Consider the following 144,179-nt stretch of genomic DNA (forward strand, 5'->3'; position numbering starts at 1 on the left):
GGGCTTGCGAGTGGCGAATCACATTTACTTTTGGGATAGAATTTCTGCGAGGATCTATAACAGAGAGTTGTAGAAGCACGGAATAAAAACACCTACATCGGCAAAATGATTGTATCGATAGGAACGAGGGGACAAGCATAATAAGAATAGCTCAAACCATGTCTGATGTAGAGATCATTAATGATTTCTTTTTACATTTGTTTACGTGTGTGTGAACGAAGACGTCGAAGTATTTACGTTACATTTCTAGCCTGCACGCCCTAGACATTGCTTGTTATTCCTGCACCCTAATTATTGTTGGTTTTCGACTTTTCAGCTACAGTTTCATATAATGGAAAAAAGTACACGAATCAGTTTCGAATGTACCAATGTTCCCTTTAGTATAGATTTACTTCACATGTTTTTCTTTTAATTCAGACAGATATAATTAAGAAAATAGCCATATTTAGTTACGACGTTGTCCACATTCGTAATATTTACTCTCGCAATTTGAAATGAGCAATCATTAAATTTATTCACCACCAGTGCTCAGCCGCCATTTTTTTAAATGATTTCTGTTGCTGCCAACTGTCGGTGACCACACGCACTACGAGATGATCCGCAGCGCTGTTATGCGGTGAAGTTTTGCAGTAGCTGCGACAGCAAAAGTTAACCTACACACGAGTGGCTTTTGACATTAGTGTCGTCACTGGGTAGAGTGTTGATGCGATCAATAACATTTTAAGAGTGTGTCCTCCCACGCTTGTTATGTGTACTACTTCATACCGTCGTGCAGTAGCAACAATAACAACAACAATAAAAGTTATAACGAAATCGTTTAGTGCTGCAGCTCATTGCTAGCAGCAAAGATGTCTGGAGAGGAATGCGAATCAGGAATGGATTATTCAGAGGACGAGTGTGGCTACGCGGATTATTACAACGACGAGGATGATTGCGAAATGGAGCAACCGGACCCGACGAAGCGAGATCCAGAATATTTCAGCTACGAGTGCCTGAGTGTGGAAGAAGTGGAACGGCATCTAAACGTCTCAGTTGAAGCATTAAGTAACAGCTTGCAGATAACCCCATCATTAGCTAAAGTGCTGTTGCATACTAACCGGTGGTCAGTGCAGGACATAGTGAAGAAATTCGGTGACGAATCTGTGAACCTCCTGGACCGCAAGTCGTCTGCGTCTTCTACAGCGGGGGCGGTGGATCAGGGACAGATCCGCACAACCCTACAAGCCATCCAGTGTCCAGTGTGCCTACTAACGCAGCCGCATGATAAATTTAGCGCCCTTTCGTGCGGTCACAAGTTCTGTAAGGACTGTTGGTCGGTGCACTTTGAGGTGCAAATACTGCAGGGAGTTTCGACAGGCATTGGCTGCATGGCGAAAGACTGTGACGTTCTCGCTCCAGAAGACTTCGTTCTGTCACAGGTCTCACGGCCTGCCACCAGAGAGAGGTACCTTATTTCTCATATTTTTCAGCTTCTAATTAATCGACTTATTTTCACTCCCCCCCTACACACACACACACACACCCATATATATATAAAGTTAAGCTGGATAACTTCTGTTAAATTACATTTGTATCATGTTTCCCATGTTATTCAAAAACAACACAAGAAGTTCTAGAGACCACTGTCAATGTAATTATTCAGCCAGAAACTTGCTTTAAATGCTCAGAAATTTAAAATTGTGCACTTCGCAAAACGAAAAATGTAGTATGACTGTGATATCAGTGATTCACTATTGGAGTCAGTTAACTCATACAAATATCTGCGTGTACTACTTTGTAGGGATATGAAATGGAATGATCACATAGTCTCAGCTACAAAGGAGGTTGCTCACAAATCACATGTGTAAGTGGTTCTAGAATATGTGTGTGGCACCTGTACCGGAGAGGATTAACAGGAAATACTGAATAGAAGGACAGCATGAACGGTCCCTGGTTTTTTTGATCCATGGCAGAGTGTCACAGAGATACAGAAGGCAGTGAACTGGTAGACTCTTTTAAGGTAGATATAAACTGTCTCAAAAAAGTCTATTATCAAGGTTTCAAGAACTGGCTTTAATTGATGACTCTAGGAATATATCACAACCCTCTGTGTATTGCTCACATAGGGATTCTGAGGATAAGATAAGAATAATTACTGCATGCCAAGAGCCATTCAACAACATTCTTCCTGTACTCCTTATGTGAATGAAATGGGAAGAGACCCTAATAACTGGTACAGTGGGGCGTACCCTTTGCCATGCACCTCTTGGTGGTTTGCAGAGTATAGATGTGGATTTACATGTAGACTGTTGTGCAGTTTTCTGTGGAGTGTCACCCACCATGATATGCACACTTATGGCAGATCAGGGTGGTGTGTGGTTCAGTTGAGTTCAATTTGAACATATTTATTGGCAGTAGAATTGTCTGTAATTCACTGTGGTGTAGTACTCAACCCCTCCAAAAAATCATTGCATATTTGGAGTGTTCTATAAATGTGGGATCAAGGCTCCAGTTTTGGCTACTACCCCAAATATGACCACTCTGGTGTAATTAGTAAAATTTTAAGCTTCTTTTGAATACCAACTACTCTCACAATAGCGTATTACAGTCAAAATGAAATGTTCTGTTGAGTTAGGTGTAGATGCCTTTTCTTGTTCGGAGTTGTAATTTTGTGAAAAGGTCTATTTTGAAGAAGTTGAACCTTAATAGCATTTTTCTTTAAGTAACGCAGTATCAGTTTTTCATATTCTGCATGATTAAATAAAACATCAGTAGAAACGTAATCTGTTGGTAGGTTAGGTTTCATTTCTTACATGTTAAATGTTGTACAACCCAAAAGTACACTTAAACTGAGGTGGCCAGTAACAGATCTATATTTATTCTTGGTTCTGTGTTATGGCCATGCTTGTGTCCATAAGTGGAGACATATGCATGTCCTGTTTTTGCCACTTAAAAATTTATACGAAACATCTATAATACAAATTTTGTCTGTATTTTAACTAAGCTAGTTTCATTTAAGTGGGCCTATTTAAAATATTTCTGGTATTTTTTAATATCAAGATAGACCCAATTAATAGGATTGCTGGAGCATCCCATATTAATTTCTCTATCCTTGTAACGTACTAAAGTATGCAATACAAATTATGAAATGTAACATTTTTTAACTCAAGGATTTTGAGTCAACCAAAGAACAAGAGGTTTCAGTAATCTCCCAATGAAGTTAAATAGGCCCTGGAGGCTATTGTTGAGGAAAGGAAGGCTGCTACTGGCTCTACAATGCTCCAACAACATTAAGAAATACAATTTCTGGTCTACCTCCACAAGAATCTACTGTCACCATGTTTTTTTCTCTAGTGGGGTTTCTAGGTACTAAGAAAAATCTCCATGTGTCTGTGCGAAACCTTACTGAAAAGGCAGGTTCGTAAATTTCTAAGTCTCCTTTGCAAACATTCTGCCTGAGGAAAAGTGATATGACTTTCTGGAGAGATACAAAAGTTTAGTCACAAAGATGCTGAATGTTAGTGGGGTCAGAGGTTTTTGATTGGGGAGTAAAAAAAAAAAAAAAAGAAAAGAGAGAGAGAGGGGGGGGGGGGGGGTTCCAGGATGAATCTGAAAATGTAAATTATAAGGATATGTCGGATGATCCTAACAGTTTTTATTATGGATAAAACCTTTTTTCTGGCTCCTGAAGGGGGATTAATCATAGATAGTATTACAACAATTTTCATTAGGCTAATTGTTTTTCTCTTCCATTCAGTTGTAACTTTATGTACTTTGTGCTATTTTGTTTCCTTATGTGCTTGTGTAAACAACAAATTACTTTATAACAAATGGATTTTACAATAACTTAAAGCCCTAGTTTTATTATAGGTCCCTGATATGCAACCAAAAGCGGGGAAATGACTGGGCAGCCATAGCTAGACTTAATGTGGCCAAAACTTGGGAAATGTATGAATTTATTCAATTTTTTTCATTTGTTATGAAACTTAAAAACATATATTCCTACATATTTATAATGTACAGGCTTTGAAACAATAGGTATTATTTTTTGAAGTAATTTGCAAACTTTATTTCTGTAGTGAACATATAGCCTATTTTGAATTGTCTGTAAGATGGCCATAAGTGGTGCCTTTGCCCTAATTACATCTAATCGTGATGTGAGTGCCTCCCTCCTATGGAGGCACAAAGATTTGCGTTGTGTGAAACACTATGGAAACCTCAGTTCTAAAACTTTGTTTTTGTTTATGCCCTGAGTGTGTTTTTTCCCCTCCGTTTTGCAACATAAAGTATGATAAAAATTTGTTTTTCTTTCTTGCTACAAATGTATCTTTAATCTACCACAAAAAGATCAGAATGAAGGTGGGCAAGTCCATTAAAGTCAGTTTCCAGAGTAATGTCTGGAAAGGGAAACCAACGTTAATTAATTAAGCATGCAATTTCAATTGTTTCACAGTTCAGGTACTATATCTTTGATAAGTATTTACACAGGCTAGTATGCTACTTTATATTCACTTACTTGAATACAGTTATTATGCTTTTACCCATTGTAGATGTGGAACACTGTAAAAGATGGATGGAGGTTATTGGAGTGGCTGCAGGCAGTCGTTTTTCATAATGGTGGAGATTGTTTTATTTTACCATCACCAGTTTTGAGGTGCATAGTGACTCATCATCAGATGGTATACATGTCTTATTTGTTTATTAGCTTTTTTGCGGATCAATGTGTGTACTGCTATGTTTGCCAGCATCACATGTGTTCCAAGAATAAACACAGATTGTAAATAACTCCATATGTCAATTCCCACAAGGCTACTAACAAATAAGAAATGTATGCTGTGTGACGATGAGTTGCTGTGTGTCTTGAAAGCAGTGGGGCTATGGTAAACAAAAAAATTCCATCGTCACAGAGGTGACCGGTTGCATTCGTTTTGATGATCTTCGTACTGTTATTGCTTGGAAGGATAAAATTTATTGGATGTAGTTCACTTTCTCTCTGAAACTTCAAGGAAAATGTGTGGCATGAAATTTATTATCAGTATTAGTTTTGTATTAAGGAATATACATATATGATTCTCATTATATCAGTTAAAACACCTTTTATATTCTCAATTTTCAAAGAATTGGTGCTTAGATACCCTGTAATTTTATTACACATAACACAACTGCATACTGAAGTTCTTAACGTTCGAATAATAAGCACTAACATTGTCATTGTCATTCTGCAAAGTTCTATTGCTAGAGCATGTGTTCAAATCTACTGCAATGTTTTTAAAGTATATGTGATTCATATTGCAGGCATGACTTCAAATTGCTCTTCTCTTGTACCCTCACTGCTCTTCTGGATATATCAATTGAATATTGATGCATAGTTGCTTGACTTCGCAGAGGTTTTCTTTGTCCTTTGTTTCCCAGATTACCCTTTTGAAAGGACACACAGAATTTGTTTGTTCGAATACTAATTTAGGGAAAGTCTTATTAAAATTTCGGCTAGCATATAATCATACAATTGATAGCCAGTCTACTTTCAAATAGTATTAAGCTTCCAAAGTTCTGGTGCTTGCGACTTATTTCTGGGAACTACTGTGAATTTAGACTTAAATTCCTCTTTGTTGATTTTAGAGTTATGATCCAATGCTCTGACACGTAAATATATTGTTGTTTTGTAACAATATTATGAAAAGGATACTTGCTACTCACCACATAGTGGAAATCCTTAGTCGCAGATAGGCACAACAAAGACTGTCGGAAAGTGAGCTTTCAGCCAACAAGGCCTTAATTGAAAATACCCCCCCCCCCCCCCCCCACACACACACACACATGATCACAGTCTGTTGCTGGTTGAAGCTGAGATTGTGGTCATGTATGTGTGATTTGCATTTGTGTGAGTGTGTGTGTATGATGTCTGTTTCTGATGAAGGCCTTGTTGGCTGAAAGCTCACTTTCTGCAACTCAGCATCTCCGCTATGTGGTGAGTAGCAACTATCCTTTTCATAAAATTGTTACATTCCATCCTGGATTTTCCGTTGTTTCATTGTTCTTTTTACTCTTTTTTTCCAATTATATCAAGTCTGAAATCCTAGATAGCAGGAATTTTGGATGCATAATATCTGTTTTTAGATCAGAAACTTGATCTAGTTTTAATGGAGATGTCACCATTCAGACGTTTCAATTTTGTCCAGCACGTGAGTCTAGAAGCAGAATGCTTGAAGTTTCAGACATTCTGTCTTAAATATTCACCGATACTTGATTCTGTCAATATTTTTTTAAAAACTGTCTGCCACTTCATGGAACCATTTAAACTCAAATACAAGTATTGCTGATTATTTACAAAACATTAAAACTGAAAAGACAGGTACTCCAGGTGTCTGTAAATGTTATAAAACAAGACTGTTGTGAAGTTGGTTCACTAAAACCGAAAGCAGCTGACTGCCTTATTTAGGGAAACAGGTCTGATGTAACATGGTGAAAAATTGATGCTACACTGTCAAGTAGCATTCCTATTTCAGTTTTACAGAGTACTCTGCAACACTGACCACTTGCCTAGCTCGAATTTATTGCTAATCTCTTGCCCGGTGCAAAGTCCCCGAGTGTCTGGAAAAAATCATAAGTGACTCCTGTATATCAGAAGGGTAAAAGAACTGACCCGCAAAATTACGGACCGATATCTTTAACGTATATTTGCTGCAGAATCCTTGAAGATATTCTCAGTTCGAATATAAATCATTTCCGGGAGAGGGGAAAGTGTCTGTCCACAATCCAGCAAGGATTTTAAAAAGTGTTGCTTGTGGAAAACACAGCTTGCCCTTTGCTCACATGATATGCTGCTGCAAACTGTGGGCAAAGAGCGAGAGACAGATTCCATATTTCTATGTTTCTGAAAAGCCTTTGACACAGTGCTGTTTTTTTTTTTTGCCCGCATCTCGTGGTCGTGCGGTAGCGTTCTCGCTTCCCACGCCCGGGTTCCCGGGTTCGATTCCCGGCGGGGTCAGGGATTTTCTCTGCCTCGTGATGGCTGGGTGTTGTGTGCTGTCCTTAGGTTAGTTAGGTTTAAGTAGTTCTAAGTTCTAGGGGACTGATGACCATAGATGTTAAGTCCCATAGTGCTCAGAGCCATTCACAGTGCTGTTTATGAAAGTAGAAGCATGTGGAATAGGTTTCCACATACGTGAGTGGCTCTAAACCTTCCCAAGTAAGACAAACCTGTACATTGTACTCGACCGCTAGTGTTCGTCAGAGACGAGGGTATTGTCAGCAGTTCCCCAGGTAAATTTGATAGGAGTGCTATTATCCTATATATACCAGGTGGAGTTTGAAAATAAGTTTCCCCTGTCGACTGTGGGCAGAGTTGTGTGATACGGGTGAAAGACGACACGGCAGGTGAACACACAAGTGCGAGACACCGATACACTATTGGGTAGAGGTTGACCTTGACCGAGCAGATGGGGTTGTCGCAGTGCCTGCACAAAGCGGAGGCCAACCACTCAGTCTTGTCCCAGAGCTATGGAGAGAAGGTGTGTTTTGGAATCGTGGTCACAGGCAGAAGTGAGACTTGTTATCTGCTATGAATGGGCATGTGGTGTATCAGGCACAGAAATTTATAACCACCTTGTTGAGGTGTACGGGTCAGGTGTGATGTCGAAGCAAATGGTGGGGAGATGGTGACAGCAATTCAGTGATGGATGTCAGCAAGTGCAAGACATACAGAGACCTGGATCGACGCGCACGGCCACTACAGATGCAAATGTCGGGAAGGTGGACGACGCGATTAAGGGGAACTGACGTGTCTCCATCGGTGGAGTAGTGGCAGAACTTGGAATTGGACACGAGCGAGCTCACAAGATCATCCACGACATTCTTCGATATAGGAGGGTGTCGGCACAATGGGTGCCCCGCCAACTGACCCTGACACACACGGAACAACGCACGGCGTTCAGGCTGGAACGGCTCGTGCGTTACCACAAATCTCGCACTGACCTTCTGTTTTGGATTGTGACGTGGGTCCACCATTACACGCCCGAATCGAAGGCCGCATCTGTGGAGCGGAAACATTCGTCATCACCTGTCCGAAAGAAGTTTGAAAGAACTCCATCTGCAGGTAAAGTGCTACTCATTGTTTTCTGGGACGCCAAAGGAGTTTTGCTGCTGGACTTTCTGGAGGATGCAACCGTCAATGCTACACGGTACTGTGCCACTCTGTCGAAACTGAAAGAGGTGATTCGGAAAAACGTGCTGGCCTTCTCAGATCTAGCATTCTGCCGTCGGATGACAATGAGAGACAACACACGGCGACCGCAATGCAAAACCGTATTGCAACTCTTGGTAGGGAATGCCTACACCATCCAGCCTACAGTCCGGATCTCGCACCAAGTGACTTCCGTCTGTTTCCTGCTTTGAAGAAGACTCTCGGCAGAAAGCACTTTGGCAGCGATGCTGACGTGAAACGAACCGTTCAACGCTTCTTCCGTATGCAACACCCTGATTTTTTCCTGGAAGGCTTTTTGAAGCTTATAAAGCAGTATGACAAATGTCTCAATGTACTTTGAAATTATGTAGAAAAATAAAGATATGTCTTATCTTTAATGTCTCAGTCTCTCTCTTTTTTTTTTTTTTTTTCACACGCAACACTGATCACAGTTGACAGGGGAAACTTATTTTCCAACTCCCCCTCCTACATAAATGATCTGGCAGAGGGGTGGGCAGCAATCTGGCGTTGTTTGCTGGCGATTCTGTGGTGTACAGAAAGGTGTCATTGTTGAGTGACTGTGACGGGATACAGGGTGACTTAGATAAAATTTGTAGTTGTTGTGATGAATGGCAGCTAGCTCTAAATGTAGAAAAATGTAAGTTAACGTGGATGACGCTGAAAAACAGTAAGAAATGGAATGAGCACGTAAAGATTGTACTAGGGAAGGTGAATGGTTAACTTTGGTTTATTGGCAGAATTTTATCAAAGTGTGTTTTATTGTGTAAGAATGTGTAAAATGTGATTTATTAGTCTCATTACATACATTGTACAGATCATATGATCTGTCATACAGAGACACATCAAGTTTAGCAAAAATATAATTATAATGATTTACAGAAATTCTTTTTACACTATTTTAAGAATAATGCCAATAAATACAACACTACAATATTTACTATAAAGTAACAGTTTACCAATTTCCTATGTTGTACACAGACAACACTACAATATTAGCTATCGATTTTTATTGTTCAAAGTGTCAGACTGTTTTCCACGAATTCTTTAATGTTGTAGTAACATTTCTGTATTAAAATACTTTGGAGTAAACTTTTCAGCAAACCAAGAGCCATTGGTTATATGTTTATTCATTTTAATTTTTTATATATGATATATATATATTATATATATTATAGAACACTAGTGCAAGTGTTTGGGATCCCCACCAGATTAGATTAAAGGAAGAAATTGAAGCACTTCAGAGGCGGGCTTCTAGATGATGCTGGTAGGTTCGAACAACATGCAAACATTATGGAAATATAAATGTAGGCTTCTGCAGCCATTGTCACAGTCAATAAAAATTTTCTGGGTTTGTGACCGCATTCTCAATATACAGGGTGAGCACAAAGTCTTTCCTTGATTATAACAATTTATTAAAGAATAACTGTTAAACATAATAATTTACATTGATGCCGTTACATAGGTTAGTGTTAGTGTTAGTAGTTTTTTTTAAGACCACTTATGTTAGTAAACCTCAATGTGTGCTCCCTTGGTAGCTCGGAAATTGTAGAGGCGGTATTGCAGTTCCCACCAGATGTTTCTTAACATGTGTTCTGTCACAGTACCCACAGCAGCTTCTATCCTAGCCTTCAGTTCGTTGACATCAGCAACTGGTGTGAGAAAGACTCTGTCCTTGATACAGCACCAGAAAAAGAGTCGAGGGGTGTAATGTCTGGAGAGCGGGGTGGCCATGCTGTTGGACCGTTCCTTCCAATCCACCGATCCGGAATATTTTCAATTTTCATCCAGGAAGTCACGCACCGTCAGAGCCATGGGGGGGGGGGGGGGGGGGCGAGTGCTCCATCTTGCTGGAAAAGTATCCATGGTTGATATTCTTCTAACTGTTGCAAAACGTCTAAGTAAATGTTAGTGGCAATGGATTTTTCCACAAAAAAATGTCCAAAAACCTTGTTATGCATGAGGCCGCACCAAACATTAACTTTTTCCCTCTCTCGCTGTAATTGTACAGTAGCATGTGGAGACTCTGAACTCCACATACGGACATTATGTCTATTTACCATTCCAATGACATATGAAAGGTGGATTCATCGGTAAAGCATATGTGATTCAAGTAATTGTTAGTGCCATCAATCCTGTTGAGAGTCTCAGTTGCAAATTCAGCGCGTGTCACTAAATCATTGGGTTGCGAGGCCTGCACGATTTGCTCTTTGTAAGCATGCAACCTAAGCCTTTCATGAAGAATCTTCACCACACTTCCTTGCAGTATTTGAAGTTGACGTGATGCTTGACGAGTTGATTTAGACGACCTCCGTTGAAACGATTGCAGAACACAATTGACAGTTGCATCACCTACACAAGGCCTGCCACTTTGAGGATGATCCTCAAATCTGCCCGTTTTGTTAAAATCTGCATACCATGTCGCTTTATTGATTAAATGTCAGCAGGGGTGCATCTGTAAGAATCCCAAAATTTACACTGAACACTGATGGGCGATTTCGTATTGTGAAACCAAAGCACACATTGCGCTTTCTCCTGCTTCTGTGCCATTTTCCCAGCAACTGATGTGACCTAACGGACCGCGTCGGTGTTGTGGAGCACTAGTGCCATCTGTTGGTCACAACAACTAGTAACACTAACCTATCTAATGGCATCAAAAGTAACTTATTATGTCAAACTGTTATTCTGTTATAAATTTTTATAATCAGGGCAAGACTTTGTGCTCACCCTATATATAAAATTACCGACATTTCGGTCCCTGTTCACACACTGAGGAAAGTCGCTTGCAACAGAGACCAAAACGTCGGTAGTTTTATATATGTTGACAATGCTCACAAACCCAGAAAAAAAATTTATTGAATGTTACGGAGATACTTTGGGAAGTTGGGTGAGAATCCATGGAGGAAGGCGACGTTCTTTTTGAGGAGAACTATCTACATCTACATGGCTACTCTGCAATTCGCATTTAAGTGCTTGGCAGAGGGTTCATCGAACCACAATCATACTATCTCTCTACCATTCCGCGTGAAAAACGAACACCTAAACCTTTCTGTTCGAGCTCTGATTTCTCTTATTTTATTTTGATGATCATTCCTACCTATGTAGGTTGGGCTCAACAAAATATTTTCACATTCGGAAGAGAAAGTTGGTGACTGAAATTTCGTAAATAGATCTCGCTGCGACGAAAAACGTCTTTGCTTTAATGACATCCATCCCGACTCACGTATCATATCTGCTACACTCTCCCCCCTATTATGTGATAATACAAAAGGAGCTGCCCTTTTCTGCACCCTTTTGATGTCCTCCGTCAATCCCACCTGGTAAGGATCCCACACCGCGCAGCAATATTCTAACAGAGGACTGACGAGTGTAGTGTAAGCTGTCTCTTTAGTGCACTTGTTGCATCTTCTAAGTGTCCTGCCAATGAAACACAATCTTTGGCTCATCTTCCCCACAATGTTATCTATGTGGTCTTTCCAACTGAAGTTGTTCGTAATTTTAACACCCAGGTACTTAGTTGAATTGACAGCCTCGAAAATTGTACTATTTATCGAGTAATCGAATTCCGAGGATTTCTTTTGGAACTCATGTGGATCACCTCACACTTTTCGTTATTTAGCGTCAACTGCCACCTGCCACACCGTACAGCAATCTTTTCTAAATCGCTTTGCAACTGACACTGGTCTATGGATGACCTTACTAGACGGTAAATTACAGCATCATCTACGAACAACCTAAGAGAACTGCTCAGATTGTCACCCAGGTCATTCACATATAGATCAGGAACAGCAGAGGTCGCAGGACGCTTCCCTGGGGAACACCTGATATCACTTCAGTTTTACTCGACGATTTGCCGTCTATTACTATGAACTGTGACCTTCCTGAGAAGAAACTATTGAGAACATTTAGAGAACTGACATTTGAGGCTGACTGTAGAACCATTCTACTACCTCCAACGTACAATCTGCATAAGGACCGTGAAGATAAGATTAGAGAGATTAGGACTTGTACAGAGGCATATAGATTGACATTTTTCCATTAGTCTATTTGCAAGTGCAACAGGAAAGGTAATTGACTGGTATTGGTACTGTGTATCCTCTGCTACACACCGTACGGTGGCTTTCAAAATATATATGTAGATGTGGAATTGTTATGATATAGCACATAATAGAAGTGTTTCAAAAAGTAATAGCAAAATATTTTTTGTGAAGCATGTATTTACTTACAGATAAAAACAAGATGTCACTTTTCAAGATAATTATCCTCCTTTTTGATACACTTCTCATACTGTTACACCAACTTTTCTGTTCCATTTGAATAAAAGAATTTCGATTGTGTCTGCAACCCAGAGTGCACAGCTTCCTTAGCCTCATCTTCGCTTTCAAATCGTCTTCCTCTGAGAGCGTCCTGCAGGGGTCCAGACACACGGTAATCCATAGGAACGAGATCGGGGGTGTATAGGGGATGAAGTATGACCTGAAATCTCAGTCTCCGAATGATGGCAAAAGTTGCGGTTGAGGTGTGGGGGCACACATTGTCATGAGGGAGAACAACACCTCTCGTATTGCTGGCTTTACCTTGTTCTCCAGTTCTGGACCGAGCACTGTTAACTGTTTCACCCCTTTTCGGACAGTGCTCCAAAATCGGCCCATTCGTATCCTGGAAGAAGTCAAAAAGAACCTTTGCAGCAGAAAGTTGAGACTTGAATTATTTCTTAACTAGAGAAGACGTATGTCAACTGTCCGCAGCTCGTGGTCGCGTTCTCCCTTCCCGAGCACGGGGTCCCGGGTTTGATTCCCGGCGTGGTCAGGGATTTTCGTCGGCCTCAAGATGACTGGGTGTTTGTGTTGTCCTCATCATTCATGAAAGTGGCGAGATTGGCCTGAGCAAGGTTGGGAATTTGTACGGGCACTGATAGCCGTGCAGTTGAGTGGCCCGCACACCTATCATCATCATCATCATCATCATCATGTGTGTCGCCATTCCGAAGACTGTCATTTGCTTTCTGGTTCATAGTGATGCAATCAGGTTTCGTCTCCTGTTGCGACACGCGTCAGAAAGTCGTGTCCTTCAACGTTATATTGCACCGGAAATGATGTGGCTGCCTGAACACGGGTCATCACGTGTTCAACAGTGAGCATCCTAGCCACCTGTCGTGCACACAAAATATGATACTTGAGAACCTCGCTAATAATGGTATGACTGGATTCGACACTGGTACTCAGATCTCTGGCTAATGCTTCTACAGAAATACGTCAGTTCTCGCGAATCGTGGCATTGGCAAGTCCCACAACATTAGTAACGGCCTTGCTGGGACGATTAGAGTGATGCTCTGCGACTGGCGTATGTCTGGTTTTAAAGGCAACTACCCACTCGTACAATCTTTTCTCACTAACTCAGCCATCTTCATACATTTCCAATATCCTTCTACAGATTTGTCGTGGTTTTATGCCCTCCGACCACAAAAATTGTATTACTGCTCATTGTTCTTTCTACGGTGCACACAGATAGGAATGTGGGTATTTGTTACAACTGCCTTTATTATTCAGCTCATCTTGCCATTTGTCAACATATGCCGGAACTTCTCAAAGCACGCATATTCGCTTCCTGCAAGTTTAAATGCCTGATGTCTTAATTGCATTTAATATTGATAGTTTGTTATTACTTTTTGAATTACCCTTAGTATAACTTAGCATTATGGTGTTTAAGGGGGAAAATCTACATAAAATATCTACATAAGGAAAAAAAAAGATAATTGAAGTATAGGGTAGCCCAAGGTACTACATGACCTCGAAAGATGGGAGTTTGGTTGAGAGTTGACAAAGCCAGCAAATGTGTCACAGTAGAAAGCCATGTTTCTTAAATGAAGTTTGTGGTGAGAACCAAGTTAAATTTATGTTCCTGATCAAAACCCCTATTTCCTCACTGTGATCTGATATTTCCACTTTTAACATGTATGATAGCATTAATTAAGAACATTCCATCACCAAATCCCTCTACATTTAAATGATAATTATTTGAAACCCTCAGCTGCCGACAGGTGTTGATATATCTCAATGGGGACAGTTGAATGTGTGTACCCCGACTGGGACTCGAACCTGGGATCTCCTGCTTACATGGCAGATGCTCTATCCATCAGAGCCACCGAGGACACAGATGAATAGTGTGACTGCAGGGACTTACCCCTTGAACGCTTCCCATGAGACCCACATTCCCAACTGTTCACAATCTACATTTGTAATGTTCCTAATATTTGCCCACCCACTCATTACTTGCGCCAACTAAGGTGACGATTCCCGTAAGAGTTCGGGCAACCTGTGCGCATTCGCACATATGAAGGTCAGTGGCTGGGTAGCCTTTAACTATATATATGAACATAGTAACTGTTTTCGAAAGAACAGTACCATTGATGACTGTGCAGCTCGGTGGCTCAGATGGTTAGAACGTCTGCCATATAAGCAGGAGATCCCGGGTTCGAGTCCCTGTCGGGGCACACATTTTCAGCTGTCCCCATTGAGGTATATCAACAACACCTGTCGGCAGCTGAGGGTTTCAATTAATTATCATTTATTCTAGAGAAACTGCACGGTCATCAACGGTATCTGTTCTTTCAAGAACAGTTACTATCTTCATATATACCTTCTACATTTCCTAATTTCATGTTGTTAATTATGTCAACCATCTGTCATTCCTTGAGGTTCACATCTCTCACACATTAACTGCATCATTGGTCTGTACGCATGCCATTGCTTTGATAAGTTTATCTGTACTGGTGGCAAACAGTGCAGTGTTAAGAGAGGAAAGGAGATGTTTAAGGTGTCTCCCCTCAACAGTACTTACTGCGTCAAGGCTTCTCCATTGCATGCTGTTGTCGACAATAGTTCACGCGATGAATTTTGGGAAGTTGACACGACAAAGCTCGAGTCAGATGAAGGGTTATTCATTATTTCGTATGGTTCGTAGACGATATTATGTTCTGATAAGTTACAATTTAATGAAATCATTGTAATTTCTGGCAAAATCAGAAAGAAGACATACAAATAGGTTACTGCAATGATGAATGTACACTGATCAGCCAGAAGATTATGACCGCTGACGTACTATCGATATAAACCTGTCCAGGCAGCTGTAGCACCACCTGGTGAGGAATGACTGCTAGTCAGACACACACACCGTACACGTAGTATCAGTGAGTGTGCTGTCTGTGTGCAGAATGGGGAAGGCACGTGAAGTAGCAGAGTTGACCGAGGGCACATTGTGATGGCCTGGAGGCTCAGCACAAGCATGGTGGAAACTGCACAACTTTTTGGGTGTTTGGGGAGTGGTGTGGTGAGTGTCTTCAACATGGGACGAAGCTGAGGTGAAACCGTATCCAGACGTCGTGGGAATGGGCCGCCACCTCTCATTCCAGATGTGAGACATTGTAGTCTGGGCAGTCTAGTAAAATACAACAAGCAGTGAACTGTGGCAGAACTACACTACTGGCCATTAAAATTGCTACACCAAGAAGAAATGCAGATGATAAATGGGTATTCATTGGACAAATATATTACACTAGAACTGACGTGTGATTACATTTTCACGCAATTTGGGCGCATATATCCTAAGAAGTCAGTACCCAAAACAACCACCTTTGGCTGTAATAACGGCCTGGATATGCCAGGGCATTGAGTCAAACAGAGCTCGGATGGCGTGTACAGGTACAGCTGCCCGTGCAGCTTTGACATGATACCACAGTTCATCGAGAGTAGTGCCTGGTGTATAGCGACGAGCCAGTTGCTGGGCCACCGTTGACCAGACGTTTTCAATTGGTGAGAGATCTGGAGAATGTGCTCGCCAGGGCAGCAGTTGAACATTTTCTGTATCCAGAAAGGCCCGTACAGGAGCTGTAACATGGGGTCGTGCATTATCCTGCCGAAAAGTAGGGTTTCGCAGGTATCGAATGAAGGGTAGAGCCAACGGGTCGTAACACATCTGACATGTAATGTCCACTGTTCAGAGTGCCATCAAAGCGAACAAGAGGTGACAGAGATGTGTAACCGATGGCACCCCATACCATCACGCCGGGTGATACGCCAGTATTGCGATCACAAATACACGCTTCCAGTGTGTATTCACCGCGATGTAGCGAAACACGGATGCGACCATCACAATGCTGTAAACAGAACCTGGATTCATCCGAAAAAAGGACGTTTTGCCATTCGTGCACCCAGGTTCATAGTTGAGTACACCATCGCAGGCGCTCCTATCTGTGATGCAGCGTCCAGGGTAACTGCAGCCATGGTCTCTGAACTGATAGTCCGTGCTACTGCTAACGTCGTCGAACTGTTCGTGCAGAAGGTGGTTGTCTTGCAAACGTCCCCATCTGCTGACTGAGGGATCGAGACGTGGCTGCACGATCCGTTACAGCCGTGCGGATAAGATGCCTGTCATCTTGACTGCTAGTGATACGAGGCCATTGGGATCCAGCACACCGTTCCGTATTACCCGCCTGAATCGACCAATTCCATATTCTGCTAACAGTCATCGGATCTCGGCCAACGCGAGAAGCAGTGTCGCGATACGATAAACCGCAGTTGCAATAGGCTACAATCCGACCTTTATCAAAGTCGGAAACATGATGGTACACATTTCTCCTCCATACACGAGGCATCACAACAACGTTTCACCAGGTAACGCTGATCAACTGCTGTTTGTGTATGAGAAATCGGTTGGAAGCTTTCCTCATGCCAGCACGTTGTAGGTGTCACCACCGGCACCAACCTTGTGTGAATGCTCTGAAAAGTTAATCATTTGCATATCACAGGACCTTCTTTCTTCCTGTCAGTTAAATTTTGCGTCTGTAGCACGTCATCTTCGTGGTGTAGCAATTTTGTTGCCCAGTAGTGTAACATCAGGAGCACAACACTCCTAAAGACAGGCCTCTGCAGCCGACAACCCGTGCGTGTGCCGATGTTAACTTCACGATATTGGCGACTGTGAGTGAAATGGGCACGTGACCATCGGCACTAGACTTCGGCTCAGTGGCTGAGCGTTGCACGGTCTTACGAATCCCGATACCTCCTTCATCGCGCCGACGGTAAGGCGTCAGTTTGTCACCTTCCAAGAAAGCGGGTCCTTCAACCAGTACTGCGGGACAGAGACGAGCTGATGGCGGCTCCATTGTGCTCTGGGGAACATTTGTGTGGGCATCCGTGGGTCCAGTGCAGCTCGTGCGAGGCACTGTGATGGCCAAGGAGTATTGTACACTCTTTGCTATCTATGTAAACCCTGTCATGACGATCACGTTTCCCGATGGCAGTGGCATTTTTCACAAGATAACATGCTGTATCACAAGGACAGGACTTTGATGGAGTGATTTGATGAAGTGGCGAGTTCCAGTTGAGCTCACCAGATCTGTACCCAATCGAAGACACCTGGGATGTGATTGAACATGGTATCAGAGCTTATCGCCCCCCCCTCCCCAAATTGTGTGTGCAGAAATGGTGCCAACTTTCTCCAGCAACGTACTGAGGCGTCATTGCTTCCGTGCCATGATTAGTCGTCGCTATTATCCGTGCCGAAGGTGGACATTCCAGCTATTAGGTAGGTCGTCATAATGTTGTTTATTTATTTATTTACTTACATGTCTAGTTCCATAGGACCAAATTGAAGAGCAAATCTCCAAGGTCATGGAATGTCAGTACATGAAAAGGAATAACAGATAAGATGTTTATCAACCCAAAAAAAGTTTAATTACACCCAGTCAACAATATGACATAAAAATCAGCTTAATTTTTCAAGGAACTCCTCAACAGAATAGAAGAAGTGACCCATGAGGAAGCTCTTCAGTTTTGATATGAAAGCACTTTGATTACTGCTAAGATTTTTGAATTTTTGTGTTAGTTTATTGACAATGGATGCAGCAGTATACTGCACACCTTTCTGCGCAAGAGTTAAGGAAGTCCGATCCAAATGCAGGTTTGATTTCTGCCAAGTATTAACTGAGTGAAAGCTGCTTATTCTTGGGAATAAGCTAATATCGTGAACAAGAAATGACAGTAAGGAATGTATAATATTGAGAGGCCAATGTCAGAGTACCCTGACTAGTGAACTGGGGTTGACGAGAGGTTACACCAGTTATTGTCTGAACTGCCTGTTTCTGAGCCAAAAACATCCTTTTGGAATGGGAAGAGTTACCCCAAAATATAACGCCATGTGACGTAAGCAAATGAAAATAAGCAAAGTAGACTAATTTTCATGTCGAACGATCACTTACATACAATTTGAATAGTGAAAATGGCAGCATTAAATCCTTGAACAGATTCCTGAACGTAGGCTTTCCGTGACAGTTTACTGTCTATCTTGACACCTAGAAATTTGAACTGTTCAGTTTCACTACTCATATGCCCATTCTGTAAAATTAAAAGTCAGGTTTTGTTGAAATGTGCATTAGAAACTGTAAAAACTGAGTCTTACTGGTATTTAGCATTAGTTTATTTTCTACAACCATGAACTTATCTCATGAACTGCACTATTTGGAATCGAGCCAATTTTGCACACAACATCCTTTACTACCAAGCTAATGTTACCAGCAAAGATAAATATTTTGGAGGTACTCTATACTAGAGAGCACATCATTTATATAAACAAGGAACGGGAGTGGCCCCAACACTGATCCCCCCCTCCCTCCCTCCGCTCTCTCTCTCTCTCTCTCTCTCTCTCTCTCTCTCTCTCTCTCTCTCTCTCTCTCTCACACACACACACACACACACACACACCATTTGACCATATCCCACTCAGACCCCACATCACAGCCATTCTCAACACTGTGAATAATGACATTTTGCTCTCTGTTTTTAAAGTAAGATGGTCCAACTTCTGAAGCAATATTTTGTGATCAACAGAATCAAACATCTTAGTTAAATCAAAAAATATGCGTAGCGTTTGAAACCATGTGTTTAATCCGTCCAGTACCTCACAGAGAAAAGACAATATAGCATTTTCAGTTGTTAAATGACTTCTAAAACCGAACTGTACATCTAATAGCAAATTGTGTGGTATAAAATGCTCAATTATCCTTGCATACACAGCCTTTTCAATAACTGTAGCGAACACTGATGGCACAGAAATAGATCTAAAATTGTCTGCAATTTCTCTTTCTCAAGTGGCTTTACTACTGAGTCTGCTGAAACGTCTGAGTTCAGCTACGTATGCTATTAGGGTTATTGCAAATTTTGGTGATAAAAATCTCAGTAAATTAGCTTACTATGCCTACTTTCATTCACTGCTTTCGTATGGCATCATATTCTGGGGTAATTCATCGTTGAGTAGAAAAGTATTCGTTGCTCAAAAACGTGTAATAAGAATAATTGCTGGAGCCCACCCACGGTCATCCTGCAGACATCTATTTAAGGATCTAGGGATCCTCACAGTAACCTCACAGTATATATATTCACTTATGAAATTTGTTGTTAATAATCCAACCCAGTTCAAAAGTAATAGCAGTGTGCATAGCTATAACACCAGGAGAAAGGATGATCTTCACTATGCAGGGTTAAATCTGACTTTGGCACAGAAAGGGGTAAATTACGCTGCCACAAAAGTCTTTGGTCACCTACCAAACAGCATCAAAAGCCTGACAGATAGCCAACTAACATTTAAAAATAAATTAAAATAATTTCTAGATGACAAATCCTTCTACTCATTGGCTGAATTTTTAGATATAAATTAAGGGGAAAAAAACAACAACTTAAACATTAGTGTCATGCAATATTTTGTGTAATGTAATATCTTGTACAGACATCTTTTATTAACCTGACACGTTCCACATCATTACGAAGTGTCGTTTTCATGATCTATGGAACAAGTATTAATCTAATCTAATCTAATCTGTAATTGTTCAGGAAACTGACCAACCATTCTTAAAGGAAAAATTGCAGATATGGCTAAGCACAGGGCTAACATGTGCAATACAGTACTTTAATACTCTGCTATGCACTCCATCATATCCATGAGAGTCCTTAGTCTTCAGTGATTTAATTATTGACTCAATGTCCCTCTTGTCTGTATCACAGAGGAGTATTTCAGACATCAATCTCGGAAAGGCATTTGCTAAGAAATTTAAATGATTTCCTGTAGAAACTAAATTTTTATTTAATTCATCAGCAATACGCAGAAAATGATTGTTAAATACTGTACATATGTCTGATTTATCAATAACAGAAATATTTTTACTACGATATGACTTTATATCATCGACCTTGTGCTGCTGACCAGACACTACCTTCACAACTGACCATATGGTTTTAATTTTATCCTGTGAATTAACTATTCTGTTTGTGTGCCATATACTCTTTGCCTCAGAATAACATTTTTAAGCACCTTACAATACTGTTTTTACCTTGATTGTGACTACTTGTAACATTTTGATATAATTCCCACTTTGTTCTATATGATATCCTTATCCAACTAGTCAGCCACTCAGGCTGCCTTTAACTGCTAGTACCCCATGTAGAACGTTCTAATGGAAAGCAACTCTTAAAAGAGCATGAGAAGTGTGTGAGTGAAAGCATTATTGTGTAATCTATGTCATCGGCACTGTAAACATCCTGTCACTCTTGTTCCTTAACAAGATTTAAAAAACTCTCTATTGCCATTGGATTAACTTCTCTACATACAGTAGTTTGTAATTATCTGTGACCTTTGTTTGAGTACAAAAACCTTTTTGTGTTAAAATTTGTGCATCATGTTCTGAAAGGCGATTCACCCTTTTACTAACAGAATGCCCATGTAATAATGAAGAACGAATAAATGTATTGTCCGTGGCTGAATTACTGTTCCCCTGCACCCTAGTTGGAAAAAGCACAGTCTGCATCAGATCATATGAATTTAGGAGATCTACCAACATCCTTTTTCTTGCACAATCATATACAAAATTAATATTGAAGTCACCACATATAACTAAATTCTGGCACTTACCATAAAGTAAATCAAGAACACTCTCCAGCTTGAGTAGAAATGCTCTGAAGTCAGAGTTAGGGGACCTATAAACAACAACAATTAGAAGTTTAATTTCACTAAATTCAACTGCCTCTGCACAACATTCAAATATCTGTTCAGTGCAGTGCCATGATACGTCTATGGACTCAAACGGTATACTGTTTTTTACCTACATGGCCACTCCACCACTCCACAGGAAACTCCTTATAGAACAGCCAGTTAATCTGTATCCTGTTAAAGGAAGCCTCTGAATTAACATTATCTCTAATACCTCTTATATGTTGATGAAATATGCTAATTCCTTCTCTACTTGGATACCTGACCTCCTCTGAAGGTGATTTCTTAGTTAGAGGGACTTCCTTTAAGCAGGTATACTTATAAGCTGACTTCAGTCTAAAAAAGATGTATCTGTAACACCAACTACCACAGGAATTCTCCCACGAGTGATCCCACCACCACCCACTATGCTGTCACCTATAAACTTTGCCAGCCTCCCCTTCCCATACCTATCAAGGTGCAGGCCATGCCTAGTGAAACCCGATCTACTGATGACTCAACTGGCACCACTGCGATGTGAGCCATGCCCTCTGCCAGCAATGCCTTCTGCAGCCCCATGTTAACACGCCCAACAGCCACATTAAGACGAGACCGATCATGATGCTGAAACAGTTGCACTAAATGCACATTAGTGGCACCAGTTTGAGTAGCATTCAAAGCTGTTTCACAGAGGAAGACCGCACTGCAGTTCCTTCTCTAAATCCTCGCACAAACGAAAAAATGGCTGACATCGAAATAAGTGTCCAAGGAATAGAAAAGCAACTGGAATCACTCAACAGAGGAAAGTCCACTGGACCTGACGGGATACCAATTCGATTCTACACAGAGTACGCGAAAGAACTTGCCCCCCTTCTAACAGCCGTGTACCGCAAGTCTCTAGAGGAACGGATGGTTCCAAATGATTGGAAAAGAGCACAGGTAGTCCCAGTCTTCAAGAAGGGTCATCGAGCAGATGCGCAAAACTATAGACCTATATCTCTGACGTCGATCTGTTGTAGAATTTTAGAACATGTTTTTTGCTCGAGTATCATGTCGTTTTTGGAAACTCAGAATCTACTATGTAGGAATCAACATGGATTCCGGAAACAGCGATCGTGTGAGACCCAACTCGCTCTATTTGTTCATGAGACCCAGAAAATATTAGATACAGGCTCCCAGGTAGATGCTATTTTTCTTGACTTCCGGAAGGCGTTCGATACAGTTCCGCACTGTCGCCTGATAAACAAAGTAAGAGCCTACGGAATATCAGACCAGCTGTGTGGCTGGATTGAAGAGTTTTTAGCAAACAGAACACAGCATGTTGTTATCAACGGAGAGACGTCTACAGACGTTAAAGTAACCTCTGGCGTGCCACAGGGGAGTGTTATGGGACCATTGCTTTCCACAATGTATATAAATGACCTAGTAGATAGTGTCGGAAGTTCCATGCGGCTTTTCGCGGATGATGCTGTAGTATACAGAGAAGTTGCAGCATTAGAAAATTGTAGCGAAATGCAGGAAGATCTGCAGCGGATAGGCACTTGGTGCAGGGAGTGGCAACTGACCCTTAACATAGACAAATGTAATGTATTGAGAATACATAGAAAGAAGGATCCTTTATTGTATGATTATATGATAGCGGAACAAACACTGGTAGCAGTTACTTCTGTAAAATATCTGGGAGTATGCGTGGAATGATCATATAAAATTAATTGTTGGTAAGGCGGGTACCAGGTTGAGATTCATTGGGAGAGTCCTTAGAAAATGTAGTCCATCAACAAAGGAGGTGGCTTACAAAACACTCGTTCGACCTATACTTGAGTATTGCTCATCAATGTGGGATCCGTTCCAGATCGGGTTGACGGAGGAGATAGAGAAGATCCAAAGAAGAGCGGCGCGTTTGGTCACAGGGTTATTTGGTAACCGTGATTGCGTTACGGAGATGTTTAACAAACTCAAGTGGCAGACTCTGCAAGAGAGGCGCTCTGCATCGCGGTGTAGCTTGCTCGCCAGGTTTCGAGAGGGTGCGTTTCTGGATGAGGTATCGAATATATTGCTTCCCCCTACTTATACCTCCCGAGGAGATCACGAATGTAAAATTAGAGAGATTAGAGTGCGCACAGAGGCTTTCAGACAGTCGTTCTTCCCGCGAACCATACGCGACTGGAACAGGAAAGGGAGGTAATGACAGTGGCATGTAAAGTGCCCTCCGCCACACACCGTTGGGTGGCTTGCGGAGTATAAATGTAGATGTAGATGTAGATCACACCTGTTTACAAGAAGAGTAGTAGAAGTGATTCACAAAACTACCATCCAATATCCTTGACATGAATTTGTTGTAGAATCTTGGAACATATTCTGAACTCAAACATAATGATGTGTCTCAAACAGAATGTCCTCCTCAATGCCAACCATCGTGGGTTCCGAAAACATCGATCGTGTGAAACCCAACTCGCACTTTTCTCACGTTATATACTGAAAGCTATGGACTGAGGCAATCAGGTAGATGCAGTATGTCTTGATTTCCAAAAAGCTTTTGACTCAGTACCACACCTACACTTATTGTCAAAAGTACAATCATATGACGTATCAAGTGAAGTTTGTCACTAGATTGAGGACTTTTTGGTAGGGAGGACACAGCATGTTATCGTAGATGAAGAGATGTCGTCAGATGAAGAAGTAACTTCAGGTGTGTCCCCGACTGTGGGGTGATCTATTTACTGTATATGTTATGTAATTCTGACAGTTCGTAAATGTGTTTACATCAATTTCCTCCTTTAAGGTTGTCTTGTTTCATTAACCTTGTTAAATACTATTGCTTATGGTAAATTGTGTTTCATTTTAGTTTGTTGTAAACTGTACAGGAAAAATGCATGCAATACCAAATACCTAAATAAACATGTTTTTTTGACAAATAACCGTGGCTTTATACTAATTAAAAAACAAGTCAAGCCTATGAGACTGATAGTTTGCTTACAAATCTGATTTTTGTAAATATATATTTGTCTCAAAACTTTGTTTCTGTGCTTTGGGTCCTTATGGTTCTCAGTGCCTCAATTGTTTTAAGAAGACGGTTGCACCATGGAATATAAATGTAAAGATTTTCACCAAATTAATTTTTATTATCAAACTAAACATCAAATATAAGATGAAATTGGCAAAATGTAAACAATCAGCTGTTTTAAGGAGATGGTTTCCCTTTGGAAACTATACAGGAAAAATGCATGCAATACCAAATACCTAAATAAACATGTTTTTTTTTTTTTACAAATAACCGTGGCTTTATACTAATTTTCAGCACTGTATGTGTCCTTAGTGAAATAGCATGCTGTGTTCTTCTTATTAACCCTTTGAGTCCCAGTAATTTGAAAAATATATAATTTTAATTTTTTTAATGTAATTAACCTCTATTATTACAGTAAGCAATGAATACAGGAAGAAATAGGCAAAAAGTAAACAATCAGTTGAGGCACTGAGAACAATACGGGCCTAAAGCACACTGTCATTTATTTTGAGATTGTAGCATTATGTGGGCTGCTGACATCTTTTGATCTTATGGTGAACCATCTTTATAAGTGCTGTGCTCCCTACACTCTGTACATGAACATTTTTGAAAAGCCGTCTCACCAACTTCTCCAGTATTCACTTCTGTAAGGGTCCAAAGCACAAATTTTCACTGTTGTAGGAATGCTCCTTGGCCACACTGATGCCTGTTTCTTCACAGAAACTGGAAGCTCTTGAAGGAATACTCCACCCAGTCTCTTGGTTTCAGCATTCCAGTTCTTAAAATTTACAGTGAGGATTCCAGAACCTTAGAGAGTGTTACTGACCTCACTACCAAACGAAAAGTTGATGTTTGTGGTCACAATGTACATTTCACAAACTTTACAAAGATGAAGTTTTCAGTTGGTTGCCATGAAATGTTGTTTGAAGTAACATATTCTTCATTGGACAATGGAAAATCCAGCATAATATTATTCTTCATTGAAGTCGTGGGAAGCTACCATTTTCTTTAAGCCACATCAAGACAGACCACAGTTTGTCATTTCCTCTCAGTTTGTAGATCCGTTGCAAAATCTAATGCCAAAAAACTTATGTGGGAGTCAAATATCAAAACAGAAAGACTTAACAAAATGACTAGATCAAACTTGAAACACACAGACCTAACAAAATTGGTAGATTTCATGTCTAAAGTGGACAGACAGTTTTATCTGAACCTCAAGGCAGAGAATGTGCTTCACAAAAATGATGGTAATGAGGACCATGAGGTGTTGGAATAAGTTGTAATTGTGTGAGCCGTGAATTTTACAATCTGTTTTTTATGTTCTGATTCTAGTGTTACATTAATTACAAACCACATAACAGTCAAAGAGATACTGTTGCCACTAGCCTATACATGAAAATTTTGCAGATAAATTCAATAGTAATAATAATAATAACTAAAATGTGGTATAAAGTGGGTTCATGATTTTTTATATGGAATGTAGGATGTTGAGGTTTGATTAAAAAACAAGTCAAGCCTATGAGACTTATAGTTTGCTTACAAATCTGATTTTTGTAAATATATATTTGTCTCAAAACTTTGTTTCTGTGCTTTGGGTCCTTATGGTTCTCAGTGCCTCAATTGTTTTAAGAAGACGGTTGCACCATGGAATATAAATGTAAAGATTTTCACCAAATTAATTTTTATTATCAAACTAAACATCAAATATAAGATGAAATTGGCAAAAGGTAAGCAATCAGCTGTTTTAAGGAGATGTTTCCCTTTGGAATCATTGGGCCACACAGTTTCAACCACTCATCATTTCATGTCATGTATTGGAAAGCAGTTTCAAAATTTTCCTAGACAAAATCCCACATCTTAAAATTTCCGTGAACTCATAGCACCTAAAACAAATTATAGTCTTGAATAAGAAACAGAAATGTGAATCAAATTTAATTAATTTTGTATTATAACTATATATTGTTCCAGTAGTTTGATTCCTATAATACTCATAAAAGCAGTAGTGAAAACTCAAATTTACAGTACAGTAACTTTGCTATACTTACCTTCACTGTCAGTGATGTCAGTATGATCACTACTTCAGCAACAACAACAACAGTGCATGTCACAGTCTTGTACAAACATGTAGCAGAATCTCCATGCTGATTCCAGAATGAGATTTTCACTCTGCAGCGGAGTGTGTGCTGATTGTTGCTTCGAATGCTATAAGTGACTGCTGCAATGTACTACATTCATAGAAGTACCTCAGTGTCCCACTAGAAGTGTGTCTCTTGCAATAGCATCAGTGGTTTCATGCGAAAGGCTGCGGTAAGTTAAAGGAATTAAAAAATGGTGGTGGTTTCAGGCAGTAACCACTGGAATGGCTTCTTCCTGTGAAGTGTCTTGTTCAGTTACTTCTCATAGATATTTGAGGATTCCTCACAGTTTTTACATGTTTTGTTTTCATTATCGTGGTGGCTGTCTTAATGTCACGGATATGGTTATCTCGAGGAGATCAGTAAGTCTGCTTTTCGGCAATTCTGTATGCCTAGTAGCTGTTTCCATTGAGTGTGTGAAAATAAATGTTACACAATCAGTTTATAGGTTGTCCCTACTGTAACCTAATCTAACTCCCTCATTGATTCGGGTTTTTCTAATGACATTCTACATTCCCATGTGACATTTCTAGGGCACAGTTAAAGAACAACAGTAAGAGTCCATCTCCCTGTCTGGATCCAGTTTTGAGCTAAAAACATGTAGAAATTTCACCTCTAAATTTAGAATGTGTGTATGTTAATGTTTGCTTAATTAGAGCTGTGGTTTTGTTATGTGTTGAGAATTTCATACATTATTAAATGATGAGATAAATTGAAGATGTGTTTCAATATTGAAGCCTAAGAGAAAGAACATTTTTCAGTTTTGAAGTAACATGAATACAGAACAAGTTGCGTATAAAAGGATCCCTACAAAAGTAGTCACACACAGAATGTAAAGCTTGTGTCTCAGGTAAGCTAAATGTTGGACACCTGTGATGTAAAGAGTATAACAGAACATCGATGAGAATATGTTCTCAGGACAAATATCGCGAAACTGTATATACTTTTGAATTCTTGTAAACTTCTACGGAAATGTCAAGTGCTGTCGACAAAGGATCTTAAATTGATTCAGTATTTCTAAATTTCCTGAAGACTCTTATCAGCATACCTCAAAAGCAACTTGTTTCTTGCTTGTGGAATATCGTCTCAGTTCTGAGACTGGATTTGTGATTTCCTGTCAGAGGTCACAGTTCGTAATAATTGGCAGGAAGTCGTCGAGTAAAACGGAAGTGATTTCTGCCTTTGCCCAACGTACTGTTATAGACCCTTTGCTGTTCCTTTTCCATACAAACAATTTAGGAGACAATCTGAGCAGCCGTCTTAAGTTGTTTACAGATGATGCTGTCATCTATTGTCTAGTAAAGTCATCAGAAGATCAAAACCACTATCAAAACAATTTAGATGAGATATCTGTATGATGCGAAATTTGGCAGTTGACCCTAAATAATGAAGAATGTGAGATCAAGCACTTGAATGCTAAAAGGAAACAGTTAAACTTCGGTTGCATGATAAAGCAATCCACTCTAGAGGTGGTAAATTTAACTCAGTATCTACAAATTACAGTTACGAACAACTTAAATTGGAACATTCGTGTAGATAATGTTGTGGGAAGGCGAACCTAAAAACTGACAGATCTATTGAAGAGAGTGCCCACACTACACTTGTCCGTCCTCTTTCGGAGTTCTGCTGTGCGTTGTGGGATCCTTACCAGATACGATTAACGGAGTACATCGAGAAAGTTCAGAGAAGAACAGCATGTTTTATATAATCAAAAAATAGGGGAGACAGTGTCACAGACATGATACAGGATTTGCGATAGACATAATTAAAACAAAGGCATTTCTCAATGTGGCCGAGTCTTCTCACGAAATTTCAATCACTAACTTTCCGCTCCAAATGTGAAAATATTTTGTTGATGGCGACATAAATAGAGAGAAATGATCATCGTAATAAAATAAGGGAAAAGTGAGCTCGCACAGAAAGATACAGGTGTTTGTTTGTTCCGTGTGCTGTTTGACAGGGGAATGGTGGAGAATTAGTGTGAAGGTGGTCCGATGAACCTTTTGGCAGGCGATTATGTGTGATTGCAGAGTAGCCATGCAGATGTAGATCACATGCTGAGTGGGGCAGCCACAGCTGTAGCACTCCATTTGAATAAATATACGAGGGTAAGTCAAATATTATCCGCGAAGTAGTTATAAGATGTTATTGTAATCAAATAGGAAACTTAAAAGAACATCATTTTTCGACGTAGTCTCCTTGCGTTTCAACACACTTGGTCCATCGTCGTACAAGATTCCAGACGACCTCATAAAAGAAGGTTCCCGATTGAGCTGCGAGCCAGGAATGCACCGCCACTTTCACTGCTTCGTCCGAGGCAAATCGACGGCCCCTTAATGCCTTTTTGAGTGGACCAAACAAGCGATAGTCAGAAGGGGCAAGATCGGGACTATATGGAAGATGATCCAGTACTTCAAAATTGAGTTTCTGGAGCGTTTCAGCAGTGCGGGCAGCAGTATGTGGACGGGCATTGTCGTGCAACAACACACCACCATTTGACAGCAGTCCTCGGCGTTTGCTTCGAATTGCAGGCTTTAGCCTGTCAGTAAGCATCTCACTGTAACGTACACTGTTTATTGTTGTGCCCCTTTCCCCATAATGTTCCAGTACTGGACCTTGTGCCGCCCAAAAAACAGTAGACATCAGTTTTCCTGCAGACGATTGGGTCTTGAACTTTTCTTGCACGCCGAATTTGGGTGTTTCCATTCCGTACTCTGCCGTTTACTCTCCGGCTCATAATGATGGATCCATGTTTCGTCACCAGTAATGATCCTGTCTAAGAAGTTGTCCCCTTCATTACCATAGTGATCCAAATGTTTTTTTGCAGATGTCCAAGTGTGTTTGTTTATGCAACTGTGTCAGTTGTTTTGGGACCTGTCTTGCACAAACTTTATGAAACCAAAGTCTGTTGTGGATGATTTTGTAGACAGAATCGTGACTAATTTGCTGACGATGTGCCACTTCGTCAATAGTTAATTGTCTAAGAGAATCATTTCACTTGAATGCTCAATGGTTTCTTCATTTGTGGCAGTAAACGGTCATCTGGCTCCTTTATTGTGCGTAACACTTGCGCGACCATTTCGGAATTTTTCAATGCATTCGTAGACACTCCATTGTGGCGAAACACCGTTCCCGTACTGTGCCGAAAGCCTTCGATGAATTTCGGCCTCTGATATGCCTTCTGACCACAAAAAACGGATCACTGAACGTTGCTCTTTGGTGCAAGTAGACAGCGGGGCAGGCACGATTAAGAGCAAGGCAGCGATAACGAAACTAACCTAGCAGCTTGAAAATTGCAAAGATATAACAACAAATAAACAAAGCGTGCGTCATCAACGTAAAACAACACTACTACCAAAATAAGCAAAAATATAACTAAACTGTGGATAATAATTGACCCTCGTATAATCTCAACAGCTGTCATGAGAAGAATTACTGATCTCCTGTCGGTTTACAAGTAGTTTAGTGACTGTAAAGTCACTCCCTCAAGTGCCCAGTGATTGACCAAAAAAGATGCAAAACACTTTTTGTTAAACTACATAGGCTAAACATCATCATCATCATCATCATCATTATTTAAGACTGATTATGCCTTTCAGCGTTCAGTCTGGAGCATAGCCCCCTTATAAAATTCCTCCATGCTCCCCTATTCAGTGCTAACATCTGTGCCTCTTCTGATGTTAAACCTATTACTTCAAAGTCATTCTCAACCGAATCCAGGTACCTTCTCCTTGGTCAGCCCCGACTCCTCCTACCCTCTACTGCTGAACCCATGAGTCTCTTGGGTAACCTTGCTTCTCCCATGCGTGTAACATGACCCCACCATCTAAGCCTGTTCGCCCTGACTGCTACATCTTTTTTTTTGGTCATCAGTCTACTGACTGATTTGATGCGGTCCGCCACGAATTCCTTTCCTGTGCTAACCTCTTCATCTCAGAGTAGCACTTGCAACCTACGTCCTCAATTATTTGCTTGACGTATTCCAATCTTTGTCTTCCTCTTCAGTTTTTGCCCCCTACAGCTCCCTCTAGTACCACGGAAGTCATTCCCTCATGTCTTAGCAGATGTCCTATCATCCTGTCCCTTCTCCTTATCAGTGTTTTCCACATATTCCTTTCCTATCCGATTCTGCGTAGAACCTCCTCATTCCTTACCTTATCAGTCCACCTAATTTTCAACATTCGTCTATAACCACATCTCAAATGCTTCGATTCTCTTCTGTTCCGGTTTTCCCACAGTCCATGTTTCACTACCATACAATGCTGTACTCCAGACGTACATCCTCAGAAATTTCTTCCTCAAATTAAGGCCGGTATTTGATATTAGTAGACTTCTCTTGGACAGAAATGCCTTTTTTGCCATAGCGAGTCTGCTTTTGATGTCCTCCTTTCTCCGTCCGTCATTGGTTATTTTACTGCCTAGGTAGCAGAATCCCTTAACTTCATCGACTTCGTGACCATCAATCCTGATGTTAAGTTTCTCGCTGTTCTCATTTCTACTACTTCTCATTACCTTCGATTTACTCTCAAACCATACTGTGTACTCATTAGACTGTTCATTCCGTTCAGCAGATCATTTAATTCTTCTTCGCTTTCACTGAGTATAGCAATGTCATCAGCGAATCGTATCATTGATATCCTTTCACCTTGTATTTTAATTCCACTCCTGAACCTTTCTTTTATTTCCATCATTGCTTCCTCGATGTACAGATTGAAGAGTAGGGGCGAAAGGCTACAGCCTTGTCTTACACCCTTCTTAATACGAGCACTTGGTTCTTGATCGTCCACTCTTATTATTCCCTCTTGGTTTTTGTACATATTGTATATGACCCGTCTCTCCCTATAGCTTACCCCTACTTTTTTCAGAATCTCGAACAGCTTGCACCATTTTATATTGTCGAACGCTTTTTCCAGGTCAAGTCCTATGAAAGTGTCTTGATTTTTCTTTAGCCATGCTTCCATTATTAGCCGTAACGTCAGAATTGCCTCTCTCGTCCCTTTACTTTTCCTAAAGCCAAACTGATCGTCACCTAGCGCATTCTCAATTTTCTTTTCCATTCTTCTGTATATTATTCTTGTAAGCAGCTTCGATGCATTAGCTGTTAAGCTGATTGTGCGATAATTATCGCACTTGTCAGCTCTTGCCGTCTTCGGAATTGTGTGGATGATGCTTTTCCGAAAGTCAGATGGTATGTCGCCAGACTCATATATTCTACACACCAACGTGAATAGTCGTCTTGTTGCCACTTCCCCCAATGATTTTATAAATTGTGATGGAATGTTATCTATCCCTTTTGCCTTATTTGACCGTAAGTCCTCCAAAGCTCTTTCAAATTCCGACTCTAATACTGGATCCCCTATCTCTTCTAAATCGACTCCTGTTTCTTCTTCTATCACATCAGACAAATCTTCACCCTCATAGAGGCTTTCGTTGTACTCTTTCCACCTATCTGCTCTCTCCTCTGCGTTTAACAGTGGAATTCCCGTTGCACTCTTAATGTTACCACCGTTGCTTTTAATGTCACCAAAGGTTGTTTTGACTTTCCTGTATGCTGAGTCTGTCCTTCCGACAATCATATCTTTTTCGATGTCTTCACATTTTTCCTGCAGCCATTTCTTCTTAGCTTCCCTGCACTTCCTATTTATTTCATTCCTCAGCGACTTGTATTTCTGTATTCCTGATTTTCCCAGAACATATTTGTACTTCCTCCTTTCATCAATCAACTGAAGTATTTCTTCTGTTACCCATGGTTTCTTCGCAGCTACCTTCTTTGTACCTATGTTTTCCTTCCCAACTTCTGTGATGGCACTTTTTAGAGATGTCTATTCCTCTTCAACTGTACTGCCTGCTGCGCTATTCCTTATTGCTGTATCTATAGCGTTAGAGAACTTCAAACGTATCTCGTCATTCCTTAGTACTTCCGTATCCCACTTCTTTGCGTATTGATTCTTCCTGACTAATGTCTTGAACTTCAGCCTACTCTTCATCACTACTATATTGTGATCTGAGTCTATATCTGTTCCTGGGTAGGCCTTACAATCCAGTATCTGATTTCGGAATCTCTGTCTGACCATGATGTAATGTAATTGAAATCTTCCCGTATCTCCCGGCCTTTTCCAAGTATACCTCCTCCTCTTGTGATTCTTGAACAGGGTATTCGCTATTACTAGCTGAAACTTGTTACAGAACTCAATTAGTCTTTCTCCTCTTTCATTCCTTGTCCCAAGCCCATATTCTCCTGTAACCTTTTCTTCTACTCCTTCCCCTACAACTGCATTCCAGTCGCCCATGACTATTAGATTTTCGTCCCCCCTTTACATACTGCATTACCCTTTCAATATCCTCATACACTTTCTCTATCTGTTCATCTTCAGCTTGCGACGTCGGCATGTATACCTGAACTATCGCTGTCGGTCTACTGTCGATTCTGATTAGAACAACCCGGTCACTGAACTGTTCACAGTAACACACCTTCTGCCCTACCTTCCTATTCATAACGAATCGTACACCTGTTATACCATTTTCTGCTGCTGTTGATATTACCCGATACTCATCTGACCAGAAATCCTTGTCTTCCTTCCACTTCACTTCACTGACCCCTACTATATCTAGATTGAGCCTTTGCATTTCCCTTTTCAGATTTTCTAGTTTCCCTACCACGTTCCAGCTTCTGACATTCCACGCCCCGACTCGTAGAACATTATCCTTTCGTTGATTATTCAATCTTTTTCTCACGGTAACTTCCCGCTTGGCAGTCCCCTCCCGGAGATCCGAATGGGGGACTATTCAGGAATTTTTTGCCAATGGAGAGATCATCATGACACTTCTTCAAATACAGACCACATGTCCTGTGGATACACGTTACGTGTCTTTAATGCAGTGGTTTCCATTGCCTTCTGCATCCTCATGTCGTTGATCATTGCTGATTCTTCCGCCTTTAGGGGCAATTTCCCATCCCTAGAACAAGAGAGTGCCCTGAACCTCTATCCGCTCCTCCGCCCTCTTTGACAAGGCCGTTGGCAGAATGAGGCTGACTTCTTATGCTGGGAGTCTTCGGCCGCCAATGCTGATTATTTATCAAAATTTAGGCAGTGGCGGGGATCGAACCCGGGACCGAAGACGTTTTGATTATTAATCAAAGACGCTACCCCTAGACCACGGGTCATTACCTGCTACATCTATAGAGTTCATTCCCAGTTTTTCTTTGATTTCGTCATTATGGACACCCTCCTGCCATTGTTCCCATTACTAGTACCTGCAATCATCCTAGCTACTTTCCTATCCGTATCCTCAACCTTGTTGATAAAGTAACCTGAATCCACCCAGCTTTCGCTCCCATACAACAAAGTTGGTCGAAAGATTGAACGGTGCACAGATAACATAGTCTTGGTACTGACTTCCTTCTTGCAGAAGAGAGTAGATCGTAGCCGAGCACTCACTGCATTAGCTTTGCTACACCTCGCTTCCAGTTCTTTCACTATGTTGCCATCCTGTGAGAATATGCATCCTAAGTACTTGAAACTGTCCACCTGTTCTAACTTTGTTCCTCCTATTTGGCACTCAATCCGTTTATATTTCTTTCCCACTGACATTACTTTCGTTTTGGAGATGCTAATCTTCATAAATGTGGTGCTACAGAAGAATGCTGAAGATTAGGTGGATAGATCACATAACTAATGAGGAAGTATTGAATAGGATTGGGGAGAAGAGAAGTTTGTGGCACAACTTGACCAGAAGAAGGGATCGGTTGGTAGGACGTGTTCTGAGGCATCAAGGGATCACCAATTTAGTATTGGAGGGCAGCGTGGAGGGGAAAAATCGTAGGGGGAGACCAAGAGATGAATATACTAAGCATATTGAGAAGGATGTAGGTTGTAGTAGGTAGTGGGAGATGAAGAAGCTTGCACAGGATAGAGTAGCATGGAGAGCTGCATCAAACCAGTCTCAGGACTGAAGACCACAACAACAACAACAACAACAACAATAATCTTCATACCGTAGTCCTTACATTTCTGATCTAGCTCTGAAATATTACTTTGCAAACTTTCAATCGAATCTGCCATCACAACTAAGTCATCTGCATATGCAAGACTGCTTATTTTGTGTTCACATATCTTAATGTCACCCAGCCAGTCTATTGTTTTCAACATATGATCCATAAATAATAAGCCGGCCGCGGTGGCCGTGCGGTTCTAGGCGCTCCAGTCCGGAGCCGCGCTGCTGCTACGGTCGCAGGTTCGAATCCTGCCTCGGGCATGGGTGTGTGTGATGTCCTTAGGTTAGTTAGGTTTAAGTAGTTCTAAGTTCTAGGGGACTGATGACCACAGCAGTTGAGTCCCATAGTGCTCAGAGCCATTTGAACCATAAATAATATGAACAACAGTGGAGACAGGTTGCAGCCTTGTCTTACCCCTGTAACTACTCTGAACCATGAACTCAATTTACCGTCAACTCTAACTGCTGCCTGACTATCCATGTAAAGACCTTTAATTGCTTGCAAAAGTTTGCCTCCTATTCCATAATCTCGTAGAACAGACAATAACTTCCTCCTAGGAACCCGGTCATATGCCTTTTCAAGATCTATAAAGCACAGATACAATTCCCTGTTCCACTCATAACACTTCTCCATTATTTGCCGTAAGCTAAAGGTCTGGTCCTGACAACCTCTAAGAGGCCTAAACCCACACTGATTTTCATCCAATTGGTCCTCAACTAATACTCGCACTTTCCTTTCAACAATACCTGAGATTTTACCCAGAACGCTGATTAAAGAGATACCTCTGTAGTTGTTACAATCTTTTCTGTTTCCATGTTTAAAGATTGGTGTGATTACTGCTTCTCTCCAGTCTGATGGAACCTGTCCCGACTCCCAGGCCATTTCAGTTATCCTGTGTAGCCATTTAAGACTAGAGATGGGGGATCCGCTCTTGAACTAATTCATAGAGTTCAATCTTTCAAAGGAGTGAACAATCAGTGATTCAGAAAAAAAGAACGGTAGCTCCAAACGTTTCCCACGGCAGAGAGAGAGAGAGAGAGAGAGAGAGAGAGAGAGAGAGAGAGACGGAGCATATCAGCAGCGCCTCTGCTGGTCACAGCACAGTGCACGCCACACAACACAGCCAGCGCCGGCCTCTGCCCTGCTTCTACCTTGGCTGCCTGCATTGTGCAGTGCCCCATTGGATTTTGTGTTCCACATATGCCGTGGCGTCTCTGTGCGTCGTCTGCCGCGGCGAGTCTGGCGCAGCGTAACTTCGCATCGCACTCTGTCGGCGATCGTTTCAGTCGCACGTCCTGCCCTCTGGGCAGTTGATGCGAGCAACAGGATAGAGAGCCACCTAGCGGATAACATAGGAACTACTTGCAAAAACCCGCTCGCAAGGGAACGAACTATTTGTCTCGGAGCGGGTGAGTTCACCGCTACCCCCTCCCTCGGAACTTGCCCGCTCAACGCTCGCCCCACCGTCTCGACTCTAGCCAGAGCGTCGAGCAAAGCGACTCAGGTGTCACTGTGGTCTCTGCGGTCTCAGCTCACGCAGTAATACAGCTCGCGGCTCGACCTGCTCGACTCAGCGCCTCTGCATCAGAGTTCGTCCCCACTGGATATTGTTCTTCGTAGTAATGCCGCTATGTATATTACATTATTATGTTATGTATACATCAATTGTTTTTATTTTATTTTTATTTGTTTAAACTGATTAGATTAGGTTCCTGATAACTCCTCTTACTATAGGATTTTTATTATAGACACTCGAATTTGTGCTTTAATTACGAGCGAACCGATAAACGTATCGCAAAATGTGATACACCAATATTTTCCTTGTTTTATTCTGCGTAAGGCTATATGCAGCACTTTCGTTTTACAGTCAAATTTATATATTTTTTTTCTTATTCTGGTACGGATTTTGCGATTTTAGGCGTCTTCGAAAGGAAACGTTCACTTTAAAAATATATGGCTTGCGATGTATTTGTATGAGGTTAATGAAATTTTAATACGTTATAGCCAAATATATTGTTAATGTAAATCTCAAGTTACAACATTTTCCGATCACCCAAAAAACCACGATAGTGCAAAATAAATCAATAATCAAAAACTTTGTCATATCGTGGAAATTTCAATAAACAATACAAAATTCTTACTCATTATCTGTGTTACTTCAAAATAGGATCAAATAAGATCAAAATACAGGTATAGTACTGGAATAAACCAAGTTTAAAGGGCAATGTGCCTTCCATTTATTTTATATTGTAAATGAGTGGTGAGTCATGAAAAAGAGCTAATTCATTTCAGGGAGTGAACAGTTCTGATCCAATCTCTGAAAAGAACAGTTTTGCCCATCTCTATTTAAGACCTGACATTCCACTGTATTTGATGAGTTCCGACTTAATTTCATCCACGCCAGCTAAACTGTATGACAAAATTTTAATCTCTTGGAAATAACCAAAGAAGGACCACAGACAGATTTTAACATGGAAGCAGTCCCTCAATAAAACATAGTGTCCCCTGTCCTAATGGTGATCGTAGCACAGAAATCGTAGCAGTCAGAAAATCAACAGTGGAGTACGTGCAAGATGTTAACCTAAAACGGACAAATTATAAGGGAATGTTTACTTGAGGGGAACTGAGAACACATTGTAAGACTTCTTAATAATAGACAGTGCTTACATAAGCCGTACTGAGAGGATGTGCATGGAGTGGCCCAGCCACAGCATAGCACACACTGACCATTGGGATAATACGTAGAAAACCGACCTGTCGCACATGTGCAGGAAGATGAGCCCAGGTAATCTGAGTCGTAGCCACAATAGCTAATCTACATTTACATCTACACTCTGCAAACCACCGCAAACTGCACGGAAAGGGTACCGTATTAGGGTTTCTTCCCATTCCATTTGGGACAGGAGAATTTTAGGAAAGAGGGATTCACTTGTAAAGGACACTGGTGCAACCTGTTCTCGACTACTGCCTCACTGTTTGGGATCCGTACCAGGTAGAACTGAAAGAAGACGTTGAAGCAGTTCAGAGGCGGGCTGCTAGATCTGTTACCGGGAGGTTCGAATGACACGTAAGTGTTACAGAAATGCTTCAGGAACTCAAATTTAAGTGTCAGGAAGTCATTTCTGAAAGTATTTGTATGGAGTGTAGCCATGTATGGAAGTGAAACATGGACGGTAAATAGTTTGGACAAGAACAGAATAGAAGCTTTCGAAATGTGGTGCTACAGAAGAATGCTGAAGATTAGATGGGTAGATCACGTAACTAATGAGGAAGTATTGAATAGGATTGGGGAGAAGAGAAGTTTGTGGCACAACTTGACCAGAAGAAGGGATCGGTTGGTAGGACATGTTCTGAGGCATCAAGGGATCACCAATTTAGTATTGGAGGGCAGCGTGGAGGGTAAAAATCGTAGGGGGAGACCTAGAGATGAATACAGTAAGCAGATTCAGAAGGATGTAGGTTGCAGTAAGTACTGGGAGATGAAGAAGCTTGCACAGGATAGGGTAGCATGGGCCGGCCGCGGTGGTCTCGCGGTTCTAGGCGCTCAGTCGGGTGCCGCGCAACTGCTACGGTCGCAGGTTCGAATCCTGCCTCGGGCATGGATGTGTGTGATGTCCTTAGGTTGGTTAGGTTTAAGTAGTTCTAAGTTCTAGGGGACTGATGAACACAGATGTTAAGTCCCATAGTGCTCAGAGCCATTTGAACCATTTTTTTTGAGTAGCATGGAGAGCTGCATCAAACCAGTCTCAGGAATGAAGACCACAACAACAACAACAACAACAACAACAACAACAGTAGGAAGGTGGTGTTCATTTCGAAAAATACTATTTAGAAAATTCAGAGAAGTGGCATTTGAAGCTGACTGCCGAATGATTCTTCTGCCACCAACATAAATTGTGAGTAAGGACCACAAAGGTAAGATACGATAAATTATGGCTTGCACAGAGGCGTACAGACACTTGTTTTTTAATCGCTCTATTTGGGACTTGAACAGAAAAGGAAACTTTTGAATACATTACGGGAAAGGCAGTGATCAATGTCTTATAAATATTAACTATTAAAAACAGTCTTGATCAGTCTTTATCAAGGTGACCGGTTTCGACTAGAGATGGGGGATCCGCTCTTGAACTAATTCATAGAGTTCAATCTTTCAAAGGAGTGAACAATCAGTGATTCAGAAAAAAAGAATGGTAGCTCCAAACGTTTCCCACGGCAGAGAGAGAGAGAGAGAGAGAGAGAGAGAGAGAGAGAGAGAGAGAGAGACGGAGCATATCAGCAGCGCCTCTGCTGGTCACAGCACAGTGCACGCCACACAACACAGCCAGCGCCGGCCTCTGCCCTGCTTCTACCTTGGCTGCCTGCATTGTGCAGTGCCCCATTGGATTTTGTGTTCCACATATGCCGTGGCGTCTCTGTGCGTCGTCTGCCGCGGCGAGTCTGGCGCAGCGTAACTTCGCATCGCACTCTGTCGGCGATCGTTTCAGTCGCACGTCCTGCCCTCTGGGCAGTTGATGCGAGCAACAGGACAGAGAGCCACCTAGCGGATAACATAGGAACTACTTGCAAAAACCCGCTCGCAAGGGAACGAACTATTTGTCTCGGAGCGGGTGAGTTCACCGCTACCCCCTCCCTCGGAACTTGCCCGCTCAACGCTCGCCCCACCGTCTCGACTCTAGCCAGAGCGTCGAGCAAAGCGACTCAGGTGTCACTGTGGTCTCTGCGGTCTCAGCTCACGCAGTAATACAGCTCGCGGCTCGACCTGCTCGACTCAGCGCCTCTGCATCAGAGTTCGTCCCCACTGGATATTGTTCTTCGTAGTAATGCCGCTATGTATATTACATTATTATGTTATGTATACATCAATTGTTTTTATTTTATTTTTATTTGTTTAAACTGATTAGATTAGGTTCCTGATAACTCCTCTTACTATAGGATTTTTATTATAGACACTCGAATTTACGCTTTAATTACGAGCGAACCGATAAACGTATCGCAAAATGTGATACACCAATATTTTCCTTGTTTTATTCTGCGTAAGGCTATATGCAGCACTTTCGTTTTACAGTCAAATTTATATTTTTTTTTTCTTATTATGGTACGGATTTTGCGATTTTAGGCGTCTTCGAAAGGAAACGTTCACTTTAAAAATATATGGCTTGCGATGTATTTGTATGAGGTTAATGAAATTTTAATACGTTATAGCCAAATATATTGTTAATGTAAATCTCAAGTTACAACATTTTCCGATCACCCAAAAAACCACGATAGTGCAAAATAAATCACTAATCAAAAACTTTGTCATATCGTGGAAATTTCAATAAACAATACAAAATTCTTACTCATTATCTGTGTTACTTCAAAATATAATCAAATAAGATCAAAATACAGGTATAGTACTGGAATAAACCAAGTTTAAAGGGCAATGTGCCTTCCATTTATTTTATATTGTAAATGAGTGGTGAGTCATGAAAAAGAGCTAATTCATTTCAGGGAGTGAACAGTTCTGATCCAATCTCTGAAAAGAACAGTTTTGCCCATCTCTAGTTTCGACCACTACTGTGGTCATCTTCAGACCATTGAGTAGGTTCCTGATAAATAAATCGTGACCAAGACTTTTTAATAGTAAATAAAAAAAAAAGAAAAGGAAAGGACATGTAGTGGTACAGGGTACCCTCCACCATGCACCATACGATGGCTTGTGGAGTATCGATGTAGATGTAGATGTACAGGGTTATTACAAATGATTGAAGCGATTTCACAGCTCTACAATAACTTTATTATTTGAGATATTTTCACAATGCTTTGCGCACACATACAAAAACTCAAAAAGATTTTTTAGGCATTCACAAATGTTCGATATGTGCCCCTTTAGTGATTCGGCAGACATCAAGCCGATAATCCAGTTCCTCCCACACTCGGCGCAGCATGTCCCCATCGATGAGTTCGAAAGCATCGTTGATGCGAGCTCGCAGTTCTGGCACGTTTCTCGGTAGAGGAGGTTTAAACACCGAATCTTTCACATAACCCCACAGAAAGAAATCGCACGGGATTAAGTCGGGAGAGCGTAGAGGCCGTGACACGAATTGCTGATCGTGATCTCCACCACGACCGATTCATTGTTTTTCCAACCTCATGTTTAAGAAATGCCGAACATCGTGATGGAAGTGTGGTGGAGCACCATCCTGTTGAAAGATGAAGTCGGCGCTGTCGGTCTCCAGTTGTGGCGTGAGTCAATTTTCCAGCATGTCCAGATACACGTGTCGTGTAACGTTTTTTTCGCAGAAGAAAAAGGGGCCGTAAACTTTAAACCGTGAGATTGCACAAAACACGTTAACTTTTGGTGAATTGCGAATTTGCTGCACGAATGCGTGAGGATTCTCTACCGCCCAGATTCGCACATTGTGTCTGTTCACTTCACCATTAAGAAAAAATGTTGCTTCATCACTGAAAACAAGGTGCGCACTGAACGCATCCTCTTCCACGAGCTGTTGCAACCGCGCCGAAAATTCAAGGCGTTTGACTTTGTCATCGGGTGTCAGGGCTTGTAGCAATTGTAAACGGTAAGGCTTCAGCTTTAGCCTTTTCCGTAAGATTTTCCAAACCGTCGGCTGTGGTACGTTTAGCTCCCTGCTTGCTTTATTTGTCGACTTCCGCGGGCTACGCGTGAAACTTGCCCGCACACGTTCAACCGTTTCTTCGCTCACTGCAGGCCGACCCGTTGATTTCCCCTTACAGAGGCATCCAGAAGCTTTAAACTGCGCATACCATCGCCGAATGGAGTTAGCAGTTGGTGGATCTTTGTTGAACTTCGTCCTGAAGTGTCGCTGCACTGTTATGACTGACTGATGTGAGTGCATTTCAAGCACGACAGACGCTTTCTCAGCTCCTGTCGCCATTTTGTCTCACTGCGCTCTCGAGCGCTCTGGCGGCAGAAACCTAAAGTGCGGCTTCAGTTTTTCTACATATCTGTAGTGTGTCGTGACCATATGTCAATGAATGGAGCTACAGTGAATTTATGAAATCGCTTCAATCATTTGTAATAGCCCTGTATATGTATGGAGCATGGGAAAAACGAGTGTTTGAATGTCTCTGTGCCTGTTGTAATAATTCTAATCTTAACAAACCAGTGACAATTCGCACCTCCTTCTCTGTATACGTTCAATATCCCCTGTTAGTGCTATCTGGTATGGGTCCCACACACTTGAGCAATATTCTAGAACTGGTCAGAAGAGTGCTTACAAGCATTCACCTTTGTAGACTGATTGAGCTTCCCCAGTGTTCTACAAATAAACTACTACCTGCTTTACCCACAACTGGGCCTATGTGATCATTCCATTTGACGTCCCAACTGAGTGTTACACCCAGATATTTGTATGAGTTGACTGATTCCAGGTATCACTCACTGGTATTATAGTCATAGGATACGTCTTTTCATTTTGTGAAGTGCACAGTTTTATGTTTTTGAACATTTAAAGCAAGTTGTCAATCTTTGCACCATTTTGAAAAATGTTATCAAGATCTGACTGAATATTTATGCAGCTTCTTTCAGACTGTACTTCATTGTAGATAACTGCATCATCTGTGAAAAATGTGAGATTATTATTAATATTATCTGCAAGCTCATTAATATGAAAAGAACAGCTAGGGTCCCAATGTAATTCCCTGGGGCACACCCAAAGTTACTCCTACATCTGACTATGACTCTCCATCCAATATAACATACTGTGTCCTCCCTTCCAAAAAGTCCTCTGTCCAGTCACAAATTTCGCTCGATACCCCATATTGTTGTACTTTTGACAATAAGTGTAGGTGTGGTACTGAGTCAAATGCTCTTCAGAAATCAAGTAATACAGCATCGACCTGACTGCCTCGATCCGAAGGTTTCAGTACGTCGTGTGAGAAATGTCCGAGCTGGGGTTCAAATGATCGATGTTTTTGGATTCTGTACTAGTTGGTGTTGAGGAGGCCATTGTGTTCAAGATACCTCATTGTGTTTGAGCTCAGAACATGTTCTAAAATCAATCTGATGTCAAATTGAATGGTATTTTGTGTATCACTTCTACTTTCCTTCATGTAGACAGGTGAGCTGTACATTTTTACCTAGAAATGGGCACAGTTTTTTGTTTGAGGGATCTACCGTAGGCTATAGTTGAAAGAGGGGCTAACTCAGGTGCAAATTCAGTATAGAATGTGGCAACGATTCCATTGGACTCCAGAGCTCTGTTCCATTTCAATGATTTCTGTTGTTTCTGAACACCACTGACATTGAAACTTCCTGGCAGATTAAAACTGTGTGCCGGACCGAGACTTGAACTCGGGACCTTTGCCTTTCGCGGGCAAGTGCTCTCCCAACTAAGCTACCCGAGCACGACTCGCGCCCCGTCCTCACAGCTTTACTTCTGTCAGTACCTCGTCTCCTACCTTCCAAACTTTACAGAAGCTCTCCTGCGAGAGCACTTGCCCGTGAAAGGCAAAGGTCCCGAGTTTGAGTCTCTGTCCGGCACACAGTTTTAATCTGCCAGGAAGTTTCATATCAGCGCACACTCCGCTGCAGAGTGAAAATCTCATTCTGGAAGCATCCCCCAGGCTGTGGCTAAGCCATGTCTCCGCAATATCCTTTCTTTCAGGAGTGCTAGTTCTGCAGGTTCGCAGGAGAGCTTCTGTAAAGTTTGGAAGGTAGGAGTCGAGGTACTGGCAGGAGTAAAGCTGTGAGAAAGGGGCGTGAGTCGTGCTCGGGTAGCTCAGACAGTAGAGCACTTGGCCGCGAAAGGCAAAGGTCCCGAGTTCGAGTCTCTGTCCGGCACACAGTTTTAATCTGCCGAGAAGTTTCATATCGGCGCACACTCCACTGCAGAGTGAAAATCTCATTCTGACCACTGACATTAATATTTATTTCACTCCTCTTTCCTGTGGTACTAGGATTAAATTTGGGCAATACTTCTGGGTTTAAGGTGTGGTGCAATGCCAGTAAAATGTAAATTAAAATTGAAAAGTTTTTGACAGTTGCTGTGGTCACTATTAGGGTACGGGACATCTCTGTTTTTATTCAGAGGCAGCTTGTGTGTCCAAGAAAGTTTGTGATCCTTCTTTTGTTATTTACAATGTAATTAAAATTTTGTCTCGTAATCTAGGCTATGTAGTTTATAAGACAAGGTGTATTGCATCTTATTTAGGTTAGTTGTTTGTTACCTGATGGTGTGACTTCAAAGTCATAAAACTAGTTGTGAATCGATAGGATAGCAGTAAATCTATTCCCTTAAGCCTGTTCAACATCTACATCAATAAGCCACCGGGTACTTTGTGTACCGACTGTCACTTCAACCCCTTCCTGTTCCAGGTGCGAACAGTGTGCAGGAAGGACAGTCGTTGCTAGTCCTTCTCGTGACCTCGCAGTGCCTGCCACTGCAGTTGGCTGAGCATCTCAGTGACATTTTCAGACGTACTAACAAGGGAACCTCCCCATCGCACACCCCTCAGATTTAGTTATAAGTTGGCTCAGTGGATAGGCCTTGAAAAACTGAACACAGATCAATAGAGAAAACAGGAAGAAGTTGTGTGGAACTGTGAAAAAATAAGCAAAATATACAAACTGAGTAGTCCATGCGCAAGATATGCAACATCAAGGATAGTGTGAGATCAGGAGCGCCGTGGTCCCGCGGTTAGCGTGAGCAGCTGCGGAACGATAGGTTCTCGGTTCAAGTCTTCCCTCGAGTGAAAAGTTCCATTTTTTATGTAATCAACTTCGCTCTCCAAAATTCCGGGACATGTTCAGATTTGCTTGGACATATGCAGGATTTGACGATCTACACACGGAAAAAATTTGAAAACGTTACAAACATATGTTTTGACAGAGCACAGGGAAAACTGTGAAACTGTTGCATTCATTTGTTGCAGTTTATGTGACAAACTCTTATGTTTTCATCACTTTTTTGGGAGTGATTATCATATCCACAAGAAAACCTAAATCGGGCAAGGTAGAAGAATCTTTTTACCCATTCGTCAAGTGTACAAGTTAGGTGGGTCGACAGCATATTCCTGTTGTGTGATGCCCATGCCGTCACCAGTGTCGTATAGAATATATCAGATGTGTTTTCCTGTGGAGGAATCGATTGACCTATGACCTTGCTATCAAGTGTTTTCGGTTCCCATTGGAGAGGTACGTCCTTTCATCTACTAATCGCACGGTTTTGCGGTGCGGTCGCAAAACACAGGCACTAAACTTATTACAGTGAACAGAGACGTCAATTAACGAACGGACAGATCAAACTTTGTGAAAATAAAATTTTCACTCGAGGGAAGACTTGAACCGAGGACCTCTCGTTCTGCAGCTGCTCACGCTAACCGCGGGACCACGGCGCTCCCTGCCCCACATTATCCTTGATATTGCCTATGTTGCACATGGACTACTCAGTTTGTATATTTTGCTTAGTTTTTCATAGTTCCACACAACTTATTCCTGTTTTCTCGATTGATCTGTGTTCAGTTTTTCAAGGCCAACTTATAACTAAATCTGAGGGAGGGGGTGCGATGGTGAGGTTCCCTTATAAGTGACAAGTGACAAATTGTGCCGCCCTTCTTTGAATGTCCTCCATTCCCTCTATCCATCCTATCTAGTAAGGGTCCCAAACTGCTGAGCAGTGTTCGAGTACTTGTTGAACGAGGGTTTTGTAAGCTACCATTTACATGAGTGGACTACACTTCTCAAGCATTCTTCCAGTGAAACTGAGTCCGGTATCTGCCGTACTTGCAATTAGTTTTATGAGGTCGTTCCACTTTAAATTGCCCCTAGACATTTTACGGATGTGATGGCTTCCAGTAATTGCTCCGCAGCTGTGTAATCGTACAATAATTGGTGTCTTTGCCCATTTACATGCAATTCAATACACTGAAATGATTTACGAGTGGAGAAAACAACTCACCAGTCACATTAATGCGGTCGACTATCCGAAAGCTGAATAACCAGCTTTTGCAGTGCAGACTGCTTTGAGACGTCCAGGGAGGGAGCCAGTGAGGCTGTGGAAGGTACTCATAGGGATGGTGGTGTCATGTCACTCCAGTGCTGTGGTCAGCTGCGTTAGGTTTCTAGGTAGAAGATCTGTGGCGTGAACAGCCCAGTCGAACTGGTCCCACAGATTCTCGATTGGATTGAAATCGGGGAGTCTGGTGACCAGGAGAGCACGATAATCTCGTCCTGGTGGGCTTCAAACCACACTCGTACCCTGGGTAGATGATGCCATCGTGCTAAGGGAAAACAAACTGCACGGTCCCCAAGGCTGGATGCATACTTAAATTAATCTGTTGTTCCTTCCAGAATGACAAGATTAACCAGTGATTGCCACAAAAACATTCCTCGGACCGTAGTGTAGCGGGACTTTGAATTCCACCGCGCTACACTCGTTACCTCAGATAAATATCCCGTCGCAGCGGTATGAGCGCTGGACGGCAGAGAAAATACTAAAATTGTAACTCTTTTTTTGTTTTTCTATCCGTTGCGATGGTCTCTTGATAGCCGAAGCTTAAGGCAGACGTGATCTGACGAAGACGTTAAAAAAAAACTTTTTAGCTAGTCTTGATCTGATTTTAATGTGTATACATATTGTGGAAGTTGTTAAGAAATTCGGAGGATGGAAGTAGCAAAGTAAATTAAATTGCATACAGTATCAAGATGATTTTAATTGATATAAATTAGTGTTTCCTGGACAATTGCAAGATTACGGAGCAGACTTTTGACGCTGAAATGAAGGAGATTTTTGAAGACCTGGACGCCGCACGAAAGAAGACAAGTTAACCTGGTAAAGGATGATTTATCTACGCCACTTCCCCCTGTCTGTTACATTTTGTTATTCTCTGTTTCTTTTCAGTAAGTTTTGTAGTGGAAATTGGTTTAACTTTTGCTCAAAAACGCCACAAGGACCACCCCAACTATAGCTTTTCTGTAATACGAAGTCCAATTTGCATTTCATTCTTTCCTTTTTTCACGGTCATTTACGATTTTAAAACCCCCTTTTTATTCACCTACGACCATGGTCAACCTTTTCTTCTCTTTTTCCTTTTCTTTTTTTTATTAACCACTACAGTAGCACTCCTTCCTTGTTTGTCATTTGTTCCACAGACACACACACACACACACACACACACACACAAATAAAAATAAAAGTTTTACATCACCCCAGTTCCGAGAACTCCTGAAGATAGATGTTGACTGTGTATATTGTATTACAGACACAGTCCCTTTGACTGTTCAGAGATGGCACTAAACCCCCCCAAAGATGTAAACAACTGTGCATGAGCAGCGTCTTACTAGACGGGAGGGGGGTGTCTGACAGCCGATCAGTTCCAGTCATTCCACCAGGAAGGAGGTACACGGCTCGTGTTGTCTGTAGTTCAACTGCGCCTAGATGGTCAATACCGTGGTTGGATTGTATCCGCATTGTTGCTTTGTGCCCGGAAGGGATCTTGGCAAGGGAAGTGTCCACAAGTCTCGTAGTGAACCGAAGCGATGTCGTTCGGCCACGGGAGAGGTACAGAGAGAGAGGAACTGTCGATTACATGCTCGCTCAGGTCATCCTAGGGCTACTAGTGCAGAGGATGACCGCTACCTACAGACGATGGCTCGAAGGAACCCTGACGGCAACGCCACCATGTCGAATAATGAATGCTTTTTGTGCCACCACATCGCGTCGTGTTACGACTCAAACTGTGCGTGATAGGCTGCACGGTGCGAAACTTCACTCCCGATGTCCACGGCGGGCTCCATCTTTGCGATCACGACACAGTGCAGCGCGGTACAGGTGGGCCCGACATCGTGCCTAATGGACCGTTCAGGATTTGTATCACGTTCTCTTCACCGACGAGTGTGGAATATGCTTTCGACCAGACAATCGTCGGAGACGTGTTTGCAGGCAACCCGGTTATGCCGAATGCCTCAGACACACTGTCCAGCGAGTGCAGCTAGGTGCGAGGTTCCCTACTGTTTTGGGGTGGCATTATGTGGGGCCGTCGTACGCCGCTGGTGGTCACGGAAGGCGCCGTAATGGCTGTACGGTACCCGAATGCCATCCACCGACTGATAGTGCAACCGTATACGCAGCACATTGGCGGGGCATTCGTCTTCGTGGACGACTATTCGCGCCCCTATTGTGCTCATCTCGTGAATGACTTCCTTCAGGATAACGACATCGTTCGACTAGAGTGGCCAGCACGTCCTCGAGGTGTGAACCCTATCGAATGTGCCTGGGATAGATTGAAAAGGGCCGTTTACGGATCTGTGCCGAATTGCTGTTGAGGCGTGGGCCAATCTAAACCAACAGTGCCTTGATGGTTAGATTAGATTAGATTAATACTTGTTCCATAGATCATGAATATGACACTTCGTAATGATGTGGAACGTGTCAGGTTAATAAAAGATGTCTCTACAAAGTATTACATTACACAAAATATGGCATGACACTGATGTTGTTGTTTTTTTTCCCCTTAATGTATATCTAAAAATTCAGCCAGTGAGTAGAAGGAGTTGTCATCTAGAAATTCTTTTAATTTATTTTTAAATGTTAGTTGGCTATCTGTCAGGCTCTTGATGCTGTTTGGTAGGTGACCAAAGACTTTTGTGGCAGCATAATTTACCCCTTTCCGTGCCAAAGTCAGGTTTAACCCTGCATAGTGAAGATCATCCTTTCTCCTGGTGTTACAGCTATGCACACTGCTATTACTTTTGAACTCGGTTGAATTATTAACAAGAAATTTCATAAGTGAATATATATACTGTGAGGTTACTGTGAGGATCCCTACATCCTTAAATAGCTGTCTGCAGGATGACCGTGGGTGGGCTCCAGCAATTATTCTGATTGCACGTTTTTGAGCAATGAATACTTTTCTACTCAACGATGAATTACCCCAGAATATGATGCCATACGAAAGCAGTGAATGAAAGTAGGCATAGTAAGCTAATTTACTGAGATTCTTATCACCAAAATTTGCAATAACCTTAATAGCATACGTAGCTGAACTCAGACGTTTCAGCAGACCATCAATGTGTTGCTTTCAGTTTAAGCTCTCATCAGTGGACACACCTAAAAATTTAAAAAATTCTAACTTAGGTACAGACTTCCGTTCAAACTCTGTATTTATTACTGGCGTTGTGCCATTTACTATACGGAACTGTATATACTGTGTTTTATCAAAATTTAAAGAGTCCGTTTGCTGAGAACCACTTAATAATTTTGTGAAAAACATCATTTACAATTACATCACTTATTTCTTGGTTTTTGGATGTTATTACTATACTTGTATCATCAGCAAAAAGAACTAACTTTGCGTCTTCATCAATGTGGAATGGTAAGTGATTAATGTATATCAGGAACAGTAAAGGACCTAAGACCAAACCCTGTGGGAACCCGTACTTGATAGCCCCCCAGTTTGAGGAATCAGCTGTTGTTTTAACATTACATGAACCTCTTATTTGAACTTTCTGCATTCTTCCAGTTAAGTATGAATTAAACCATTTGTGCACTGCCCCACTCAAACCATAATGATTTAGCTTATCTAAAAGAATTCCGTGATGAACTTGTGGATAGTATGCCACGAAGAATACAGGCATGCATCGACACAAGAGGATGTGCTGCTGGGTATTAGAGCTACCGGTGTATGCAGTAATCTGGACCACCACCTCTGAAGGTCTCGCTCCATGGTGGTACAGCTTGCAATGTGTGGTTTTCGTAAGCAATAAAGAGGGCGGAAATTATGTTCATGTTGATCTCTATTCCAGTTTTCTGTACAGGTTCCGAAACTCTCAGAACCGAGGTGACGTAAAACTTTTTTTGATGTGTGTGGCATAGAAAAGGCCAACTGTTGCCTCTGAGTGGACACGAGTTGCGGTATTGGCACGCAAATTCCAGCCTTTGTCGCCGATGAACTGCAGTCATCGTAGCTCCGTTAGCAAGGCACCTGTTGCGGAGGCTCATATGCAGCAGTGTTCACTGAACAGTTGTTTAGGAGGCACTGTCGGTAGCCCTTTGGGTCACCTCGGTGGTCAGTTGCTCGACAGTTGCATGTCTTTTCACCTGTACCCATTTTGGCACGCGAAGTATACTTTGACAAACTGCCTATTGGCGTCTGTCTCGGGTTCTTCGGCCGACGTTCATCTAATGATTTTTTCTGACGTTTCGCCAGCACGAGTGGCTGGCATTGTCAAAGCTTCACCCTCCCTTGCCGGTGGTGAACTGGAGGCGAGCTCGCAGCCGCAGACTATATGTACTTGGCGCGCCAACGTCCGATGGCTTCTCCGCGGTCATTTCCGGTGCGGTTCTCCTCTTGCTACCTGCGACGGTCGTTCGCGGTACTACGGGAAGCCAGGATCCGTTTACCTTAAGGCTTTCCTCTTTCTTGTTGAAACTGTTCGCGTGTTTTTGGATTTCTACAGCTTCTCTGAACAAGCGCGTGTGATAGTGCTTCTCTACAGCCAGAACTTCCGTGTCGGCGAATTTTATTACGTGGTCGGTCTCATTCAGTGCGTGCTCTGCCACGGCCGATTTCTCCACCTGCCCCAACCTGCAATGTCGCTTATGCTCTTTGATCCTGGTGTTAATGGATCGTCCAGTCATTCCGACATAAACTTTTCCGCATGTGCAAGGTATACGGTATATTCCCGACATTGCAAGTGGGTCTCTTTTCTCCTTCGCCGATCTAAGACACTCTTTGATCTTCCTTGTCGCTTTGAAAATCGTCTTTACGCCGTGTTTGCGCAATATTCGGCCGATTCTGTTCGTCACTCTGGGAATGTATGGCAGAAAGGCTGTACCCGACATTTCTTTTTCTGGTTCCTTACTTCGCCGGGTGTCTGGCTCTGTTACACTTCTAATGTAATTTGTGGAGTACCCATTGCTCCTCAGAACAGTTTCCAGGTGTTGCATTTCTCGTTCGAGGTGTTGAGGCTCACATATTCGTCCTGCTCTCGTTACGAGCGTACTAATCATGCCTCTTTTCTGGCTCGGGTGGTGGTTTGACAGATTGTGCAGATATCGGTCCGTGTGTGTCGGTTTTCGATACACGCTGTGTCCCAGGTTTTCGCCGTCCCTTGTGACCAGCACATCTAGAAATGGCAGTTTCTTGTGCTTTTCTACTTCCATGGTAAATGTTATGTTGGCATGGAGGCTGTTCAAGTGTCTCAGGAATTCACCGAGCTGTTCTTCACCATGGCTCCACACCACGAAAGTATCATCGACGTACCTGTACCACACCTTAGGTTTGCAAGTCGCCGAGTCCAGTGCCTGTGCTTCGAATTGTTCCATAAAGAAGTTGGCCACCACTGGACTGAGAGGACTACCCATGGCGATGCCTTCCAGCTGTTCGTAGAAATCGCCATTCCACGTGAAATAGCTCGTGGTGAGACATGCATGGAAGAGCTTTTTGATGTCTTGCGGGAACATGGAACCGATGTGCTCCTTAGCGTCGCTGAGTGGCACTTTCGTAAATAACGAAACAACATCAAAACTGACCAGGATGTCGTTTGGCGCAAGTTTCTGTTTCTTCAGCTTCTCAATGAAATGTCCTGAGTCCTTAATGTATGTGTCGGTCTTTCCCACGTGTGGCTGGAGCAGAGAGGCCAAGTGTTTCGCCAGTTTATACGTTGGTGAGCCAGGAGCGCTAACGATCGGTCTCAGTGGAACGTTGTTCTTATGGATCTTGGGTAATCCATACAGCCGAGGTGGTAGGGCTTCTGTGTTGCGCAGGTTTCTCTGTATGTCCGCCGGCAGAGAAGACGCCTTGATTAATCGATTCGTATTCCGAGTGATACTTTACCATACTTACTCGAATCTAAGCCGCACCTGAAAAATGAGACTCGAAATCAAGGGGGAAAAAAATTCCCGAATCTAAGCCGCACCTGAAATTTGAGATTCTAAATTTCAAGGGGAGAGAAAAGTTTTAGGCCGCACCTCCAAATCGAAACAAAGTTGGTCCATTGTAATATGAGACACAATTTAGGGCGAATGGATGACGATACAGCTACAGTAGTTTGGTTCGAGTCGTAAGCTTAGCACTTAAGCTTTACCAGGTAGCCATTGCTATGCGTCAGGCGCTCTGTCCGTATTTATACGGGTACCCTTCCTTTTTCACGTGCTTCGTATGGTTTGAATTGATTGCTTATTTTTCTTTGATCTGAGAAGTGTCGTTCTCTTTGTTTTAGGTGTTTACGTCACTCTAAGCTGAAAATGCGTTACTGTACAGTGTCATGTATTGTTTGTCGCATTTTGATAATGTGTGTTTACGACCTGTCGCCACTCGCGGCATGGCTTGCTTTTGTGCATGCTACTGCCGCTTACAATTAAAAAACAAAAGAGAGGATCGTCTCATTAGCGAAACAATGGCAAGAGACTGCTGTTTGTTGTTACTTACACTGCTGCTTTCTTCGATAATGATCAACAAGAACCAAATAATAGACTGCGTATGATAGAAGGTGTTCTGAACGAGAGTTTAGCGAACTTTTTCTCCGTTTGAAAATCTTTGCAGACGCCTCTTCAGTACATTATATTCTGCACAGAAATTAGAGTCATCTTAGATTTCAAAATCTAGTTAATTGCCGTGCTTCATTTCTGACTGTACCATTATTAGGCATAAGAATAATACGATTATAAACATGACATGATACGTATATTCTTCCTCGTTTGCTGTTGTCTCACTCAAGTTTCGTACTTTATTAGGCAGACAGGATTTAAATGAGATAGCAGCAAACACGAAACAATACATGGCAAAATGTTTATATTCGTATTATTCTTATGGTGAAGAGAATACTACAAGTTCCTATTAGCAACCATCTCTTCTCACAGGTAGGAAAAAATTCAGAACGTAGAGTTCTGACAAACGTCCCAAACAGTCTTGCCAGTCGGATTTTCGTAGTACATTGAAATGCTGCGACATTCGAAGATGAACAATACGGAATTTGTATTTACTTCGTTGGATAATGTATGAAAATGTGTGGTCGAAACTCGGAGCGGAGAAAAAAAGCTCATCTTCCACTTTTTTTTTTTTTTTTTTTTAACTGACGCAGAGGTTTTGGCGCCAGTATTTATCTTTGTGTAGCGCTACATATATTCGACGGCAGAACTTAGTTGTGGCGGCACCTACCAACATTTTTCAGAACTTCCACTTACTTTGCACTCGATTCTAAGCCGCAGCGGTTTTTTGGATTACAAAAACTGGAAAAAAGTGCGGCTTAGATTCGAGTAAATACGGTAACTTCAGTGGTATGGAAACAGTTTACAAGCTTAGGCATTTCGGAATTACTTTCAGCCTCGGCCTGACATCCAAATATCAGGTTCTTTTGGATGTCAGATAAATCACTTCGTTTCCACATCACGACGACGACTGCACTGTTTTCTGCGACCCTGAGAAACGCTTTACACACCTTCCGCTGCTAGTGCTGCCACCTTCTGTGAGCGATTATTGCACAGTGACGTCAAACGCAGGCGGTGGTCACATTAGTGCGACTGTCAGGACCGTGTGATAAAATTGGTTGTAGACGTGCTTGCTCATTTATAGATGACGAGGATACAGAAATTTTACACTCTAATGTTTATGGGAAAATTCCCTAATTTCATTCAGCCAAATTCTGTACACTTGCAACCCAAAGTTAGTTTTATGCTGAACATTTTTCTCCGTTAAGTTGAGATACTGTGTTCTAACTAAGGAACGTGGCATCAGTCTGGTCAGCAGTAGACTTGGCCGCTGTTTCTATGTTTCGATACAGTGTATCGATACGTGGAAGTGTTTCAGTGTTTCGGAACGGCTGTGGTTCACTGTTTCGAAACAGTGGTGTTTCATTCCGTCCCCGTCTCAGATAACCGCACCAGATTCGATCTCGAGTCAGACACAGAAACTGTATCGTTGTTTCAAAATAAGGCTGTTTCAGTCCACCTGTGCTTGGAACGGACTAATTGTATCGAAACAGTGATGTTTCATTCCGCTCTGTTTCGGACGAGATTCGGGCTGGACAGGTACTGAAACACATCATACCACTTCACTTCATGAAACACTTTCAAGAGTGTCGAAATCTTTTTGACAAGCAATAGCATGAAGCTTAAGATATCCGAAAATAAAGCTTCGTTTCTAGCTGACTGTCATGTTCCGAAATGGCGTAACATCTGCTTTGTAAACACTAACCAAGCAATAAAACAACGCATACTATTCACATTCAAAATAATAAATATGTGAAAATAATTCAGTTAAATTGCACTTTTTGATAACATACGCTTCTCTGTTCATGTACAGTAATCATATTAAGGAACGTAAGTAAGCCTACAACCTTTTGAATAAAAAAGGCGTAGAGTGACAGTTATTAGACATATACATAAATCTGACGTAGGTATAATTGCAAGCAATCTGTTTGACATATCACTGATAGTGTAATGGTGAACGGGAAGGACTAGGAAGCATGGTGAATTTATAGTAACGGTTCGAAACACCTTGAAAGACAAAATATTTTTCTGTTATATTTTGTTATTTATTCGAATTATTTGGCGTTATTTGTGAGTCTATAGTCACTGTGCCTATTATCCTCAATGATTCCCTTTGTGAAATTAGCATGATGGGTATATTACCCATACTGACAGAATGTGGGAGTCCCCGTAGCATATCCGTAGTTTCTGCAGTTTGCTCTCACCTCCAGTTCCGTTCGTGGTGGTTCTTCTGTCTTCAGCTATGGCTGTCCTCAGCCAATTGAAAAGTATGAAATTCACACGACACAAAAGCAGCGCATTTGCTACAGGAAATACGAAACTGCCAATACGCCTAAGTGATAGTTTCATACTTTCTGCGATATGATTAGCGCTCTCGCACCTCATTTGTGTTTATATGGACATACTTGTACAGTAGACATTAAAGATGATAAAATGTGTAGGTTTATTATATTACAAATCACAAACTGTTTCATTGTTTCGAAACAGCGTATCGAAACATTACATTGTTCTGTTTCATTTGTTTCGAAACAGTTGTGTGTTTCACTTTGCCCATCTCTAGTCAGCAGTATCAGCTGCCTCCCCAAGGACAAACAGAGCAACTGTGTCACACAATCATTGTTTGCAGTATTCCCAGTGGTTCTGACAGAAGACATTTTTGGGCTTCAGAAATGTCACAATACGTGCTTTGGAAGTGTCGTAATACAAAGATCGCTCAGTAATTAAACAGACAAATTGGTCTGGGGGAAAAACTGTTAGTAGGGCAATTTTGGCACTTTTATGGCCTTAAGTTGGCATCACTGGCACGGGCCCTGATCACTGATATACCAACTTTGTTTTGTTTATAACCTCAAGGTCCCAAGTCCGCTTGAAACGACCACATTAGTTGAACGACCTTCTGCTATTCATTTTTTACTTGCTGAATTCAAGAAACCAGTGGATATATACTGTAGAATGTCTCAAGTTTATGGTGAAGGTCGTATGAGTCGTGCAAATTTTTACAAGTGGGTAGAGCAGTTCAAAAATGGTCACGACACAGTGAGTGACGAACACCGTTCTGGCCGACCAGTTGCAGTTTCAACTCCCTTATTTGAGAGTCGAATTGATGACATTATTCATGCTGACCTCCGTCTGACTGTGGAACTGATAATTGATAACATTCAAGTTAGCACTCTTACAGTTCATAACTTTATCTGTAACAAGCTGAAGTACTGGAAAACATGTGCAAGATGGGTCCCAAAGGAGTTGACGTGGCTACACGAGGAAACAAGGTTGAGAGTGTGCACGTAGCTAAAGGAATGTTATGAAAGAGAAGGTGAGCACTTCCTCAACAAAATTTTAAGGGGCTCCGGAACGCCCTATACTTGCAATGTTAAAATAACGCTTATAAATTACATCTTTCCTCACAAAGTATTTGAGGTAGGAAGTTGAAATTTTTACATATTATTTATTGGAATATGGGCTACAACTTAACACAGGGATTTTACAAAATTTTAGTTAAGTTATTAAAGATGATTTTTTTTCAATTGTAATGAAAATTCACAACATTTTTTTGCAATTTTTTATTTATATATTCAAAAATATACAGTTTTTTGGAAAAAGGCTGTGTTAAATTATGCAGAAGGTACTGTGTAACATTTACTGAAAGTTTGAAACATATGTTTGGAAGATCCTTAGAAAACATGTATGAGAAAATAAAAGTTTTGGGAATCGAGCGACAAAGATTGGATTAACTTTTTAGTGCATTCCAGGTCCATAGGATGGATTATCTTCATCCTCTGCAAACTCCTCCTCCAGCTTCCTCTTGTTCCTCCTCCTGTTTACTCTTGCTTGTATTCATAGACTCTTTACAGCCCTGTCTGCAGCCCGAAGGCGTTCCTTGTCTAAAGCAAGCATCGCTCGTACCATGTTAGAACCTATCTTCATTCCCATATTTCTAAATACCTTGCACCTTACAATGTTGCCATCATTGAAAGTCGCAACAGCATCATACACACCAAAGTGAAATGTTTCTATTCCAACAAATACAGTCTTGGGGATTCTCGACCATATAACACTATTTACACTTTCATTGGGGTTTTGAGTTTTTCCGTGAATACACTTTTTCAACAGTTCAGGTGCTGCTAAGTCTCTGAAAATAGGTTAGCCACAACACATACTTTGTCTCACATCACTAAAATGTACCTGATGAACACGGACGTTAATAATAACACCATTTGACAGCAGTTTATCAGCGCCACAGTGGGTCACGCCCATGTAGAACACATTTCAAAAAAAATTTAAAAATAGTTGTAGTCTTCGGAATTGAATAAATTATATATCTATTAAAAGGTAATAGTCTGCAGATTCAGAAAACGCAAAAAAGTAAAAATTGAACTTTTCATGATTTTGAGCCTTTCCGGAGCCCCTTAACTTGTGATGAAACACGGGTTCACTATTATGAGCCAGAATCAAAAACACAAAGCATGGAGTGGAAGCACACCAAACCACCTGTCAAGAAAAAATTCAAAACCCAAGCATCAGCACGAAAAGTCCTGACGGTGTTTCGGGATGCTGAAGGTCCAATTTCTTGTGATTACCTTGAAGAGCAGCAGACAGTGAACAGCCAATACTAATCGGATTTGCTTTTTAAAAAGGTGAAGCCAGCTACGAGACAGAGACGTCTTGGATCTCAGAGAAGAGGTGTGTCTCTCCAGCAAGACAACGCACATCCTCATACTGCTCGACTAACCTGTGAAACCGTGAACAAAATGGGCTGGGAAGTACTGCCTCATCTCCCTTACAGTCCTGATTTAGGACCTTGTAATTTCCATTTGTTTGGTGCACTGTAGGAGGCATTACACGGGAAGAGGTTCCAGGACAACGAGGACGTGAAAAAGTTTGTGGGAAATTGGTTCAAACATCAAGATAAAGAGTTTTTTGCAGCTTGAATAAAAAAGCTTGTAGCTCGTTGGAACAAGTGCATAAATGTTCAGGGGGATTATGTTGAAAAGTAGAAAAAGTATTGTTTTGTAAAAGCAAATGCTTTTTTCTCCAGACCAATTTGTCTGTCGAATTATTGAATGACCCTCGTACATAAGCATAAAATGTGTTGTAAAATTCTACACGAGACCGACGTAATTGAGATCGGCCTATAATTGTGTGTGTCCGCTTAACGATGCTTCTCGAGAATGGAATAGGTATGTGCATTTTTCCAGTCACTGGGAATGTTTGTGACCTTTAGTGACCTACGATTTACTACTGTTCGAAGAGAAGCAGATTCGTACACATACTCTGTTTGGAATCCAGTAGGTATATGACCAAGTCCTCTGCTTACTTGATTTCGTATGTTTTGGAATCTCAGAACTCTTCTTGTAATAATACTTAAGGTCAGCAAACAAAACCTATTACATATAGTCCGGAACCGCGCGACCGCTACGGCCGCAGGTTCGAATCCTGCCTCGGGCATGGATGTGTGTGATGTCCTGAGGTTAGTTAGGTTTAAGTAGTTCTAAGTTCTAGGGGACTGATGACCACAGATGTTAAGTCCCATAGTGCTCAGAGCTATTTGAACCATATTACATATATGTAGTGTCTCTTCTTTCAGACTCGGCTGTGAGTGGTCGTCTGTTTAAATCGATCGGGACAGTTGAATATTTGTGCCAGATTGGGTTTCGAACCTCGGTCTCCGGCTTACTAAGCAGATGGACTGACCACTGCACCATCTGTACACACAGTAGCTAATTTGTAGTGGCTGCTGGATCAAAATGGTGTCTGTTCTTTCAGTCACATCTGTTTATATAATTAAGGTGACAACAGCCAATGATGTCTTCTGTGCGGATGCACACCAGCCTCGAACTTTTACAGGAATCGGCTAAATGCTGCGAGTAACGAGTATAATGGGTGAGGGGCACAACATAATTTGTGTGTGAATAAATTGAGAATTTGTATCTGTTGGGAGACGTGCTAGGGCAGTCTGTGCATTTGCTTTGACCACTGTGTCCGGACGGTTTAACGGTCAGCACATCTGCCTAGTAAGAAGGACACTCAGGTTCAAATACCGGTCAGGGACAAATTGTCAACTTTCCGCATTGATTCGATTCAGTGCCCACTCACAGCCTATGTCTGTAATTCCCTTGTGTGTTAAAATCTACGAGGGTTGACTGAAAAGTAATGTTTCCACCTCGGTAACTCTTCAACAATTGGCAGCACTGTTATGCGGGAGGTACTGGCTTGTTCTGTAGCCTCTTCTCTACGGCTCCAGTTGGCGGGAGGCCACAGCACTGAACGATTGTGTTGTTGCAGTGTAAAGTATGGAACCCTGCGCAGACGGTCGGTCAATGCGATTTAAGTGACGTGCTGTCGTTGAATTATTGACAGCAGAAGGTGTCACCCCAAAGGAGATTCAACAGAGAATGAAGGCAGTTTATGGTGATTTTGTGGACGTGAGTACTGTGCGTCTTCATTCTCGTAACACGAGAGGAGTTCCTGGCAAATTTCAAGTCTGTGTGCTTTCATTTCAGGAGTCAGCGTCCGGGATACCCGTCGTCCACAGATCTTGCGATAGCCGAGCACAGCAATAATGTGACCCACACGTTCTTTTGAAATGCCAATTGTGCCTGCAATTTCTCTCCGAGTGATACGATGACTGTCCAACTCTTTGTTTGTCACGCAGGTCAGATGTTCCCGCCTCGACATCTTTAAACTTACTTACCCAACGACGCACAGTACTCACATCGACACAGTCACCGTAAATTGCATTAATTCTCTGATGAATCTCCTTTGGGGTGACACCTTCTGCTGTCAAGAATTCAATGACTGCACTTGGCTTCAGTCGCACTGACTGACCGTCTGCGCAGGGTTCCATATTTTACACTGCAACAATGCAACTGTTCAGTGCTAAGGCTTCCCGGCAGCCGGAGCTGTAGAGAAGAGGCTACGGAACAAGCCAGGACCTGCCGCATAACAATGCTGCCAACTGTTGAAGACATACCAATGCTGCCAACTGTTGAAGAGTTATGAAGGTGGAGGTATTACTTCTCAGTCAGCCCTCATATTATACTTAATGGCCACGACTGTCTTTATTACCATAGTTTTGGCTTCTGGGTGTTTTTGTATGTAATGTTTTATAGCTATCAATAAATTCAGCATGAATGTCTCCCCATTAGTTATCTAATTTGTCATAAAGAATTAAAATGTTTATTATACAATGGAAAATCCAGGAGGGAATGTAACAATATTATGAAAAGGATAGTTGCTACTCACAATGTAGCGGAGGTGATAAGTCACAGATAGGCACAACAAAAAGACTACCAGATAGTGAGCTTTCGGCCAACAAGGCCTTCGTCAAAAATAGACCACCCTTCCCCCCCCCCCCCCCCACACACACACACGCCCCCACATGACCACAGTCTCTGGCTGCTGAGGCAGCACTTGACACTGCAAGAAGCAGGGCACTATGGGAGAGGCAACCGTGTGGTGGGAGTAAGGAGGGGGCTGGGGTGGAGAGGGGGTGGAATAGCTGGGTAGGGGTCGGGAATGGGAAAGAGCTGCCCGTTTGGAGCATACAGGGAAGGGGTGGAGAGATGGCAGGGCAGCTAAGTGCAGTCAGGAGGTTAGACTCAGGGCGGGGTTGTGGGGGGTGGAGAGGAAAAGGAGGGCAGTAAAAAGACTGTGGTCTGTGTAGTGCTGGAATGTGGATGGGGAAGGGCTTAGATGTGTAAGGATAATGACTAACGAAGGTTGTGGCCGGGTGGGTTACAGTACCATAGGATATATTGCGTGGAGAGCTCTCCTGCGCAATTCAGAAAAGCCGATGCTCGTAGGAAGGAGCCACGTGACACAAGTTGTGAAGCAGTCACTGAAATGAAAACTTCGTGTCGAGCGGCGTACTCTGCAACGAGACAGTCCGGCTATTTCTCCACCACAGTTTGTCGGTGGCCGTTCGTGTGGACAGACGGCTCGTCGGTTGTCGTGCCCACGTAGAATGCGGCACAGTGGTTGCAGCTCGGCTTGTAGATCACGTGACTGGTTCCACAGGTAGTTATGCCTGTGATGGGATAGTTCATTCAATGTTGGCCAATATTTGGAAAACATCAGACATAGATTAAAACATTGCTAAAAATAGCTGACATATGTGCTTTAGAGTCTTACGTACTGGAGAAGGTATGTTGAAATAAACCAGAAACATTACACTTTACAATGCATTCACTCTGAGACTTTTGATAAAACTAAAATTAATCCCGTCTGAAAAAACCTCGAAGCCCGAAGAGTGCCGGCGACAGCCGTGTCGTCCTCGGCCCGTAGTCGTCACCGGATGCAAATACGGAGGGGCACGTGGTCGCCACACCACTCTCCTAGCCGTCGTCAGCTTTAGTGACCGGAGCCACCACTTCTCACTAGCGTAGCTCCTCAGTCGGCCTCACGAGGGCCGAGTGCACCCCAGTCGCCGACAGCGCTCGGCAGTCCCGGACGGTCGCCCGTCCGAATGTTAACTGAGCCCGACAGTGCTCAGTTTCGGTGAGCTGACAGGAACGGTGTTACCACTGCGGGAAAGCTGTCTCTCTCCTAAGAGACGAAAGGTGCATTTTCTCTTATCTTTCGGCAAATATCTGCTATTTTATATATAGGTGGAGTCACCCCAAAAATTACTGCTCATCACACCTTTCGTATGACACCCAGTGTCAGTGAAAAGCCTCAGGTTTTTTCCCATTACAAGCAAAATGATTTTTAGAGTGGAATTTTACGTGCCATGCCTATATTTCTAACGTCGATCAGTTGTAGAATTTTGGAACACGTATTATGTTCGAGTATAATGACTTTTCTGGAGACTAGAAATCTACTCTGTAGGAATCACCATGGGTTTCGATAAAGACGGTCGTGTGAAACCCAGCTCGCGCTATTCGTCCACGAGACTCAGAGGGCCATAGACACGGGTTCACAGGTAGATGCCGTGTTTCTTGACTTCCACAAGGCGTTCGATACAGTTCCCCACCTTCGTTTAATGAACAAAGTAAGAGCATATGGACTATCAGACCAATTGTGTGATTGGATTGAAGAGTTCCTAGATAACAGAACGCAGCATGTTATTCTCAATGGAGAGAAGTCTTCCGAAGTAAGAGGGATTTCAGGTGTGCCGCAGGGCAGTGTCGTAGCACCGTTGCTATTCACATTATACATAAATGACCTTGTGGATGACATCGGAAGTTCACTGAGGCTTTTTGCAGATGATGCTGTGGTGTATCGAGACGTTGTAACAATGGAAAATTGTACTGAAATGCAGGAGGATCTGCAGCGAATTGACGCATGGTGCAGGGAATGGCAATTGAATCTCAATGTAGACAAGTGTAATGTGCTGCTAATACATAGAAAGATAGAGCCCTTATCATTTACCTACAAAATAGCAGGTCAGCAACTGGAAGCAGTTAATTCCATAAAGTATCTGGGAGTAGGCATTAGGAGTGATTTAAAATGGAATGATCATATAATGTTGATCACCAGGAAATGGAATGCCAGACTCAGATTCATTGGAAGAATCCTGAGGAAATGCAATCCAAAAACAAAGGAAGTAGGTTCCAGTACACTTGTTCGCCACTGCTTGAATATTGCTCACCAGTGTGGGATCCATACCAGATGGGGTTGATAGAAGAGATAGAGAAGATCCAATGGAGAGCAGCACGCTTCATTACAGGATCATTTAGTAATCGCAAAAGCGTTACGGAGATTACAGATAAACTCCAGTGGAAGACTTTGCCGGAGAGACGCTCAGTAGCTCGGTACGGGCTTTTGTTGAAGTTTACAGAACATACCTTCACCGAGGAGTCAAGCAGTATATGGCTCCCTCCTACGTATATCTCGCGAAGAGACCGTGAGGATAAAATCAGAGAGATTAGAGCCCACACAGAGGCATACCGACAATCCTTCTTCCCACGAACAATACGAGACTGGAATAGAAGGGATTCGATAGAGGTACTCAAGGTACCCTCCGCCTCACACCGTCAGGTGGCTTGCGGAGTATGGATGTAGATGTAGATGTAGATAGAGCGTTCCACGTTAGTCTAGTGCAATATTTGTTTCCTCAGTAGGTATTAACAGGGGCAGTAAAACAGGATGAATAACCAGTACTCCAGCTCTCCAAATTTTAAGCTTTGTGGTGACCTAGCCCAAGTAAAGCTTTGGTAGCTTCTCCTTTGCCATATGGCTGTAAGTGCCCAAGTTAGAATGACGTCGGTTTGCAGTAGGGTTTTGGAGAATATACTGTATTCAAACATTATGAATCACCTCGAAGGGAACGATCTATTACTTAATCAGCACGGTTTCAGAAAACACCGTTCTTGTGCAACGCAGCTAGCTCTTTATTCGCACGAAGTAATGGCCGCTACCGACAGGGGATCTCAGGTTGATTCCGTATTTCTGGATTTCCGGAAAGCTTTTTACACCGTTCCTCACAAGCGACTTCTAATCGAGCTGCGGGCCTATGGGGTATCGTCTCAGTTGTGCGACTGGATTCGTGATTTCCTCTCAGGAAGGTCGCAGTTCGTAGTAATAGACGGCAAATCATCGAGTAAAACTGAAGTGATATCAGGTGTTCCCCAGGGAAGCGTCCTGGGACCTCTGCTGTTCCTGATCTATATAAATGACCTGGGTGACAATCTGAGCAGTTCTCTTAGGTTGTTCGCAGATGATGCTGTAATTTACCGTCTAGTAAGGTCATCCGAAGACCAGTATCAGTTGCAAAGCGATTTAGAAAAGATTGCTGTATGGTGTGGCAGGTGGCAGTTGACGCTAAATAACGAAAAGTGTGAGGTGATCCACACGAGTTCCAAAGAAATCCGTTGGAATTCGATTACTCGATAAATAGTACAATTCTCAAGGCTGTCAATTCAACTAAGTACCTGGGTGTTAAAATTACGAACAGCTTCAGTTGGAAAGATCACATAGATAATATTGTGGGGAAGGCGAGCCAAAGGTTGCGTTTCATTGGCAGGACACTTGGAAGATGCAACAAGTCCACCAAAGAGACAGCTTACACCACATTCGTTCGTCCTCTGTTAGAATATTGCTGCGCGGTGTGGGATCCTTACCAGGTGGGATTGACGGAGGACATCGAAAGGGTGCAAAAAAGGGCAGCTCGTTTTGTATTATCACGTAATAGGGGAGAGAGTGTGGCAGATATGATACGCGAGTTGGGATGGAAGTCATTACAGCAAAGACGTTTTTCGTCGCGGCGAGATCTATTTAATTTACGAAATTTCAGTCACCAACTTTCTCTTCCGAATGCGAAAATATTTTGTTGAGCCCAACCTACATAGGTAGGAATGATCATCAAAATAAAATAAGAGAAATCGGAGCTCGAACAGATAGGTTTAGGTGTTCGTTTTTCCCGCGCGCTGTTCGGGAGTGGAATGGTAGAGAGGTAGTATGATTGTGGTTCGATGAACCCTCTGCCAAGCACTTAAATGTGAATTGCAGAGTAATCGTGTAGATGTAGATATAGACTGTTGATTGGAAAAGTAATCCTCTGAATCTGGCAGGCATTATGGCAGAGGTGAAAATTTGTTACTGGATAAGAAATACACTTTATGAAACGTACTTGCAGATTAAAACTGTGCCGGTGGCAGACTGAGACTCGAATGCAGGACATTTGCCTTCAGCGGGCAAGAGCTGCTCAGTCTGAGTTACCTGAGCACGACTCGTGGAGATGCATGTTATCTCAGACAGAGTGTAATTGTCAGAGGTAGAAATCAATTCGGGTGTCCCTGGAGAAGTGTGTTGGGACCCTTGCTCTTCACGTTGTATATTAACGACCTTGCGGACAGTATTATTAGTAACTTCCAACTTTTTACAGATGATGCAGTTATCTGTAAAGACATACTACATTAAGGAAGCTGCATAAATATTGAGTCAGCTATTGATAAGATTCCAAAGTGCTGCAGAGATTGGCAACATGTTTCAAATGTTCAGAAAAGTAAAATATTGCAGAATGAGATTTTCACTCTGCAGCGGAGTGTGCGCTGATATGAAACTTCCTGGCAGATTAAAACTGTGTGCCGGACCGAGACTCGAACTCGGGACCTTCGGCTTTCACAGGCAAGTGCTCTCGCAGGAGAGCTTCTGTTAAGTTCGGAAGGTAGAAGACGAGGTACTGGCAGAAGTAAAGCTGTGAGAACGGGGCGTGAGTCGTGCTTGGGTAGCTCAGACGGTAGAGCACTTGCCCACGAAAGGCAAAGGTCCCGAGATCGAGTCTCAGTCCGGCACACAGTTTTAATCTGCCAGGAAGTTTAAAATATTGCAGTTTACAAAGCTAAAAAATGTAGTATCCTGTGACTACATCAGTGAGTCACTATTGGAATCGTCCAACTCAAATAAATACCTGGGTGTAACACTTTGTAGGGATATGAAATGGAATGATCACATAGGTTCAGTCACGGCTAGAGCAGTTGGCAGACTTCGGTTTATTGGCAGAATTCTACGGAAGTGCAATCGGTCTACAAAAGAAATTGCTTACAAATCACTCGTGCCACCAGTTTTATAATATTGCTCGAGTGTGTGGGACCCATACTAGATAGGACTAACAGGGATTATTGATTCTATACAGAGAAGGGCAGCACGAATAGTCACAGGTTTCTTTGACCTGTGGGAGAACGTTACAGTGATGCTGAAGAAAAATGGCTCTGAGCACTATGGGACTTAACTTCTGAGGTCATCAGTCCCCTAGAACTTAGAACTACTTAAACCTAACTAACCTAAGGACATCGCACACATCCATGCCCGAGGCAGGATTCGAACCTGCGACCGTAGCGGTCGCACGGTTCCAGACTGTAGCGCCCAGAACCGCTCGGCCACCCTGGCCGGCTGATGCTGAAGAAACTGAATTGCAGACTCTCGAAGATAGACGTAAACTATCCTGATAAAATATACTTACAAATTTTCGAGAACCGGATTTAAATGATCACTCTAGGAATATACGTGGGTTGGAACTTAAATAGTGGCAACTATTTATTCACAACCGATACAAAAGAGTTACGTGTCTGCACCTGTTACTGTTCTTCAAAGTAGTCATCAGCGTCGTGTAGAACCAGTTGCCAGCAATGGGGAAGGTGTAGTATACCGTTAGCATATGGTGTGAATGGAGCAGCCTACTGCCCTGTCGAATCTCTGGAATTGTTCTGAAGCGAATGCCGTGAAGTGGTTCGTTCATCTTTGGAACCGAATCAAAGTCACAAGGACTTAAGTCCGAGGAGTACGATGGACAGTACAGTAATTCCTAGTTCCGTATACCGAACAGAGCAGCCACAGTTTGTGATGTAGGCGCCCGCGCATTGTCGTGCAAAATGGTGAGTGGATTGCACAGCTGATTGCAGGTGATGCTCCACACCGTCACAGTTATACCCGAGAATCACCGAACTGGCGCTCTGACGCACTTTCGACTTATGTGGCAACCCGTAATGACGCCATTCGTTGGATTGGCGTTTCAGTTTTGTGGCCCATATCTCATCCAGTATTACGATGTTGTTGTTGTTGTTGTTGTTGTCTTCAGTCCTGAGACTGGTTGGATGCAGCTCTCCATGCTACTCTATCCTGTGCAAGCTTCTTCATCTCCCAGTACCTACTGCAGCCTACATCCCTCTGAATCTGCTTAGTGTATTCATCTCTCGGTCTCCCTCTATGATTCTTACCCTCCACGCAGCACTCCAATGCTAAATTTGTGATCCCTTGATGCCTCACAACATGTCCTACCAACCGGTCCCTTCTTCTAGTCAAGTTGTGCCACAAACTCCTCTTCTCCCCAATTCTATTCAATACCTCCTCATTAGTTATGTGATCTACCCATCTAATCTTCAGCATTCTTCTGTAGCACCACATTTCGAAAGCTTCTATTCTCTTCTTGTCCAAACTATTTATCGTCCATGTTTCACTTCCATACATGGCTACACTCCATACAAATACTTTCAGAAACGACTTCCTGACACTTACATCTATACTCGATGTTAACAAATTTCTCTTCTTCAGAATCGCTTTCCTCGCCATTGCCAGTCTACATTTTATATCCTCTCTACTTCGACCATCATCAGTTATTTTGCTCCCCATATAGCAAAACTCCTTTACTACTTTAAGCGTCTCATTTCCTAATCTAATTCCCTCAGCATCACCCGACTTAATTCGACTACATTCCATTATCCTCGTTTTGCTTTTGTTGATGTTCATCTTATATCCTCCTTTCAAGACACTGTCCATTCCATTCCAGTCCTTTGCCGTCTCTGACAGAATTAAATATCATCGGCGAACCTCAACGTTTTTATTTCTTCTCCATGGATTTTAATACCTACTCTGAATTTTTCTTTTGTTTCCTTTACTGCTTGCTCAATATACAGATTGAATAACATCGGGGATAAGCTACAACCCTGTCTCACTCTCTTCCCAACCACTGCTTCCCTTTCATGTCCCTCGACTCTTATAACTGCCATCTGGTTTCTGTACAAATTGTAAATAGCCTTTCGCTCCCTGTGTTTTACCCCTGCCACCTTTAGAATTTGAAAGAGAATATTCCAGTCAACATTGTCAAAAGCTTTCTCTAAGTCTACAAATGCTAGAAACGTAGGTTTGCCTTTCCTTAATCTTTCTTCTAAGATAAGTCGTAAGGTCAGTATTGCCTCACGTGTTCCAACATTCCTGCGGAATCCAAACTGATCTTCGGCAAGGTCGGCTTCTACCAGTTTTTCCATTAGTCTGTAAAGAATTCGCGTTAGTATTTTGCAGCCGTGACTTATTAAAATGATTGTTCAGTAATTTTCACATCTGTCAACACCTGCTTTCTTTGGGATTGGAATTATTATATTCTTCTTGAAGTCTGAAGGTATTTCGCCTGTCTCATACATCTTGCTCACCAGATGGTAGAGTTTTGTCAGGACTGGCTCTCGAAAGGCCGTCAGTAGTTCCAATGGAATGTTGTCTACTACCGGGGCCTTGCTTCGACTCAGGTCTTTCAGTGCTCTGTCAAACTCTTCACGCAGCATCGTATCTCCCATTTACGTGTTACGATAGGCGTAAAATAGCCTCTCCTTCACGCTCGTAGTGCTGCGAGTGCATCTGAACAGCATCGTAACACATCCATTTCTGCATTTCCGTCAAGTCGTGCGGAACCCGTCGTGATGCAAATTTTCGCATTAACTTTAATAATGCAACATGAAAACCCAATTTTTACTAAGCGTGTGATGCAAGTATGTGAAAACCACATTTTATTTTATGCTTCCATGAAGTCTCTACTTCGCCTACGAACTCAGAGACAACGTGAAGTATATATACGGTGTAAACAATTATTGTTTACAACGTAGCATAGTTATGTAGTGGAAGTCGAAACGAAGAATTTTATACAAGACACTTGTGGTCTATTAAGTTGGGAAACAGTCACCAACAGGTTTACAAGACTACATGAGCTATAGCCCATGCGCGTCGCGTGAGATTTTCATGTTCTCTTCTCCAGCTCTCTACACTTCGTCATCGATTGTTTCGCAATTGTTGCTTGCATTAGCTTGTTATTTCTTCACTGCCTAATTATTACATGTTTGTCTGTTTGTAGTATCTGCTCGTAACGGGCAACACATCGTCCGTAATTGGCGAGCAGTCTGTACTCGGGGCCCGGTTTTCCGTGCGCGTTCCTTCAGGATGCGAAGCACAGTCGTATGTGCTAATCCAGTTTCGTGGGCGAGTTCACGAATAGCGTGGCGTCGATCACTGTCCGTTAAGGGGCTCCGGAACGCAATGTTAAAATAACGCTTATAAATTACATCTTTCCTCACAAAGTATTTGAGGTAGGAAGTTGAACTTTTTACAGATTATTTATTGGAATATGGGCTACAACTTAACACAGGGATTTTACAAAATTTTAGTTCAGTTATTAAAGATGATTTTTTTTCAATTGTAATGAAATTTCACAACATTTTTTTGCAATTTTTTATTTATATATTCAAAAATATACAGTTTTTTTTGGAAAAAGGCTGTGTTAAATTATGCAGAAGGTACTGTGTAACATTTACTGAAAGTTTGAAACAAATATGTTTGGAAGATCCTTAGAAAGCATGTAATTAGTATGAGAAAATAAAAGTTTTGGGAATCGAGCGACAAAGATTGGTTTAACTCTTTAGTGCATTCCAGGTCCATAGGATGGATTATCTTCATCCTCTGCAAACTCCTCCTCCAGCTTCCTCTCGTTCCTCCTCCTGTTTACTCTTGCTTGTATTCATAGACTCTTTACAGCCCTGTCTGCAGCCCGAAGGCGTTCCTTGTCTAAAGCAAGCATCGCTCGTACCATGTTAGAACCTATCTTCATTCCCATATTTCTAAATACCTTGCACCTTACAATGTTGCCATCATTGAAAGTCGCAACAGCAACTTTACTTTTACTCATTATACTTCAACAAAACAGAGACTCAAGAAACAGAATTAATTACGAATATTTTCGAGATAACGACAGAGTAAATAAACATGAAACAATCGACAATCACACCAGCGATATATATTGAACCATCACAGGTTAGCCACAACACATACTTTATCTCACATCACTAAAATGTACCTGATGAACACGGACGTTAATAATAACACCATTTTACAGCAGTTTAACAGCGCCACAGTGGGTCACGCCCATGTAGAACACATTTCAAAAAAAATTAAAAATAGTTGTAGTCGTCGGAATTGAATAAATTATATATCTATTAAAAGGTAATAGTCTGCAGATTCAGAAAACGCAAAAAGTAAAAATTGAACTTTTCATGATTTTGAGCCTTTCCGGAGCCCCGTACACGGCAACAGCGTGCACTACTTCTTCGGAGACACTAGGACGACCTGCCCGATGCGTGCCTGCCACAGTTTGTCATCTTTCGTCGGAGGCTTTTACCCGAGGTGCCACTGTTCTGCACGGCAATGCCGATTCCCCGCACGCCTCTTGAAGACCTCGATGACGCTCTCGTGCTGTACGACCTCTGGCACATTCAATCTCGATCCGACTCAGTTGTTCCTGTTTCGAAAACATAGTGACACCGTTACGTTAGACTGCTCTCTCACAAGTGACTGTGTTTCCCTCGATTGTGCGCACGCCGGTGACGTGGGACGGGCGAGTCCATTTGCTCGGACGTAAGGTAGGTATGTCAACGACGTGTGCTATCGGCGACAATAGTAGATTCCGTCACATAGTGTCTCCACAGCAGTGTTGCCACTATTTAAGTTCCAGCCTACATACATCGAGCCCCTACGTATTGCTTATATAGAGATCATGAGGGTAAGATTTAGAGATGGGCAAACTCGTTCATCCTTGGAAACTGGTTCACTGCTGATCGTTCTCTTTTGGGAACCGTTCATTTCTACTCGTTCACCGTTCATTTGTACTTGGTATATGGTTCTCATGAAAAACTGAAAACTAGTAGTGTAGGTGACTGAAGGATGGAGGACACTTACCACCCCCCTGGAGTATAGAGTTTTTATTCGTTACAGAATTTTTACACACTTTTAGAAGTAATTTCTGTGATTCTGCAGAACCTCTCGTTTAGCCAACCGTGACCATATGTGGCTGATCTCAGGGAAATAATATAGGGTGGCGCACGGAAAACCGGCCCCGAGTACAGACTGCTCGCCAGTTACGGACGATGTGTTGCCTGTTAAGAGCAGATACAACAAACAGACAAACATGTAATAGTTAGGCAGTGAAGAAATAACAAGCTAACGCAAGAAACAATTGCGAAACAATCGATGACGAAGTGTAGAGAGCTGGAGAAGAGAACATGAAAATCTCACGCGACGCGAATGGGCTATAGCTCATATAGTCTTGTAAACCTGTTGGTGACTGTTTCCCAACTTAATAGACCACAAGTGTCTTGTATAAAATTCTTCGTTTCGACTACCACTACATAGCTATGCTACGTTGTAAACAATAATCGTTTACACCGTATATATACTCGTACTTCACGTTGTCACTGAGTTGAGAGACTTTATGGAAGCATAAAATAAAGTGTGGTTTTCACATACTTACGTCACACGCTTAGTAAAAATTAGGATTTTATGTTCCATTATTAAAGTTAAGGCAGCAATAATAATAATAATTAAGTTCGCAGTAATAAAGTTTTTGGCTTGAAAGCTCCTCCTGAACAAATATTTTTGAGATAATAAGTAAATACGATTTTATGGAAATCTATGTCTTTTCAAATGGAGAGGCACCGCTTTTCCTACTGAGCCAAAATGACCCACAACCCACCTTTTTTTTCCAAAGAAACCAAACTAGCAGGTAATGCTAATTGGAAACAACCAAACTTTGAGCCTTCGTAAATGTAATGTTTTGTGTATGAAAGATATACGAAAATCGTTTTATATTAATTTTCTTACACTAAAAATTAAGCAAATTATTGAAAGTTGGCTGCTAAATCAAATCGACAAAACCAAAAAATATATGAATAACAAAAAAAAAAACTTGCCTTATTATAAGTATGTCTTCTGCTGTTCATCGATATAATGAACTGAGCTGATATGCCCTTTTGTTATCTGAAAAGACGTACCTATTACATACAACGTAATTTTTATGTAATTTACGTAACTATAAAATACTTTTTGATTACGGGTCGTGGACGCTGAATAGCCAGAACCAAGTGCAAGAACAGTTTGCAACATATGTAAAACAGGCGAGCGCAGTGAACGAAACGAACAACTGGATACTTAACTAACTAGGAGCAGCCGGTAGTGGAACTGAGACAGGTGGTCATGCGAAGAACGACGAGTGCGGCCGAGGGAGGCCGAGACTGAGACGAGCACGCGACCGAGACTGGAACGAGAACTGCCGAAGTGACCGCCGCTACCGACGTGAACTAGTGAACTATGAACCTATCGTTCCTTGGAATTCGTTCCTCGGTCCTTTCGTTCATCTTGGTGAACCGTTCCTTTGGACCCGTTCGTTCGCGAACTACCCATCTCTAGTAAGATTCGAATAATTACTGCATGCACAGATGCATTCTAACAATCATTCTTCCCTGACTCTGAACAGGAAAGGAATGGAAAGAACCCCTAATAATTGGTGCAATGAGTGCAGAGCGTAGATGTAGATGTTCCAGTCAGTGTCTTCACCCCTTGAAGCTGCCTCTAGCAGCACCTGTGTTATTTGCGGATGTCGTAATGCGTGCCCTGTATCCCGTCCCTTCCTCTTGTCAGTGTTCCCACATCTTCCTTCCCGCACTGATTCTGTGTAGAACCGTGTCATTTCTTATCTTATTAGTCCACCTAATTTTCGAAATTCCTCTATAGCAGCACATGTCGGATACCTCAGTTCTTTTCTGGTTCCCCCCCACTGTTCAAGATTCACTTCTGTACAATTTTTGTTTTTCAAATGAACATTCTCAATAATTCTGCCTTAAATTAATTCTAATAGACTTCTCTCAGGCACGAATCCCCTCGTCGCCTGTGCTAATGTGCTTTTTCTGTCAGCCTCGAATCGTCAGTTGTGCATCTACATCCGTACTTCACGAGCCGTGTACGATTTGTGGCGGAGGGTCCCGTATCACTGCCGGCCCTTTCCTTTCCCCTCCACTCGCAAATAGAGAAGGAAGAAGTGGCTGTCTGTATAAGCCTCTGTATGCACCCTAATTTCTCATATATTTCATTTGTGTGGTTCTTTGCAAAATGCTTAGTGGCAGTAGTAGAATCGTTCCGCAGTCAACTTCAAATTCTAGTTCTCTATATAATCTCAATAGTGTTCCTCAAAAACAACGTTGACTTCCCCCTGGGGATTCCCATTCGAGTTTGGAAAGCATCTCAACAATACTTACGTGTTGTTCAAACTTATTGTTGTTGTGATCTTCAGTCCTGAGACTGATTTGATGCAGCTCTCCATGCTACTCTATCCTGTGCAAGCTTATTCATCTCCCAGTACCTACTGCAACCTACATCCTTCTGAATCTGCTTAGTGTATTCATCTCTTGGTCTCCCTCTACGATTTTTACCCTCCACGCTGCTCTCCAATACTAAATTGGTGATCCGTTGATGCCTCAGAACATGTCCTACCAACCGGTCCCTTCTTCTTGTCAAGCTGTGCCACAAACTCCTCTTCTCCCCAATTCTATTCAATACCTCCTCATTAGTTATGTGATCTACCCATCTACAGCATTCTCCTGTAGCACCACATTCCGAAAGCTTCTATTCTCTTCTTGTCCAAACTATTTATTGTCCATGTTTCACTTCCATACATGGCTACACTCCATACAAATACTTTCCGAAACGACTTCCTGACACTTAAATCTATACTCGATGTTAACAAATTTCTCTTCTTCAGAAACGCTTTCCTTGCCATTGCCAGTCTACATTTTATATCCTCTCTACTTCGACCATCATCAGTTATTTTGCTCCCCAAATAGCAAAACTCCTTTACTATTTTAAGCGTCTCATTTCCTAATCTAATTCCCTCAGCATCACCTGGCTTAATTCGACTACATTCCATTATCCTCGTTTTGCTTTTGTTGATGTTCATCTTATACCCTCCTTTCAAGACACTGTCCATTCCGTTCAACTGCTCTTCCAAGTCCTTTGCTGTCTCTGACAGAATTACAATGTCATCGGCGAACCTCCACGGATTCCCGGCGGGGTCAGGGATTTTCTCTGCCTCGTGATGGCTGGGTGTTGTGTGCTGTCCTTAGGTTAGTTAGGTTTAAGTCGTTCTAAGTTCTAGGGGACTGATGACCGTAGCAGTTAAGTCCCATAGTGCTCAGAGCCATTTGAACCATTTTTGAACCTCAATGTTTTTATTCCTTCTCCATGGACTTTAATACCTACTCCGAATTTTTCTTTTGTTTCCTTTACTGCTTGCTCAATATACAGATTGAATAACATCGGGGACAGGCTACAACCCTGTCTCACTCCCTTCCCAACCGCTGCTTCCCTTTTATGTCCCTCGACTCTTATAACTGCCATCTGGTTTCTGTACAAATTGTAAATAGCCTTTCGCTCCCTGTATTTTACCTATAAGAAATTTAGCGGCCTGCCTGTGACTGCTTTGATGTCTTCCTTTTACCTGACCTAGTGCTGACCCAGAACACACGAGCAGTACTCGAGAATAGGTCACACCGGTATCCTGTATGTGGTGTCTTTTACAGATGAACTACACTTTCCCAAAATCCTCCCGACAAAATAAAAGTCAAACCATTTCGTATAACTTTGCAATGTTACACCCAGATATCCAAATGACATGACTGTGTCATTCAGGACGCTATTAGTGCTTCAAACAATACGGGTTTGATTTTCCTACTCATCTGCATTAACTTACGTTGTTCTTCTGGGTCTAAAACTTTGCTTCTGCTGTTTTTTCTCGAAGTTTGTGACTTTATTGTGAAAAACTTACAAAAAAATTGATTCATAATATTGCCCATCGCTGGCCACTACATTCTCCCATCTTTCGGATATCGTACAAATCCCGTGGCGGAAGAACTGGGCCTCTTTTGTTGGGATCCGTAAATCGATGAATCGATTCAATTTTGCACTCGTTCATATGATCGGAAGTGCTGGTCAGCCAGACTGTATGCCACTGATCGTTTCGGTGGTAGTCAGAGAGAACAATGTATGGAGAATACGGCGGGAGGGATAGGATTTCTCGTTTCAACGTTTCCTTGTATACAGGGTTATTACAAATGATTGAAGCGATTTCACAGCTCTACAATAACTTTATTATTTGAGATATTTTCACAATGCTTTGCATACACATACAAAAACTCAAAAAGTTTTTTTATGCATTCACAAATGTTCGATATGTGTCCCTTTAGTGATTCGGCAGACATCAAGCCGATAATCAAGTTCCTCCCACACTCGGCGCAGCATGTCCCCTTCAATGAGTTCGAAAGCATCGTTAATGCGAGCTCGCAGTTCTGGCACGTTTCTTGGTAGAGGCTCCCCTGGCGCAGAACCGCCAAGTACCGTGGCGTAACCTTGGACTCTCGTCTTACGTGGAAACCCCACATAGACGAGGTCCACAGGGAGGTCTGCGCCAGAATGTCCATCCTATACCCTATCCTGAACACAACCAGCTCCCTTCCCTGCCCAGTAGCAGTAAATGTATACCAGGCCCTGATCCGGCCGGTAATGGAGTATGCGTGCCCTGTCTGGGGATACGCGGAAAGCAGCACCTGGACAAACTCCAGAGGCTGCAGAACCGCGCCCTCAGAAGGGCACTACATCTACCACTTGGATTCCCCACAGACGATCTGCATGCCGCAGCCGAAATCCCACTCCTGAGAGAGCGTTTCCAGGATCTGGCAAGGGCCTTCTATGAAGGTTTCTCCAGATCTGGAAATGCACTCATCCACTCCCTAGGTCGGTATGACATGTCCCGCGATAAGCACAAGCGCCCTATGACGATCTTCGACGATTAAGTCGAAGAGAAAATCCCAACACCCAATCCCTAATCCAGTTCCTTCCCATATAACACCAAATATTCTCGCCTACCCCAGGCAAGTACCAGACACATTCACAACAATTCATCACTTATCACAGACACCAAAAATATATAGAAAAAACACACACACACGTACACAGGGGAGTAAAAGCCAAAAGGCTACAAACTCCCCCTCACACTTCCCCAAAGAGGGGAATGTATTAGATGATAGCAGCAGCAGCAGCAGCTGGTAGAGGAGATTTAGACACTGAATCTTTCACATAACCCCACAGAAAGAAATCGCATGGGGTTAAGTCGGTAGAGCGTGGAGGCCATGACATGAATTGCTGATCATGATCTCCACCACGACCGATCCATCGGTTTTCCAATCTCCTGTTTAAGAAATGCCGAACATCGTGATGGAAGTGCGGTGGAGCACCATCCTGTTGAAAGATGAAGTCGGCGCTGTCGGTCTCCAGTTGTGGCAAGAGCCAATTTTCCAGCATGTCCAGATACACGTGTCCTGTAACGTTTTTTCCGCAGAATAAAAAGGGGCCGTAAACTTTAAACTGTGAGATTGCACAAAACACGTTAACTTTTGGTGAATTGAATTGCGAATTTGCTGCACAAATGCGTGAGGATTCTCTACCGCCCAGATTCGCACATTGTGTCTGTTCACTTCACCATTAAGAAAAAATGTTGCTTCATCACTGAAAACAAGTTTCGCACTGAACGCATCGTCTTCCACGAGCTGTTGCAACCGCGCCGAAAATTCAAAGCGTTTGACTTCGTCATCGGGTGTCAGGGCTTGTAGCAATTGTAAACGGTAAGGCTTCAGTTTTAGTCTTTTCCGTAAGATTTTCCAAACCGTCGGCTGTGGTACGTTTAGCTCCCTGATTGCTTTATTCGTCGACTTCCGCGGGTTACGCGTGAGACTTGCCCGCACGCGTTCAACCGTTTCTTCGCTCACTGCAGGCCGACCCGTTGATTTCCCCTTACAGAGGCATCCAGAAGCTTTAAACTGCGCATACCATCGCCGAATGGAGTTAGCAGTTGGTGGATCTTTGTTGAACTTGGTCCTGAAGTGTCGTTGCACTGTTATGACTGACTGATGTGAGTGCATTTCAAGCACGACATACGCTTTCTCGGCTCCTGTCGCCATTTTGTCTCACTGCGCTCTCGAGCGCTCTGACGGCAGAAACCTGAAGTGCGGCTTCAGCCGAACAAAACTATATGAGTTTTTCTACGTATCTGTAGTGTATCGTGACCATATGTCAATGAATGGAGCTACAGTGAATTTATGAAATCGCTTCAATCATTTGTAATAGCCCTGTATTTTGATGGGTTTTGCGACATGGGGTTGAGCACTGACCTGCTGCAAAATTACCTTTACGTGTCTATCGCTGTATTGTGGCCGTTTGTGTTTCAGTGCTGGGCTCGAACGCATCAATTGCTTTCGATAATGATGTCGTGTGACTGTCTTCGTCTGTTTCAGTAGCTACGAAAACATTCTGTCTTCCACCACTGTGCCGGTCTTCGACATCAAAATCACCGTTCTTAAGCCATTGAAAACATTCTCTGCACGTTCCTCCACTAATAGTGCCTCACCATTGGTCTTACCCAGCATTTTAAGAGCCACAGCTGCAGATTTCTTCATGTCAAAGCAGAAAATTAAAACTTCCCGCAAATGGCAAGAAATGGGTACGTAAGTTGACGTACTTAATCGAGAATAACCTTATGATTCAATCACAAATCGAGTAATATTTTTATGGCATTATGTTTACAGATGCGTATGACCAATCAGCCGAACGCCACTTGTCATTACTGCCATCTGTTGCAAAACGGCGGAAGCAAAGTTGTAGACCTAATACAGTGTGTTAACTGTATGATGGCAGAGGGGGAGTGCGGTGAGAGGAGGAAGCAACCATTGCCCGGCGAGGGGTGAGGAGCCGTTGGGGGGGGGGGGGGGGGGGCACGCCTACCAGTGTTGCAGTGCTGGCACTACAAATTGCGCGCCATGCTTACACGAAAGCAGACGAAAGGCTTGGAAGTAAAACTCGCTTTAAATGTTGTTCGTAAACGAAACTGAAATCGTCACATACATTAAAATCTATATACAGGGCTATTACAAATGATTGAAGCGATTTCATAAATTCACTGTAGCTCCATTCATTGACATATGGTCACGACACACTACAGATACGTAGAAAAACTCATAAAGTTTTGTTCGGCTGAAGCCGCACTTCAGGTTTCTGCTGTCAGAGCGCTTGAAAGTGCAGTGAGACAAAATGGCGACAGGAGCCGAGAAAGCGTATGTCGTGCTTGAAATGCACTCACATCAGTCAGTCATAACAGTGCAACGACACTTCAGGACGAAGTTCAACAAAGATTCACCAACTGCTAACTCCATTCGGCGATGGTATGCGCAGTTTAAAGCTTCTGGATGCCTCTGTAGGGGGAAATAAACGGGTCGGCCTGCAGTGAGCGAAGAAACGGTTGAACGCGTATCGGGCAAGTTTCACGCGTAGCCCGCGGAAAATTGGCTCATGCCACAACTAGAGACCGACAGCGGCGACTTCATCTTACAACAGGATGGTGCTCCACCGCACTTCCATCATGATGTTCGGCATTTCTTAAACAGGAGATTGGAAAACCGATGGATCGGTCTTCGTGGAGATCATGATCAGCAATTCATGTCATGGCCTCCACGCTCTCCCGACTTAACCCCATGCGATTTCTTTCTGTGCGGTTATGTGAAAGATTCAGTGTTTAAACCTCCTCTACCAAGAAACGTGTCAGAACTGCGAGCTCGCATCAACGATGCTTTCGAACTCATTGATGGAGACATGCTGCGCCGAGTGTGGGAGGAACTTGATTATCGGCTTGATGTCTGCCGAATCACTAAAGGGGCACATATCGAACATTTGTGAATGCCTAAAAAAACTTTTTGAGTTTTTGTATGTGTGTGCAAAGCATTGTGAAAATATCTCAAATAATAAAGTTATTGTAAAGCTGTGAAATCGCTTTAATCATTTGTAATAACCCTGTATATATAAATGAATGTATGTATGCGCTCACAAACCACTCATCCGATTGCAATGAAATCATCGATCATTACTTCGATTTCTCCACCTCTTTTCCTAAGTTAAAAGAGAGAGAAAGATTTATAAGAACATGCCTTCTGCACTGCATGTATTTTTTTGAATTTGGAAATGTACTGTAATATGAATGTGTTTCGAAATAATACAGTAACCAGTGGCGTTTCCATACAAAGCAATACAGTAGCAAGGAAAAATGCAATTTAAGGTAATTCGGACGAAATAGGGGTCTCCTTCAAAGCGATCGCGAACAAAATGTTTGAAATGGAAACTCGCCTTTTCTTGCCAGGCGTTTGTGGTGATACGCCAGGATGATTCTTGGAAAACTGTTTGAATCTTCCAATGCTACACATGTTTTGTCCTGTGTACGTAGCAGCTCTCACTTAAGATTTGTAAATGGGGTGAAGCAATTTTTTCTGCTCCCTTTCCCTTTCGCAGCATTCAATCACACGCAATATAATTTTGCGAGCATCGCTACGTAGTACTGGTTTCCTTCTAACCGTAGGCATACCGGTAGGGGTTGCTGGCGACTCCCTAGATGGGCCAGCAACTGCCACTTCACTCATTTTGATAATGTTTAGCACAACTGCACAATAAAAACACGCAGAACAGTACAGCGCAAAACAATAACGAAGCAGACGACAATGGCTACCTTGTACAACACAGTCGGCTACGTAATGTTGGCAACAATCGAAACTGCGTGCCTACCGAAGCCTCCCAACGTGTACCGACTTCTACCGATTCAGGACTGGTGAGGGGTCTGCCATCTAAAAGTTTACACACAGTACTTTTGGAGCTAGCTGTCATTCGTCACACGAGCTGGAAATTTTAGCTGTGACACCGTCCTGTACCCCACAGCATTGTCAGCGACAACCACAGATTGCTACCCACCCTGTTTGCCAGATCATTTATTTATACAGAAAATAGCAACGGTCCAATAACACTTCCCTGGGGCACTCATTACGTTATCTTGTCTCCGACGAACACTGTCGACGACAACGCACTGGGTTCTATTACTGGAGAAGTCTTCGAGCCAGTCTTATATCTGGGAACCTATTCTGTATGCGTGTACCTTCGTTAACAGTGTGCAGTGGCGTACTGTGTCAAATGCTTTTCGGAAATATGGCAATATGTAATCTGCCTGTTGCCCTTCATCCGTAGTTTGCATCATATCGTGTGAAAACAGGGCAAGCTGAGTTTCACACAACTGATGCCCTATAAAACCGTGCAGATTTGAGGATATAAGTGCCTGGGTGTTAAGGAACTTTATTATATTCGAACTCAAGATATGTTCAAGAATTTTGCAGCAAACCAATGTTAAAAGATATCCGTGTGTAATTTTGCAGGTCCGTTCTTTTGCCCTTCTTATAGAGAAGTCACGTGCACATTTTGCCAGTTGCTCAGGACATTGTGCCAGGTGAGAGATTCGTGAAAAATACAAACTAAGGAAGGTGAATATTTTAAACGTAGCTGCACAACAGCAACGGTTCCACGTAATAAAATTATAAACAGCCGACCAGTTGCAGGGGATAAAGAATTCTTTACCTAGGTTTCGACAAATATAAATTTGTCTTCTTCAGAAGGTGGCAATTTTACATTAGTAAGGACTAATGTACCATCGCCGTTTTTACAAATGTCGGCGTAGATCCATTTGTCAAAAATGAAATATAGCCCTAGAATTAGGGTTTGTCACGTAAATATAAATTAGAACATGGATCTTGCAGAGCTCACAACTAAGGAAGGACTTGCTTCTTTTCAACACTTTCAGTTGTTTCTCAACACTGGGGAATGCTTACTACTGTGTTCTTTTCTTCCTTTTTCTTTTCTTTTCTTCTTTCTCTGTAGTAATAAGTCAACATTTGACTGTCTATTACCGTATTTCTATTCTCTACTATCGAGATTTCAGCTTATATGCAATTATCGAGGACACTGCTAAGAGTTCTTAGACCATTTCTACATCTACATCTATACTCCGCGAGCCACCTTACGGTGTGTGGCGGAGGGTACTTATTGTACCACTATCTGATCCCCCCTTCCCTGTTCCATTCACGAATTGTGCGTGGGAAGAACGACTGCTTGTAAGTCTCCGTATTTGCTCTAATTTCTCGGATCTTTTCGTTGTGATCATTACGCGAGATATATGTGGGCGGTAGTAATATGTTGCCCATCTCTTCCCGGAATGTGCTCTCTCGTAATTTCGATAATAAACCTCTCCGTATTGCGTAACGCCTTTCTTGAAGTGTCCGCCACTGGAGCTTGTTCAGCATCTCCGTAACGCTCTCGCGCTGACTAAATGTCCCCATGACGAATCGCGCTGCTTTTCGCTGGATCATGTCATATCTCTCGAGGCAGTCCAAAGCAGGAAACAAGACCAACATAGGCCTTTATGATGTAACTGTCCAACTATGTGTTTACCTGCTTTGCTCTGCGTTAACGGATATGGCATATTACTGATCTAAGAACTTTCAGCATTATACTTGATAATGGCATAAAAGCTGAAATCTAGACAGTACAAAAGATAAATACAGTAATACACAGCCAAATGGCAGGTTATTCTTTCAAAAAATATTGCACGATTGTGCCTCGAGAATATCGGAAAGCTTATTACTGTGTCATCCGTACTGGAGTCTTTCCGACTGTCGGGCAGCACGTCAGTGATAAAATAAGGGAGGATGCTAAGTTCACCGGACTTGGATACGATGTGACGTCATTATGACGTATACACGCTAGATCGAAAACGATAGAAACCGTATATCGACTATTCGACTTTTGTGAACTCACGAGAAATTGTGACAGGGTAGCGCTGTGCTCTGCGCCATTCGTTTAAATGTGTTTTGCGTTCCTTGCGTTTAAATCGTGTATTGTACTGTGTTTGTGTCCTGTGCGTTGTTTTTCGTTTGCTCGTCTCTAATTATGTGTTCAGCATTCGAGAGACTAATCAGAGAAAACCTTACCACCATGGAATGCTTTGACACTGCATTCAATTATTTCATACGTCAATCAGTACTAGACACTAACCTTTCGTTAAGATTACACTGAGAAATCCACTTCCCCTCGTATTTCATCTCCGGTCGACGATTTTTCTTCAACAATATCTCATATTTTTCTTTTAAAGTTCGAAATTCAATAATTCTACACACCAGTCATTACTGGACACTAAGGTACCTGTCTCTGCGGTCCGGGTGTAAAATTACTTGGAATTATGGTTGATAAAAGACTATCGTGGGGTGGACATATAAATTACTTAGCTAACAAACTTGCACGAGTTCTCTTTCAGCTATATAAATTAAGATAAAAAGTCAGTAAGAGTATGCTGCTACAATCTAATACGTACTGACAAGACCAATTGTATGAAATCATACTAAAATGTTGATAATAAATAAATATTATTTTTGGCGTAAGCATTCAATACAACAATCACACAATCTAATCCCGTCGGGACATAAGAAGACTTCACTTTTTTACGTGGTGTTTTCAAGGCCACGGTCGGGAATATTTCTATTAATATCCAGCTCTTTTATTTTGGCGAAATACATATACGCTACCACACTGAGCTGCTTTCAGAATCGCATGTGTCGAAACAAACTACTAGCTGACGACAGTTTAGAGTCTCGAACGTTCGTAAAAGTCGATAGGTGTAGAAGGTTTATAATTTATAAAAAACAGCTACCAGCCACATGTATTGTTTAAAAAGGTTTATTATCTCCAGACCATGACCGTTTTCGGATTTTTCTTTACAAATCCATCTTCAGAGGGCAGTTACAAGCATTCTAAGTTGGACCTAGTTTTGTTTTTGGTATTCGTTTGCTGCACTGGGAAAGAAAAGAAATATTTTTGTTGTCATATCGGTAATGGTATTTTAACAAAAGATTTACTTCTTTTACAAAATCTAATTGCTCATGAGATAGTTTTCTGTTTTAAACTTAGTAAACGTGCAGGTTATTGTACTTACGAGCTATGTAGTTCTGCCTGACGAAATATTCGTGCGTTTATGTTTTCGAGCGCAAGCTTAATACACTTTTAAGTATGCACTATGTGAGTGCTATTCCAGTCAATGGACGTCACTTTCAACCTCATCATCTTAATTACACACGCAGCACACACGAATAACGTTTACAAAACGTGGCCCAGCTTCATATTACAAACGAGAACAATATTTGCCAAGAGCTTACAGTCATAACGATGTTAACTTACAGTTGCTGTATAGTCGATATGGGTACAGTAAAATAACTCTTTGCTATTGTATGAGATTAGTCTAACACGGAATAAATAAAATTACATACAAATAAGATTACAAACATTATATGTAGTACAGAAAAACTGTGTGTTACTAATTAGTTGTTACAATTTTAGGAGATAAATTCTAATATATGACATGATAATCAATGCACATGTTTTCATTATGAAATGTTACAATGACATATAAGCAGTTTTTGGGGGCCTGTATACTGAATGTTTTTAATGGAATATTAGGCTTAAGTTGTTTTAAAAAAGTGAAAGCTTCTTCAAAGTTATTTAGGAAGTGGGTGTTAACTGACTCTGTCTGTTCATTCAGAATGAGATCAGGGAACCTGTTTTTATGTGTATGAATCTCAATCTCCTCTAAGAGATTCAATGTAAAACCCTTGTCTTTGAGGTGTAATATCTGCAGGTTGTTTTCTATATTCTCAACTGTATGATTGTTTTCTGCAAGATGGGTGGCAAAAGCAGGTTTGCTTAGGTTTTTCAGACGTAGGGCATCAAGGTGTTCCTTGAATCTTGTTTCAAAAGCTCTACCTGTTTGGCCAATGTAGAATTTAGGACAGTTGTTACACTTAAGTTTATAAATTCCAGATCTTCTATGGGATATGCTATTGTGTGGGAGTGAGTGTATGACTCTTTGTTGGAATTTGTTATTGGTAGAGAAACTGATTTTGACATTCTTCTTCTTGAATAGGTTGGAAAATTTGTATGAAAGTGGGCCTATATATGGTAGGGCTACATATTTTACTGATTTTTTGTCTTTCATAGTTATTGTGGCTGTTGCTTGTTGCAAAGACTTATTGCTAGCAATTTTTTCTTTTATTTTTTGAGAGAGTGTGTCTAGCTCGTAAGTACAATAACCTGCACGTTTACTAAGTTTAAAACAGAAAACTGTCTCATGAGCAATTAGATTTTGTAAAAGAAGTAAATCTTTTGTTAAAATACCATTACCGATATGACAACAAAATATTTCTTTTCTTTCCCAGTGCAGCAAACGAATAACAAAAACAAAACTAGGTCCAACTTAAAGTGCTTGTAACTGCCATGTGAAGATGGATTTGTAAAGAAAAATCCGAAACCGGTCATGGTCTGAAGATAATAAACCTTTTTAAACCATACATGTGGCTGGTAGCTGTTTTTTATAAATTATAAACCTTCTACACCTATCGACTTTTACGAACGTTCGAGATTCTAAACTGTCGTCAGCTAGTGGTTTGTTTCGACACGTGCGATTCCGAAAGCAGCTCAGTGTGGTAGCGTATATGTATTTCGCCAAAATAAAAGAGCTGGATATTAATAGAAATATTCCTGACCGTGGCCTTGAAAACACCACGTAAAAAAGTGAAGTCTTCTTATGTCCCGACCAGATTGGATTGTGTGATTGTTGTATTGAATGCTTACGCCAAAAATAATATTTATTTATTATCAACATTTTAGTGTGGTTTCATACAATTGGTCTTGTCAGTACATATTAGATTGTAGCAGCATACTCTTGCTGACCTTTTTTTCTTAATTTATATAGGTGAAAGAGAACTCGTGCAAGTTTGTTAGCTAAGTAATTTATATGTCCATCCCAAGATAGTCTTTTATCAACCATAATTCCAAGTAATTTTACACCCGGACCGCAGAGACAGGTACCTTAGTGTCCAGTAATGACTGGTGTGTAGAATGATTGAATTTCGAACTTAAAAAGAAAAATATGAGGCAGTGTTGAAGAAAAATCGTCGACCGGAGATGAAATACGAGGGGAAGTGGATTTCTCAATGTAATCTAGACCAAAGGTTAGTGTCTTGACGCATCTAAAGATTTTGGCTACTGAGTGCTTCTTCTCACCGAGTACGAATAACCGACGCACTTCAGCTGGGTCAGAAGTACATCAATTTCTGCTTGAGATTCACAATAACCACGCAATTGCCCGTCGTCATCGATGCTGAACTCTTTCAGCTTTTCTCTCATTAGTCTCTCGAATGCTGAACACACAATTAGAGACGAGCAAACGAAAAACAACGCACAGGACACAAACACAGTACAATACACGATTTAAACGCAAGGAACGCAAAACACATTTCAACGAATGGCGCAGAGCACAGCACTACCCTGTCACAATCTTTCGAAAATTCACAAAAGTCGAGTAGTCGATATACGGTTTCTATCGTTTTCGATGTAGCGTGTGTACGTCATAACGACGTCACATCGTATCCGAGTCCGGTGAACTTACATCCTCCTAAAATAAGCGGTGCGGGGCGTGCCGAAATAGCGACGTGTGTGGTCCGTGTCCGCAGGTACCAGCAGTTCGCCTTCCGGGACTACGTCAAGTCGCACCCCGAGTTCCAGTTCTGCCCCGGGCTCAACTGCCGGGCGGTGGTGCGCGCCAAGGAGCCGCGCGCCAAGCGCGCGCAGTGCTCCAGCTGCGCGGCCGCCTTCTGCTTCCTGTGCGGCGGCGACTACCACGCGCCCACCGACTGCGCCACCATCCGCCGCTGGCTCACCAAGTGCGCCGACGACAGCGAGACGGCCAACTACATCAGCGCCCACACCAAGGACTGCCCGCGCTGCCACGTCTGCATCGAGAAGAACGGCGGCTGCAACCACATGCAGTGCTACAACTGCAAGCACGACTTCTGCTGGATGTGCCTCGGCGACTGGAAGTCGCACGGCTCCGACTACTACGAGTGCTCGCGCTACAAGGAGAACCCGGACGCGGCGCAGGAGTCGGCGCTGACGCGCGCCCGCGAGGCGCTCAAGAAGTACCTGCACTACTACGAGCGCTGGGAGAACCACTCCAAGAGCCTCAAGCTGGAGGAGCAGACGCTGCGCAAGATCCGCCGCCGCATCGACGACAAGATCATGAAGGCGGCGGGCACGTGGATCGACTGGCAGTACCTGCTGGACGCGGCGGCGCTGCTGGCCAAGTGCCGCTACACGCTGCAGTACACGTACCCGTACGCCTACTACATGGAGGCGGGCCCGCGCAAGGCGCTCTTCGAGTACCAGCAGGCGCAGCTCGAAGCCGAGATCGAGAACCTCTCCTGGAAGGTGGAGCGCGCCGAGACGACCGACCGCGGCGACCTCGAGAACCAGATGGACATCGCCGAGAAGCGGCGCACCACCCTGCTCAAGGACTTCCTGTAAGGCGCCGCCGTACCCGGGTACGCATTTCCCTCCCTCGCTCCTCCCGCCCTGACAGCTTATCGTTACGTAGCGGACCGCTCCTGTCGTTTAGTGGCGTTTGGGTCTGAAAACTGGTTCGGTGTAGCTCTCCGAGGTAGTCTATCCCGTGTGAGATTCTACCGAGCGTTTTAATCTGTAATGGGGAATAACTCGGGAAACAGACTAAAATGTCTTAGATAAGAGTTGTCGGTGGCAAAGAGGGTCAGGTATTGCTACTAATGGCTGTGAGCTTGAACGTGATTTTAAAGGTGATTTCGAGGTTACAGTGATTTTTCAAAATGGGAACCCTAATGTTTAAGATTTGAAAAGAGCGGTAAACATTATGTGTTAAATGATACATTATTCGACATCGTGGCAATGTTCGATGAAGGTCAAATAAGCAAATACATTTAAGAATTTTTTTTTTTTTTAGTTCTAGTAGGAATTAAATTGGAGTACAGGAGATATACAGCAAAATACAATGTTAGAATACCAGAAAAGGAAAGTTGCTACTCACCGTATAGTGTAGATGCTGAGTCGCGATAGGCACTATAAAAAGATTCACACAACTAAAGATTTCGGCCATTAAGGCCTTTGCAAGCAGTAGACACACACACACACACACACACACACACACACACACACACAAACGCAACTTGCACACATGTCTGCAGTCTCAGAGAGCTGAGACCACACTGCGAACAGCAGCACCAGTGCATGATGGGAGTGGCGACTGGGTGGGGGTAAGGAGGAGTCTGGGGCGGGGAGGGGGAGAGATAGTATGGTGGGAGTGGCGGACAGTGAAGTGTTGCAGTTTAGACAGAGGGCAGGAGAGAAGGTGCGGAGGGGGGAGGGGGTAAGTAGTGGAAAGGAGAGAAATAAAAGAAATTAAAAGACTGGGTGTGGCGGTGAAATGACTTTCTTTGTAGTGCTGGAATGGGAACAGGGAGGGAGCTGGATGGATGAGGACTAACAAAGGTTGAGGCCAGAAGGTTTACAGGAATGTAGAATGTATTGCAGGGAAAGTTCCCACCTGCGCAGTTCAGAAAAGCTATTGTTGGTGGGAAGGATCCATATGACACAGGCTGTGAGGCAGTCATTCAGATCAGGAATATCATGTTTGGCAGTGTGTTCAGCAACTGGGTGGTCCACTTGTTTCTCGGCCACAGTTTGTCAGTGGCCATTTGTGCGGACAGACGGCTTGTCGGTTGTCGTGCCTACGTAGAATGCAGCACAGAGGTTGCAGCTTAGCTTGTAAATCACGTGACTGGTTTCACAGGTAGCCCTGCCTTTGATGGGATTGGTGATGTTAGTGACCGGACTGAAGTAGTTGGTGTTAGGAGGATGTATGGGACAGGTCTTGCATCTAGGTCTGTTACAGGGGTGTGAGCCACGAGGTAAGGGATCGGGAGCAGGGGTCGTGTAAGGATGGACGAGTATATTGTGTAGGTTCGGTGGACGGCGGAATACCACGGTAGGAGGGTTGGGAAGGATAGTGGGCAGGACATTTCTCATTTCAGGGCCCAACGAGAGGTGATAGAAACCCTGGAAGAGAATGTAATTCAGTTGCTCCAGTCCCAGATGGTACTGAGTTACGAGGGGACTGCTCCTCTGTGGCCGGACTGTGGGAGTTTGGGAGGTGGTGGGAGACTGGAAAGATACGGCACGGGAGATTTGTTTTTGTACAAGGATGGGAGGATATTTACGGTCGGTGAAGGCTGCAGTGAGACCCTTGGTATATTTAGAGAGGGTCTGCTTGTCACTGCAGATGCGACGACGACGGGTGGCTAGGCTGTATGGAAGGGACTTCTAGGTATGGAATGGGTGGCAGCTGTTGAAGTGGAGGTATTGCTGGTGGTTAGTAGGTTTGATATGGACAGAGGTACTGATATAGCTTTCTCTGAGATGAAGGTCAACATCTAGGAAGGTGGCTTGTTGGTTGAGTAGGACCAGGTGAAGCAAATGGGGGAGAAGTTGTTGAGGTTCTGGAGGAATGTGAATAAGGTGTCCTCACCTTCAATCCAGCTAGCAAAGATGTCATCAATGAATCTGGACCAGGTGAGGGGTTTAGGATTCTGGGTTTTCGGGAAGGATTCCTCTAGATGGCCCACGAATAGGTTAGCATAGGATGCTGCAATGCGGGTGCCCATAGTCGTACTGCGGATTTGTTTGTAGGTAATGCCTTCGAAGGAGAAGTAATTGTGGGTGAGGATAACATTTATACGTTATGATGTATTTATTTTTGCCAGTAAACTTAAAGTTCAAATCTGTTCTTGTTTTTTCCAAGTCCGACATCACAAATATGGGTTTCCATGAAACAAAACTCAACCTTCAGATGACCTTCGATGACTAAGATCGTGATTGTTGGTAATGACTTCTGACACCTTATGCTCCTTCCAATTTGTATCTGACATTGTATTTTGCTGTATCACTCCTCTCTTCAGAGTTAATCTGTACTAGAACTGAAAACATATTTGCTTGTTTGACTTTCCTTGAACCGTGCCATGATCTCGAATAATGTATCATTTTGTGTGTGAAATTTGCCAATGTTTTCAAATCTTAAATCTAATATTAGGGTTCCCATTTTTAAAAAAATCACTTTATCTTCCAAATCACCCTGAAAATCATGTTCAAGGTCATGGCCATTAGTAGCAAATTTTCACCGTCTTTGTCACCTACAATTGTTGTCGAAAATATTTTTCTGTATCTCATCTCTGTCTTGAGTTATTCCTCATTATGTATTAAAACGGTCCACATCGTATATTAGAAATAGGATAGGCTGCTACTCATTGTAAAGATGACCCGTCGAGTTGGAGACGGGCACAACAACGAGATGTTACACGTGTGGCTGTCGGCCGAGGCCTTCCTCGACAAAGAAAACACACAAATTCGCACAAGTGAGCCCACCTCACGCACACTCAGCTGCCACTACCTGCAGCTCCGGTCTTAGCCGCCAGTGACAGCTGTCATGTGTGTGAGGTGTGCCCACATGTGTGAACGTGTGTGTCCTCTTTGCTGAGGAGGGCTTTAAACGATAGCTTCATACACTGATAAGCCAAAACATTATGACCACTGTCCACTGCAACATCGGATGTTGCGTGGTGGCATTGTGGACGTGTGACACGGTAAGGAAAGTGTGTAATTGCAGCAGACACAGACGGGGGATCGCCCTAATGAAGATGTGGGCTGCAAATGGGGAAATCCATTGAGATAAGCAACTTTGACAAAGGCTAGATTATTATTAAGCAGGACCTGTGAACGAGTATCTCGACATAGGCAAAGTTGGTCGAATGTTCATATGCTAATGTCGTGAGCATCTGTGGAAAGAGGCAGGAGGACAGTGAAACTTCCACTAGGCAGACTCTTCACAGAATGTGGGGTTCGTGGGCTTGCTCTGTAAAGTAGAATTGATGGCGATCGGTGGCACCTCTGCCGAAATAGCCCAATGCTGGTGCGTGTATAACTGTTTTCGAGCACACTATTTATTGTACATTGTTGAACGTGGAGCTCTGCAGCGGACTACACCTACATGTTAACATGTTGACCCAACAACATCATCAGTTGAGATGGCAAGTGGTCAGGGACTGTAGGGATTCGATTGTCAGTCAATGGAAACGTGTCTGCTCTTTGCGTGAATCACTCTAGGTCAATGAACATCTCCACAAATGCTGTTATCGAGGTGAACAGCAGTCCAAAGTGTGCTGTGCGCCACGGATGCAGGCTCGCGCAAGCTGTATTATGCTGTGGGACACATTCTCCTGCGCTCGTGTCGGACCTCTGGTAGTAATTGAAGACACACTTGACAGCAGCAGACCACTCGCATCCCTTCACGGTTGACGTCTTCCCCAACAGCGATGTCACGTTTCGGCAGTGTAATTGTCAGTATCTCAGAGCCAGAACCGTGCTACAGTGGTTTGAGGAACATTACAGTGAATTCACGACGATGTCGTGGCAACCAAATTTGCCCAATGTAAATCCTACACAACCCGTCTGGGCTGCTATCGCCATGTACGCAAATCGGCGGTCCATTATTTACACGAATTAAGTGACCGGTGCATGGACATCCAGTGCTACATACCTCCACACACGTACCAACAAACTGTCGGATCCCCGATACTCAGAATCAGTCGTATTTCATTCCAAACATGAATTAACAAGTTATTAAGCAGGTGGTCATAATGCTTTGGCTCATCAGTATATATAACAGTCTTTTTGTTGTGCCAGTCTGCAACTCAACAACTCATCTTCATGGTGAGTAGACAATCTCTCCTATTCCTAATACTGTTGTTATTCCAATCTGGACTCTTTGTCTCTGCTGAACTGCTGCGTCATAAATTTGCCTGAATTTCCTAATTGTAGTGAAGCATTGGCCCCCTTTACAGTTTTACCCCCGCCCCCTCCCACACTTACCTGAATTACCAAACTGACAATTTCTTGATGCCTCAGCATGTGTACTGTCAGCCAATCCTGTCTTTTAGCCAAGTCGGGGCATAATTCTTTTTGAGGATTCCGTACCTCAATCAGAAAAAACAGAACCCTTGTATAATTACAGGGTGTTTCAAAAAGAATATACGTATTTCGAATTCATATAGTAAGACATAAAAATATGAAACTTTACATACATGTTTACAAACCTCACAAGTTCAGATTACAGATGTTCAATACGTCCTCCATCAGTGGCACGAACAATATCACATCGATACCCAAACTCCTTCCGTATTTGGGCAAGCATTTCCTTTGTCACTGATGTTGTGGCAGTACAGATACAGCTCATCAACTCTTCCAGGTTCTGTGGGAGTGGTGGTACATAAATGTTGTCTTTAACGCAACCCAACAGGACTAGGTCAGAGGGTGTCAAATCCAGTGACCGTGGAGCCCGGCTGAGACATGCTGTTGCCAGCTCCTTGATGACCAGTCCAATGGTTCGGTAGAGTTTCATTCAAATATTCACACACTTGGCGACTCCAGTGAGGGGGCGCTCCCGTCTTGTTGAAAAATGAAGTTGTATTCATGCAGCCTCGGAAACAACCAGTTTTGTAACATAGCACGATACTGCAGACCATTAACCGTGTCTCCATCAAAGAACAATGGATCTTAAACAGGTAATCGGGATATCGCACAAAACACATTGACTTGAGGGGCTCGTACATGTTCAGTGCCTGCATGTGGGTTCTGTAGGCCCCAAATGCGAACATTGTGTTTGTTTACCTGACCACCAACATGGAAAGTCACTTCATCACTGAACACGATACGTTGTGTGAAAGTGTTATCATTGTCAATAGCATTAAGAATCTCGTTACAAAATGCCACACGATTGCGTTTGTCATCAGGACGGAGAGCTTGTAACAGCTGTAACTTGTACGGCTTCATAACCGACTGACATCTCAAAATGTGCCGAATTATTGTTGTAGGCAGTTGTAGCTCCCGACTGGCATGGCGAGTTGATTTTGAAGGACTACGTTGGAAAGCAGTTTGAATTCGTGCAACATTTTCTTCAGGAACACGGGGGCGGCCAGGACTCTCCTTTAGATACACATCCTGTATCTAGAAACAGTCGATACCATCTGCGAATGTTCCACCCATTCGGAGGATCAATTTGGTACCTCGACCAGAAATGTCTTTGCACTGTAATTACGGAATTGCACTTCGAAAACTCGAGAATACAAAATGATTTCTACTGCGGAGTAGCTGTTTTGAACATAGGGCAAGATACCAAGCAAAACAGAAGACAACTGACATCTAGCGGCTATTAATATAAACTAGACTATGTATTAATTTATCCAATAGCTGAGCCAAAGCACAGGGATTGATAGTTTGGACAAGAAAATATTTTGTAATAAGTATATTGTTTTTGAAACAGCCTGTACTTTGTTGTCTGTCTACCTGTCTGTCTGACTGTTAACAATATTTTTACATGGATGCGTAGTAATGACAAGCAGATAGAAAAAGTTGGTAGTGTCAAATTCTTGGAATTACAGCTTAATAATAAATTTAACAAGAAGGAGCATACCACAAAACTGCTGAATTGCCTAAACAAACTCTTATTTGCTATGCGAATGTTGTCAGACATAGATAATATAACTATAAAAAAGCTAGCATGCTATGCTTACCTTCGTTCTGTAATATCATATGGGATTATTTTCTGAAGTAAGCTAAAGATTTCCGAGTCCAGAAACGTGCAATATGAATTATTTCTGTTGTGAACTAAAGAACAACCTGCAGAGGGTTGTTTAAGGAATTGAGAATGTTAACTAGTGCTTCGCAATGTGTTTATTCCTCAGTGAAATTTTTTATTAAAAAACATAAATTTTTTCAAACCAGCATTTCAGTTTGTGGAATCAATACCAGAAATAAGAATAACTTTCATGAAGATTTAATGTCACTTACTTTGGTTCAGAAACGTGACCACTGTCCAGCAATACTCATGCTTCAGTAACATGCCAGCAGCCATAAAAAGTTTAATTAATAATACAGTTCCATTTGAAGTGAGTGTAAAGGATTTTTTGGTGGCTGCTCCTTCCACTCCACTGATGAATTTCTTAGCAGAATCAATTGAATCGCGTGTGTTGTTAATAATATCACTTAATGTGAATATTGTGTACAATCAGCGTTGTATACAAATTCTCTGCAGTAATGCGATCGTTGTAAATAGCTGCTGTAAAATGTTTTTATTTTATTTCTTTATTTGATGATACGTGGCTACAACAGCCTAAGAATTATCAACTTCATCCGAGTGTATTGAACATTTAACATTTGGTGACAAGTTATATATTCTTTTAAATGTAAGTATGCTCAAGAATTTCTTTTTTATTTCTCCGATTCCACATCCACTACGGCAATTTCATTTAGGCTTTGTGGAAGGTACATTGGTATATCTGTTCTTACTTTGTAAATATTTATTGTGTATCCTTGTATTTTGACATGTTCCACATTCTAGGGGATCTCCTCACTACGGATTAATTGGAACAAAAAAATACATGTAATACAGGGTGTACGTAAAGTCTGGGAACACTAATTATTTATTGCACGAGAATTAAACATTGTACAGATTGCATTTTGAAGAGAAACTGTGAAAGTTTTGTTTTTTACAAACAGTTGATATGTGAACCACAAGGGATCCGACAGACGTCAATAGGGTAATCGAATTCTTGCCGTACCTCTCCCGGCACGGCGTCATCGACTCTGGCAGTCGCTTCCCCTATTCTCTCCCGGAACTCTGCTACGTCACGCGTAGAGGTGCTACATAGACCAGATCTTTAATTTGTCCCCACAGAAAAAAGTCACACGGAGTGAGATCTGGTGATCGGGGAGGCCATTTCACGAAACAGCTGTCCCTTTCTGTAGCACGCCGATCCACCAATGTGGCTGCTCCGTGTTCAGGTACCGACAAACTTTCGAATGAAAATGGGGTGGAGACCCGGCCTGCTTAAAGATGATCGGAGAGTCCGATTGCATTTGAGGCATCAGCCATTGCTGCAACATGTCCGAGTAGAAATATCCAGTGACATTGCTCTCGGTCGAGAAGAATGGCCCGTACAGTTTTCGATGTGACGAGACACAAAAGACGTTTCCAATTGGGGAATCACGTTCAAATTCAATGTATTCGTGTGGATGCTTCGTACCCCAACTGGACAATCGTGCCTGTTCATTTTCCCATTAGTGTGAAAAGTAGCTTCGTCGCTAAAAATTAAGCGATCGACAATGCCATCCCTATCCTCATTCAATTGTTGCGACTGCGATCAAAACTTAAAACGCTTGTCTTTGTCGTCATCATTGAGCTTCTGCACTAGCTCCAATTTGAATGGTTTCACAGACAGCTTCTGTCACAAGACTCTCCACACTGCCATTGTAGCCATTTCGAGTTCACGGGATGCACAACGCACCGATTTCTCGTACGCACTCCAGATTCAGTTCACTCACACTGGGACGCCCGCTTCTCTTTGTGGGGCACAAACAACCTGTCGCAACAAATTTGTTCGTTTGTGAAACGGGAGGAAAAAAAAAAGTTTCAGGGTCCTCTTCCAAATGACATATGTATAATATGTGTACAATGTTTGGTTTTTGTGCAATAAATAATTGAAAATGTTCCCAGACTTTATGTACACGCTGTATAATCTGTCTGTACTTTCAGACATGTCCAAAAAAAAACAGTCACCACACATTTGTGTAACTGATTCACCTCAACGGGCAACGGATCCACCAGATTCAGTCTGGGTGCTTAATTATGTCCGACCTCCTGTGGGAATCTCAAAGTAGCGAGCACCGAGGACACGGACGGAGACTGTGGACAGATGGCGCTGGGTAGGAATCTGGGTCAGCCTAGAAGCGTGCCGAGCTAATCCGCACAGTTGCAAAAACACTGTGAGTGGCACATAGGGTTAATGCAACTGCCTAGTAATTAGGAGATCCCAGGTTCAAATCCTGGTCTGGCACACATTTTCACTCACTGCCACTCGTTCCGCACGAAGTCCCGCTGCAGCTGACATCGATAGTCTCTTCCCTTCCCTTCCCTTCCTTCTCTCCCCCCTCCACTGTCAGTTAAAAAAATTTTCTCAGTAACACGTAGACGTATCGAGGTGAAATTTGTCACACACTGAGGTCTGTGGTCCCTCGGCTGTGTAAAATGTGAATCTTCTAAGTCACTGCAGTCAAAAGATACGGTCATACATTTTGATACTTACGAACCCCCTCATCGAAACCTATTGGGTATTTCACGTTGGAGTCGAATCATGAAATTTAGCAAGAAGCCAGGTTTCACAGTTCACTTAAAGGAAAAAATTATGAAACGCTTCATATGAGCAATAGAGTCATTCCTTGCCTGATGTCGACTTTTACCATTGTGACCCAGACGGCCTGACTATTATACTGATTATTATAATAATGGCCGCCTGCCTCCTGCCTGACTGTGTTTCACGTTTATACTATTGAAACATTTTTAAAAATTTGGAATCCCCGGGACCGACACCTCGCCAGTATCAATGTCGATAACAGGCAAAAATGCTCGAGATTCTCGATTCCTGGAATGGATGAACTGTATACGTAATTAAGTTTGTACGGAACCCTCGGTGCGCAAGTCTTCCTAGCTCTTTTCTCTGATTTGATTTAGTTTATTTATTTATTGTTCTGTGGGACCAAATTAAGGAGAAGTCTCCATTATCATGGAACGAATCAATACATGAAATTATAACACGATAGTAGAAACAGATAAAATGAAATATAAAAAACATATTCAGGCGACAAGTCGTAAGTTTAAATAAAGAAAATCAACAATGTAACACTGGAATTTGCTTAATTTTTTAGCTCTTCCAGGAGCTCCTCGACAGAATAGAAAGAGTGAGCCATTAGGAAACTCTTCAGTTTAGACTTAAAAGAATTTGGGCTACTGCTAAGGTTTTTGAGTTCTTGTGGTAGCTTATTGAAAATGGATGCAGCAGAATACTGCACTCCTTTCTGCACAAGAGTCAAGGAAGTGCATTCCACATGCAGATTTGATTTCTGCCTAGTATTAACTGAGTGAAAGCTGCTAACTCTTGGGAATAGGCTTATATTGCTAACAACAAACGACATTAAAGAAAATATATACTGTGAAGGCAATGTCAGAATTCCCAGACTATTGAATAGGGGTCGACAAGAGGTTCTCGAACTTACACCACATATAGCTCGAACAGCCCGTTTTTGAGCCAAAAATACCCTTTTTGAATCAGAAGAATTACCCCAAAAAATAATACCATACGACATAAACGAATGAAAATATGCGAAGTAGACTACTTTTTGTGTTGAACTGTCACTTATTTCAGATACTGTTCTAATGGTAAATAAAGCAGAATTTAGTTTCTGAACAAGATCCTGGGCATGGGCTTTCCACAACAGCTTACTATCTATCCGAACGCCTAGGAACTTGAACTGTTCCGTCTCACTTATAGCCCATTCTGCTGATCAAAATATCGGTTCTTGTTGAATTGTGAGTTAGAAACTGTAAAAACTGAGTCTTACTGTGATTTAGCATCAAATTATTTTCCACAAGCCACGAACTTATTTCATGAACTACATTATTTGATACTGTTTCAATATTACACACAAGATCCTTCACTACCAAGCTGGCGTCATCAGCAAACAGAAATATTTTTGAATCACCTGTAATATTAGAAGGCATATCATTTATATAAATAAGAAACAGCAGTGGCCCCAGCACCGACCCTTGGTGAACGCCCCACTTAACAGTGCCCCATTGGGACTGAACATTACTACCACTCTCAATATACCTTTTCATTAGTTATTCTGATCTACCCATCAAATCTTTGGCTTTAGTCGGGCAAGCACTCTGCAAAATAACAGGATCGAAGCATTTGAGGTTTGGTGCAACAGAAGAGTGTTGAAAATTAGATGACATACAGAGGACATACAGTGCCATATGTAGTTTTACTTACGATCGAAACAGGCTTATGTCTGTCGAAGTTATTTTATTTTATTGATCTTGAAGCAGCCGCTGGGCTGTCATAGTCTTGCAGAGGGACCTGATACAGTTTGGAATTCTTATGTGATGGTCTGGATAGATGTCTGCCTATTACATATTACAACCCTTTTCAGCTGTCAGCGGTCTTGTCAGTCAACAGACAAGGTCGGCCTGTACACTTTTGTGCTGTACGTGTCCCATCACGTTTCCACTTCACTATCACATTGCAAACAGTGGACCTAGGGATGTTTAGGAGTGTGGAAATCTCACGGACAGATGTATGGTACAAGTGACACCCAATCACCTGACCACATTCGAGTTCCGCGGAGCGCCCCATTCTGGTCTCTCACGATGTCTAATGACTACTGAGGTCACTGATATGGAGTACCTGGCAGTAGGTGGCAGCACAATGCACCTAATATGAAAAATGTATGTTTTTGGGGTGTCTGGATACTTTTGATCGTATAGTGTATGTCTAGATGGATGATGTCCATAAAACATAATGGAATGGAATTTCTTTTATTTACTGTGTTGTTAATATAGGTCATGCATTTAGCTTCAATAGTAATTTCATGTAAATTTTTGACTGTTGTCAAATGACAGATCATTCAATTGATGCATTATGTTTACAAGTAAACTATATCTTTCAAAGTGCTTTCAATTGTGAAAGCAGCCAGTCAAATTTTTACCTACATGTAAGAAATAAAAACCACAGAATGAATGCAATCAAAAATGCTTTGGAAATTCTACATAGGACACCAAATGGCCAGACCATGAACATTTTGGAAGAACTAGAAATTTACACACACACACACACACACACACACACACACACACACACACACACACACACACACACACAGATATCCGAGTGACATGGAAGTAGATCTCAACATAAAAATTACCTTGAAAACTTAATTAACGCAACAGAGAAAGAAAAAGGATGAATACTGCATGATAAACAAGAAACAATAAACAACATTAAGATTGCACATCTACACAATGCAGAATATCTCTGCAAATAATATCGCTGACTATGTAAGATATAATGCATCAATGGAACAATCTGTCATTTGACAACTGTTAGAAAGTTATACATTTCTCTAGAAGATGAATACATAACCAATATTAACAACACAATAAATAAAAGAAATTACTTTGCAAGATGTTTTATGGATGCCACTCTACCTAGGTGTATGTATAATATAAGATAAAAGTTGTACAATACTGTTACATGCATGTAGAATACAATGCTTATCAAATGCAGTATCAACAGGTGTGTTTGAAAATGGCATAAATGCCAAAACAGGCTTGTTGTGAATCCATACAAAAGAACCAAGTAATACACTGTTTGCAACTCATTTTGTAAAAGTATAAAGCAGATGTCATATTATGAGCTTATGCAAGCTGTTTACCTGCCAAAGAAGAAGTTACTTAATATAATGCAAGGCAGCTGACTCTAATACCATTCTTTGATTCTTCAATGTGAAAGTCTTCAGTAACCCTTTTGTGAATAATTCTTTTTACCATTCTCGGGTGACCTTACCTAACACACAGTTGAAGAGAACTAGGAACAATCACCGTGTCAAGTTCCAGTTTTAATTAAAAACTCTTTGGAGAGATCTCCTTTAATTTATACCTTTGGATGTGTCTGTGTTAGAATATATTTGATAATTCCCACTGTTTTAGAGTCCACTCCAAATTTTGTCAAGATGCCAAACAATACTGCCCACTCAACCACTTCAGCCTGAAGACTGGTTTGATGCAGCTCTCCATGCTACTCTTACCTTGTGCGAGCCTCATCTCTGAATAACTATTGCAACGTACATCTTTCTGAATCTATTTGCTTTATTGGTCTCCCTCTACAATTTTTACGTCCCGCCCTTTCCTACAGTACTAAATTGGTGATCCCTTGATGCTTCAGAATGTGTCCTATCAACTGATCCCTTCTTTTGGTCAGGTTTGTGCTATAAATTCCTCTTCTCTCCAATTCTCTTCAGTATCTCCTTGTTAGTTACATGATCAACCCGTCTAATCTTTAGTATTTTTCTGTAACACCCACACTTTGAATGCTTCTATTCTGTTTTTGTGTAAACTGTTTATTGTCCATGTTTCACTTCCATACATGGCTATGCTCCACAAAGGTACCATCAGAAAATACTTCGTAACGCTTTTATCTATATTTGATGTTAACAAATGTCTGTTCTTCAGTAATACAGGGTGTCCGAAAAGTCTTTCCCTGGTTACATAAATTGATAACTCAGGCTAGAAGTAAGATACAAATATGAAACTGGTGTCTAATTGTTTACAAACTATCAAAGTTTTTTTCACAAATCAGTAAACTTCCACTTCCATTGTTGCCCAATGACAGTACACGTCGATATGACTTTGCGGTCGAAATGCTATCACGTATTGAGGACGATGGTGGTTATCTCAGACGAATCGCCTTTTCCGACGAAGCGACCTTTTTTGTCAGAGGAGTAGTGAATCGCCATAATGTGCGCATTTGGGGTTCACACCCCCTGGCAAGGTCATGGAGTGCACCAGAGGCAGTCCAAAGGTGAATGTTTGGTGCGCGCTATTGCACGATCGAATTATCGGGCCATTCTTCTTCGCTGAGGCTAGCATCACATCTGCAGTGTATCTGGACATGTTGCAACTGTATGCTGTTCCTCGGCTGCTTCAGTATCACCCCAATGTTTTGTTTCAGCAAGATGGTGCACCACCTCATTGGGGTTTGGACGTCCGTGCCTATCTCGATATGACCTTTCCTGGGCGATGGATTGGTCGTGATGGGCCAACGGTTAGGCCTCCACGCCCTCCTGACCGTTAGACTTCTTTTTATGGGTTATGTCAAGGACGAGGTCTACCGAACACGTGTACCAGATCTTGAAACCCTGCGGCAACGGATAACCACAGTCATTGAATCGATCCCTCCAGTGATGTTTGCTAATGTGTGGACGGAAATTGAATATCGCCTAGATGTGCTGCGTGCTACCAAGAGTGCTCATGTGGAAGTTTACTGATGTGTGAAAAAAACTTTGATAGTTTGTAAACAATTAGACACCACTTTCATATTTGTACCTTACTTTAGCGTGAGTTATCAGTTTGTGTAATCAGGGAAAGACTTTTCGGACACCCTGTACTTTTCTTGCCATTGGCACCCTACATTTTATATCCTCTCTGTAGTTCTACCATCATCAATTACTTTCCTGTTCAAACAGGAAAAGTCATCTACTAATTTAAGAGTCTCATTTCCTAATCTTAATTCCCTTACCATCACCTGATTTAATTCAACTTCATTCCATTAGCCTTGTGTTGCTTTTGTTGATGTTCTCCTTTCAAGAGAATGTCCATTCCATTCAACTGCTCTTCCAAGTAATTTTCTGTGTCTGTAACAGCAGCAGATCTCTAAGTTATTATTTCTTTTCTCTGAACTTCAATTCCTACTCAAAATTTTTCTTTTGTTTCCTTTACTATTTGGTCAGCATACAGATTGAATAACATCAGGGATAGGCTACGACCCCATCTCACTCCCTTCTCAACCACTGCTTCCCTTTCATGCCTCTTGACTCTTATTATTACAATCTGGTTTCTGTACAAGTTGTAAATAGCCTTTTGCTTCCTGTGTTTTACCCCTGCTACCATCAGAATTTGAAAGAGAGTATTCCAGTTGACATTGTCAAAAGCTTTCTCTAAGTCTACAAATGCTATAAATGTAGGTTTGCCTTTCCATAATCAATCTTCTAAGATAAATCATATGGTCAGTATTGCCTTATATATTTCTACATTTCTCTGGAGGCTAAACTGATCTTTGCCAAGGTCAGCTTCTACCAGTTTTTTCATTCCTCTGTGAAGAATTCATGTTAGTATTTTGCAGCCATGACTTATTAATGTGATAGTTTGGTAATTTTCACACCTGTCAGCAACTGCTTTCTCTGGGATTGGAATTACTACATTCTTCTTGAAGTCTGAGGGTATTTTGCCAGTCTCATACATCTTGCTAACCAGATGCAAGAGTTTTGCCATGGCTGTTTCCTCCAAGGCTATCAGTACTTCTGGCAGAATATTGTCTACTTCCGGGGGCCTTGTTTCGACTTTTATCTTTCAGAGCTCTGTCGAATTCTTCACGCAGTATCATATCTGCCGTGCCATCTTCATGTACGTCCACTTCCCTCTGTCTAATAATGCCTTCAAGTTTTATTTCCCTTGTATAGATCCTCTATATACTCCTTACAGGATTGGTTTACCATCTGAGCTCTTGATATTAATACAGCTGCTTCTTTTTCCCCCAAAGGCCTCTTTAATTTTCCTGGAGACAGTATCTATCTTTCCCCTAATGAAATGTGCTTCTAAATCCTTACATTTGTCCTCTAGCCATTCCTGCTTAACTATTTTGCACTTCCTCCCCATCTAATTTTTTAAATGTTTGTAAACCCTTACACCTGCTTCATTTGCTGCATTTTTGTATTTTCTCCTATGCTGAATTAAATTCAGTATCTCGTGTTATCCAAGGACTTCTGCTGCCTTCAGTATCTCATCTCTCAGAGCCACTCATTCATTTTCTACTGTATTCCTTTCCTCTGTTCTAGCCAACTATTACGTAATGCTTCCTCTGAAATTCTCAGCAACCTCTTGTTCTTTCAACTTATCCAATCTGCTTAATTTCCTGCCTTTTTGCAGTTTCTTCATTTTTAATCTACAGTCCATAACCAAACAATTGTGGTCACAGTCCACATTGAAGTGTTTTTCTTGTTGATTTGGGTTTTTATGTACCTCCTGGCTCACTCTTTGTAGTTGAAACTGAGTCAGAAAACTTCAGGAGATCTGTCACCTCATACGAGGCGTGTTTGAAAAGTCTGTGCAAAGTCCGAGAGATGGCACCACCGGCACATATCGAGGTCATGCTTAGTTAGTAGCATCTTTGGAAACAATGCAGACCAAGTTTCAGCCATATTGGTCTATTTCTTGGTGTTTGGCATTTGTGGGAATCAAGGTCGAGTGATAGTCAAAAAATGGACGAAAAAGAATTTCGTGTAGTGATTAAACATTACTTTATGAAAGGCAAAATGCCTCAGGAGACTAAAGAGAAGCTTGATAAACATTACAGTGACTCTGCCCCTTTGATTAGAACAGCTTATAAGTGGTTTCAAAATTTTTGGAGTGGCCATATGGGCACAAGAGATGCTGAACGTTCTGGATGCCCTGTGGAGGTTACGACTCCAGAAATCATTGATAAAATCCATGATACAGTGATGGATGACAGAAGAGTTAAGGTGTGTGAGATTGCTGGTGCTGTGGGCATCTCGAATTAATGGGTACACAATATTTTGCATAAAAATTTGGACATGAGAAAACTATCCACAAGATGGGTTCCACGATTGCCCACGCTTGACCAAAAACGAAATTGTGTGAAGTGTTGCGAGGATTGCTTGCAGCTGTTCAGAAAGAATCTGCAGGACTTTATGTGTTGTTTCGTCACTGTGGATGAAACATGGATACACTACTATACTCCTGAGACCAAACAACAAACTGAACAATGGATTACTGAGGGAGAATCTGCACCAAAAAAGGCGAAGACCACTTCTTCGGTTGGAAAAGTTATGGCGACTCGCTTTTGGGATTTGAAAGGGATAATCCTCATTGACTATCTGAAAAAGGGTAAAACTATTACAGGTGCATAATATTCATCGTTATTGGACCGTTTGAAAACCTAGCTGCAAGAAAAACACCGACGATTGGACTGCAAAAATGTCCTTTTCCAACACGACAATGCAACAGCACACGCCTTAGTAGTTGTGGTCGCAAAGTTAATGGAATTAGGATTCCAACTTGTTTCACATCCCCCCTATTCTCCAGACTTGGCTCCCTCGGACTACTATTTGTTCCCCAATTTGAAGAAATGGCTGAGGGGACAAAGATTTTATTTAAATGAGGAGATGATTGCAGCAAATAATAGCTATTTTGCAGACTTGGACAATTCCTATTATTCGGAAGGGATCAACAAATTAGAACAGAGTTCGAAGAAGTGTATAAGTCTAAAAGGAGACTATATCGAAAAATAAAAGGTTTACCCCAAACACGAAAGTAATTTTTATTTTTGCATGGACTTTTCAAATGCCCCTCGTATAGTGCCGCCACCTATTGGATCTTCATGAAACTGTAGGGACTGAATTAAGAATAATCCATGATACCCCACAACAAATTCTGCATTTTTCCAACTGAAACAGGCTGAGAAATAAAATGTGTTGTGCTACTTATGGAATGCCCCATGTAGGGTGACACATAAAGTTAATTATAGTGCTCTCATTACTGTACTTTTATGCAAGGTTGAAAGTGCGATACAAATAAGGTTTTATAATTTAAATAAATTGTTGGTGTATTAAAGAACTATTTATAGCTTTTGAACCGGAGTGATAAAATACTTCAATACTTGTATCTACTCAAAATCTATGCTGTGATCAGATTCAGGCTTTAGAAAAATGATTAACTTCAGACACCAGTTGTTTCCAGTAATAGACTTATTCTCACAATGACTAACAGAGGAATAAAAGGATAGATGCTCAACAATCCTTAAATGAGCATAACAAGATTAAACAGGGTGAACATTAATAAAACCAACTGTAGGGACAGATTCTTGATTGGAAATGGAGGAAAAAAAATCCTATAAACATGTGTCTGGAAATCCGTCGTCGGCACAGTAGATGGTGCTGATGAATGAAAGTATCTCTGACTGTGTGTTGCAGGATGTGTGATTGACACAACATACTGTAAGCAGCAGAAAGGTCTGATATTCATATCAGGAACAAGCCGAGATAGTGTTATACACTTGCCTGGAGCTTATACTAGGGTTCGTCTCAATATCTGGTAAAACCCGGTCCTCCACTGCCATCTTGTATGTTTGTCTGTCTGAAAGGACCTGCGATCACACGAGTGCCCAAAAAGGACTTGATACGTTGTGTGATGTCGGTGTCTGTGACGGTATTCGGTTCGGTACAGTCACGCTGCCTCCCAACTTTTTCTATCAGCTTGGCCATACACAGACACCCATCTCGGATTGTTCCTGACATAAATACCGGACCATGCTTACAGTACGTTGCGTCAATCTTACGGCCTGCGACACATGAGGAACGTACGGTCAGAGGAACCTTCATTCGTCGGCGCCATCTAACGTAGCAGCGGCGCATTTCTGAACACATGTTCGTAAGACTTTCTTCCTCCGTGTCCGGTCAGGAACCTGCCCTTGCAGTTTGTTGGTTTTATTCGTGTTCAGTCTGTTGTGGGGCGGCGGGTGGAAAATAAATGTTGTTATTATATACAGGGTGGCGCACGAAATGTGTTACCAATTGTTTCTTTCACAATTTATGACGCACATTAGATATCCCGCTGGGATCTCTACAGCAGTACCAGCAGAGATTGGAAAAACAAATGAGTTACAAAATGACATGTAATTCACGATACTGCCGCTAGGAGACTAGTAAGAAGAAATGGCTGACAATGGAAGACTGACGACACAGCAACAATCGACAGTTGTTACTTTTTCGTGAAACGAAAAGCCATGTTGTGACTCGGAGGCATTTTCGACAACAGTTTAACACACGATGGATCCCTTGCAAGAAGATCATCCACAGGTTGTACGATAAATTTGTACAGGAAGGAACAGTATTGGAAGCGAAGCGACCTTGGCCCGAGCCTGTTTGTTCGCCGAAGAATATTGAAGCGGTACGAGTTGCTGTACAGAGAAGTCCCGGGAAATCGTGTAGAAAGGCAGCAGTGCAACTGGGAATATCCAGACGCTCCGTTCAACACATTCTTAAAAGTGACCTCCATATGTACCCGTACAAGATGAGCTATGCACAGAAGCTCACTGAAGAACACAAGCAGCAGAGACTACTGTTTGCTCAATGGACGGAGGATAGGGAAGAAACTCTCAACGTTTGGTTTTCAGATGAGGGGCATTTTCATTTAGACGGTGTGGTTAACAAACAAAATGTACGCTTTTGGGCCACTGAAAAACCGAAAGTGCTTCATGAATGACAACATTATGCTCCGAGTATTACAAAGTGGGCAGCAATTTCCAGTCACGGACTTATTGGACCCTTTTTCTTTGAAGAAGCTGTGAACAGCGAGCGTTATTTGAGCATGCTTCGCAATAGCTCCATTCCACAGCTTCTTGCTACTGCCTTGCCCTTCAACACGCAGTGGTTCATGCAAGATGGAGCAAGGGCACATACTGCAAACACTCGTTTTTACAGGAGCATTTCGACATGCGGATCATTTCACTCAGGTTTCCAGGTCGCTTCAATGGCGGACAAATTTGGCCCCCCAATAGTCCAGACGTCAATCCGTGTGACTTTTTTCTTTGGGGGTACCTAAAAGAAAAAATTTTCCGGAAACGTCCACGTGATGTAATGGAGCTCAGAAGAATTATTCTTCAAGCTTGCAGTGAAATTATGGAAGACATGTGCCGTAGGGTAATCACTAACTTCAGTGTTCGTTTGAAGGAAGTTAGGAAACGGAATGGTGGACATATTGAGCATGTGCTGAGTTAGAACAAATCTCCATGGACGGCTCTTCATTGTAGTATATGTTCCTTTCACATTGTATTGACAATAAAGTTTATATTCAAAAACAAAATGGTAACACATTTCGTGCACAACCCTGTATATATTGTTTGCCGTTTTCAACACAGGCTCTCTAACTTCAATGTTGGTAACCAGAAAGTGATGCCTGTAATTAGAGTTCACTGTGCCCACTCTGATGGAGAATAAAAGTTATTGATTATTGAAGTTCATTTCTCTGAGGATTTAGGATGATGTCTGGGATTAATAGAAAATGCAGTTTACTATAATGATTTTCACTATATTCTGAAAACGATAAAGCGTTAAATTCCAGACAAATGATTACCCATATCAGCCATTGTAGTATCAGAGCTGTTCAGAGTCTATTAGGCGGATCCTATTATCCCTAGATAACGAAACTGTTCAATAATCGTTATCGATGTAAATGTTTAGAGTGAATGCTCGCCAAAATTTGATGTTAATACTCATCAAACGCTACGCTAGTAATGGTAGAAAGTCTGCCCTGCAGAAAATATGACATATACCAACTGAGAATAAATCACTGAAGTTGTTCCGTTATTAACTCTTTACCCCAATGTGAACTCACTGTTAAGTGCATATCGAGTTACGTAATACGGCATCCGAGGCTGTTCCTTGCAACTGAACAAACGTGACGTGGCTTCTGACACGGAGTGTGCGCTGATACGAATCTAGACGAGAACTGGACCCTACTCTAGCTCGCACGCTCTTATTTACATAGGCGCGGTGCGGACCGCCGAAGGCGCAGTCGACAGCATTTGCCTTCTCGACCCGCCGCTGGGGCTAGTAAAACACCACTTCGTGTTATTAAATAATTAATTGCTTCATTCGCTGAAGGCCAATGAAGCTCTCGATTTAATTGTGCAATCAGCACACAGGTAAGTATCTATAATAAAATTCTGATGTGGCTAGGTTAAATACTTTTGGCGAGTGAATTATTTTAGTTTTACTGCACGCAATAGGTGAGCTCTGAACTTGCCCTTTGGAGAGACACTACAGCTATAGTTTTATAGCCACCTTTTTGAAACTTCTCACATCTTTGTTATTATAGCGTATCTCCCTTCTACCTAAATCTAAACACCCTTGCTGTATCTAATCACTTACTTAATCTATCTTGCTTCCGAACTTTTAGGATACAAAAACAGGAAATCATGAATTTCAACCAAAATATTACTTTGTGAGATCCAGCATGCTGTGCTGTGCCATTAAATTACAATGAAAAAGGAATCTGAATATAAATTTTGAAGTCTCTAGCTCCTTCCTGTTGCGCTGATGATTTTTATGTAAAGCGTCCAAATTTCGAAAACTGTTAAAGTTACTAAACTGAAACTTAATACGTGATTACTTTAGCATCATTCCTGACATGCTATTAACTTTTCAGATTATATATTTTACTTTTAAGGTATTGTGCAACATTCGTCATGTCATAGCTAGTTACAGCGGACTACGTTGGCACGCAATGGAAAGCATATGAATTTTATATGGCATGAGTAAGCTGCTTCCCTACACTGTATGTAGAGACTAACTGCTGTCGAGAAAACCGGTAAAAGTCTAGTCGTGTCAAATGTACCGTTAATGTAAAGCCAGGTGCTAAAAGGGTTAAAATTTTTGTATTTACACTTATAAATGTAATGTTATGTTTGTATGTGCAGGGGATGATCACGCGCTGTAGTGGATTGAGCTGCAGCGGTCTCAGGGAGAGAAGATTTTATAGAAGAAACACCACCCACCTGTCTTCACTCGTGGAATAGTCTTAATTACGGAGACGACGATGACGACGGTGAAGATATTGTTGACAGTTTGCTGTGCTTCGTATGGCGCCTGTGAGAGACGGGATGTGTGGGAAGCACTGAATGAGATTGCTGTGGTACTGCATAACAAATACTTGTCACAATGTTGACAGGGGTAGCAGTCTTTTGCTACTAAAGGAGATAAGTTTCCCATAATCATTTTTTTGGCAGCTGGAAGATAGTGTGTCTTACCAAAGAATGTCCACTTGTTACAGCACCGGCAGATTCACTCACTGTGCACCTACGGAATGCATCCTCGGTTTTCAGCCAGTTTCTTTTGCTGTGTTATTTTTAGTAAGGATCTCGTCAGACACAGTGTAGTTTCTGTTACAGTTTTGTATTTTGTTTGCTTAACTATAAAACCTGAAAAATGTACATAATGTGCTTATTAGACTGTTTAATTGCCCGATTACTATACTTGCTTTCCTATCTTAGTGTTTTATGCTGTACTACCAGTTAGCACTTACTGTTATTGTGATGTTTTACCTCTTACACAGTTACTAAGAGAACTGTGCCTTAGGGCATTTTTTATACCATTTTCGTATCTCTGTGACTGATGTCGTCCTGGGGAAAAGAAAGCTTTTACACTGTGCCATGTATGTAGATTGTATGTCTATTGAAGGGGGTTTAGTCTTTCTTTGGAAAGGAAGAAAGTTTTGAGCTGGTGAAAACTGATATGATGATGCCATTTTTTGAAACTGTGTGTTGTAATCCTATTCTGCAGCTGGAGCTGTTACTTTTAATTTAGTGACAATAATTTTTTACTAGGGACACTTCTGAATGCAGATGGCAATATTGCCCTCGAGAATGTAATTAGGGTAGCTCTTTGTGATTACTCACTGGCAGTAGCTTGAAAAAGCAAACGCATCCACAACGGTATAGTTTATCATTGATATTTTCGTATAAGTGGTATCGTACAGAAATATAAGCTCTGTCATACATTACTGGACATGAGGTTTGCCTGTTATGCGAAACACTGTTTTTTCCTAAGACCTCTACACCCATCGTAGGTGAGTTTTGTGTGTTCATATCTGTGAGACGTGAACATATTTTAAGTGATGACTAATCTATGAACATTTGTTTTGCATAACAGGCAGTCCAAATGATGAATATGCATTTTACATATTGTTATTTTCGTCGTCGTGGTCTTTATTATGAAGACTGGTTCGATGCAGCTCTCCGTGCTACTCTATCCTGTGCAAGCATTTCACCTCTGAATAAATACTAACAACCTTCATCCTTCTGAATCCGCATACTGTATTCATCTTTTGGTCTCCCTCTACAATTTTTAGCCCCCACTCTTGCCTCCAGTACTAAATTGGTGATTTCTTGATGTCCCAGAAAGTGTCCTACCATACAGTCCCTACATCTAGTCAGGTTGTATCACAAATTTCTTTGCTCCCCAGTTTTATTCAGTACCTCCTCATTAGTTACATGATTGACCCATCTAATTTTCGGCTTTCTTCTGTAGCATCACATTTCAAAAGCTCCTATTTTCTTCCTGTCTGAACTGTTTATTGTCCATGTTTCACTTCCGTACAAGGCTATAATCAACCAGAGGTGTCCGAACTTTTAGCTTGCCAGACCCAGATTGGGAGAAGATGAGTATTTTTGGGCCAGTAACTAACAGTAACCACTGAAGAAAAAGAGAGAGCATATTTAAGTAATTTAGAATTTAGTATTATTCTTCATTCTAAAAAGTCAAGAGGGAATTAGTTTTACTAGTTTATCAATATCAGGTTCATTCAAAGTGGTTGCAATTACCAGGGTGTTCTCAAGGTGTTCCATCTGAGATCTTGATTCTATTTTTATTTTTTGTGTGCTTTACTCTTAAATAACTGTTCACAAACATAGAGCTTCCAAACAAATAAGACATATGTAATGTACAACTCTGAGCGGGTATGATTCGCAAAAGTCCAACAAAGGCATTTGATCAAATTTTTCTTTTAGTTGGGTGTCAGACTGCAATTCGATAAAGTCCATCTGCAGATCTGCTGGCAGTGTTTGTAATAGGTGTCACATAAGTACAAAATATTTGATTATTTTTTTGAAAATCCTGAAATAGATTTTAAAAATCTTGCATCGTACGATAAAATATGGCCGCATATTTCACCCCATCTTTGGGATTATGTTTGGCCAACATGTTGAAATGGAAAAAAATTGTTTGCATTTACATGTGCTTACCACAATTTCATTTGGATTGATTTTATTGTTTGAAACAGCGTATTGATACCTGTTTAAGTCGTGTAAGTCAGCAGTCAAATCAACAAAAAATGCTAAATTTGTCACCCAATTGGCATTGTCAAGTTCTGGCGAAATCTTTGTAACGCTTGGTCCTGACTGAGTGACCTCATTTCTGTAAAATATGAGATACCACCTACTCAGCATCCAGACTTGTGAAGAATTCCTGGAATTGACGGTAATTCAAACCTGTATGAGTCCAGTCGGTGGACTATTTAGTGAAGAAACTGAATTGAATAAAAGCTCATTTCTTTGCACCTATCCTCTGCTATGGTAGAAACTGCACACAGAAGTAAAAAGATTTCTCGAAAGCCCTTCGTGGAGACATTCATGTTCAACTGTGGATCTTACTTGTAGCAATGGAAATGATATCAAATTAACCTGCTATAACAGGCTTGTGGAACCGTTAGATAGCAAACAGCAGATAGCAGCAATCCACTTGAAGATTTCTAACTAATAGCGACTTTCAGTAATAATAACTAGGATGGAAAAGGTTCTGTATCACAACTGTATAGAAATAACACATAATTTGCTTGTATGTCAATAAATTAATTTCATTATATGTTTCTAAATCTCTAAATTTGCACACGAAACTGACGTAGCCAGAAGATAACAGACCAGCACATCTGAGATTGGCTAGTGATACAAACGAGGCTCTTGAGGTTCAAGTACATCATGGGAGAACAGCATCGTGTGGCAGGAGTTTCAAATTGAAAATACGTAATTCATCGTAACTTAACACGGATTCTCCCCATCCCTCCCCCCGTCCCCTCCCCCAGTTGTACAATAGAACTCACTTCTCGGACTGCATCAATACTTGCGTCAGTCCACACGCAACCCATGGGTTGGATGCCTCTGCTCTAGAAAGATATCTCCAAAAAAACCTTCCTACAATTAAATTTACGTCCAGAGTTAACAGCTTCCTCTTTTTGAGAAATTCTTTCCACGGTATAGCGAGTCTTCATACTGTGTGCTCTCTACTTCATCCATCGTCAGCTTTATTCTGCTGCCCAAATAGCATAGTTCCTCACGTTGTAATGTAATTCCATGAGCATCATCTAATTTGATGTGATCACATTTCATCACCTTTGTTTTACCTTTATTTATGTTTGTTTTGCAGTGACTCTTTGAGGCTGTTCCCATTTTATTTTTCACTGGACTCGCATTCGGGAGGACGACGGTTCAATCCTGCGTCCGGCCATCCTGATTTAGGTTTTCCGTGATTTCCCTAAATCACTCCAGGCAAATGCCGGGATGGTTCCTCTGAAAGGGCACGGCAGACTTCCTTCCCCGTCCTTCTCTAATCCGATGAGACCGATGACCTCGCTGTCTGGTCTCCTTCCCCAAACAACCCCTACCCATTCTATTTTTAAAGTAGTTGTTACACAAGAGAAAAGTTCAACTGGTAACAAGGCCAAAATAAGTGTTCTGTAGTAAATACACTCAAGTAGTGGAGAAGCGGTAATGAGCTGTGGACGGTACTGTATCCTAACTGGAACAGTAGTTATGGCCACTACAGGCAGCCACAAAGTCCTACACAAACTAAAAAGTAATTCAGGCAATGCATTCGCAGTTGCAATTATGAACAACTGTCAGCTGTGTAAAGGAATGACGACAGTGAAAATTTGTGCCAGACTGGGACTCGAACCCCGATTTCTGACTTTACGCGAGTGATTGCCTTAAAGGTAAAACTGCACCGAGCCGAACTGAAATGCATGAGAGTGGTGTGGCATGACGCAGCTCTGTTTAGTATATCACATTTGAACTGCAGTGGTGCAACAGTACGTTGCAGATTTTGTAAGTAAGTCCTTTGACAACCTCCGAGCAAAATGAAAAAAGTGCCGTAGGTACGATGATAGTTTATTTGTTACGTGAGGAAGAACACTATAAATTTATATATGTGAACACTCATGTCGTGACCTCAGAAATGATAGCGAGACGGCAATCTTTCCACAGACAGATTCGTCAACGAAACTTAAAGCAGATACCTCGAACGTACCGGGCCCAAAAGAATTACCAGACACAATGGTTCGACTGCCTCACGTGGTTGTCGGAGATGCAGCTTATCCATTAAAAGCCTATTTGATGAGACTTTATCCCGGTACAGAATTATATGACCGATTAAAAAAGGGTAAGGTTATACAGGGTGTTACAAAAAGGTACGGCCAAACTTTCAGGAAACATTCCTCACAAACAAAGAAAGAAAATATGTTATGTGGACATGTGTCCGGAAACGCTTACTTTCCATGTTAGAGCTCATTTTATTACTTCTCTTCAAATCACATTAATCGTGGAATGGAAACACACAGCAACAGAACATACCAGCGTGACTTCAAACACATTGTTACAGGAAATGTTAAAAATGTCCTCTGTTAGCGAGGATACACGCATCCACCCTCCGTCGCACGGAATCCATGATGCGCTGTTGCAGGCCTGGAGAATGGCGTATTGTATCACAGCCGTCAACAATACGAGCACGAAGAGTCTCTACATTTGGTACCGGGGTTGCGTTGACAAGAGCTTTCAAATGCCCCCATAAATGAAAGTCGAGAGGGTTGAGGTCAGGAGAGCGTGGAGGCCACGGAATTGGTCCGCCTCTACCAATCCGTCAGTCACCGAATCTGTTGTTGAGAAGTGTACGAACACTTCAACTGAAATGTGCAGGAGCTCCATCGTGCACGAACCACGTGTTGTGTCGTACTTGTAAAGGCACATGTTCTAGCAGCACAGTTAGAGAATCCCATATAAAATCATGGCGGTGAATCGAGGAAGTACAGTACATACTGACAAAACTAAAATGATCTCTAACATGGAAATTAAGCGTTTCCGGACACATGTCCGCATAACATCTTTTCTTTATTTGTGCGTGAGGAATGTTTCCTGAAAGTTTGGTCGTACCTTTTTGTAACACCCTGTATACATAAAAGAACCTGAAGGGTTTCAGAAAAGCTTTTCAGAAATATGTGTCAGAAATATAGGATTTACTATTGTAGGATCTGTTTCAGTCCTTGACATGTAGAGAATGCTGTTCTTGCTATCTGTTTTGTCCACAATTTTCTCGGACAAGGTACAGTGTCGTGTGACAATGAAGAGATGCAGTTATGAGACCTTCCTTGTACAGGAGGCAGTTTTGTAAATAATGCTATCCAGATACTGGGTAGTGTCAAAGATTCCCCCGTGAGGTAGATAGGTGTAGCAAAATGATGTGGTAAACAGACGATGTCATCAAAGAGAGAATAAGTAGCAAAAAATTGTAATAATAAAGACATAATTGTCCGTTACGCAAAATTTAAAAAAAAAAAAAACATGTTATTTGTAACCATTTGTACATTACATTTACTCCCACTTCCTTGGCATTTTCTTTCCAAATGTTGCTTTTTCTGGTACTATTCATACAATGTTTATTTTGAAGGTCATATAACTCTCAATATCCACTTACACGTACAATTTACTTTTCCTCATCTAACATTGTTACGATAACCGACTTTCATATTTCGTGTCGAAAGAGCTACATTTTGAATGACGTGTAGCGTCTCGATATTCTTTGTAGTATCTTGTACAATTTCGTACGAACAATATTTGGTCGTGTGATGCCACACTGTTCTGCTGCAGTGCAGTCCTGGTCGATGCGGTCCTATCTTAACTGCTTTGTCTACCTGTGCATAACTTGTGGCCAGACCCAAACTTCGATATGTGTTCGTTTCTGCATCACAGTCTGTACTCGTACACACATTATGTAATTCCCGTAAAGGGGAGGACATTTTAATTGAATGTTTTTGCCCAGTATCGGTGGATAAATATGATGTTGCAGGGCCTGTGTTGTTAAGAAGAATGATATAAAGTTCTTCGGGACACGCACACACGTGTGCGTGTCCGAAGGAACATTGCACGGTTGTTAACAACACGGGCAGAGCAATATTTATCTGCCAATACCAGACAATGGCTTACAATGAAAAATTTGTCTCCTGCAATATCGTAAAAAGTATTTGTAAACTGTAGATAGACAACTATGTATAACACTGATGGGGGAAAAGAAGGAATGGGGAGGGATCGGGGAGAGAAAAAAAAAAAAAAGAAAGAAAACCACTGGATAGCACAGGCTTGTGTCTGGGCTATTTTCCCAACTGCAGCTCGAGTGCGGGCTTTCTTTGTCACGGCACTGGGAGGAGAGGGCAATGAGTCTATCACCTCAGCTGCCTTTTACCGCCCTGGGGGATAAGCCGGTACTTTGATAGAAGGCTGAAAGGACACGGGGCCATCTGGAGGGTCTGGAACGCGGGAGCCTAGGGCCAGAGCATAGCACTCCACCCACTACACCACCACAGCCGCAAAAAGAAGACGTCAGGAATTTCCAAAGTTAATGGAGGGAGACGGTGGGGAAATAACCACGAGAATTGGGAGGGGTGCGGGAGAAGGTACCTGCGAAATAAGTTTGAAAATAAAAGTATGCGACATGTCATATCTTTAGAGTTTTTTCCTTTTATTTCTAAGCTGTTTAATGGAGGTGAAAAAAATTGAGTAAAGGCAACAGTAGTAAAATACAATAGAAGCATTATGAATTAAGTCCATTTTTTTTAAAGATGTTTATTTAATCACGACAGGCCTGTTTCAGCACTATTGCCATCATCAGGCAATCTGAAAGTAATAGTTTTGTTATATACTATTTTCTAGGGCAGACAGTAGCCTACTTGTCATATGCGATTGACAACCGTACATTTATGGAATTCTTAACTTACCTATAACGTCACCGGGTAGTCACTTACGCATTTTTCTTACGTCTTTCAAAGTTATTTTATGGCGTAGCTTTCACAGGCTATATTTGTTGGAAGTTATAGCCTGAATATGACAAGTAGGCTACCGTCTGCCCTGGAAAATAGTATTTAATAAAACCATTACTTTCAAATTGCCTGATGATGGCAATAGTGCTGAAACAGGCCTGTCGTGATTACATAGGACTTAATTCGTAATGTCTTTACACGACTCGCATCGCACTGCGGGACCATTGGAAACAAAATTACAATAGAAGCAGGATGCACACAGGTGTCTCACAGTTCATGTTACACACTTCTAGTGGTTGAAGAGGGTATTTAGTAGATCAGGTTTTGCATAGGAACCCACATCTGGAAACATCGTATGACGACACTACAGAGCGTCAAACTTATAGATGCCGGTGCCTGTAAATATGTGGTGATTCTGTGATAACATAACAGACTTTCAAGGATAATGGAGAAGTATAAATGCATCAGTTTGAGGTAAGGGTCTGTGAACCAGAAACGAATTAGTCAAAGGTTGTAAGTGAAAACAGTTCTGATATCTCGGTAGGGTAGGCAACTTTCAGAGTATGAGCCAAAACAAGAAAAAATTTTAGTCAACAGGGGCTCTAAAATGCAAACCTGAGAACAGCGCCTGTATACTTTTGCTCTGTCGGAGGTTATCGGCCACGCGGGATTAGCCGAGCGGTCTGAGGTGCTGCAGTCGTGGACTGTGCGGCTGGTCCTGGTGGAGGTTCGAGTCCTCCCTCGGGCACGGGTGTGTGTGTTTGTCCTTAAGATAATATAGGTTAAGTAGAGTGTAAGCTTAGGAACTGATGACCTTAGCATTTATGTCCCATAAGATTTCACATATTTTTTCGGAGGTTATCAGAATGATTTTCACTTACAACTTTTGACTCGTTCATTTCCGTACTCGGGACCCTTAGCTCAGATTGATACATTTATTCTTCTTCATTATCCTAGAAAATTTGTAACATCATCAGCACAGAATCACCCTGTGTGTGCCTACATTTACAGGCACTGGCACCTGTAGCTCTGACACTCTGTAGTGTCGTCGGTCGATGTTTCGGGAGGTGGGCTCCTGTGTAAAAACTGATCCCTGAAGTCCCCTCTACAACCTATAGAACAGTGTAACATGAATTGGAAAACAGCCTATATGACAACTGTCGGTTACTTGTTTCCCCAAAGATAACTGTTGCATAAACTTCGAGTTTGACACGTTATCCAAAATTGATTTTGTAAGAGAGGCGAGAATGTATCACCTCAGTGAAACTTTGTCAAACTGATGAATGGCATCACGAAGCCACCAAATGCAGCTGTGCAATGTATTTTCTCACAGGCAACTGGTTTCAATTGACGACCATCTTCCAGTCACGGATCCAGGGAATTCGTCATTTGTTCGCTCTTGGGGGAGCCAGTACGATGTTTCTGTGGGCTCCGGTCATGTCGGTGTGCCAGGAAATAAGGCTGCTGACGCTGCTGCAGTCCTCGTACCTCAGCCCACGAGTACATGTATTCCCTCTGATGATCTCTGTGTTGCCGTCTGTCAGTAGGTGGTGTCCCTTAGGCATCGCCAATGGTCCTCTCTTCACGGGAATAAGCTCCGGCTTATTAAGAATCTCCCAGTGGCTCAGACAACCTCCTCTCAGTTCTCCCGCCGGGAGGAAATTATTTTAACTCTGCTGCATATTGGGCACTGCCCTTTTAGCCATTGTCATATGCTAAGTGGTGCTACCCCACCACTTCGTACACATTGCACTCGAGTTTTAACCGTCCACCACTTCCTGATCGAATGTCCATTTTTTTAACCTATTATGTTCCTGTTTGGATTTGCCGTCTTAGTTATTGCCGTTTTGGCAAATGACGCGCAGGCTGTCGGCCACATCTTACTTTTTATCTGCCAGAGCAATATGGCGAAGGCCATTTAATTTTTAGTTTTGGACCTCCGTTTCTGTGTGGTATCTTTTTTAGCCATTTTTCCACTTGCCTGTTTTTAGCTGTCTTCGTGTTCTATAGTTTTTACTTGGGCGCATATGACACCAGTTGTTTTTGTGCCTTAAAGCAAAACAAAACCAATCTCCCAGTCACGGATTAACTTACGTCAGGTTTAAATGAACGTGCATACGTGTCAAATACGGACGTGTTTCCATTCGCAGCCTGGCACATGTACTGGGTTGTTATAATTAAACTGATGATGATCAGGCTGTATACGTCACAGGACGCTGGAACATTGTAGGTGTATTTGTTAGTCGATGTACTTGCAGTGTATGCTGAAAAAAATAATAGTACCACTTTCTGCCATCAGGTGAAAATATTGTGCTTTAAGCAGTCGGAATGTGGTGTGGGTGCAGGAAAGTGGAGGAACTGTCAAAGACACGACAGTGGTGGTTCTGGCTCGTTTATTAGGATAGGGTCACAAGTTACAATGTGTTTTCAATATGGTCTCCCGACTCAGCTTCTTCTGTAACACGGCACAGTCGACAGTCGGTGACAGCATATCCACCGTAATCGGAGCGATATGTCGTCGTACGCTATCGTTCAGATCGGGAAGAGTCCACGTACGTCGCAGATAGATGAGATCCTTCCGATATCCCCACAACAAAAAGTCACATTCGGATTTAGGTTGGGGGATCTGGAAGGCCTAGAGATGATGTGATCTTTATCAAAGGTTTCTCGAAGCAAACCATTTACCTGACGACTGACACGTGGCGTCGGCCCATCTTGTGTGTAAATAGTGGTGTGGACACAGTCGCATTCTTGCAAAGCTGAGGCCTGCGAGGCGTCATCTCCTCGAGGAAAATGGGTGAGTTGGAGAAACTCGTGAAACTGCACCACACAGTCACATAAGCTGAATGCAGTGGACGTTCCTACACAACGTGCGGTAGATAGAATCCTGCACGTGACAGTTCTGTGCGACCACGGCACGGTGCAGAGTAAAATTTGCCTCGTTCGTCCAAAGAAAGTTTCCCGGCCACGTGTCGTCCTTTTTTGCGTGCGCCAAGAAATGAAGGGCAAAGTCGAGGATTGTAGCCTATCTTGGGGCTTCATTTGGTGTACATTCTGAATCTCGGAGCGATACCAGTGCAAAATACACCGCAAAATCTTTTGAACTGTTGACCAGGGAGAGAGAATTCCCGTGACGTAGCTTGAACACCGCCTGCTAAATTTGAGGCGTGTGCTGCACAGTTGATTACAGCTACAGCAACTTCATCTGCCATAGGAATGGCCCCCTCCCTTTCCCTGCTGCACCACCCAATTCACCTGATTCTTCAGATTTCTTGATCCTATTCTTTAGTCCCATTATTGAAACAGGGCTTCATCGCAGATGTTTCTGTTGGAATATTCCCACAATACAGCGCTGTATACTGTCTCCCTGAATAAAGATAATTATTTCCGACAGTATACAGTAGGGTTGCAGGTTCGAGTCCTGTCACAGTTGCCACTTTGTAATACAATAAAAAAAATATGTATAATAAAAAATATGTTTAGATGTATGGAATTAATGAGATTAATTTTTTGGCGCTCGGAGGAGCACAATAAGCTGGACTACGCATGTAAATGAGTTCATATTAGTTCGTATTAATTCTGCGTGGATGAAATAGTCTTTCCCTTGCTGTAGATGTATGCTTACCGATTAATAATACTATGTTTGATCGCCGTATCCACCTATAAAGCGTGTGTCCACGATATGGTAATCGGATTTTCGTGATAACTTCGAAGTACGCAGGTGGGCTTCAATTCTTATTATCACAGTGCTACTTGGAATAACAACTCAATTTTTCACCAACTAAATACGAATGTATTATTTCTTTTACACACATCAAAAAATACAGACTTTTCACTTATTCTCATAACCAAAATGGCTACCGCCGATTACACTCTAAAATAACATCTGCCTTCGTGCATTAGCAGAGAGAGAGAGTCCTTCCTCTTACCGAGGCACAGCGGAAACATCTTATGTTTTTCAACATTTGAAAATAAAAACTACACGATGGTAGGTGCAGGCTCTACGCTGGGCTACCGCTTCACCTTTTCTCTTTGCCTTTAAAGAAAACGAAACACAAAAGCAAGAAATCCAAAAGGTACATCACAGCTGCTGTTGCTGCTGTTCTGCTAAAACAACTTTACCAGCAGTGCACAGCCTTTCTTCTCAACAGCCATTGTGTTTCATGCGGAAAACTTCAACTTTCTTAACTTTTTGCATCAACATTCACTTCACAAAAGAAATCGACACACACACACCGCGAAATGGACAACGGCATACTGACGTCAAAGCAGAAACATTTCACATTCTGGCTGCTTACAGGACCGTATTTTCACCTGCTGTCAGAAAGTGGAGCTACAGCCATATATGTATCAAATGGGTATAGCATTTTTCCACTTATAATTCATTTATTTAAATTTTCACAACTAGTATTGTCCTTTTTAGCTATTAGCCATGTTCATCTAGAAAAAATGCCCTTGATATAAAAATGGCAGCGTATTCACATTGTGTGCATATGTTCTTAATCTTTAAACAATTAGCTGGTGCGCGTAAGACAGGATCAACGATACATGCACCGACTGAGTGTCAAAAACATTGAGAATGAAACTTCCTGGCAGATTAAAACTGTGTGCCGGACCGAGACTCGAACTCGGGACCTTTGCCTTTCGCGGGCAAGTGCTGTACCAACTGAGCTACCCAAGCACGACTCACGCCCCGTCCTCACAGCTCTACTTCTGCCAGTACCTCGTCTCCTACCTTCCAAACTTCACAGAAAACTTTTCATCATTAGGTATGGTGTCCGAAAACGCATACTTTTCCAGAAATGGGAGTAAAAAGCTTTCACAACAGCCACTTCTGTGCCGACATGCAAAAAGCTTTTCGCCGGCAGCGCCGATAGCGCATTGGCCAAGTTAACTGACTCGGAATGGGAGAACCCGGGTTCAAATCTCGAAGAAACCTAGCGGACGTTAATCTTTTCGTTTGTATCTTTCCATATCTCAATTTATAGGGATAGGAGGGTTAATAAGATAATTAAATCAATAAGGAATGATGATAATAAGGTAGGCAAACTAATTTCCCAAATGCCGTGAGTTAGTAAAGTATTAAACTTTTAAGCCTTGTCACGTGAAAACAACTCCGAGTATGAATGCTGCGAATTCCTCACGAGGGATCACAGATCGCCAACCGCGCGACGCTTGTTTATACCGAGGCACGGGACAGAATGCTCGCACGGAGAGTTAAATTGTCCCGGTTGCCTCTACGTCATATCATAATTGTGAACCTGGAAGAGTGAAGGTGTCCAGCACGAGCCTTATAGAAGTCAATCGGAAAGAGTTGTTTTCCGTCATTAAGCTGCCGCGAACCTCGCGGATAGACGTAGTGATTTTTCCATCGTTAATGCACCGAATGAAATACGTTTTGTGAATGAATACAGTGCTCTTCTATAAGTAACATATGACGAGTACTGTACGTAGTTTGTAGTAATTAGCTCGTCTGTTTATGCTGTAGTAACTAGTTATTGTTTGTTGTGTCCTATCTTTTGAGATTCGAACCCGGGTTCTTCGAGACCCAGCCAGTTACCTTGGCCGGTGCGCTATCAGCGCTGTCGCCGAATAGCGTTTACCGTGTGGGTACAGAAGCGGCAGTTATATAAGCTTCTTTCCTCGATTTCTGGAAAAGTTTGCGTTTGCGAACCCCATACCCGATGATGAAAAATGCTCTATTTACAATTATCTATCGATCCCTCCAATTTTGAGTCGATTGCTCTTCACAACCTTTAGGGGTGATTTTCTCAAAACGCGGGGGTGTTGATCCAAAATGACTTAGATTCCTTCGTTTTACGTTGTATACAAGCGACCTGCCAAATTTGAGCCCAATCCGTTGGCCGTGTCTGAGGCCTTCCCCTTGTGAGTCTGGACCACCTCCTCTGGTATTTGCAATTTCGACTGCCGCACCTGCTCAGTTTCAGTATCCGTTCCTTTGAAACAGTATTCGTAGGTGTTATAATTCTTCAGTGAGGTTTTGGAAAACAAAAGAGCGTCAGTGGGTGAAGTGGGCGGCGGGTGTCGAACTCACAATAGTGGTGCGAGACCGACAGCTGTTCACAGTCTGGCTGGAGTTAGCAACCTCGACTGGATATCTCTTAAGTGCACCATTAATCCATCACGCCAGGAAAATGTGAGAGGTCACTCTGGTAGGTGAGCTGCGATTATCTCTTCTCTCGTACATTCGCTAAATGCGAGCTGTGACTCACATGTGTCTCTTTCGAATTTCTGCACTCGTTCTAAACTGCCAGGTTTGTGTAATTGGATGTGTGCCTATCACACGCCTGCAATTCTGCGGCACTGTCTGTTTTGAAGTGGTCTGCTTTTTCGTGTTCTGCCAGTGAAGGTTATTCGGCAGAGGCTTTAAAGTTGTATCTGCTTCATAATAATCTATGTTAAAATTTCACAGAGGACTAAGTATTCATTACATACAACAGCAGGTGTGGGCTATAAGCCATAGAGGCAGATAAGATTCCACCCAGGTGTTTTTAGATCGTTGAAGCAGTTAAGAGGTCAAAATGCTGAGAATGTTGGCACATTGTTTTATGGAATTTGTGTGAAAGCCACAATTCTACCCACGAATTGTATCCGGGAATAATATTGTCATCTCGTGGAACTACTAATAAATGCTTTGTACAGTTTTGGCTAACTGGGATTTTCAGACTTGCTATTGATTTACACAATTTTTAATTTTTAACTCGCAAGAAACTGTCAGGAGGAGGATTGTAGATGTTTAGTGTTGCCAAGCAGTCACAGTTACTCCCACTTCAGTGCAGCAGTAAGTTTTGTTTGTTTTACAATTTAAAAAATTTGAACTCGGAATGAATTAAGAAATTTATGTTAAAGTTTCAAATATAAAATGCAAATTTTACACTGGGCTTTTTCTGGTACATTATTGAAAGAAAAAATAAGAAACTGAGCAGTGCATATTTGGGACTACACTCGTAAGTGTTGGACAAATGTGGATCAGTTGTAAGAAATGTGCCTGTTTATACGTGAACACTCCCTTTTCCCCCATAGCATGTAGAGTAACGAGTAAGATGAATCTGAGCAGTGTAATGTGTATGCCGATTAATGTTAATAGTTGTGGGTTTTAACCCAGAGAGCTGGAGTGTGAGGATGTGCAACTTGTTTCGTGTATCTCTTGTGTCGATGCTCTCTCGCTAACCACAATTTGTTTTATATACTGTGCTGTGGTGCCGAGGAGAGCAAATCCGAATGTGTACATTTTCTTTGGCATATGCGAAAGTGTCTCGTATAGTTTACACTCGGTAAGTTTTAAAGTCTTACACAAGTTTTCTAGCGTATACAGCTGGTCTGTGTACTTTGAGTAAAGCTTTTTGCTGTTTATGAGAACAAAAACAGTTGCTATAAGTGTTTTGGTGTATGCCAGAATGGTTACATTTTAGAATTGTGAATTTGTAGGCTTTTGTGCTTTTCACATACTCCTGCTTGTGTACAGTGTTTTGGAGACATTGGAAGATTTCTTTTTACCATTGTTTTGTAAATTGTTTGAATCCAGTGCAGAAATATTTTGTAGCTGTATGAGAGGATCAGTGGAACTGAGTTGTACAATTTTCTTTCACCAGCAGGAAAATAAAATTGCACTTCCATAAATTAAAAGAAAAACTTTGTTTCATTACCCAAGTGTGATTTGATTTGTGTGATGATGTGCAAGATAATCCATTTTTGAAACATTTATGTAGGCTGTCAACTTACATGAGTCATTTCCTAGTTACCCACAACAAGTACTACAATGCAGTATTACATAATCATCTTGCAGTACAGCACAACGCAATCTTTAAAATTTGTGGAATTCAAAATTGTCTTTGATTACAAAATTTTTCCTTAATTTTATGATCGAGTTCGATCCCTGAGGTCACTGTCAGAGGCGTCTGTCTTCCTTAGCGAAGGTAGTCACCATATAAAGATGTAAAACATAATGAAACTGTAATAAATGAGTAATTTGTGTTAATGACTGTTTTATTACATTCATATATTTTGACAGTGCCCATCTTGCCTAAAAAGCTTTTTATCTTTTGATTTGTTGATAGGGGCACACAAAAAGGAAGGAAAATTTTGTTAACTCTGGGGCAAATGGGTTAATGAGGTAGAGCGCACATACGAGGTCTGTCTAAAACATATCCGACCTTCAATTGACCCGCGACAAATAGAGACAATAGTGCGGTGCTACTGTACACAGTAAAGGAAGAGACCTTTATGTGCATACACGAATTTTGTCCCCGCCTTCCAGCAATTCAGTCGCTGCCTGTCGGTCGCCGAGTGAGGTGCTACACGACGTGTTCGTCGGATTACCGATTCTCTCAAGATGACTGAAATTTTGAGCAAAGACACTGCATCAAATTTTGTAAAAAGCCTGGTGATACTCAAAACGAAACAATTCGTAAGATTCAGGAGGTGTTTGGAGAATATGCGATGGGTGTAATACAAATTAAGGAGTGGTTCAAGTGACTCAAAAATGACCACAGATCGGGGGAGAGTGACCAGCGTTCTGGCAGGCCCCAAACTGCTCAGAGTGCAGCTGTTGTCGAGAGGGTGCAAAATTTGGTGATGGCGGATCGTCGATTGACCGAGAGGTTGGAGCGAGTAAAGATTCTGCACGTGCAATTTTGCCTGACGATTTGAACGGGGACCGAGTGGCAGTAAAATTCGTGCCCGAGTTGTCGCCGGAACAAAAAGACCTCCATTTTGACGTTACACAGGACCTTCTGGACACCACCGACACTGATCCTGTTTTTCTGAACACTGTGATAACTGGAGACGAGGCACGGCTGTACAGTACGAACCAGAAACAAAAAGACAGTCATCGCAGTGGAAGCATCCCGAGTCTCAAAGGCTGAAGAAAGTGCGGCAGGTGCGAAGCAAAATCGAGGTGATGCTGTCTGTCTTCTTTGATGTCCGTGGAATTGTGCATCACGAATACGCACTGGAAGGACACACAGTGACAAAGGAATACTATCGAGATGTTCTCCGGCGACTCTGTGACGCAGTTTGGTGTAAAAGACCAGACGTGTGGACAGCAAAATACTGGCAACTGCATCACAACAATGCCCCCGCACATTCGTCCCGCTTAATCCAAAATCTCTCGTCCAAACACGGAATTACAGCCGTTTGCCAACTTCCCTACTCTCCGGACATAGCTCCTTGCGACTTCCGGTTGTTTCCAGAATTGAAGACGCCACTGAAAGAATCCCGTTTTGATAGTAGAGAAGAGATAATGCAGAACACGATGATGGAGCTGAACACCATTCCGAAAGAAGGCTTCCAGAGGTGTTTCCAGCAGTGGAAGGATCGGTGGGCTAAGTGTGTTCAGGCACAAGGGGCCTACTTTGAAGGGGATTAGGGTCCCAACCCTGTCAGGTATTCTAAATATTTTTTCTGGCCGAAGGTCGGATACTTTTTAGACAGGTCTCGTACGTACAGGCAACAGTGCATGCGCGCACACACCTGCCTGTGTCGCTACATTTTAAAAGCTGCAGACACGGTGACAACAATTTGGCAGATAGTTTGTGGTGAGGTTAGAGGTGGGTAGAAGGAGAAAAGCCACAAGACAGAGGGTTGGGACAGCAGCCTTTGGCTCAGAGGGAGGCAATGTGCGTGCGAGGTAGACAGATGAGCCGGCAAGTTTGGGTGGTGCGCAATGACAACGAAACAGAGGAGTGGTTTCAGAGGAGGTTGTAAGGTGCCTCTTACGTGAGGAAGACATTTTTACCAGTTTTAATAAATTATTGTCTCTTCTTGATGATGTATTCACGATAGTTAGGAAGTGCTGTAGTCCTAGCCGGCCACGAGTCGGAGAGCATTTCCCACACTGGCTGGCTGGCTGGCTGGCTAGGTGACGAAGCGTGAAGGGGTGGGGCTCGGCGCTGGGCCGTAGCAACAAGCGTCAGCCTGGGAAATATACATGACTGGAAGTACCGCCATCTTGGCGTCAAAGTCACCGACTTTGTTTATTTATATTTAATAACTAAAGTCATTTATGACAACATGAATACTAGGAGGAGCCTCTGAATTTTTAAAACTATTTATCAAAATTTTGTCTCGTTAAAATTCACACTCGTTTATTAACAAATGCATATCTTAATAAGTACGAACTTGATCGGAAATCCACGAACTGTGACGAAACTAGTAAGAGATACGGACTGCGTGCCAAAGTCGGCAGTCGGCGTTAAGAGTTCTTCCTGTCATGTTCGATGGTAGCCGTGGTCTCGGTTACGAGTAGTTTCTGACACGAGTTTCATTATTGATCTAATAGGAATAAAAGTGATATTACGGCACTCTGAATGCTAATTTGTAGTAAACAGATACCCCAAAGTTGACCGACAGCAATTTCAGATAATTTGCTTCCACCGACAGACACATACAATGCGCCAATGAAGAATCTGCATGGGACGACATTTATGAGAGCTGCACCGCGCACAGGTACGAGGAAATCCGACGACACGACGCACCAAGTCGGATCGAGGAGGGTCCGACTTACACTCGCAAATTCCGGGTGGAAATGCTGACCAGTCATACTGTACGTCACACATACCACCCTCTACGGACTCGCGGCTAAGCTGAGTAATAACAGTATCAGTTTGAGAAGCGAGGGGATCTTGCAAGGTGCAGGACAGAGGAAGGTGAGACTGTTGAATAGAGGTCATGGGTGCAGTGGTTTTGCAGGGACAGGCCAGAAGGGTTACAGGAATGAACGATTTGTTGCAGTACACCATAACCCTCCTGGCAAACCTCCACTAATCCACTGTGTGCCCAACCTCTACACAAGTCTCCCCTACCTCTGACCTGTCACTACCCACTCCACTCGTCCACATTGTCACGTGCCACGCGCTTTCATTGGCTCTGGTGCCGATTTGTCACATTCCTCTGTCCCTCCACTGAGATGGCAGACAATCCTCCCTTCTGCCTTTTTCCTCCCTCTACCCACCCTACACGACACACCCTCATCCCTGTAAGGCAATACATTTGTTCTTGACCAACTTCGGTTGCAAAAAATGCAGAATTTGTTGAGGGACATCATGGAAATAGTCCTGCTTCAGCCCATATATTGCGAAGTGTTACATGCCATTTAGGCAAACGACATTTCACATTCCTTGTGTAGTACAAGGATAGATGATCGCATCAGAATAACATTAAGTAGGGAGTAAGTCATTGAACATGCACTGTGCCCGAGGGTTTGTTTTCACATGTGCAGACATACGGGAGGTGTGGCGACAAGTAAACCGCTTCACCTGCTGTGGGCGAGGCCTTTTACATTTTGGCGTCATGGCTCGGTTGTGCCTTGGCTATCAAAGAGCAACCGCACTCTCTAAAAACGAAAACAAAAGACAAGATGGTATTGTGACAGATGAAATATATTGTAATCTTAAAGTCACGTTGAGCCTTTGAGGCATATGTTGTATGAACTTAAGTTCATGAGTCACTCTAATGATCTGTACACCCATTCAAGCAAATATATTTTGTAAAAGAAAGTAGTGGATGTGCCTTTTGTGACATCTGTGGAAGTTATCTTCTTTTCCTCTAATAACAGCTGCAGAATGTGAAGCAGTGAAATCTTGCATGACTACGTACAGGATTTTAGAGACACTGATTAGCAGGACCTCTGCTTCAATAGAGTGAGCTACGGCAGCCAGTTTCGTGTAAGTTTCGATAGGCGGCAGCATTATACGAGGCCTTCAAAATATTGTCTGTAACAGAGGTGCATTCCGAGCAGACAGCTGTCACTGAGTTTTGTTTGGCGGAAAATCAGAGCATCGTAGATATTCGCAGGCACTCGGAGATAAAGCACGGAGAGTCATCGGGCGAGGTGTCTGTCACCGATGCAATGAGGTCGCCCGAACCTGTCTGATGCCCAGCGTGCCGTTCGGCTGCAAACAGCTGTGACTCCTGCAATGCCGGAACATCCAGACACCCTCATTCGAGGTGATTGAGGGATCAAAATTAAACGCCTCGTTGCTCGAGTGGATGCTGCTGCTGGTAGTGTTGACAGTTGTCCACCATTTGTGATACCCGAAAGGTGTGTGCCGGCCAGGTTCCTCGCCTTCCAACTTCCATCTGTCTGGACCAATGAAGGATTTACTCTACAGGAAGCAGTATGCGAATGACAGGGAGGTTATTGATGCGGCAAGGCGTCTGCTCCGACGTCGACCACTGGAGTGGTACAGTGCGGGCACAGAGGCCCCCCACTAAGGCAGTGTAAGGCCGTCACATTGAATAGAGATTATGCCGAAAAATAGGATTCGGAGCCAAAAGAGCAGGGCACAATACGAGGTGCATTCAAGTTCTAAGGCCTCAGATTCTTTTTCTAATTAACTACTCGCCCGAAATCGATGAAACTGGCGTTACTTCTCGACGTAATCGCCCTGCAGACGTACACATTTTTCACAACGCTGACGCCATGATTCCATGGCAGTGGCGAAGGCTTCTTTAGGAGTCTGTTTTGACCACTGGAAAATCGCTGAGGCAATAGCAGCACGGCTGGTGAATGTGCGGCCACAGAGAGTGTCTTTCATTGTTGGAAAAATCCAAAAGTCAATAGGAGCCAGGTCAGGTGAGTAGGGAGCATGAGGAATCACTTCAAAGTTCTTATCACGAAGAAACTATTGCGTAACGTTAGCTCGATGTGCGGGTGCGTTGTCTCGGTGAAACAGCACACGCGCAGCCCTTCCCGGACGTTTTTGTTGCAGTGCAGGAAGGAATTTGTTCTTCAAAACATTTTAGTAGGATGCACCTGTTACCGTAGTGCCCTTTGGAACGCAATGGGTAAGGATTACGCCCTCGCTGTCCCAGAACACGGACACCATCATTTTTTCAGCACTGGCAGTTACCCGAAATTTTTTTGGTGGCGGTGAATGTGTGTGTTTCCATTAAGCTGACTGGCGCTTTGTTTCTGGATTGAAAAATGGCATCCACGTCTCATCCATTGTCACAACCGACGAAAAGAAAGTCCCATTCGTGCTGTTGTTGCGCGTCGACATTGCTCGGCAACATGCCACACGGGCAGCCGTGTGGTCGTCCATCAGCATTCGTGGCACCCACCTAGGTGACACTTTTCGCATTTTCAGGTCGTCATGTAGGATTGTGTGCACAGAACCCACAGAAATGCCAACTCTGGAGGCGATCTGTTCAACAGTCATTCGGCGATCCCCCAAAACAATTCTCTCCACTTTCTCAATCGTGTCGTCAGACCGGCTTGTGCGAGCCCGAGGTTGTTTCAGTTTGTTGTCACACGATGTTCTGCCTTCATTAAACTGTTGCACCCACGAACGCACTTTTGACACATCCATAACTCCATCACCATATATCTCCTTCAACTGTCGATGAATTTCAGTTGGTTTCACATCACGCAAATTCAGAAAACGAATGATTGCACGCTGTTCAAGTAAGGAAAACGTCGCCATTTTAATTATTTAAAACAGTTCTCATTCTCGCCGCTGGCGGTAAAATTCCATCTGCCGTACGGTGCTGCCATCTCTGGGACGTATTGACAGTGAACGCGGCCTCATTTTAAAACAATGCGCAAGTTTCTATCTCTTTCCAGTCCGGAGAAAAACAGTCGGAGGCCTTAGAACTTGAATGCACCTCGTATGGTGAATAAAACTGATACGCTTTCAGAAACGAAATGTGTTGCATTGCTTACTGAACACCCCTCACAGCAACACAGGTGCACGCGAGTAAGACACGCACATCTGATGATGACCTTATAGGTTGAAACCTGTTGTAAAATAATGGACACAATTGTGCAATTAAAGACTTTTGAATTCCTAGAGATCATATAGTATCATCCTAAAAATGAATTTTATTAGGCTTTCCAACGTCATGACTTCAATAGGCTCTTTAATTGAAACTTCCAGGCAGATTAAAACTGTCTGCCAGGTTGAGACTCGAACTCGGGACCCTTGCCTTTTGCCGCGAAGTGCTCTACCATCTGAGGTACTCAAGCACGCTTCACGCCCCGTCCTCACAGCTTTACTTCTGCCAGTACCTCGTCCCCAACCTTCCAAACTTTACAGAAGCTCTCCTTGCAGGACTAGCACTCCTGAAAGAAAGGATGTAGCGGAGACATGGCTCAGCCACAACCTGGGGGATGTTTCCAGAATGAGATTTTCACAGGATGGGCATAGTCCAAATAAAGAGTATTTGCTTTTTCATTTATGCCTTGAAAAATTAAGTTGTCATATTTTCTTAATTAAATCAAATTTTATTAAGTATTTGCTAAAATATCGATAGTTAAGAATTTAAATTTGAAATGAAGACAGGAATTGTGCGTGCAATATGTAATTAGAAACACGTTGATTTGCATTATTCATAAGAAATGATGATGAATTTTACAATTAACGAGATGTAGGCATTCCAAATTAGACGAGAAAAAAAATACTCAGTCGAGATTTGAACTAGCAAATCTTGAATGGAGCAAATCATCGATCCAGTACGTTCTTACTAATCGTCCAACGTGTATTTATGCCACAACTGAATGTAATACATACTGTATATAATACAGTCCCTGCGACAAAACTGTACATTTATGAAAAACATTGAGAACAACGTATTTCTCGGCATTTTTTAACCTGTTCCACACGCTTGTTCACTGTGGAGCAGAAGTAGCCTCAGTCACTGTCATACTGCGCATTAACAGACAATCAGAGAACAACATTGCAGAGGTTGTGACTGTACACGATTTCTGATATAAAAACTACATGTCTAAAGCGTGATTAAGAAAAACGTCGATGGGTCTTAATACATTTGAATACCTTAAAGTTTCATTTAACATAACTTTGTAACAGTATATCTAATATACAGGGTGTTAAAAAAAGGTACGGCCAAACTTTCAGGAAACATTCCTCACACACAAATAAAGAAAAGATGTTATGTATACATGTGTCCAGAAACGCTTAATTTCCATGTTAGAGCTCATTTTAATTTCGTCAGTATGTACTGTACTTCCTCGATTCACCGTCAGTTGGCCCAATTGAAGGAAGGTACTGTTGACTTCGTCGCTTGTGTTGACATGCGACTCATCGCTCTGCAGTACTAGCATCAAGCACATCAGTACGTAGCATTAACAGGTTAGTGTTCATCACGAACGTGGTTTTGCAGTCAGTGCAATGTTTACAAATGCGGAGTTGGCTGATGCCCATTGGATGTATGGATTAGCACGGGGCAATAGCCGTGGCGCGGAACGTTTGTATCGAGACAGATTTCCAGAACGAAGGTGCCCCGACAGGAAGACGTTCGAAGCAATTGATCGGCGTCTTAGGGAGCACGGAACATTCCAGCCTATGACTCGCAACTGGGGAAGACCTAGAACGACGAGGACACCTGCAATGGACGAGGCAATTCTTCGTGCAGTTGACGATAACCCTAATGTCGGCGTCAGAGAAGTTGCTGCTGTACAAGGTAACGTTGACCACGTCACTGTATGGAGAGTGCTACGGGAGAACCAGTTGTTTCCGTACCGTGTACAGCGTGTGCAGCCACTATCAGCAGCTGATTGGCCTCCACGGGTACACTTCTGCGAATGGTTCATCCGACAATGTGTCAATCCTCATTTCAGTGCAAAAGTTCTCTTTTCGGACGAGGCTTCATTCCAACGTGATCAAATTGTAAATTTTCACAATCGACATGTGTGGACTGACGAGAATCAGCACGCAATTGTGCAATCACGTCATCAACACAGATTTTCTGTGAACGTTAGGGCAGGCATTGTTGGTGATGTCTCGATTGGACCCCATGTTCTTCCACCTACGCTCAATAGAGCACGTTATCACGATTTCATACGGGATACTCTACCTGTGCTGCTAGAACATGTGCCTTTACAAGTACGACACAACATGTGGTTCATGCACGATGGAGCTCCTGCACATTTCAGTCGAAGTGTTCGTACGCTTCTTAACAGATTCGGTGACCGATGGATTGGTAGAGGCGGACCAATTCCGTGGCCTCCACGCTCTCCTGACCTCAACCCTCTTGACTTTCATTTATGGGGGCATTGAAAGCTCTTGTCTACGCAATCCCGGTACCAAATATAGAGACTCTTCGTGCTCGTATTGTGGACGGCTGTGATACAATACGCCATTCTCCGGGGCTGCATCAGCGCATCAGGGATTCCGTGCGACGGAGGGTGGATGCACGTATCCTCGCTAAGGGAGGACATTTTAAACATTTCCTGTAACAAAGTGAAGTCACGCTGGTACGTTGTGTTGCTGTGTGTTTCCATTCCACTATTAATGTGATTTGAAGAGAAGTAATAAAATGATCTCTAACATGGAAAGTAAGCGTTTCAGGGCACATGTCCACATAACATATTTTCTTTCTTTGTGTGTGAGGATTGTTTCCTGAAAGTTTGGCCGTACCTTTTTGTAACACCCTGTATAAGTAGGACCAACATGCAAAAGCGTAATAACACCAGTGTACGTGTGTTACGGCTTCTGACCTGTTTGTTTACATTAGGTTTATTCTTATAGTGAACGGAGTATAGACATATAGCACGGGCGTCCTGACGGTGAAAAGACAGGCATACATACAATTTGTATCCATACTTCAGGAATATAATACTATTGCTAGCGAAGACGAAAACACGGACGTTCATAAAGTTGCCATCCTGACCTCAGTTGAACTACGTGAAAGCGAAAAAAAGGATGTACATAAAATTTGTACACCATACTTCAGTTCACCTATATATAGGTCAACTTAACTGCGGGAAACAAATCGACTGAAAGTTATCATAGTAGTAATAGCGACGAAAATTTGTATCCCGTTCTGCAGTCGACTTATATGGGTCAATTAAAGAATAGGATGCTAGTGTTAACGAAGGCGAAAAACTCCTCATAGGTAAAATTTGTGTTCCGTGCTTCAGTTGACCTATATAGATCAACTGAATAATAGGATACTATTGCTAGCGAAGGCGAAAAATAGCGACGTAGTAGGATTTGTATCCCCTACTTTCATTGTTCAACTTCGACGCGCAGGTCGCCGAAGTGGCAAATTGAAAGACCTGCACCAGGCGAACGGTCTACCCGACGGGGGGCTTTAGCCACACGACATTTCATTTCATTTCATTGTTCAACTGAGGTATAGGATGTCAAAGTTACACATGGTTCAAAAGGTTCTGAGCACTATGGGACTTAACATCTGAGGTCATCAGTCCCTTAGACTTAGAACTACTTAAACCTAACTAACCTAAGGACATCACACACATCCATGCCCGAGGCAGGATTCAAAACTGCGACCGTAGCAGCAGCGCGGTTCCGGACGGAAGCGCCTAGAACCGCTCGGCAACAACAGCCGGCAGTTACACATGTATGAAGTATCTACATATACATGGTTACTCTACAATTCACACTTAAGTGCCTGGCAGAGGGTTCATCGAACCATTTTCATACAACTTCTCTACCATTCCACTCTCGAATGGCGCGAGGGAAAAAGGAACACCTAGATCTTTCTGTTCGAGCTCCGATTTCTCTTATTTTATTATGATCATCATTTCTCCCTACGTATGTGGGTGTCAACAAAATATTTTCACATTCGGAAGAGAAAGTCGGTGATTGAAATTTCGTAAACAGATCTCACCGCAAAGAAAACCGCCTTTGTTTCAGTGACTGCCACCCCAACTCGCGTCATATCAGTGACATTCTCACCCCTGTTGCGCGATAACACGAAACGGGCTGCCCTGATCCCACACCGCGCAGCAATATTCCAGTTGAGGACAGACAAGTGTAGTGTAGGCTGTCTCTTTAGTGGGTTTGTCGCATCTTCTAAGTGTTCTGCCAACAAAGCACAGTCTTCGTTTCGCCTTCTCCGCAATATTATCTATGTGGTCTTTCCAATTTAAGTTGCTCGTAATTGTAACTCCTAGGTATTTAGTCGAATTGACAGCCCTTACATTTGTGCGATTATCGTATGCCCAAAATTTTCGGATCTCTTTTAGTACCCATGTGGATGACCTCGCACTTTTCTTTGTTTAGTGCCAATTGCCACTTTTCGCACCTTACAGAAATTCTCTCTAGATCATTTAGTAATTGGAATTGATCGTCTGATGATTTTACTAGACGGTAAATTACAGCATCATCTGGCGGCCGTGTGGCCGAGCGGTTCTAGGCGCTTCAGCCTGGAACCGCGCGACTGCTACGGTCGCAGGTTCGAATCCTGCCTCGGGCATGGATGTGTGTGATGTCCTTAGGTTAGTTAGGTTTAAGTAGTTCTAAGTTCTAGGGGACTGATGACCTCAGATGTTAAGTCCCATAGTGCTCAGAGCCATTTGAACCATTTTTGAACAGCATCATCTGCAAACAATCTAAGGGGGCTGCTCAGATTATCATCTAGATAATTTATGTAAATCAGGAACAGCAGATCGTCTATGACACTACTTTGCGGAACGCCAGTCATCACTTCTGTTCTACTTGATGATTTACCGTCTATCACTACGAACTGTGACCACTCTGAGAGAAAATCACGAATCCAGTCACACAACTGAGACGATACTGCGTATGCACGCAGTTTGATTAATAGTCGCTTGTGATGAACGGTATCAAAAGCCTTCTGGAAATCTAGGAATATGGAATCGATCCCTTGTCGACAGCACTCATTACTTCATGGGCATAAAGTGCTAGCTGTGTTGCACAAGAATGCTATTTTCTGAATCCGTGTTGGTTATTTATCAAATGGTTCAAATGGCTCTGAGCACTATGGGACTTAACATCTGAGGTCATCAGTCCCCTAGAACTTAGAAATTCTTAAACCTAACTAACCTAAGGACATCACACACATCCACGACCGAGGCAGGATTCGAACCTGCTACTGTAGAGGTCGCGCGGTTCCAGACTGAAGCACCTAGAACCGCTCGGCCACTACGGGGGTTATGTATCAATAAGTCATTTTCGTCAAGGTGATTCATAATGTTCGAGTACAGTATATGCTCCAAAATTCTGCTGTAAATTGAGAGGTCAGTGATATGGGTCTGTAATTCAATAGGTACTCCTATTTCCTTTCTTGAATATTGGTGTGACCTGTGCTACTTTCCAGTCTTTAGGAACAGACTTTTCGTCAAGTGAGCGGTTGTATATGATTGCCAAGAGAGGCGCTATTGTATCTGCATACTCTGAAGGGAACCTGATTGGTATACTATCTGGACCGCAAGACTTGCCTTTCTTAAGTAATTTGTTTCGCAACACCTATGATATCCACTTTTACGTCACTCATGCTAACAGTTGTTCTGGTTTCGAATTCTGGAATATTTACTTCATCTTCTTTCGTGAAGAACTGTATTTAGTAACTCCTCTTTAGTGGCACCATCATCGGTAACATTTCCATCTCTGTCGCGCAGTGACGGCATTGACTGTTTTGTTTGCCACTGGTGTACTTTACATACAACCAGAATCTCTTTGGGTTTTCTACCATATTTTGAGACAATGTTTAATTGTGGAAATTATTAAAAGCGTCTCGCATTGACGTCGGCATTAAATTTCGAGCTTCCGTGAAACTTAGCCAGTGTTGGGAATTCTTCAGCTGACCTACATAAGTCAACTGAAATACGGGATACAATTTTTTCGTATGTCCTTCTTTTCGCCTTCGATAGTACTAGTACTAACTGAAAAACATCATAGTAATACTAAGGCTGCTGTTGACGATCCATGCTTCAAGTCTTCCACATGCATAGGAAAGAAAATCAAAAAGTAAAAATTGTCCAGAATGAAAAACAATTCTTGTATAATATCTCAAACTCACTAAGAATGAAAATAAGTACCGAATTAATCGGAACAAAGAAATGATTTAAATTAATCCAAGTGACAAATTATTACACAATGTCTTGCCCTGTCTTTTTAAGAGATATTTATATCAACCCAATGATGACGCCTCGCCACAGAAAATAACCGATTTTTTTATCTATGGCTCGAAAATAAAGACAGTAATATCTATGAACTGTGAATTGTGTTTTATTCATCTCATGACGTACATTTGCAATACATTTGGTTTGCGTACTGGAGACATGTCAAAAATTTATAAAATAATTACAATGTTTTTTTACATTAATATGTAATAGCACTATAATAAATAACATCACTATAAGGATAAGACATTGTACTCAGCTCAAATTTCCAGTTTGTCCCGTATGAATTCATCCACTGGGTAACAACACTTCAGTGTCAGTACCTCATACAGTTTTCTTTTAAGTGAACCTTAATTCATGTGCATCAACTTGTTCCCTTTTAATTTATTACAAATTTTCATTCCCATGTATTGAAGTCCCTGGGTATACAGTCTGAGGTGGTGGGTGGGGAGCATAAAATTTTCTTTGTTTCTGGTATTATGAGAATGGACAAAATGGGTTCCCTCAAATAATTCATGACTGGTGTACAAAAATATAATAATCTCATATATGTATAAGGATGGCAGAGTTAATATTTTAAGTTTTCTAAATAATGGTCGACATGGTTCTTTGTGATTTGCAGTGGACATATTTCGTATGATTTTTTTCTGTATTTTTAGTATCCGCACTATGTTTGTCGAGTTACCCCAAAAAAACAATACAGTGAGTAAGCAATGACGTCATTGTTCAAAGCCGACGGGTTGTATCACATTCTTCAGTTGACCCCATTTATTTCCACATAAAACACTTCTATAAAGGATAGCTTACAAGCGTGGAAGGTTGAAAAGTTAACTATCAAGAGAGACGTGGAATAGTTTGTATCACAAACTTCAAAGAGTAACTATAGTGATAAATACTATAGTTGGCGCCATGAACGAGGGTCGTTTCCAGTTGACCGATTCCATCCCTCGGCTTCGAGTAATGACGTCATACCTAAGGCAAAGTCGCTGCATAGAGGCAACCTTTGAAAGCATCCTATCATATTCCTAAACAAACTAATGTAGCGTACGATAAAATCACAATCACAGTTCACGTGATTAATTACGTAGCCATGAATTATATCGAAAAGAAGTAACGAAAATAAATAAGGATAGCAAAAGAAAAATATACGTGTCTGAAATAAATTATTACCATATATTATGGGAGTAAGAGAAACACAGAGAATCTTTAAATCCATCACAGTATAGGGCAGGGTGAAGACGAATACTGCGAAATACAGTAGCGTTAATTTTGAATGATGATTATTGAACTGAATGGAGAGTACTGCGGGAGAGTAGAGATTTTGGGTGAGGAGAAACTGAAATGTAACGCAACAACGGGAAAATGTAATAAATAACAACATACCGGTATATGAAACATGAAGAAAACAATAGTATGAAATGTGGAGAAACCGCCACAGAAATTGTAAAGGAAAAGCCTATACACAAATAACGAAAATTCACAAAAAGAAAGAAAATATTAGGGTCAATTCTAGTTACCGATAACAATCACTCTATGGTTCATTATTTAGACCATTTTCCTGCACTTGTATGCACTGAAACCTAATAGGATTTCAGCATTTGTTATTACTCTCTGAACTATAGTGAAAAATCCACAAATATTGGAAACGGTAACTAGAATTGACCTGTATAAGTTAATTCTAGTTACTGATTTCAACCATTCCACAGTTGGCTATTTAGACAGTTCTTGCAACAAATGTGTGCACTAAAGTGTTATACGATTTCTACATTAGGTATTACTATGGAAACGCAAAAAACTTGGAATCAATACCTAAAATATTTGTTACTTTTTCGCTGTAGCTCAGAGGTCAGCAAGAACTCTAGAAATCCTACAAAAACCAAGTACACACATCTACTGCAAACATGGCCAAAACCATAAACTACCATATGGTTGGAATTGGGAACTAGAATTGTCCTCCTACATATGTCAGTTCTGATTGTGGATTCCAACAGTTCCATGGTTCATTATTTAAATCGTTTTTGCTGCAGGTATGTGCAATGAAATGTAATGCTCTTGTAATTGCTCTCTCAATTCCTGCAAAGATATAGCTAACATTGGAATCGGTAACTAGAATTAACATATATAGGTCAATTCGAGTTAAAGATTCCAATATTAGTTACTTTTTGAGAATTTTCGTTATTCGTGTACTGGCCTTTTTTTAAGATTTCTTTGTCGGGTTTTCCAAATTTCATGCTTCTCTTCATATACATTATTATATATTCCATTTTCGCGTTGTCTTATTTTAGTCTTTCCCTGACCAGAACTAATTTCCTGCGGCAGTCCGTATAAATGAATAATAATTATAATAAATTAACAATATTTTATAATGTCACGACGTCTTCAAGCGCTAGAGTGTAATTGAATTTAGAGGCTCTCTGTGTTTTTCTTACTCGTATAAACTTTGGTAACAATTTGGTTCGTTTATATATATATTTCTTTTTTTGTTTTTGCCGAGCGGGATTAGCTGAGCGGTCTCAGGCGCTGCAGTCATGGACTGTGCAGCTGGTCCCGGCGGAGGTTCGAGTCCTCCCTCGGGCATGGATGTGTGTGTTTGTCCCTGGGGTAATTTAGGTTAAGTAGTGTGTAAGCTTAGGGACTGATGACCTTAGCAGTTAAGTGCCATAAGATTTCACACACATTTGAACATTTTTTTTTGTTTTTATTTATTTCTGTTATCTTCAATTCGTTTCGCTATATTTTGTGGCTAAATAAATTGTGATGGTAATTTTGTCGTATGCTACAGTCCTTTGTTTATGATTATCACCCGCTGCTTCCAGACGTTAACTCCATGTAGCGCCCTTGTCTCTGGTATGACGCCATTGCTCAAAGCGGACGAGCGGAATCGGACACTAAAATTTATCCATGAATGACGGTGGTCAAATAAGAAACGAATACTATAATACAAATAGCCACAAACAATGGATACAAAGTGAACAAAGGTGAACAAGAAAATCAAGAAACAGAAAAGAACAAACACCCAACTATCACGAACACAAGGACAAATCACACACAAGCAAATACACAAAATACAAGAATAGAAACAACACAAAGTGTGAAAGAAACAGAAAGTAAAAGATGGTACACAACGACATAAAACCCCAAATACATAAAGAGAATATCCAATATTTTCAAAAAACAAGGCATAAAAATAGCACACTGTGGTGTGCGTACTGTAAGACCTTCGGTACACACACCATCAGATTATTTGACTTGTCGCTCTAACGAAGTAGGCGAGTGTCAGCAATATGTCTCGTGGTCTTATCGTGGCCTGTTTATCTTGTGCCGTTAGGTCAGACGATAGAAATGCCACTTGCACACTTAGAGTAGTAGATTGACAGTGACCAACTTTAAACAGAACTTGATTAATTTTCACACACATTTATTAAAATAATGAAAATCATAGAAATTACTTAACTTGATTCTGGAGGCTGTTTACAATTGACAATCTGAAGTTCCTTTGGTCTTGGTACGTTAATCTTATTCTCACATATCTCTGATACTTGACAAAGTGTCTATACATTTTTCTTCATGGCTATGTACAGGAATATGATAATCTTATTAGGCGCAGACTGAAACTTGACTACAGACTAATGCAGACTGACTAATCGGAGGTCTGTAGACTCGTTATAATACCTCGAGCGTTCAGGTATCACTGCGCGAGTGCGATCCGTGAGGAGAAAAGGTTCTGCATTAGCAGCAATCTCATAGGCTGCGTTACATATTAATTCGCGGATTGGCGGAAGCAGAATTTGGCCCGTCTCTAAGGCAGTGCCATCTCATAGTGCGGAGACGGACGAGCGCTGCGCCTGCGCTGTCGTGCTTAGCGGGGCGCGCTCTAGTGGGAAAGTTGTGTACGCGCTGACTACGCGGAACTATGTACACAACACACACCAAACCGACAATTCAGTTCAGAAATACTTCCCAAAAAGAATATGAAAAACTGATCTGTATCAGAAATCAGGAATATACCAACTGAAATGCAATACATGTGATGGAAGATACATAGGTCAAACCAGAAGGGCATTTCACACCAGATACAAAGAACATGTAAGAGCATGGAAGTATGGGAGAAATCATTCGACTTTTGCTAAACACTTACACCAACACCAACATAAAATTACAACCAGAGACACAGACATGGAAACAATAAGGATAAACAACAACAAAAAACACCTCTTCACCTTACAAGAAAACTACCACATCCAAAAAACCATAACAGAAAAACTCTTTACACTGATTGACCAATTAATACACTCCTGGAAATGGAAAAAAGAACACATTGACACCGGTGTGTCAGACCCACCATACTTGCTCCGGACACTGCGAGAGGGCTGTACAAGCAATGATCACACGCACGGCACAGCGGACACACCAGGAACCGCGGTGTTGGCCGTCGAATGGCGCTAGCTGCGCAGCATTTGTGCACCGCCGCCGTCAGTGTCAGCCAGTTTGCCGTGGCATACGGAGCTCCATCGCAGTCTTTAACACTGGTAGCATGCCGCGACAGCGTGGACGTGAACCGTATGTGCAGTTGACGGACTTTGAGCGAGGGCGTATAGTGGGCATGCGGGAGGCCGGGTGGACGTACCGCCGAATTGCTCAACACGTGGGGCGTGAGGTCTCCACAGTACATCGATGTTGTCGCCAGTGGTCGGCGGAAGGTGCACGTGCCCGTCGACCTGGGACCGGACCGCAGCGACGCACGGATGCACGCCAAGACCGTAGGATCCTACGCAGTGCCGTAGGGGACCGCACCGCCACCTCCCAGCAAATTAGGGACACTGTTGCTCCTGGGGTATCGGCGAGGACCATTCGCAACCGTCTCCATGAAGCTGGGCTACGGTCCCGCACACCGTTAGGCCGTCTTCCGCTCACGCCCCAACATCGTGCAGCCCGCCTCCAGTGGTGTCGCGACAGGCGTGAATGGAGGGACGAATGGAGACGTGTCGTCTTCAGCGATGAGAGTCGCTTCTGCCTCGGTGCCAATGATGGTCGTATGCGTGTTTGGCGCCGTGCAGGTGAGCGCCACAATCAGGACTGCATACGACCGAGGCACACAGGGCCAACACCCGGCATCATGGTGTGGGGAGCGATCTCCTACACTGGCCGTACACCACTGGTGATCGTCGAGGGGACACTGAATAGTGCACGGTACATCCAAACCGTCATCGAACCCATCGTTCTACCATTCCTAGACCGGCAAGGGAACTTGCTGTTCCAACAGGACAATGCACGTCCGCATGTATCCCGTGCCACCCAACGTGCTCTAGAAGGTGTAAGTCAACTACCCTGGCCAGCAAGATCTCCGGATCTGTCCCCCATTGAGCATGTTTGGGACTGGATGAAGCGTCGTCTCACGCGGTCCGCACGTCCAGCACGAACGCTGGTCCAACTGAGGCGCCAGGTGGAAATGGCATGGCAAGCCGTTCCACAGGACTACATCCAGCATCTCTACGATCGTCTCCATGGGAGAATAGCAGCCTGCATTGCTGCGAAAGGTGGATATACACCATACTAGTGCCGACATTGTGCATGCTCTGTTGCCTGTGTCTATGTGCCTGTGGTTCTGTCAGTGTGATCATGTGATGTATCTGACCCCAGGAATGTGTCAATAAAGTTTCCCCTTCCTGGGACAATGAATTCACGGTGTTCTTATTTCAATTTCCAGGAGTGTATAACATTAAAAGTACAAATATAACCACAGGCTCCATTCGCCACTACCATTTCCTCCCAGATCTGCCCCATCATCGCTGTCCAGGCCATCCCTGTCGTCCCCCCCCCACCCCCCCTTGAAGAAAAAAAATGGAAAACCACCACCCCTGTCACGTCTCTACTACATACAACACAATTACACTAACTCTCTCTCTCTCTCACACACACACACAAACACACACACACACACACACACACACACACAATCGTTTAATAGGTTGGCAACACTCACAACGTGAACAAAAACAAAAGAATAGGTGTTAAAACTGTAGCAGTGATGAATGAAAAACAGTTAAGAATGTCAATTATAAATAGTGCAGCGCAGGAATTACGCAAAATGCCGAAAACTGCAGATGTGAAATGAAACCTACCGACATCAACCACTGCTATAGAGAGGAGAAGGTGCAGACTACGTAAAGAAACAACGTAAGTACGAGGGTGAGTCAAATGAAAACCTTAAATATTTCTTTAAATATTATTTATTGTGCAGAAGTGGTACAAAGCTGTAACACTTTTCAACATAATATCCCCCACGCTCAGTGCAAGTCCTCCAGCGCTTACAAAGAGCATAAATTCCTTTAGAAAAAAATTATTTTGGTAGTCCGTGCAACCACTCGTGTACCGCGTGGCGTACCTCAATTCATCAGAACGGAACTTCTTTCCTCCCACTGCGTCTTTGAGTGGTCCCAAACATATGGAAATCACTTGGGGCGAGGTCTGGTGAGTATGGTGGATGAGGAAGACACTCAAAATGCAGGTCTGTGATTGTGGCAACTGTTGTACGGGCAGTGTGCGGTCTTACATTGTCATGTTGCAAAAGGACACCTGCTGAATGCAATCCACGTCGCTTTGATTTGATTGCATGCCACAGATGACTTTATAGCAGATCTGCATATGATGCACTGGTGACAGTGGTCCCTCTAGGTATGTTGTTGTTGTTGTGGTCTTCAGTCCTGAGACTGGTTTGATGCAGCTCTCCATTCTACTCTATCCTGTGCACGCTGCTTCATCTCCCAGTACCTACCGCAACCTACATCCTTCTGAATCTGCTTAGTGTATTCATCTCTTGGTCTCCCCCTACGATTTTTACCCTCCACGCTGCCCTCCAATACTAAATTGGTGATCCCTTGATGCCTCAGAACATGTCCTACCAACCGATCCCTTCATCTGGTCAAGTTGTGCCACAAACTTCTCCCCAATCCTATTCAATACCTCCTCATTAGTTATGTGATCTACCCATCGAATCTTCAGCATTCTTCTGTAGCACCAAATTTCGAAAGCTTCTATTCTCTTCTTATCTAAACTATTTATCGTCCACATTTCACTTCCATACATGGCTACACTCCATACAAATACTTTCACAAACGACTTCCTGACACTTAAATCTATACTCGATGTTAACAAATTTCTCTTCTTCAGAAACGCTTTCCTCGCCATTGCCAGTCTACATTTGATATCCTCTCTGCTTCGACCATCATCACTTATTTTGCTCCCCAAATAGCAAAACCCCTTTACTACTTTAAGTGTCTCATTTCCTAATCTAATTCCCTCGGCATCACCCGACTTAATTCGACTACATTCCATTATCCTCGTTTTGCTTTTGTTGATGTTCATCTTATATCCTCCTTTCAAGACACTGTCCATTCCGTTCAACTGCTCTTCCAAGTCCTTTGCTGTCTCTGACAGAATTACAATGTCATCGGCGAACCTCAAAGTTTTTATTTCTTCTCCACGGATTTTAATACCTACTCCGAATTTTTCTTTTGTTTCCTTTACTGCTTGCTCAATGTACAGATTGAATAACATCGGGGAGAGGCAACAACCCTGTCTACGCACGTAATGCTCCAAAATGACGCCTTTGTCGTCCCAAAAGAGAGTCAGCATAACCTTCCATGCTGATGGTTCTGTTAGAAACTTCTTTTGTTTTGGTGATGATGAATGGCGTCATTCCTCGCTCGCTCTCTTCGTTTCTGGTTGGTGGAAGTGAACCCAGGTTTCGTCCCCAGTAACGATTCTTGCAAGGAAGCCATCACCTTCTCGTTCAAAGCGCCGAAGAAGTTCTTCATGAGCATCGACACGTCGTTCTCTAATTTCAGGAGTCAGCTGCCGTGGCACCCATCTTGCAGACACTTTGTGAAACTGGAGCACATCGTGCACAATGTGGTCTGCTGGCCCGTGACTAAACTGTAAACATGCTGCAATGTCATTCAGTGTCACTCGGCGGTTTTCCTTCCCTATGGCTTCAACTGCTGCAATGTTCTGTGGAGTCACAACTCGTTGTGCCTGACCTGGACGAGGAGCATCTTCCACTGAAGTCACACCATTTGCGAACTTCCTACTCCATTTGTAGACTTGCTGCTGTGACAAATGTGTATCACCGTACTGAACCTTCATTCGTCGACGAATTTCAATAGGTTTCACACCTTCAATACGCAAAAACCGAATAACAGAAGGCTGTTCTTCGCTGGTGCAAGTCGGAAGTGGGGCGGCCATCTTTATACTGATACTGCGACGGTATGTGTGCATCTGCCTTCGACTATAAATATAATAGACTGGCCCTGACGTCATTTTCGTGGCTCCAACATCTCTGGGCTAAAGTCACGTGAATGTTGGCAAAACATGGTTGTTTCGTGTTGCGCTTATGGCTGTACTCAGCGTTTTGTCGGGGGAAATGGCATTACATTTCACGTGTAAGTGTTTCTATGATAGTGCAGATGCGTTTACTGAAATCTGCTGAAGTGACTTTTATATTTTTTTTTTTTTTCTTTTTTATGCTTGAAATAGAGTATCACGTAAATTTAAGTGTTGAAAGTGATGCATGTTAAGTCAGACTCATATTAAATTTTGGAAACTAACTGTGATAATTTGGTTACAGAAGTAAATATAACTGTTTCTCGTTCCTACTCATAGGTTCCCTAAGGATGAAAATCGAAGGCAGCTTTGGATACAGGCCCTGAAACGGAAAAACTTTAAGCCATCGGCACATATGCGCCTTTTTGTATATACAAGTGAGATTATAATAAGGTAAGAGCACCTATAGTCGACACTTGAAGAGAATTTTTTTCTACCTTCTGATACTATTAAATAAATGTAGGCTCCAAAATTATTTTCTGAAACTTCAAAGTCTCACCTTTCATCTAAAATATCATTTTTTGTAAACTGATAGTTTAAACTTTTGTAAAAATAGTAGGAACTGAACCTTTGAAGTGCACCTAAAATTGATACTCTAAAATGGACCTGCTCCTAAAGTCGACAATTTTGACACCTATAGTTGACATAATTCCCATATCCCATTTTCTTTTATAAAGTGACTAAAGCTCAAAACGCGGCTAATCCAATATTTAAAGTTTTGACACGAGCCCACTCTTAGTGTTTAAAAGAATTTTTACGACATTTTACTTTAATTGATAGTTTATAGTAATTTCGTCCCGCTGCCCACTGCCCCGCTGCCCCGCTGTATTTGTTAGATTTTATAAATGATACGGGGGGCAAATCCAGGTCAAATGTAGTTCTGCCATAATTTTTCGCAAATCAAAAAGGAAGCGTTTGACAGTCAATTGAGAAATGTGGGTAAAATACGATACAGACATAGGATGGCAGACCGCTGATTTGAAATCACGCCACGTTTTGCCAACAGTCACGTGGTTTATGTTGGAGCCACACCAGCCCTATAGCTTCTGCACAGCAAGGCCAGTCTACTAGTATCTATGGTCGAAGGCATCTGCACTGTGCTGCCACCTACAGGCCATTCTGCACGCTGTTTGTAGCATGCTTACCAACTGACAGGAAATTTCAGCGTGAAATTTCGATTTGTTATTGCAAATTTATGGTTTTCATTTGATTGTTGTTGTTGTTTGGTTGGTTTGGGGAAGTAGACCAGACAGCGTGGTCATCGGTCTGATCGGATTAGGGAAGGATTGGGAAGGAAGTCGGCCGTGCCCTTTCAGAGGAACCATCCCGGCATTTGCCTGGAGTGATTTAGGGAAATCACGGAAAACCTAAATCAGGATGGCCGGACTCGGGATTGATCCGTCGTCCTCCCGAATGCGAGTCCAGTGTCTAACCACTGCGCCACCCCGCTCGGTTTTTTTTCATTTGACTCACCCTCGTTGCTTAGAGACCAACTTCAAAAAGAAAACGCTGTGTTTAACCTAAAAGAATCAAAACATAAATATACAAACGTGTGTATCCAATTTACAAAATACCACAGAAGATGCTTTGCAAATAAAAGCGAAACGCGTCTGGTGTAATTTTTTTTAAAATTACATTGCGGTCATCTTAAGACAGATGGCCTGTAATAACAAACGTTGTGCCAGTGCGCGTGCTAAACGTGTTTGCACCAGTTATATGGTGAATTTTTATTCCGTTTGTTGCGATTTGTCGTGCTTGATGAGCTGCGCGGGATTAGCCGAGCGGTCTGCAGGCCTGGCCAGACAGAATCCGGCTTGCCGCTGAGACGGACGGCGCAGCGGGAGGCCGGGACGGGAGGATGCTAAGTTCACCGGACTTGGATACGATGTGACGTCATTATGACGTACACACGCTACATCGAAAACGATAGAAACCGTATAGCGACTATTCGACTTTTGTGAACTTTCGAGAGGTTGTGACAGGATAGTGCTGTGCTCTGCACCATTCGTTGAAATGTGTTTTGCGTTCCTTGCGTTTAAATCGTGTATTGTACTCTGTTTGTGTCCTGTGCGTTGTTTTTCGTTTGCTCGTCTCTAATTATGTGTTCAGCATTCGAGAGACTACTGAGAGAAAATCTGAAAGAGTTCAGCATCGATGACGACGGGCAATTGCATGGTTATTGCGAATCTCCAACAGAAATTGATGTACTTCTGACCCAGCTGAAGTGCGTCGGTTATTCGTACTCGGTGAGAAGAAGCACTCAGCAGCCAAAATCTTTAGATGCGTCAAGACACTAACCTTTGGTCTAGATTACATTGAGAAATCCACTTCCCCTCGTATTTCATCTCCGGTCGACGATTTTTCTTCAACACTGCCTCATATTTTTCTTTTTAAGTTCGAAATTCAATCATTCTACACACCAGTCATTACTGGACACTAAGGTACCTGTCTGTGGGGTCCGAGTGTAAAATTACTTGGAATTATGGTTGATAAAAGACTATCTTGGGATGGACATATAAATTACTTAGCTAACAAACTTGCACGAGTTCTCTTTCAGCTATATAAATTAAGAAAAAAAAGTCAGCAAGAGTATGCTACTACAATCTAATATGTACTGACAAGACCAATTGTATGAAACCATACTAAAATATTGATAATAAATAAATATTATTTTCGGCGTAAGCGTTCAATACAGCAATCACACAATCTAATCTGGTCGGGACATAAGAAGACTTCACTTTTTTACGTGGTGTTTTCAAGGCCACGGTCAGGAATATTTCTCTTAATATCCAGCTCTTTTACTTTTATTTTGGCGAAATACATATACGCTGCCACACTGAGCTGCTTTCAGAATCGCACGTGTCAAAGCAAACCACTAGCTGACGACAGTTTAGAATCTCGAACGCTCGTAAAAGTCGATAGGTGTGTTAATCGACTAAAGCGTGTTACGTCATAATGACGTCACATCATATCCAGGTTGGGTGAACTTAGCATCCTCCCCAGGGACGCCACACAGTAGACTTGGCCACTGCTTCTATGTTTCGATACAGTGTATCGATACGTGGAACTGTTTCAGTGTTTCGGAACGGCTGTGGGTCACTGTTTCGAAACAGTGGTGTTTCATTCCGCCCCTGTCTCGGATAACCGGACCAGATTCGATCTCGAGCCAGACACAGAAACTGTATCGTTGTTTCAAAATAAGGCTGTTTCAGTCCACCTGTGCTTGGAACGGACTAATTGATTCGAAACAGTGATGTTTCATTCCGCTCTGTGTTGGACGAGATTCGGGCCGGCACAGGTACTGAAACACAACATACCACTTCGTGAAACACTTTCAAGAGTGTCGAAATCTTTTTGACAGGCAATAGCATGAAGCTTAAGATATCCGAAAATAAAACTTCGTTTCTAGCTGACTGTCCTGT

At 42.2% G+C, this 144,179-nt stretch overlaps 1 protein-coding gene across 2 annotated transcripts; it reads left to right on the forward strand.

The window, feature by feature from the left end:
• The first annotated feature begins 646 nt into the window (after positions 1-646).
• LOC126108592 (potential E3 ubiquitin-protein ligase ariadne-2) lies at positions 647-107,539 on the forward strand. 2 transcript variants are annotated; one of them, XM_049913891.1, is made up of 3 exons: positions 647-1,444; positions 83,776-84,642; positions 105,349-107,539. In XM_049913891.1, the coding sequence occupies exons 1-2, from the start codon at positions 849-851 to the stop codon at positions 84,623-84,625; spliced, it is 1,446 nt and encodes a 481-aa protein (XP_049769848.1). In that variant the 5' UTR covers positions 647-848; the 3' UTR covers positions 84,626-84,642; positions 105,349-107,539. The 2 variants fall into 2 exon arrangements, with proteins under 2 accessions (XP_049769848.1, XP_049769847.1); XM_049913890.1 differs by having other exon boundaries at positions 83,776-84,621.
• The last annotated feature ends 36,640 nt before the right edge of the window (positions 107,540-144,179 follow it).

The sequence above is a fragment of the Schistocerca cancellata genome, chromosome 11 (genome assembly GCF_023864275.1).
Source record: "Schistocerca cancellata isolate TAMUIC-IGC-003103 chromosome 11, iqSchCanc2.1, whole genome shotgun sequence".
Classification (NCBI taxonomy): domain Eukaryota; kingdom Metazoa; phylum Arthropoda; class Insecta; order Orthoptera; family Acrididae; genus Schistocerca; species Schistocerca cancellata.

Bases quoted from the DNA above. Each gene is read 5' to 3' on its own strand.
- LOC126108592 (XM_049913890.1), top strand. From the start codon at position 849: ATGTCTGGAGAGGAATGCGAATCAGGAATGGATTATTCAGAGGACGAG. The intron at 1,445-83,775 runs GTACCTTATTTC...CCGTGTCCGCAG, and splicing joins CGGCCTGCCACCAGAGAGAG to GTACCAGCAGTTCGCCTTCC.